The sequence below is a fragment of the Molossus molossus genome, unplaced genomic scaffold (assembly GCF_014108415.1).
Source record: "Molossus molossus isolate mMolMol1 unplaced genomic scaffold, mMolMol1.p scaffold_m16_p_12, whole genome shotgun sequence".
NCBI classification, from domain to species: domain Eukaryota; kingdom Metazoa; phylum Chordata; class Mammalia; order Chiroptera; family Molossidae; genus Molossus; species Molossus molossus.
Genome location: NW_023425347.1, coordinates 261,617 through 383,512, shown reverse-complemented (window position 1 = coordinate 383,512; position 121,896 = coordinate 261,617). Strand labels below are relative to the sequence as shown.

At 40.8% G+C, this 121,896-nt stretch overlaps 1 protein-coding gene across 2 annotated transcripts; it reads right to left on the bottom strand.

The window, feature by feature from the left end:
* Positions 1 to 313: 313 nt before the first annotated feature.
* GCC2 (GRIP and coiled-coil domain containing 2) lies at positions 314 to 95,246 on the bottom strand. 2 transcript variants are annotated; one of them, XM_036255874.1, is made up of 23 exons: positions 95,206 to 95,246; positions 94,887 to 94,943; positions 93,861 to 93,945; positions 92,669 to 92,736; positions 76,630 to 76,734; positions 73,355 to 75,814; positions 72,562 to 72,634; positions 69,535 to 69,635; positions 69,339 to 69,437; positions 52,141 to 52,260; positions 51,552 to 51,716; positions 50,882 to 50,986; positions 50,085 to 50,247; positions 33,246 to 33,346; positions 33,071 to 33,148; positions 32,362 to 32,499; positions 30,203 to 30,324; positions 27,832 to 28,008; positions 12,666 to 12,883; positions 9,915 to 10,109; positions 8,500 to 8,639; positions 6,064 to 6,265; positions 314 to 1,813 (listed from the first exon to the last, which is right to left on the bottom strand). In XM_036255874.1, exons 1-23 carry the CDS (start codon positions 95,209 to 95,211, stop codon positions 1,743 to 1,745), a joined length of 5,049 nt encoding a protein of 1,682 aa, XP_036111767.1. In that variant the 5' UTR covers positions 95,212 to 95,246; the 3' UTR covers positions 314 to 1,742. The 2 variants fall into 2 exon arrangements, with proteins under 2 accessions (XP_036111767.1, XP_036111766.1); XM_036255873.1 differs by lacking the exon at positions 314 to 1,813 and having other exon boundaries at positions 5,535 to 6,265.
* Positions 95,247 to 121,896: the final 26,650 nt, after the last annotated feature.

Genomic DNA, 121,896 nt, shown 5'->3' with positions numbered 1-121,896 from the left:
CCTCTGTTTTCTCGAGCACCTGATATTCTAGGTCCCAGCTGTCTGATGATGATGATAAAGGACATCACAATCCCAATTCATAGACTAATTTAAAACCCCAAAGAAACAGTGTCTAAAAGAAAGAGTAGGCATAAAAACATATCATTAAACATATTTAATAGAAGTATTAAAATAATCACTACATTTCCTCTCATTGCTAAAACCATGAAAGAATATTCCTTTTGTAATCAAAGTAATAATTTTTTGATCATGCGAAAAGGTATTTTTATTACATTCTTAAGTAGAAACTAGATTTCAAAACAAGTGTATAGACTTCAAAAAAAGGCCTAGATTTAGAGAGAGTAGAATTTATTAAACACTATTATAGTTTCATTGTATGCACGGACATACTTATATTCACAGTTTATAAAGTAAAAAAAATTGAACTTTTAAATTCAGCTCTGAAATAGATGGATTTTCATTCATACATTCAGTAGTTAGTTCTGTTCTACAACAGGAGGGAAGTGATACAGGAGAAACTTTCTAAAGAACAAACTCAACACGTCAGCAGCAAATTTCAGTTAAATAAAATTGAAGGCCAACGTTCTGAGTAACAAAGTGCAATCAGTTCACCAGCTCAGACGGAAAATTAGAACACAAATCCCAAGAGAGACCTTCACAGAACACTGTGTGTCATTTAACACACAGATATTAAAACCAGAATTCTCAAATTTATGCTCGAGGAACACTCTTTTGGTCCACTCAGCAAACTGTGTTCAGAGGCATCTCAGGCAGCCAGAGCTCCCGGGAGTTAGCCAGAGGCTGGGAGAGGTGGGGTGACCTCTCACAGGCCCTGGAACTTCTGAAGGGAACCGTGCTGAAGGCTGTTTGCTGAGACACGGGAAGCCTCAGTGTCACAGCTGATACAGTGCTGAGTGATACAGTCACTGTTCTGATACATTTTTATTTGGGGAGATGGGAGAGAATTCTCAAGGCAGATTCATGGCTTATAGTAGCTGAGCCACAAGGAGAGCCTGGAGACGGTGTGAAGCCCCCGAGGTGAGGGCGTCCCCGCCGCTCAGGCCCAGCTGCGCCAGGCAGCACCGGGGCTCACGGCACCGCGGGCTTCGCAGTGACTTCCTTCAGAGGGAAAAAGAGCAGTTCCTTGTACAGTAAATAACTACATAAACTGTATTTTAACTTCATCTCATAATTAATTGTAGCTTATTTAAACAAACCAACTTTATCAATAAAGCATTTTCCTTCATGTTCTAATTAACACCTTTCTTTAACAATTTTTAACTAATTACAATCTATGAGTCTGACCTTGCCATAAATATTCTTGCAAAATTATTTTAAAAGCCTAAATTCCAGTTAACATGGTACCAAACTTTAGTTTAATTTGAAAATTCACAGTGCTGCCCACAGGCAGGCGCCCGGCCCCAGAGAAGGGAGTGAGCTCCCGGGGGCACAGAACCAGGCCGTGGACGGGCACCCACGCATACCGAGCACCCTCCCCCCGCTGAGACGCCCAGGGCAGGCTTGCAGACGCGAGGACGTGACACAGCTCCTTTCTCTAGGTCCCACTGCATCAGGAGTGTACACCTACTTTGCCCACCTGTGTGTGTGACACACGCATGTACCAATACCTGCAGACATGGATATACACACACACTATTTGATGAAAAATAACAGCAATATATGTGAACTACTTTTGCCAAATGGAGTCTATTTGGTTAATAAATAATGTTCTTTCTGCCACTCTATCTGAGTCCAGACCAGCTGTGCAGATAGGATGCCCATCCGGATGAACGGGAAGCGTTTTCCTCCTCGCCTTTGGGGAATTAAAAGAAAAACAATATTAGTCTTCTCATACTGTACTTTTATATTATGAGTATTTCTGTTCTTCAACTTTCAGTGTTTACTGTCTTTCTCTATTAGATAATTCCGAAATAAATTCTCTAGCACAATTAAATATTGAAAATAAGAGGAACTATTTACATTCTTGTAAAACAGAAGCCTTTACATAACTTAGAACCTAAAACCAATAAATTAACAATAAAACTCAAAACTAGACCAAAAGCGACTGCTTTTTAGTTACTTAAAAATCAGGCTTTGGCCCTGGCCGGTTTGGCTCAGCAGTTAGAGCGTCGGCCTGTGGTCCAGAGAGACCTGGGTTTGGTTCCAGCTGGGGGCATGTACCTCGGTTGCAGTTTGTCCCCGGCCCTGGTTGGTCGTGCAGGAGGCAGCCACTTAATATGTCCCTTTCACATCGATGTTTCTCTCTCTCTCTTCCTCTCTTTCCCTCCCACTCTATCTGAACAAAAAATGGAAAAATGTGCTCAGGTGAGGATAAAAAAAAAAAAAAAAAAAAATCAGGCTTTGTGAAGTATAGTTCACTCCCGGTAAAACCCGGCCTTTGCAGAGGGGCAGTGCCACCCAGGAGCTGCCCTGAATCTCCAGCTCTCCCAGCCCTTTCTGCCCACACCCACCACTGACTTCTTTCTGTCCTTATAGTGTTTTTTTTCCCCCCCCTGGAAATTCATATAAATAGAATCACATTGTATACAGTCCTTCCAAGTCTTATAGTCTTTCACTTGCACAATGCATTCGAGAACCATCCACGTTGCTATATCAGGTTTTTTTTTTTTTGTTAATCCTCACCAGAGGATAATTTTCCATTGATTTTTAGAAAGAGAGGGAGGAAAGGGGAGGGGGGGAGAGAGAGAGGGAGGGAGAGAGAGAGAGAGAGAGAGAAAGAGAGAGAGAGAGAGAGAAACATTGATGCGAGAGAGACACATCAATTGGTTGCTTCCTGCATGACCCCTACTGGGGTCAGGGATCGAGTCCGCAACCCAGGTACGTGCCCTTGACCAGTAATAGAACTAGCAATCCTTTGACCCACAGGCCGATGCTCTACCCACTGAGCCAAACTGGCCATGGCGAGTTCACTCTCTTACTGCTGAGTAGTATTCCATTATGTGTCTGCACCAGTTTGTTTATTCATTTACCACTGAAGGATATTTGAGTTGTTTCTAGTTTTTAGCAATTTGAAATAAAGCTGCTATAAACATTTGTGCACAGGCTTTTAATTTAAAAAGTTGAGAACTAATTCACATACCAAAATATTCACCCTTTTAGGGTTTATAAGTCAGTTTTTTTTGTTTGTTTTAAATTTGTTTTTCTTTATTGATCTTAGAGGGAGAGGCAGAGATAAAACATCGATGAGAGAGAACATCGACTGGCTGCCTCCTGCACGCCCACAACCTGGGCATGTGCCATGACTGGGAATTGAACTGGTGACGTCTTAGTGTATGGGTCGATGCTCAGCCACTGAGCCACACCGGCCGGGCAGTCAGTGGTTTTTAATATGTTCACGAGGTTTGTGTGTTTCTTTGTGTAGACACAGGTTTTCATCTCTGAGACTGTTGTACGGTGAAGATGTTTAACTTACAAAAATTGCCACATTTTCCCAAGGTGGTTATATCATTTTGTATCAAATGTTCCAGTTTCTCTTTTATCATTTTATTATCAACACAAATCCTGTCTTAAAGTTCAGAAAGATTCTGGGCGTCCATGAAAATTTCAGTGAAGGTCTGCATTGTTTCTCGACATGACCTGCAGGTCAGCCTAAGTGACCCGAGAGTTGCACAGCCTTGCAAGCCGCCGGCACTCTCCCCATCACAGTCCTGCCCCTCCCCCCTCCCTGCCCTCCAGAGGCACCGTCACCACATTTGGCGGACACCCTTGCAGACACTTTCTGTGTCCTCAGACATATGTGTGCAGTTGGGTCTTATTCAGAGAAGCACTTTCAAAACGTTAAATGGAGAAACTCTTTCTACAGTATACGCACCGCTTTCATTTCTTTTTCTGCTCACTGTCTGGTTTCATCCATGTCAGCTATGAACTGCTACACAGCAAATCACCACAAACTTATCAGCTTAAAACACATTTACTGTCTCAGTTTCAGTGAGGCAGGAGGTCAGGAACAGCTTGGCTGGGTCCTCTGCCTCAAGGTCTCTCAAAAATCTACAATCGAGGTATCTGCCAGGGACCGGGTCTCACATCAAAGGACAGTGGAGAAGGGTCTGCTCAAAGTCACAGCAGATGGAGAACTCGGTTCCCCCAGACCTGCTGGAGGGATGGCCTTGGCTCTCGCCACATGGGCCTTTCTGGCAGGCAGCTGCTGCCCACAACGTGTGAGTGGGAGGGAGGTTCTGCTGGTGCGGCAGCTGCTGCCCACCACGTGTGAGTGGGAGGGAGGTTCTGCTGGTGCGGCAGCTGCTGCCCACCACATGTGAGTGGGAGGGAGGGTCTGCTGGTGCGGCAGCTGCTGCCCACCACGTGTGAGTGGGAGGGAGGTTCTGCTGGTGCGGCAGCTGCTGCCCACCACGTGTGAGTGGGAGGGAGGTTCTGCTGGTGCGGCAGCTGCTGCCCACCACGTGTGAGTGGGAGGGAGGGTCTGCTGGTGCGGCAGATGTCAGGGCACGTGAGCCTGGGTGACGTGCCGCCGCCTCTGCTGTGCTGGTTGCAGACGCACCACGAGCCCAGTCTCCTGGACACTAGAGGGAGGAGGACTAAAGGCACAGACACCTGGAGGAGGGCTAATGGACAGGAGGCCTTTCAGAAGTCTGTGTTCCACAGTCTACAAGAAGAGCTTCTAGAAAGCTGGAGGAAGGGATGTTCTTTACTGAGGGATGGACGACTGGGCACCAACTGCTCTCCCCCATCAGAGGCGGCGGCAGCTTTGCTCCCAGGAACAGTGAGAGCAGGTGACTGTGAACATTTCCCTAACACCACCACGGACTGTTCTGGAGTCGTCTGGTACGTCTGACACTTGGACCTCAGCTGTGTTCTCAGATCTGGCAGGACCTGCCCTGCGCGGTCACTGTTCCTGGCAGCCCCTCGTCTCCTGGGTAAGTAACGACCAGAGAGGAGCCAGGCTGAGACACTGCACATGTGCTCCACCCGGAGCACTTCCTCTCCCAGTAGGGTCTGTGTCCTCTGCAACCAAACCGGGTCCTCACAGGGAGCCTGTCAGGGAGCACCCGCTCTGCCAGTCTGGAGATACTCTGCAAAGCTCACGACGGCCCGGCTGGCTGAGGTGCCGTCCTGTGCACCAAAGGGTCATGGGTTTGATTTCTGGTCAGGACACATGCCTGGGCTGTGTGTTCGATCCCTGGTTGAGCATGTGTGGAGGCAACCGATGGATGTTTCTTTCTCTTATCAGTGCTTCTCTCTCTCTTCTCCTTCCTCTCTCTCTCAAATCAATAAAAACATATCCTTGGCTGAGGAGTAAAGAAAAGGCTGATGACAGTCTTCCCTCCCGCCCTGCAGTTGTGGGCCTTTGTCCTCTGCTCGCCTGCAGTGGCAGACCCTGGCATACAGGCAACGATGTATGCCCGTGAACCAGGGCCAAGCCGGCAGTGAGGATGCAGAGAAGGATGAGCTTTTGCCTGAGCAGCAGGGCTGAGACCTCGGCTCGCCTGCTGGGCCCGCTGGCTCCTCACGAGCCATGTCCCGAGCAGTCCTGGGGGTCGGGGGGCACCTACACGGCACGTGGTGCAGCAGCGCCCCACTCAGTAGTGGCTTCTCCATATCACTCGTTTGGGGACTAATGAGGCACCTTATATTGTGTCACTTACACGGAGATGCAACAGGCAGTCACGACACCTGCTTGTGGTGCAAGTGGGCCCTTAATGGGTGTTTAGTATGAGGGTTGTAATGTCGCTTGTCAGAGCCGGGTAACCTTATTCCCCAAGCTTATGTGGGACGCCAACCCACAGAAAAAAACATTTTATATCAGGAGCTGATGTAGTCACCCAAACATATAATTAAGAGAATTTCAAGAAACAATCCTTCCTCTTTACTAGATTTAATGTATTTTGATGATTCTCTCTCTTTTTAAATCCTCACCTAAGCAAATGTTTATTGATTCTAGAGAGAGGGAGAAACAACGCACCAAGTGTAGAAGTTATAACTGTAAGTCACAGTGTTATGAAAGAGACCTCACCCACATGCAGTCTCGCCCACCAGAGGATGTGCAGTTAAGTCTATAAACCAGAGTGAAGACTGCTCTCCCACCTTGGGCGATGGCTGCGAGCTTCCCCTTCTCCTCCGGGCTGAGCTGCAACATTGTATCGATGACAGGAAGCAGCCTCTCTCTCTCACTGCCCGGCTTGAGGAAAATGAACTGCAGCAAGACGTTCTTCAAGTACTCCAGGTTCGCTACGGACTTCTCTCGCTCCTGGTTTCTTTCCAATCTTCTGATTTCACTTTTGAGAAGCTGGTATTAGAAAAATGACATAAAAGTGGGTTTTAGGAGTTTCTGGTTAAACATGGTGGACTGAACACATGCATTCTTCTTTTCCCCCTGCAATGCCCCCAAACGACACTAAAGGAGAGCCTAGGTGAAAATGTAGATGAGAAATATCAACAAGCTCCCAGAAGACGGGAGAGACAGTGTCAATGACAGTCCAGTGTCGCAGACAAGAGGAGACAATGGGTCCCACAGAAATTCAGGGTCTCCTCCTTCGAGTCCAGTTACTATGAAACTGTGCTGAAAACTAGGGACCATGTAGTCTATAAAGGTTAGTTCCATGATGCTACCCCCACTTCTACTCTATAGACTCAGCCAGTGGGCTCCGGGCTCTGGGTTACCAAACACACTGCAAGGAGAGCAAGCAGAGTCTAAATGCAGGGGAGGTGAACAGCTGTACCCACCAAGAACCCCTTTCCCTGCCTTGCTCCCAGAGCCCCAGGCAGCTAAGACGTACACAGGGAAATTATGTTTACATAATGGACAGCATTTAACCAGAAACAGAGTTGAGTTTAGGATAGAGTGGAAATTCTGGAAGGTAAGACAATGTAAAATGCTACCAGAAGAACGGAACAAAGGATATGAATAAGATGTGGGATGATAGTCTGTGAAGATTTCTGGGTTGAAACAAAAAAATATGTTATTTTATTTCATCATTTTATAGATTAGTCCAGGAAAGTGAGCTAACTCTGTCCTAAAACCTAGGGTCATTAAAAAAAAAAGTGACAATCAGGTCTAAGAAACCATGTGAGAATGTATTTGTGGAAATAAAAGACCGAGTCACTTGGGTTCCTGGGCTGGTGGTGATGTGTCAGCTGTGATAATGACTAGGTGGGAAATGTTTTTACAGAGAGGCACACTCAAGGATTCAGTGATGGGAGGCCACAATGTATTTAACTGAGCAGCTAGCCTTAAAAAGATTACTTTGACAGGGACCACTGGGGCCCTGCATGCACAGGGCAGAAGCATGTGCTTTTCAGAGCTCAGGGTTTGAATTCTGCTCCACCGTTTATCAGCTTCAGCTATTCTCGCCAGGGGTTTTCTCAGACAGGACAAGGGGCTCAGGGTCTGGGTGGTTCTTACTAAATTCTATTCCTGATAAATGTTAAAATGCAGCCCAATATTTTGCAGACCAGCTGTAAACAGGGTAAGTTTAACAGGAACTCAACCACATATGTAGCCAATTGGAAAGAAGAAATCAACATGTAATTGACCAAATGGTGTGTAGAAGCCATGGCTACCCTCCTGGGGGAGGCAAAACTTTGGATGTGAGTCTGGTCTCCTTTACCTGCTGCAAGTAAATGCAATTGCCTTGCGACAACCACTTCTCGTTTTCTTGAACAGAGCACCCCAAGCAGTAAACCCCTTGAGTTTGGTAACAACTATGAGGATTGAATACCATAATACATGTAACACCCAGAGCCTGGCTCATGAGTACTCAGTAAGTAGTGTGACTACATTCGCAGAGTCGGCACACCATTGAACCAGGGTGGAAACACCTCTGTGTGGAATCCTCTCACGCTCCCCAGTCCACCTGCTGCTCCATGTCTCTGGCGTCTTCAAGGAGGAAAGACTCCTACACTAGTCTGCCTTCTGGGAAAAGGAGTTTAGTGCCATAAACAGCAGCAGGATGAACTGAATAAGAAATGGTTTATCTTTACAATTTAAGGACCTGCACCCATTTAAGTTTTATTTAAGCACATTTGGAATAATGTCTTGTAAACATCTGTCTAATTTTTAAATCTATTACGGTTACTTAGAAAGAGTAGGAATTAAAATAGTATTTATATGATATAAAAGCAACTAATTTTTTTTGTTGTTGTTACTCCTCACACAAGGGTATTTTTCCATTGATTTTTTGACAGAGTGGAAGGGAGGGAGGGAGGGAAAGAGAGATTGAGAGAGAAAAAGAGAGGAATATCGATGTGAGAGAGAGACAGTGATTTGTTGCCTCCTGCATGACCCTGACCGAGGCCGGGGATCAAACCTGTGACTCAGGTCTGTGCCTGTGACGAGGACTCCAACCTATGACCCTTTAGTCCGCAGGCCAATGCTCTTAACTGCTGAGCCAAACCAGCTAGGACACAATTAGTATTTCTTGATTTCAGGAATGTAACGAATTAAGAATTAAGATGTCATGGACACACCCGATATGTGGATTCTTAACCTCAGATAAGCGCCCGCAGCGTTCTGGACCTCACCTTAATCTGCTCCATGAGGATGGCGTTGGTGGCTTCCGTCTCCCGAAGCAGGCCGTTCAAGTGGTCCACGCTTTTTGTGGTGGAACTGAGCTTCTGCATCAGCTCCTCTTTGGTAAGCTCAGCAGGCCACAAGGGAGACTCTGCAAGATGTTGTTCCAGTAATTAGTGTTCAAACCAGGCTTACAGATGAAAGTTCTACATAAGAAAAATACCTTAGTACAGACACTTTACACCCTGTGTCATTACACAGGTCCACTCTCTTTGCCATTCCTCTACTCACCAAAACACAGGGAAAAGGTTACACGTGGCATGTGACACAAGTAAGACAATCTTTGTGGCGAAGCACGTAATCTAACTGAATATAAACTCTATGAGCCCCAGTTCTGCCATTTATTAGGCTTTTATGTCATTTTATTAGTTTTATCACTTAACCTACTCTATTGACTAATGTCCCAAGAGCTTGTGTCATTTTACTTAAAAATGAGTATTAACATTTACTGATCACTTATATCATGGATTATTATAAGAATTTCTTTTTTTTAATCCTCACCTAAGGATATTTTTCTATTTATCTTCAGATAGAGTGAGAGGGAGAGAGAGAGAAAAACATCAGTGTGAGAGGGACACATCGATTGGCTGCCTCCTGCAAGACCCCGACCAGGGTTGGGGACGAGCCATGACCAAGGTATGTACCCTTGACTGGACTTGAACCCGTGACTCTTTGGTCCACGGGCTGATGCTCTAACTGCTAAGCCAAACCAGCCAGGGCTCTCATAAGAATTTTATAAGAGCTGGAGTAGGTACCATTATTTAGACTTTACAGATGACGAAACAAGCTCAGACTCAATAAGTACTTTTAGCAATTCATGAAGCCAAGTTTGACTCTGGGGTCTGCTGCCTGTACAGTGATGCATCCCTCTCCCCACTGATGATGTCACTCAAAGGGCTGGGACTGCAGCTCCCACCCACACTATGAGCAGTGACTGGACACAGTCTTTCCTACTCCAGGTCCCGAACCTTCAGAAAGGTGACAGACAGACTCCCCCTGAACTGTGAACAGGAGTATTTGTTACAGGTGAGCATACCCAGACTTCACCCCAGGTAGCAAGGTAGACTCAGCCCTACTACTGTATTGGCAGGAATGACACCGTCCCTCGGACTGCCGAGAGCACCATGCTCTCTACTTCTGCTGCAGAGCTGCAACCATCTGTTTCTGCCTCAAGCTTGGGGCAGAACTAATCTTAATTTTAAAATGTTTTTTCTTCTTTCATTATGCAGGAACGTTTTCCATCTGAAAAGGGCTGGAATACTGAAAGAAATTTTACTGGAGATCAAAAAAGCATTTAAAATTTGGAGTAACATTAATAAGACCAGACAGTAGAGTAAGTGAGAACACACACAGCAGAGAAGCGTACCGAGCTTCGCCTCAGGAGAACTGAGGAGCTGCTCCAGGGACGGCGGGTGAGTGCCCGCGGAGGACACCGACTCTGTCTCCGTCGTCTCCATCCCTTCCCCCTCCTCCCGGGCCACACCGTGCATGTCCAGCAAGGGGAGGTCTGTGTTTCTCCTTTCTCGAAGGTTCTTCACTGGTTGGTGGAAAGACGCTGGGCCTATTAAATTTATTTTTAAAAGGGGAAGTGAGAAAGAGTTCAAAACTGATAAATTCTGCATTAACAGAGATACACAATAAAATTAAAATGATCCTAGGGATACTAAATGATGTGGTAAGGAATTTGAATAAATAGAAGGAAAAAGTAAATGATGTATAAAAAATAATTTCTAGCCTGGCCGGTGTGGCTCAGTGGCTGAGCGTCGACCCTGCACCAAGAGGTCATCAGTTCGATTCCTGGTCAGGGCACATGCCCAGGTTGTGGGCCCGATCCCCAGTCGGGGGCACGCAGGAGGCGGCCAGTCGCTGTTCTCTCCCTTCGATGTTTCTATCTCTCTCCCTCTCTCTCTCAAATCAGTAAAGAAAAAAATTTTTTTTTAAATTTCTAAAACAGTCCGCAAATGTAGTCACTGCACTTTAACCACTTGAGTCACTTCAGCCGAAGCTGTGAGCTCACTGCTGCCAGCCAGTGAGAGGAGCTATGAGAGCAGGATGCTCACCGCACGGGGAGCTCAGCGCCAACCACCTGAAACCAGACTCCAGCTGCTCCAGGAGCTGCCGCTGCTGCCCAAACGCACTTGCTGACCTCCGCTCAGCAGACGCTGTCAATCACTCCCTCACCCTTCACCTCTGCGGGATCCTACCCCTGTCTGCTCACATCGCCAGTGTTCAGACAAGAACTAGAACCAGGGCAGGGAACCAGCAGCACTAGTTCCTGAGCAAGGCGCTCCCGCCTGCTGGGAATGGACATTATTCATCCAAGAAACCTGACGTTCAGAGAAGGTGAATGACTTTGCCCAAGGTCTCGTAGCTGGAGCAGCGACCAGAACTCTGACTTGGCTCTTTTCACTTAAATTTCATTTATTTTCCATTCCATGAAGTTGCCCCCATTTTGTTTCAAACATTAGCCTTCTGGCTACATTTGTTGAAGCATTTTCCTGGATTTCTGATCGTCCCCTAACTGCTTATTCTACCGCTGGCCCCTAGATCACCACCTCTCGTCAGCCAGTGCTTCCCAGGCTGATCGCTCCCTGTGCTGACTGGTGGCAGATGTTACATCTTCTTGAAGCTGGTTTCTGACCCTGACGAGTGACTTATAATGGACAACGCCCTGGTGACTTTTCCCATGGGAAACAGTGTTAAGTATGAAGCTGACATTTAATATAAGATGTACAGTCGTCCGTCGCCACTTCGTACTTTGATTTTCGTGGCTTTATTCTATCGCAGTTTTTTCAAATATAGTCATTAAAAAGTTGATCGAGACAGTGAAAATGATATAGCACGCGCTCGGTTGTCTGAGTCAATTATACACCCCTGTATTACAATTAAAACTGAAATTACTGTACGTATGGACTGGAGGCCTATGTATGCGAGCACCCCAAGAATCCTTCAACGCCAGGTGCAACCGCTTGAGTTTGGAACAGATTAACCTGTTAACCGAGTGGGATGTATAAAGATGTCAAACGTAAATAATATCGGGTACGGGTAGGACGTATGAATACGTCCTTGAAATATATGTTAGTATTCTTTTCTATTTGTTTGTAATTTTGTATTTTCCTTTGTGCTTTATATATAAATAAAGGAAAAAAATATATATTTCATAGTCTTTTGATTTATTTTAAGCATAAATAAAAAAATAATAATATGAAATTACGTCCTCCGGGTGACATATTTACACGTCTTAGTGAAAGAGTTCGCGCCCGTTCTATGCTGCGTAATTAAAAAGGGAATTCCCACCCTGGCCGGTTTGGCTCAGCGGTTAGAGCGTCGGCCTGCGGTACAGAGAGACCCGGGTTCAGTTCCCGCTAAGGGCACGTACCTCGGTTGCAGTTTGTCCCCGGCCCTGGTTGGTCGTGCGGGTGGCAACCACTCGATGTGTCCCTTCACATCGATGTTTCTCTCTCTCTCTCCTCCTCTCTCTCCCTCCCGCTCTGTCTGAACACAAAATGCAAAAATGTCCTCGGGTGAGGATAAAAAAAAAAAAAGGGAATTTCCCGGTTAACAGGTTAATCGCGATAAACGAGGGACGACTGTAGCCTCATCTTGGCTGACATTCCCATTTCCTGCAGAAAGCAGAATGGACGACACTGGGTGTGGTTGACTAGCACTCGAACTAATCAGAAACCTGGAGGGAAGAGCTGTGCTGGCCACGCACTCCTCCACACTCAGTGCTGCTGCAGTGTTCCCAAGCCTCTTACTCTCTTAGTATTTCTAGATATATTTTGATGACTAACAGTGAAGAACACCAAACAGATCCAGTGACTACTGAACCTGGACGTGTCATCAGGAGATGGACAGTGTGAGTCCGAGAAGGAAATATGGGTGCGGGAGGTTGACACACACGACAATCACGAGGTCGGGCTGCACGGGCCGGTGTCAGCACTCCAGAAGGCTCCAACGTCCAAGACCTTCTCAGGGAGCCAGTCCAAAGTTCATTCATACAGAGTCACTGGCTGTCACCTAGTAAATGCTCTGTTTTCTTAGGCACTTGTGCAGAAGGTATCTGAGCGACAGGAACACGAGAACACGAACAACGAAGCTTCGCTGTTACACACACCTTTTGTGGCCGGCTCGCTCCTGAGCTGGAAGAGCTGGGCCTCCACCTCGCACAGCTGCTGCTGCAAGGTCTCCACGGCCTTCCTCTGCTCGTCCTGCAGGCGTCGCACTTGCTCGCGGAAGCTGCTGCGAAGGGCCTCGTTCTGGGATGTCAGGTGACTCACAGTCTGGGCGTGTTCTGACTTCAGCATCATGTTCTCTGACTGTACTGAACACAACCTGAAGGGTGAGAGGCACTTAACTCAATATGCGACCTTTCAACTTAAGATGCTGACTCAGCCTTTCTTAACTGGGCCCTGTGAGAGTTATCCCTGAGATGGGAATGGACTTGTCCTGTGCACCTCTGTGGGGCAAGCTGTGTGACAGCCGGGAGAAAGGACACTGGCTGCCATCGAGTTTAAATCCCAGTCTGTGTTCACAGTTCAGATGAGGAACCGGGTTGAGAAACTCTTTTGTATGGTTCAGATGAGAAACTTCTTTTATAGTTTATTGGAAAATAGCACTATATTTAGAGAATAAAAAATGTGCTTTTAATCAGTGCGCTACGGGTTATCTTATGTGGTAGCTCACATAAATATAGGATTAATATATCCTTTTTCTATTACCCCAAAAACACACACAAAAAACAAAAAAGAATACCATCTTTCGATTCCTAAGGAAAGCCTTACAGGAAAGTCCCCCCCCCCTTTGAGTGGATTAACACGATGCTCTGAACACAGACTTCGTTTGCTATAGTTGCTGAACTTCACTGCGCTTCTGACTCACCTAGGTGCCTATTAAAAATACAGACATCTAGTTCTCTTCCTTGAGCCACTGAATCAGACTCTCCAAAGGTGGTCCTGAAACTGCCTACTTTTTTAAAGCAGTTTTCCATGTGATTTTTAGGTAGTCAGTCTGATATTAGCAAGGGGCTTACCCTTTGAAACTATTTTTAATGGCTTACTTGTAGTATTGATGTTCTATGTTTGGCTTTGGTAAAACAAAACAACAAAACAAAACATTTCATTTTTACAAGGGATCCACAGGTACACTATCATAAAAATCAAACGATACAGAAGCGATGTTAGGAAATTGTTAAAGCCTTTTACTCACTCCTCCTGACCCGTAGTATAAAGTCCCGGCTCCAGAGTGTAAGTCATTAATGGTGTGGTAGGCAGCTTTCTAAGATCTCTCTTGTGTGTGCGTCTACACATGTATACACCACATACGGTTTTAAAACAAGATTTAGTGGCTAAAAGAGAGGCATGCTATAAAAATATCACTTTAGAAAAGGTGTCTTTTTTTGTTTTGTTAATCCTCACCCAAGGATTCTTAATTCGTTACATTTCTGCATTTATCTTCAGACAGAATGGGAGGGAGAAAGGGAGGAAGAGAGAGAGAAACAATGACGTGAGAGAGACACAGCAAGTGGTCGCCACCCACACGACCTCAACTGGAACTGGGGACAAACCGCAACTGAGGTATGTGCCCTTAACGGGAACCAAACCCAGGTCTCTCTGGTTCGTGGGCTGACGCTCTAACCACTGAGACAAACTGGCCAGGGCAAGGTGTCTTTTTTCTAATCCTTGCCCTGTGATAGAGATCAACTACTACATCATTCACATAAGCTAATCTCACGGTCAACCCTGGTGAGAGTTAGAAAACTGGCAGGTCTTTCCCAGAACTTTTGATTTATGAAATTAACATATATAAATCACATGGTTAAAAGATAAAAAAGCCAAGGAAATGAAGTATTTTTCTTTTAAGATTAGCATAAGATAGGGCTTGTATTATAAACACATCCGAGATATGTAAAGTATCCTTACTTCTTTAATGAAAGATGCTCAATGAATAATTCTTTTTCTCAAGCTAAGATACAACTAATATTACTGCCCAATTTCTTCAACAGGCATTCAGAGCTCCTTGGTTCACAATGTGTGTTCTGCCAATGCCCGCATGGCGATTTATACTGATGAACAAGGTGTAACAAACAGGCTGAAGACAGAGCTAAGGTGGGTGGAATATCCCTTCAGTTAGCAGCTCTTTGCATGTTTTCCTCCGGACAGAAAGGAAAATGCTTGTGATGTGATACATGGTTAGGAAAGCAGTGTTTTTTTCCTCAAAGAAACATTCTGGCTACGAAAGGCCATGAGCATTCTGTCTTTAAAAAGCTAAGTACAGGAAGGAAAAAAATGGTGGCAGAGTGAATGGAAGCTACACAGATCATCTCCCAGGACTAAACTGGAATTACAACGAAAATAAAGACAAATTGTCACGAAGGGGCAACCGAAAGGCAGCTTCGAGGACCACATAACCAGAGACACTGACTCAATCCTGGTAGGCTTGTGAGGACGCGACAGGGGGCTGGGGGCCCACGGTCCGCAGCGGACTGGGCTGGGACCTGTGGCCTGGGCTGGGACCAGCAGACTCGGATGGGACCTGCGGCCCCCACTGGGACCTGCTGCAGCCTCGGCTTGGTCCTGTGGCCTAGGCTGGGACCAGTAGCTGCCTCGGCTGGGACCTGCAGCTGCCTTGGCTGGGTCCTGCGGCAGCCTCCGCCACACTTAGCGGGGAGCAGTGCCCTCAGGTTAAAGTCCCAGGTGGGTCCACTGCGTAGAGCCGGGAGAGGCTAAATTGCCAGCAGCTAATCACCTTGGGCTCCGGCAGAGGGAGGGCAGACTGGACTGGAACTGTGTGGGGACACTTGGGATTTGGAGGGTGCTCAGAGCTTTTGCTGAGTGCAGCCATGCAATACTGTGGTCATCTTACTCCTTCCCAGGGCCCTGGCCCCTCCCTCAGAGATTCAACACCACCCAGTGGCCATTGAAATGCTAATTGAGGCCCATTAGCAACCAGCATCTGCCCCACCCTCGGAAAATCCTCTTACACTGAGCACCTGAGGGAGTTTTTCAGGCAACTCAGAAACCAAGGTTCTCCAGGTGACCCCTACTAATAGCCTCCAGGCAAAAAAGCTAGAGGATAACTACCATTACCTGGGCGACCAACTCTAGGAAAGTAAGACTTCACAGTGGCGTTTAAAGTGGGTACTCCCTGCCTCATCCAAACCCAGGAGAGGGAGCCACAAACAGCACAACACCAACACCCACAGGGAAAATGTGGCAGGCTCCAAAGCCCACTGTGATAGCCAAAATGGTGAAACACAGAAACAAAGGCCAAATGAAAGAACAAGAGACCTCCACCGAAGATGAGATAAATGAGGTGCAGTGAAGCAAGTTAACAGAACTAGAATTCAGAGCCATGATCTTGAGGAAGCTCAATAGCATGTGTAAGGACATGAGCACCGTGAGTAAAGACATAGAAATGTTGAAAATCAACCAGTTGGAAATTAAAAACCACCAAGAAGAAATGAAGAATGACATATCAGAAATAAAAAACACATGGGAAAGTCTAAATAGCAGAGTAGAGGAAGCTGAGGACCAGTGAATTAGAAGATAGGGTAGAAAAAAATATCAACCAATCAGAAAACCAAAAGGAAAAAATAATTAAAAAACAGGAAAACAGCTTAAGAGAACTGTGAGACAACTGGAAACGTAATAACATTCGCATCATCGGAGTCCCCAAAGAAGAAGAAAATGAGCAAGGTTTAGAGAATATATTTGAAGAAATAGTGACAGAAAACTTCCCTAATTTGGTGAAAGAAGAAGGCATTCAAGTTCAAGAAGCACAGAGAGCCCCAAGTAAGAAGAACCCAAACAAGCCCACACCAAGACACATAGTATCTAAGTGCCAAAAATTCAAGACAAAGAGAGAATCCTAAAAGCAGCAAAAGAGAAACAACAGGTTACCGACAAAGGAAACCCCATAAGGCTCTCAGCTGACTTCTCAACAGAAACACTACAGGCCAGAAGGGAATGGCATGAGGTAATCAAGATCATGAAAAACAAGAAAGTGAATCCAAGACTACTCTACCCAGCAAGGCTATCATTCAAAATACAAAGTCAAATAAATAGTTTCCCAGACAAAAAAAGGCTAAGGGACTACATTAGCACCAAAGCAGCACTGCAAGAAATGTTAAAAGGACTGCTGTAATTACCAGGAAAAATAGGAAGAAAAATAGAATCACACTAAACAAAAATGGCAATAAATAAGTAAATATCAATAATCACCTTAAATGTAAATGGATTGAATGCTCCCATAAAAAGACACAGAGTAGCTGATTGGATAAGAAAGCATAACTCATCTATATGTTGTTTACAAGAGACCCACCTCACAACAAAAGACTCACATAGGTTGAAAGTGAAGGGATGGAAAAAAAGTCTTCCAAGCAAACAAAAAGGAAAAAAAAGGTGGGGTAGCAATACTCACATCTGATAAAATAGATTTCAAAATGAAGGCCATAAATAGAGACAAAGAAGGCCACTACATAATATTGAAACAGGAAGATATAACCTTGATAAACATATATGTACCCAAAATAGGAGCACCAAAATATATTAAAAATCTTCTGGAGGACTTCAAAGGAGAAACTGATATCAATACAATCATAGCAGGGGACTTCAACACCCCGCTGACATCACTGGATAGATCCTTCAGTCAAAAAATTAGCAAGGAAATAGAGACTCTAAATGAAGCACTGGACCAAATGGATTTAATAGATATCTACAGAGAATTACACCCCAAAACTACAGAATTCACATTCTTCTCAAGTGCACATGGGACATTCTCAAAGACAGACCACATGTTAGGGCACAAACTAAGTCTCTACAAGTTCAAGAAGACTGAAATCATATCAAGCATCTTCTCAGATCACAATGGCATGAAACAAGAAATCAAATGCAAGAAGAACATACAAAGACATTTGAACACATGGAAACTAAATAGCATTTTATTAAACAATAAATGGGTTACCAAGGAGATCAAGGAAGAAATTAAAAACTTCCTGGAAACCAATGAAAATGAAGACACAACACCACAAAATCCATGGGATGCAGCGAAAGCAGTTCTGAGAGGGAAGGTCATGGCACTACAGGCCTACCTCAAGAAACAAGAAAAATCTCTAATAGACTATCTAACCGTACAACTTAAAGAACTAGAGAGCAAACAAAAAGAAAACCCCAGAGCAAGTATGTTGTAGCTCACTGTCCTTAGAATCCAACTTGTCTTTAAGCTGCCCTAATTAACAACCTCAGAGACAGCAAGATGAACAATGGGGAATGTTATAGAGGGCTTTAGCCCCATAAAAATTAACTAGAGTTTGACCTTCACTGGGAATTTGAAAAGCAACATCCTTCAAGAAAAGGGAGGACACAAACGGCCCCAAGGCCAGAGTGTCCTGCATGCTCTGTAAAGAAACTGATAGGGAGAAACTGAAGCTCCCTTTACCCCATAAAACTGTAACTGTTCAACATGTGTGTATTGCACCTGACTGACCGCTGATATCTGTCTCGAATTTGTTAGTTTTTAAAACTTGGGTAATGGAATGAATAGCAGGACAGATGTATGCTGACCCAGTTCCCTTTCGCCTCAGCTCCCTCCCCCCTCCGTTCCCTCCTGCTTATCGCTAACTGCCTCCGCTTCTGTACAAGCAGCTTGCTTGCTCTGCTAAACTCTTGAGTGACCTCGGCCCTATATAAGCAACCCTCCCCCTGAGCTCGGGGCTGCAGTTCTCCTCTGTGTAGGTTGGCTGCAGTCCCTGCGCAGGTAATAAAACATCCCCAAAAACTGAAAAATGGAGTCTGAGTGTGGTCGATCTCCTGGGTTACAACATTTGGAGGCCCCAGCGAGATCAGCCGCGAGGTCCCCCTTTTCCGTGGGGTCGACCTCCTCAGACTACGCGGAGGGCTGCCTCCTCGCCCTCCGCACCTACATTCGTTCTGGCTTTGATTCGGCTAATTTGGACTAAGACTTCAGCCTCGAGGATCTGGGTAAGGGATTTCCCCTTCCATCTGTTTTCTGTTCGGTAGCTCCGGAGCGTTCTGGGATTGTTGCGGGCGGGACGCCGCTGAACCGCACTTCCCCCTCAGGGTCGGGACGCCGACTCCTGACCTGGGAAACCCGGTGGGTTTCCATCTGTTCTGAAATTGGTACCAATCTGTTTTAATCTGGCACTTTCGGGTGCATCTGGCACTTTCGAGTGCATCTGGCACTTTCGGGTGCAGGGAACCCGGTGGGTTTCCATCTGGCACTTTCGGGTGCAGGGAACCCGGTGGGTTTCCATCTGGCACTTTCGGGTGCATCTGGCACTTTCGGGTGCAGGAGACCCGGTGGGTTTCCATCTGGCACTTTCGGGTGCATCTGGCACTTTCGGGTGCAGGAGACCCGGTGGGTTTCCATCTGGCACTTTCGGGTGCGTCTGGCACTTTCGGGTGCATCTGGCACTTTCGGGTGCAGGAGACCCGGTGGGTTTCCATCTGGCACTTTCGGGTGCAGGAAACCTGGTGGGTTTCCATCTGGCACTTTCGGGTGCATCTGGCACTTTCGGGTGCGTCTGTTCTGAAATTAGTATTTTGTGTTTTGACCGCGGTTGTCTGTCTATTTGTGTTCCGTGTTCTCTGCTGCTCTGTTTTGCTTTTGGCAGGATGAGACAAGGACCGTCAACACCCCGTACCCCCCTTGAATGCATTCTTGCTAACTTTTCTGACTTTTCCAGGAGATCCCAAGGCTACAGAACACCAGCCGATCCTGGGGTCCTCCAGATCCTCTGTGAGTTGGAGTGGCCAACATTCCGAGTTAATTAGCCATCCGAAGGGTCTTTTGACTTGAATCTTTTGTTTGCTGTGAGGTCCGTTATGTACGGGGTTCCCCACCCTGATCAAAAGTATACATTAATATTTGAATTAGAAATGTCAGTGTCCGGAGGTTCAAATGAAAGGAAAAAAAGTTTTGTTAACAATGCCTCCGCCTGTCCTGAAGGACAGTTAACTCCTCCCAGCCCCCGAGGAAATTCTATCCCATCCTTCAGGACCCCCTTGAGGTATACAAAAATGTCAATTAAACTGAGTTTGCCTACTTTGGGTTCTTATTACAGAAAAGCTATAAGATGAATTTAGATTTGTTAATAATCTATTGATTAAAAAAATGTCTATTGAAAATATGAATATATTTGCTAATCAGAGGAATGTTAATTACTTGTACTTGTCAAAAAAAGAAAAAATATTCAACGTGTCTAAAAGTTAAAAGTTCAGATTAGGTTAAAAAGAAATTATATAGTTTTAATAAAGGAAAATATAAGATATAGAAATAGCCCTGGCCGGTTTGGTTCAGCGGTTAGAGCGTCAGCCTGCGGTCCTGAGAGACCCGGGTTCGGTTCCCGCTAAGGGCGCGTACCTAGGTTGCAGTTTGTCCCCGGCCCTGGTCGGTTGTGCGGGTGGCAGCCACTCGATGTGTTCCTTTCACATCGATGTTTCTCTCTCTCTCTCTGTTCCTCTCTCTCCCTCCCACTCTACCTGAACAAAAAAAAAAAATGGAAAATGTCCTCAGGTGAGGATAAAAAAAAAAAAAAAAAAAAAAAAAAAAAAAAAAAAAAAAAAAAGATATAGAAATATATATATTTTTAAAATTGTTCTAAAACTGGTTATTTCAGACTAGATAAAAAGGTTTATGAAAGTTAAAAGATTTGTTAAGAGAAATCTTAGAAAGAAATTATAAATAAAATAAATTAATATAGAATTTATTTGGTTCTTTATCAGCCTGTTAAAAGGGGAAAACATTTTTTCCCCCCAATATTTGCCTGGAAAGCAAAAGTTGTATATATGTTATTGAAATGGTTTTATGTTATGTTAATCAAGTACTTGATTCCTTAAAGAGCCATTTTTAAATCATAAGAACTGAAGTTTCACTGACCTATGTTTATGTTTAACATTTGTCATTGTCACTTTAAATAAATAATTGAATACTATTTAATTATATAATAATACTATATAATCTTTTGGTCAAATATGTTTGACAACCTTTCCAGGATTCGAATTTTAAGAAACTTTTTCTTGACCTGGAATTAGTTTTGAGTCATTCCAATAAGACCTGGAATTCCTCAAAGATTTATGTTCTCTCCTTATAAAAGGAAATCAAATCAGTGCAGATGGCTTAACACAGTCTGTTTCCTCACTAAAAAATAGATAAGAGGACAACACACTCCAAATGCAAGAGCATATACACTACTAAGAGTGATTATTTGTTCACTTAGCAGATGCACGGATGCCTCTTATACGTGGGTCTCTGCTAACGCTGTGGGTTATGCAAACAGTCCTCACTTTAAAGGGGCTTATAATATATTTTGTAAAGTCATGCTTGAATTATTTAAAGAAAGAACATAATTAAGCCCCAGAGGCCTAAAGATCAGGCTCTTTTTAGTTTAACTAAAAAGTTTTTTCTTTCATGGTACGATAATGTACTCACATATAAATAAATAAATAAATCTGAGCTATAGTTACTATAGCATGAATAAAATAATATCTCTAATGTACTTGGGTCTCCACCTGAGAAGGGCTTTATGAAAAGAAAATTATAAAAATTGACATAAAGGAATAAAAAAAAGATGATTCTTTGCCGCTTTCTCCTGCCTTGTCGGCAGGGCAGGCTTCTCTTAGAGCCTCAGTTGCTGTGTCCCCTATGTATGGGAGGACCCAATGTCTGAATGGATATAGATGTGTTCGGATATACTAGCTTCTTTATGATGAGGTCTCAATGCCTCTCTGCAAGGCTTAATAATATTCTCACAGGCAAACTGTTTAACCATTGAAATGCCAGCCCAGGCTGCTCGTCCACAGTGGGTTTGACAGCAACTAGTTTCCAACAGGCTTCTCTGAACTTTAGGGATCCCAGGCATGGATACGAAATTCTCTTAGAGAGTTAAAAAAAAAACCACTCTGTCCCGTGTAAACAATGTTAAAACATTGCTCCCCTTTCCTGTGTCCTTCTGTAAACCTGGGGTTAGAGGAAATGTTCCCATTCCTCTGCCCACGGTAGAACCCAAATACTGTCGGGGGAAGGGCTTCCTTAGAACACTTTTCACCGTGTTCCCCTGTAAGGCCTATTGGCCCAATTGGCTGAATTAGCAAAGGTAGTAATAGCAGCCTTAAGAGAAACAGGGCACATAGAATAGGGTCACCCTAGGAAGGGAAATATAAGGAAGGGTCAGGACCACAGGCCTAGGTCCCAGTTAGGAATAGAAAAGACAAAGACAAAGTCAGGTATAGAAAAACAAAATAAAAAGCCATCCTTAATTTAGGAAAATGACAGGGCCAGGGCTCCTTCCAACTGAGCCCTCTGAAATCCAGAATAATACTAAATAATAGGGGATAAACTAGTTAGTTTCTTAATAGACACTGGTGCAGCAGACTCAGTCTTGACCGAGCCAATGGGGCCCTAACCTACCCCTGGACTTCAAAGAGGACTATAGACCTTGGGAAAAATACTGTAACTCATTTGTTTCTGTTCCTGCTGGAGTGCCCATACCCCCTACTCGGACGTGATCTCCTCCAGAGATCATTTAATTGCTGGCCACTGCCACTCCAAGCCAGACCCCGCATCAAGTTCCACAAGACGTTGGCCATCAATCCTGCCAGCCTGCCTCCAGATGATGACCCGGAATAACCTCTGCAGGACGGCCTGGAGGCAATCGACACTGCAGCCGGCCGCCCAGACCTCAGGGATGACCCACTGCCATCATCAGATGAGGTATTGCTCATAGACGGGAGCAACTATGTCCAGGAAGATATCAGGTATGCCGGGGCAACAGTAGTAACTCTGGACCATGTCATTAAGTATGGGAACTTCAGCCCGATGGACTGAACTCATAGCCCTAATCCAGGCTCTCTGATGAGACAAGGGGAAACCATGCTGCAAATAAGGAAGATCAACATGTGGCCCTAAAACCAGTGGGGACCTCTCCAGATATCAGTTACCACACCAAACCCAAGTTCACCTCTGACTCCTACTTACACTGGGTCAGAAAAATGACTTAACTGAGCAGAAACAAGTCATAAAGAAAATCAACAACTAATAGACACTGCCTGCTGGGAGATTGTTGGTCCCAGAGGCTCTAGGTCGGACTTTAGTCAACCAGCTGCACCAGCCTACCCTCTTAGGTTACACCAAGCTTACTAAACTCCAATAAGGTCACAGGGAAAAGGAAAAGATATAAGGAAGCAGGAATATGTAGGTCTAAATAGGGAGGAAAAGAAAAAGGCTAGGGGATATGCAGACAGCAGATAGATTGAGCAAGCTCTCAGGTTCATGTCAGGGGAGGGACTAGAAAAGTCACAGAGAGTCTATGTAAGTTGAAGAAGGATTATGCAGAAAAATAAAAAGATAGGAAGAAGAAAGAGAGGGGCATACATATTACAGGAAGACAGGACAATAGAAGATTACTCAGGAAGGGAAGAAGATAAGACACTGAGAGGGGAGAACTTGCCCCTACTAATATTATAATAGTCTAGGATGCAATAAAGGGAGTAACAGGTTTAGGCTACTCCTAGCCCTTAGATCAGACAATGACCCCACCTTGATAGAAAAGATATCACAGGATATCTCTAAGGGATTAAATATAAATTAGAAGCTCCATTGTGCTTACTGCCCACAGAGTTCCAGGCAGGTAGAGCGCATGAACAGGACCTTAAAGGAAACCTTAACCAAATTTACTTTAGAAACCGGTGAAAACTGGACCACTCTGCTCCCCTCACCCTCTTACAGTTCTTACAGGCCCTGCAGTCTGCCCAGAAGGCCGTCCATAAACACATCTGCGATGCCCTGCCTGTGCCCACCTCAGACTCTGTGCACCCTTTCCAGCCAGGGACTCGATGCAAATAAAGAAATTCACCATCCAAGGACTAACTCTGGCCTGGAAGGGACCCTACACTGTCATCCTGCCTTCACCAACGGCTATCAAGGTCAACGGCATCCCGGTCTAGCTGCATCATTCCTGGTTGAAGGCAGAAAAAGCAGAATGAACGGTGCAGACCTCTCCAGATCCCTTAAAATGAGACTCTTACGTTTATCGGGACTCTAATTTTTCTGATTATAACTGTACAGGGGAATCTTTATAGATCTAGACCCCAGTATAACTGGGTACTTAGAAATAAAACATTTAAAAAAAATCTTTAAGAAATGTCAACCAGAAGAGGGTCTATATGCAGCCTTAGGTGAAACCTGCTATTTCTATGCCAACCATTCAGGTATAATCAGACAGAGCATCCAAATTCTAGACAAAGAAACTAAGAGAAGGAGAACAGGTCTCCCATAATTAATATGAAAACTTATTTAGTCACCATAGCTAACATCCCTGATTTCAGCTATAGCAGGGCCCCTACTGTAATTATTAATCGGAATAACTTGTAAACCCATCCAAATTTAATAGACTCCTAGCCTTCATCAGAGAGAGAGTCTAATCAGTAAAACTTAGGGTCTTAGCACAATCCAACTAGAGATTGTCTCCCCATGACAATTGTGAATCAATGGTTTGATCCACTCTCAAGAAAAAGGGGGGAATGTTGTAGCTCACTGTCCTTAGAATCCAACTTGTCTTTAAGCTGCCCTAATTAACAACCTCAGAGACAGCAAGATGAACAATGGGGAATGTTATAGAGGGCTTTAGCCCCATAAAAATTAACTAGAGTTTGACCTTCACTGGGAATTTGAAAAGCAACATCCTTCAAGAAAAGGGAGGACACAAACGGCCCCAAGGCCAGAGTGTCCTGCATGCTCTGTAAAGAAACTGATAGGGAGAAACTGAAGCTCCCTTTACCCCATAAAACTGTAACTGTTCAACATGTGTGTATTGCACCTGACTGACCGCTGATATCTGTCTCGAATTTGTTAGTTTTTAAAACTTGGGTAATGGAATGAATAGCAGGACAGATGTATGCTGACCCAGTTCCCTTTCGCCTCAGCTCCCTCCCCCCTCCGTTCCCTCCTGCTTATCGCTAACTGCCTCCGCTTCTGTACAAGCAGCTTGCTTGCTCTGCTAAACTCTTGAGTGACCTCGGCCCTATATAAGCAACCCTCCCCCTGAGCTCGGGGCTGCAGTTCTCCTCTGTGTAGGTTGGCTGCAGTCCCTGCGCAGGTAATAAAACATCCCCAAAAACTGAAAAATGGAGTCTGAGTGTGGTCGATCTCCTGGGTTACAACAAGTAGAAGGAAGGAAATAGTAAAGATCAGAGCAGAAATAAACGACATAGAGTCCAAAAAAAAAAAAACAACAAACAATTCAAAGGATCAATGAAACAAAGAGCTGGTTTTTCGAAAAGATAAACAAGGTTGATGGACCCTTAGCTAGACTCACCAAGAAACAAGTAAGAGAACCCAAATACACAAAATCAGAATTGAAAGAGGAGAAGTAACAACTGACACCACAGAAATACAAAGGATCGTTAACTACTATCAACAATTATATGGCAACAAATTCGACAATCTAAGCGAAATGAACAAATTTCTAGAAACACAAGTCTCCCAAAACTGGATCAGTAAGAGATAGAAAACTTGAACAGACCAATAACAACAGAAGAAATTGAAGATGTAATCAAGACTCTCCCAGCAAACAAAAGCCCAGGGCCGGATGGCTTCATGGGGGAGTTTTACCAAACATTCAAAGAAAAACTAACACCCATTCTCCTTAAACTATTTCAAAAAATTTAAGAAGGAAGACTTCCAAATTCGTTTTATGAAGCCAGCATAATTCTAATTCCAAAACCCGAAAAAGACACTACAAAGAAAGATATATCCCTGATGAATATAGACGCCAAAATCCTGAACAAAATACTAGCAAATCGGATCCAGCAATACACCAAAAAAATTATCCACCATGACCAAGTGGGATTCATCCCAGAGATGCAAGGCTGGTACAATATTCGCAAATCAATAAACGTGATACACCACATTAATAAAATGAAGAATAAAAATCATAGGATCACATCAATAGATGCCGAAAAAGCCTTCAACAAAATCCAGCATCCATTTCTGATAAAAACGCTCAGCAATGTGGGAACAGAGGGATCATATCTCGACAGCAATCAGACAGGAAGAAAAAATAAAAGGGATCCAAATTGGAAAGGAGGAAGTAAAACTGTCATTATTCACAGATGACATGACACTATATGTAGAAAACCCCAAAGACTCCATCAAAAATTTTCTAGACTTAATAAATGAATTTGGAAAAGTAGCAGGATACAAAATTAACATCAAGAAATCGATGGCATTCTTATACACCAACAATGAACTCACAGAAAGAGAAACTAAGCAAACAATCCCATTTACCATTGCGGCAAAAAAATTAAGATACCTAGGAATAAACTTAACCAAAGAAATAAAGTACCTATTTACAGAAAACTACAGGTCATTGAAAAAAGAAATAGAGGAAGATATAAAAAAGTGGAAGCACATACCCTGTTCATGGATTGAAAGAATTAACATCATTAAAATGTCCATATTACCCAAAGCAATCTATAGATTCAATGCAATCCCCATCAAAATACCAACGGCATACTTCACAGAATTAGAACAAGTACTTCAAAAGTTCATATGGAACCAAAAAAGACCTTGAATAGCCACAGCAATCTTGAAAAAGAACAACTAAGTTGGAGGGATCACATTACCAGTTTTCAGGTTATACTATAAAGCCACTGTAATCAAAACAGCCTGGTACTGGCACAAGAACAGGCATATAGACCAGTGGAACAGAATAGAGAACCCAGAAATGGACCCAAGGCAATACGCTCAATTAATATTTGACAAAGGTGGCAAGAGCATACAGTGGAGTAAGGACAGCCTCTTTAATAACTGGTGTTGGGAAAATTGGACAGCTACATGCAGAAAAATGAAACTAGACCATCAACTTACACCCTACACAAGAATAAACTCAAAATGGATACTCATGAATGTGACTCATGAATCCATAAAAATCCTAGAAGAAAATGTAGCCAACAAAATTTCAGACATCATACGCAGCAGAATTTTCACTGATACATCATCTAAGGCAATAGAAACAAAGGAGAAAATGAACACATGGGGCTACATCTAACTCAAAAGCTTATGTACAGCTAAAGATACAATCATCAAAACGAAAAGGCTACCCACTATATGGGAGAGCATAATTGTCAATGATATATCAGATAAGGGGTTAATTTCCAATATATATAGAGTGCTCATAGAACTCAACAAAAGGAAGACAAAAAACCCAATTAAAAAATGGGCAGAGGAACTAAATAGACACCTCTCCAAACAGGACATACAAATGGCCAAGAGACATATGAAGAAATGCTCATCATCACTAATCATCAGAGAGATACAAATTAAAACAACAATGAGGTATCACCTCACACCTGTCAGAATGGCCGCCATCAACAACTCATCAAACAATAAGGGTTGGCAAGGGTGTGGAGAAAAGGGGATTCTAGTGCACTGCTGGTGGGAATGCAGACTGGTGCAGCCACTATGGAAAACAATATGGTGTTACCTCAAAAAATTAAAAATTGTACTGCCATTTGACCCAGTGATCCCACTTCTAGGAATATACCCTAAGAAGCCTGAAACACCAATCATAAAGAATATATGTACCCCCATGTTCATAGCAGCACTATTTACAATAGCTAAGATCTGGAAACAGCCCAAGTGTCCATCAGTAGACGAATGGATAAAAAATCTGTGGTACATATACACAATGGAGTATTACAGAGCTGTAAGAAAGAAAGATCTCTTATCCTTTGTGACTACATGGAAGGACCTGGAAAATATCATCCTAAGTGAAACAAGCCAAACAGAGAAAGACAAGTATCAGATGATCTCACTTATTTGTGGAATATAATGAACATAACAGTCTGAGGCATGGGGTAGTCAGTCCCAGAGATGTGGCAGTGGGTTACAGACTGACAATCCCTAGAAAAGGTGGTGGTGGGGGAGAGATAAACCACAGAACTTATGTGCATGTATGCATGACCAATGAACATGGACAGCAAAGCTGGGGACAGGGCAGTGAGGGAGGGGGCGGGGGGAATCAGTGGGGGAAAAAGGAGAAACATCTGTAACAAAAACTAATTAATAAAAAAAAGTAAAAAAAATAAAATAAAAAGCTAAGTACAAAAACCATCAAAAGGAAAGTTTTAAGGTAGAACATGCAGTTGCCAAGCCTTTAGAAATATCTATTTTTTGTTTTCAATGTGTGTTTATGCCAAAAGCAACACTCGAGGAGTCCGTGAGGCCCCCCAGCGGCCTGGGACCAGCTGCGGGCGCCGGCCTACCTTTCCCGGAGCTCCGCCTCCTTGGACACCGTCTCCTGCAGCATCCGGTTGTGCCGCTCCAGCAGCGTGTCATGCTCAGACTGCAGTGTCTGAAGTTCAGACACAGTGACCTGCAAATTATTTTGGGTATCTTGTAACTTGATTTTTAGTTGGTCAACCAGCATTTCCAGGTGTTCTCTGAAACAGAAATAAACAGTTAAAATTTTTTTTAAATTGGTGAACATGATTTTGTAGTTTCTAGGACATTATACTTTTACTATTTCAGTGGCATCCTCCTGCTAGTGTTACGGATGATTCTAAAGTAAATGTAATAATCAAACTGCCCTGGCCGGTTTGGCTCAGCGGTTAGAGCGTTGGCCTGCGGTCCAGAGAGACTCGGGTTGGGTTCCCGCTATGTGTGCCTGCCTCGGTTGCAGTTTGTCCCCGGCCCAGGTTGGTCGTGCGGGTGGCAGCCACTCGATGTGTCCCTTTCACATGGATGTTACTCTCTCTCTCTCTCTTCTCCTCTCTCCCTTCCATTCCACCTGAACAAAAAATGAAAAAATGTCCTTGGGTGAAGATAAAAAAAAAAAAAAATTTAAAGTAAATGCAATAATCAGAAGAATTCAGAGACTAGCATTAAATATAATGTAAAAGACATTATAGTCAGATTTTAGATCTCAGGCACTACAGATTTACAAAAAATGTTTGAACTTAAAAGTTTCACATTCAAATGGAGCAGAGCATTAAAAGGCATCAAAATAACCTATTTTGTATTGTAAGGCTATGCATTGATTTAAAAAGAAAAATCACACAGTTCTAAGCTAACCATTATGAGAATGGTAGGTCAGACCAAGCTATAGTTAAACAAGTTCCTGGAGAAAAACAAAAAAAGTACTTGGAGAAAGAAAGTCCCTGGAAAACTTGGACTTAGTAACTAGCTCTTGAATTCTATCTGGTAATTCTGCCACAACTAGTATAATACAGTATATTAGCTTAAAAAAATTGTTTTTTGTCTTTATTGATTTTAGAGAGGAAAGGAGAAGGAGAGAAAAAGATAGAAACATCGATGAGAAAGAATATCAATTGGCTGCCTCCTGCATGCCCCCCACTGGGGATCGGGCCCACAACCTGGGCATGTGCCTGACTGGGAATGGAACCAGTGACCTCTTGGTGCAAGGGTCGACGTTCAACCACTGAGCCACCCCGGCCGGGCTTTCTTTTCTCTTTTAAAAAGTAATGTATAAGAAAGTAGAAAGAACACATAACATTAAAATAATTTGAACCCCCAATTCTGGCACAATTAACAAGTCTTACAAATGGTGACATTTTTATATTGCGTCAATATTCAATGTCAGCTTTAAGATGAGCTATTGTGCCCTGGCTGGTCTGGCTTAGCAGTTGTGTTGGCCTGTGGACCAAAGAGTCATGGGTTTGATTCTGGTCAAGGGCATGTATCCTGGTTGTGTGGGGGTGGCCAGTCGATGTGTCTCATGTCAATGTTTCTCTCTCTCTCTCTCTCTCTTTCTCTCCCTCCCTCCCTCCCTCCTACTCTATCTGAAGATAAATGGAAAAATATCCTCGGTTGAGGATTTAAAAAACAAAACAAAATGATTGAGAAAATATTTCATCATTTTCATCCTATAGTTGTTATTTTAATGGACACCTAAACAAAAATTAATACAAGTATAAACATACAGATATTGCAGGGTATTTAGTCCTACTTTGAACAGTAAGAGCCAAATGTAAAACTGTTTTAACACTGAACTTCTACTTATAAAAGTAAAGCACACATGCCCTAGAATGCCCTACCTACTTTTTATTTCCAAGTGTATTTTAAAATAATTTACAAAACTGATTTATTTGCTAGTTTTAAAAAAGCATTAAATAATACACTATTGAAATGGGACTTGAGATGATCGTAAACTTAAGAAAAACTTAATTCTAGACCAAAATTGGGTAATTTTAAAAACTTTTTGAAATAAATAAAATGTTAAGAAATTTCTGTTTAGCATAATTAATAGTGAATAAGGTCATCATGGAAGAATTTTTATTCTACTTCTAAACTTTCAAAACTGGAAAACCTAATCCTAACGTAACTTTGTATTTCTCCTACGACTGGATCCTACTACAAGAGACATTATGTCTATATCTCAAAGCCTGTGTCCTGGTTTCACTGTTCACACATCCTCTTGAGTTGGTAACAGTGCCCCTCACAGTGCCGCACATTTTCCTGCTGCTGTCTGGGGACACAATGAAGCCAAAAACTGTTTTCGTCGGTAATTACCTGTAAAATTCCAGTCCAAAGAAACCAAAGCAGGATTCAACCTACTTGGTGGAGAGCCTGCCCTGGGAGAAAAACCCTGTGTGGTTCCTGTAGTTCACACTTTACCTTTCTTGTTTAGCTTCGTCTGTTTCCGCCTGAGACACAGATTTGTTTTTCTGCTGTTTTAGAACATTATGAACTCGGACTTTGTAGCTTTCAAATTCTGAGGCCACAGCAGCTTGTTCCATCTAGGACATTTAAAAGAGAAAAGTTTTTCTATTGCATTTTCTGTTGTAACATGATTGGCTAATGTGTTTCAGAGATTAATGAATTAAGATGAAAACCTATTTTAGAAAATGAGGAAAATGGCTGACACTCTTGAGCCCCCAATTATTAACTTTGGTTAAAAACTGTGTTTGGCCTTTCACTTTTTAAAAGATTTTGAAGGATGTGATTTTGTCTACCGTGTTTTATTCCCTGTGTGGACCCTGAGAAAGACACCTGCTAAGAAGGGATCCTAATCCTGGTCCCTAAATGGGCTCATTTTATAAAACAAAGCCTAGCCCTGGCCTGACAGCTTAGTTGGTTAGAGCATCGTCCCAATACACCAAGGTTATGGGTTCGATCTCAGTCAGGGCACATAAAAGAATCAACCAATGAATGCATAAATTAAGTGGAACAACAAACTGACATTTCTCTCTCTCTCTCTTTCCCCTTTCTCTCTCTCTCAAAAATAAATGAATGAATGAATGAATAAATAAGTAAAAATTAAACAAAAAATATGAAGCCTAACAGCCATTTTTACGAAGGGGTCCCTTGTGCAAACTGCACTTCAGGGGAAGCCTACCCTGAACTGCCCCTGCCCACCTGCACTCCTGCCATCCAAGCCAGCCCCTAGAGAGAGTTCCTAGAACCCTGTGTCAACCAATAGGACTGAGGCTTTCCCCAGCCAATCAGAGCTGCACAGTCGTATCCCTCAGCTTCTTTGCTGACCAATTACAGTGGTTCTAATCTGACCAATCAGGACAATGCCTTTTGGCCCAAACTGCATGACAATGGACCAATCAAGGAGGGGGCAGGGATTGCTGTCTATAAAGTCAGCTCTCCTCTGGCCCTCAGCAGGCTTTTCCTTTCTATTGAAGACTGCATTTCCTCAGCTGAGCTGAAACACCATCAAATGCCTCACTGAACAGTGGACCAGACAGCACAGGGCAAAGCAGCCCGTTGAGGAGCGGAATGGAGCTGTCTGGAAGGACAGGGGCCAGCCAGTGTGCCTGGTCCCAGGGCCACCTACAGCCATGCTGTCTTCCTCCTGGTGCTGGATCACAGGTGAGTGCCTGCACCGCATAGCATTAAGGTTCCTTCTTCACTGCACCCCAAAGCGGTGATTCCTGTTGGCACTGAACTGGCACTAAAGACCATGGGTTGACCCCTGATACATTAATTTACTACTCATGTTTTATAATGGCATTATTTGCCTTTGGAAGTTTAGGAAGATTTTCACATGATATGTGCTCTTAATACAAGTACAAGAAAAAATACTTCAAAGAAATTAAGTTACTTGAACTTTAGTTTTCAAAAGAGAGTGGGAAAATTAAATCGTAGGCCTTCTGCTTTCCTGAAGTGATCTATCGACTGCCATGACCCTTTGCCACGTGGCTTAGGTAAGAGCTGTGCCTCTGACCACGCCCCTGCGCTGCTTGTTTTGTATGTACGCAGGAGGCGCCAAAAGCCACTCTACCAGGATATTATTTTATAATCATTTAGTTCTCAGAAGGAACTAGACCACTTCTCTAATAGAAACTTTAAAACAGTAACTTTCTTACTCACAGAAATTGCAAAACAAGATTGAAATGAAAACAACATGTACACGTCTTTCCTTTTAGCAGAAAAACAAGTTATCCAAGTGACAGGGCTGGGATGGGATTAGGGTTGGGGTCAGATGAGCTGAGCTGGTATTCTCACCCAAGGACATTTTTCCATTTTTTTGTTCAGATAGAGTGGGAAGGAGAGAGAGAAACATTGACGTGAAAGGGACACATCGAGGGGCTGCCATCCGCACGACCCAACCAGAGCCGGGGTCAAACTACAACCGAGGTACGTGCCCTTGGCGGGAACCGAACCCGGGTCTCTCTGGACCGTGGGCTGACGCTCTAACCACTGAGCTAAACTGGCCAGGGCCAACAGGTGTTCTTAATGACAGCAAACCCTGAACAGCCAGACGGCAGCCCTCGGGTGGGCTGTGCCCGGTGGCCGGCGGGCCTGCGCGTGCAGCCCGGACGCACCTTGGCAGCGCGGCACTCCTCCTGCAGCGCCGCCACCCTCTGCTGGTGCGCGCTCAGCGCGCGCTGGTGCTGCTCCGCCGACGTCTTCAGGCGCTCGTGGGCGCTGTGCCGCTCTGCCGTCATCTCCGCCAGCTGAATCTGGGGGCAAAGCTCTCAGTGAAGGTCTGGCAAATACGATTCCACTTGTTCACAGATTTTCCTTCAACATCAACTTGAGTTTGTAGACATGAGTCTCAAATAATTAAGGGACATAATTAAATATCAGAATTATCTATTATTAATATTATCTATTTCTTAATAAATTACTTTTCCTTAAATAAAAATCAATCATGAAAAAATTCCAGACTACATGTTATAGTTCATTAAGAGGTGTTTAATTGAGGAAGAATATTTAGGGAAAAAAATACACTCAACCCCCAGCATCTGTGGGGGATCAGTGCCAGAAACTTGGAGGACGCTCAAGCCCGTAATGAAATGGTGCAGAACAGCGCATGCAGCTGGCTCTGCACACTGGCAGGTTTCCAACTGTGGATCACAAGCACTGTTTCCATCAGTGGTTGGTGGACTCTGAGGATGCGAAACCTGCAGCTAGGAAGGGCTGGCTGTGTATCCGATTGACATAATGTAATACTTAGCAAAATCCCTAAATGGTACCTTACGTCTACATGGAAACGTTTTTCTGAATCTTAAAAAGTAAAAAGAATCTTACTTTATAGACTTCTACTTGCTGATGGCAGGCTTCTAGCTCGCCTTTTAGAGATGCTTGAAGCATTAAGTGATCAGTTTCCTACAGAAAAAGAATCTTGGTTAAATTAAAAAAAAGGAGTTACTCATAAATACACTATAAATAAGTACTGAAATGTGACACTGAGGAATTAACATACTGCCTGCTTTGAATCTGCCAGTTCTTTCTTGGTTTTCATGAGCAATTGCTTGATTTTGGTGTTTTTTTCTTCATACTGTTGCAGTGAAGTCTGTAGTGAAGCTAGTGTAAGAAATAATTTCAGAAGAGATGAAACAATTTTTTACGAATGAATTTAGATAAACAAATGACAAGTCTTTTCTTTGTATTAACCTATCTTTTAAAGAAAGTTGTCTTAGCTCTTTATTATGGAACATTGCAAACATAAGACAGCTGTCACGAAGTGCCATGAACACCACTGCTCATCACTGGCGGCAGCCAGGTCCAGCACACGGCCACCTCACTGCCCAAGGCCGGGAGGCAGGCCCACAGTTGAACCGGCTGCTGCCTGTGTCTGCAAACAGTTTCAGTAAGACCCAGCCAGGCTCGTTCACTCACACCTTGTCAAGGCTGCTTTAGTGCAACAACAGAGACCTGACACACTGCACAGCCTGCAGATAAACTATTCATGGCCTGGTCCTTTATGAAACAAGTTTGTCAACCCCTGACCTATACCCTCACCTACTCCTTGTCCCCATTTTTTTTTAAATATCCTCACCCGAGGACATTTTTTCATTTTTTGTTCAGATAGAGTGGGAGGGAGAGAAAGAAACATCGACATGAAAGGGACACATCAAGTGGTTGCCACCCGCACAACCCAACCAGGGCTGGGGACAAACTGCAACCAAGGTACATGCCCTTAAGTGGGAACCGAACCCGGGTCTCTCTGGACCGCAGGCCGACGCTCTAACTGCTGAGCCAAACCGGCCAGGGCCCCATTGTTTTAAAAAATAAGATATTCATTCATTTGTAAATATTTAGTATATACAGCATGGGGCAAAAGTAAGTTTAAAGTTGTTCTATGGAAAATAATGCAATAATTAATAAGTAATAATACGAGAATAAACTATGTTTCATGTACTCACAACCCATGTTTGCCCCACCTTGTATCTCTAAAACAAAGGTATATACTTATGGTATATTTAAAAGATAAAGACTTCAATGCATCAAATAGGTGCTGTATGACAACAGAGGCACATATGTGGTTGTCTATTTTTGTGATACTAATTGGTTTGAAAGTACTGTCAGTGAAAAATAGTTTACTAAGGAACAATTGGAATGTAAGAAAAACAAAACCTTTTATGCTAACAGAGGTAACAAAGAAACAAACACAAACATCAAATAGGAATAAGTGAATTCATGGTCTAGATCACAGGTACCCACCTACAACCAGCAGCCCCAATCTGGCCACAGCCTATTGTGAAGCAGACGAAGGATGTCTAATAGAGAACATGTGGAAGCCATGGACATTTACTATGTGGTCCTTGACAGAAAAAGTGTGCCTGACACCTGGTCTAGACCAGTGCTGCTAAGAGATCTCATAAGCAATGATTATAAATTTAAATCCACACATATAGATTGTAGTACTTGGTAAATATGAACAGGTACTATGAGTTTTTATGATCAATCTATTCAGTTATTTCCTGATAACTATTTACCTAGTTCTAAAGAGCATTTTATAAAGCACAAATTATGTACAAAGCCTGTTAAATGTCCCAGGAATTAGGACAAGCAAGATATACTAAGTTCCTGAACTCAAAGAATACACAGAATAAAATTAGGGGATAACATTTTACATGATAAGCAAAATATAAATGTCAAGGAAGAAATACACTAGGCCACAGGGACCCACTGGGACAAAGTTATTACAGCTTGCATGGGGCAGGGAGATTGGGAAGGATTTCAAAGGTGAGCACAGGGTGGGAGGGCAAGGACAGGACATGAAGGATCGAAGGCAGAAGAAATGTACACTCAAATCACGTCTCAGGAAAAACGAACAGTCCTCTTTTCCTGCAGGAGAGTAATGAGAATTAAGCTGGAAAATTAGACTGGGGTCAGATGTTTTAGGGGGTTGAGATTAGGATTGGCACTCCTAATTCATTAGGCAGAATGAGCCAACCAATTTTTAAAAAAATTTGCATGAAACCCTGTCCTCTTGCTTCCTCATCTTCCTTCTCCTCCACCCTAACTCCTTAGCCCAGACCCCTAAGGTCGTTGCTGCCATACAGCTGGTGGTGTTTTCGAGATTCTACCCCATTCTAATTAATGCGATATACACACAATAAGTCTTCCTCACTGCCTTTAAAGAGGGCTCAAATACATTCTGGCCCAAATATCCAAATAGTGTTCAGGTACTTCAAGTATTTCGTGAACTGAATAAAAATACTTTATTAGTTGTAATTTACTTCTCCCTAAAAGGAGTTTATTCATTCCAACTAGCGAAGCGTTCCAAAATTATGTTCTTTCATTTTTTCTCATACCCTTCTCCATAAGCTTTCCCTCTCCAAATCTTAACTTCCAGGTTCAACTTGAGCCCCAAACTGTAAGTGTCTCAGTCCACAGAATCTCCCCTCTGACCCTCAGCACTCACGGTCCACGCCACTTGTTTCCGTGCTGACTGTGAGAGGTGGGTGCTCTTCTTGAGTAAGGACCGTCTCCTCTAAGGCATTAGCCTCTCTTTCAGCTAACGGGGTGTCAAAAATACACAAAACCAAATGTTTACACTGTGGAAATATCACCTGCAGTCTCCTGTTTGCACCAAGAACACAGCTGGAAGATATGGTGTATGCACTGTTAATGGCATGTGCAGACTGAACTGTCTGGAAACTAAACAGTCCGTTCAATTGTCTGACTAGTCTCAATTATATCCCTGGGTACAGGTAGGTCATCAGAACTCTGCAGACTTGGGCTTTATTAGTTGATTCATTAATGGAACCACCTTTATTGGGACTGAGTGGAGCATGCCTCAAAAAACAGTCATGGAAGATCTGTGCTTTTGTTTTTGTTTTCTATTGTGGGAATTCCAATACAGGTCCAAATGGAAATTGGGCTTGAAAATTCTCCGAACAGGCAGAATCACTGTAACCAAATAAGTAAAAATTAATTCAGCTTATTCTGAAAAACAAGTGAATTTGTTAACTTGAGTGCTTCTTGTAACTGCCTCTGGTAATCATAACAAAATGTAAGTCATCTTCCTAAACTGATAACGGTCATCGGTATTAAGGAATCTGTGGGCTGGAACCCCACTGTACAACCAAACACTGTAATGGTGGGCATGCTCCTCAGCTTCATGTGACCAGCCGTCCTGACGCCAGGTGAGCTGTGTCTCTGAGTGAGAAAACTCCCAAGTGAGGTTGTGAACTGTTCTCACAGACACAATAAACTCTTACCTAAATACTACTTATTGAATTGATAGTTTTAATTTTGCTATTTCTGGATGTTTGACACTGCTAAGCCAGCTTTAAAATCACATATGAAGCTTTTGAAAATATGTATTTCAAGGCCCTTACCTTTAAGAGTCTGATTCTTTACCCCTGTGCCTGGGCTTTCTAAAAAGCTCTCTAGATACTGTATGATATTGGACCACTGGTCCCATATGACACAGTGTTCCTTTTATTTAAAAAAAAATTTTTTTATCCTCACCCGAGGACACTTTTCCATATTTTGTTCAGATAGAGTGGGAGGGAGAGAGAGGAAGAGAGAGAGAGAGAAACATCGACGTGAATGGGACACATCGAGTGGCTGCCACCTGCACGACCAACTAGCCGGGGACAAACTGCAACCAAGGTACACGCCCTTAGCGAGAACCGAACCCAGGTCTCTCTGGACCACAGGCCTACGTTCTAACCGCTGAGCCAAACCGGCCAGGGCAGACATAGTGTTCCTTCTAAAAAAATGTCCTCACACATCTTTTTATATGATTTTTTCGTTAATCCTCACCCAAGGATATTTTTCCATTGAATTTTTAGATAGAGTAGAAGGGAGGGAAGTAGGGAAGGGGAGAGGGAGTGGGGGGAGAGAGAGAGAGAGAAAGAGAGAGACATCAATGTGAGAGAGACACATTGATTGGTTGCCTTCTGTATGACCCAAACCAGGGCTGAGAAATCAAACCTGCAACCCAGGTACACGCCCTTGAACGGAAATCAAATCCACGACCTTCTGGTCTGAGAGCCAAAGCTCTAACTTCTTTTTTTTTTTATCCTCAACCGAGGATATTTTTCCATTTTTTGTACAGATAGAATGGGAGGGAGAGAGAGAGAGAAACACTGACGTGAAGGGACACATCGAGTGGCTGCAACCTGCATGAACAACCAGGGCCGGGGACAAACTGCAACTGAAGTACGTGCCCTTAGCGGGAACCGAACCCGGGTCTCTCCGGACTGCAGGCCGACGCTCTAACCGCTGAGCCAAACTGGCCAGGGCCAAAGCTCTAACTTCTGAGCCAACCCATCCTGGGCTTCACACATCTTAGTACCAGGAAAAGCTGAGAGTCTCAAAAGTATATTTTTCTACTGTGGCAGATACTATAAACCTTGTACCTGATAATGTTGGTCTTTACTCTGGTTTCTGATAAGTTCAAAGCCAAATTTATGGGAGACCTTGTTGACAACGAAGGCACAAAGAACATACACTTTATGTCTTGATCCTACATCTGACTTTATTGTATAGTCCTACACCTACTTCTTTTTATCCCATTTCCTCATCATTCATATATCTAACATCTGGTTGGACAGTAATATCTTTGAACCTACCGCAAATTAGTTTATGGAACTTCTGATTCTAGACATAAAGGAGTAACAAAATCTAGACTTATGTTTTTGCTATAAAAATTAGAAAACTGGGCCCAGCCAGTGTGGCTCAGTTGGTTGAGGGTTGTCCCATGCACCAGGAGGTTGCCAGTTCAATTCTTGGTCAGGGCACACCCCTGCATTATGGGCTCAATCTCCAGTAGGGGGCATGCAAGAGGCAGCCAAAGGATGTTTCTTTCATAGATTTTTTTTCTCTCTCTGTCTCTCTCTCTCCCTCCCTCTCTCTGAAATCAATAATAATAATAATTAAATTAAATTAAAGCCCTGGCCAGTTTTGCTACGGTTGGAGTGTCAGCCTGCAGACTGAAGAATTGTGGGTTTGATTCCTGGTCAAGGGCATGTGCCTGGGTTGCAGGTTTGATCCCCAGCCCCAGTTGGGGTTGTGGAGGGAGGCAACCAATCGATGTGTCTTGTACTGATCTCTCTCTGCCCCTCCCTGGCTTCCACTCTCTAAAAGCAATGGGAAAGTATCCTCGGTGAGAATGAAAAGGAATCAGAAAGCGGAGGTCAGGGATGCAGTGGTGCAGGAAGATACTGAACTCACCCTTCCCATGGGAACACTCAAGTGTGCACGCAGAGAACAACTGCTCCTCCCTGACAACTTCTGAACAACAGACAGGAAAACAGACTGCACAGAGGAGGCTGGGAAAGCGCAGGACCTTCTCCAGGCTAGAGGAGCCCCGAGCGCCGCTGTTTATGGCTCCCTCCACCTCAGCAGGGTGGGCAGAACTCTCTCTATGCAGGCACTTGACCCACCTGCAAGGTCACCACAAGATGTCCCAGGTACACTGCTTGGAGCCTTTGGCCTCTGAACAAAGGGAATAGGCAAGAACAACAGGGCATGTCACACACAACGGGCCTCCCTACCTCACCTGGTCCCCATGTCCTAGGAGCCACTCCAGCCCAATAAGCCAGTGCCCCAGGTGCTGTAAGTGCCCACCCAGCTCCAGCGTGATTTCCCCAAACTACCCCGCACAGGGAGCCTACACCAAACTCCCTTCTGCACAAGACTATTTTCTGTACAACAAACAAAACAAAGACTGTGTAGAAAAGCCTAAGGAGCTATAAGAGCTGTCCTAAGACTGCAGACATTCCCCAAGGTTGGAAGTGCTGGTGAGTGCCATTGTTATGTTCCCATCCACCTCCACTGGGTGGGTGAATACTATGGGTGCTCAGGTCTCCCTGCAAGTTCACTGCAGCACATTCGTGGAAACTGCCAGAACCCATTTTGGAACCAAAACAAAGGGAGGAAGCAGATCAAGTGGGCATTACGGCATGCATGTGGACACTCTACTCAGAGCCACTTGGCTTTGCAGGCCAGTGTCCTCGGCACCTGCTTTTCTCTTATTGGCCTGCCAAAACTACCCAGCACACACAGCCTACGAAGTGCCTGCTTCTACACATAAGGCCAAATTTTCAAGACTGGGAGAGAGAGCTATTTTTGCTTAATTCATATAAATTAACACAGAAAGTCACACGAATCTCTCAAATAAAGAAACAAGAAAAATCTCCAGAAAGAAACCATAAGGAAACAGAAATAAGTATATGCCTGATAAAGAATTCAAAGAAAATCGTAAGGATGCTCACTGAACTTGAGAGTAGAATAGAGGAACGTAGGGAGAACTTCAACAATGAGTAAGTATATTAAGAACCAAGAAGACCTGAAGAATACAATAACTAAAATGGAAAGTACATTACAAAGAATCCATAGCAGATTTTCTAATACAGAAGAACAAGTTAGAGACCTGGAAGATAGAACAGTAGAAATCAACCACCCAGAACAGGAAGAAAAATTTCTAATAGACTATCTAACCCCACAAGTTAAAAAACTAGAAAGTGAACAAAAAGAAAAACCTAGGGTATGTAGAAGGAAGGAAATAATAAAGATCAGAGCAGAAATAAATGACATAGACACTAAAAAATGATATAAAAGATAAGTAAAAAATAAACAACATTGTTTTTTGAAACCAATAAACCAATTAACCAATAAACCAAAAATAAACAACACTGATCAACCTTTAGCCAAACTCACCTAGAAACAAAGAGAAAGGACCCAAATTAATAAAATTAGAAATGAAAGAGGTGAAGTAATAACTGACACCACAGAAATACAAAGGATTGTAAGAAAATACTATGAACGATTATATGGCAACAAATTTGACAACCTAGGTGAAATTCTTAGAATTAAAACAGTCTGGTACTGGCACAAGAACAGGCATATAGAGCAATGGAACAGAACAGAGAACCCAGAAATTGACCCAAGACATTATGCACAATCAATATTCCACAAAGGAAGGAAGAGCATACAATGGAGAAAAGACAGTTTCTTCAATAAATGGTGCTGGGAAAACGGGACGGCTACATGCAAAAAAATGAAACTAGACCACTGACTTTCACCATATACAAGAATAACTCAAAATGGATAAAAGACTTAAATATAAGTCATGAAACCATAACAATCCTAGAAGAAAATGTAGACTGCAAAATCTCAGACATCACACATAGAATTCTCACTGATATATTGCCTATGACAAGAGAAACAAAGGAAAAAAGTTAATAAATGAGGCTACATCAAACTAAAAAGCTTCTGCATGGCAAAAAACCCCCCACAAAAAACAGCATCAAAATGGAAAGAGAACCCAATTTCTGGGAGAACATATTTGCCAATGATACATCAGATAAGGGGTTAATTTCCAAAATATATAGAGTGCTCATACAACTCAACAAAAGACAATCCAATTAAAAAATGGGCAGGGGACCTGTATAGACAATTCTCCACACAGGACATACAAATGGCCAAGAGACATATGAAAAAATGCTTAACGTCACTAATCATCAGAGAGATACAAATTAAAACAACAATTAGGTATCACCTCACACCTGTCAGAATGGCCGCCATCAACACATCTTCAAACAAGTGTTGGCGAGGGTGTGGAGAAAACGGGACACTAATACACTGCTGGTGGGAATGCAGACTGGTGCAGCCACTATGGAAAACAATATGGTGTTTCCTCATAAAATCAAAAATGAAACTGCCATTTGACCCAGTGATCCCACGTTTAGGAATATACCCTAAGAAGCCTGGAACACCAATCAGAAAGAATATAAGGCCTTGGCTCGTTTGCCTCAGCGGTAGAGCGTCGGCCCACGGACCAATGAGTCGTGGGTTTGAGCTGCTAACGAGATGCACTGAAAACTGAAAGACACAGAGTCTGAAAGTGAAGGAATAAAAAAAGATTCCATGCAATTAGAAATGAAAACTGTGGTAGCAATACTCATCTATGACAGAATTTACTTCAAAACAAATAATGGAAAAAAAGTCTAAGAAAGACATCACATTATTATAAAGGGAAAAAGAAGATATAGCAATCGTAAATATCTATGAACCCAACATAAAAGCACTTAAATATATAAAGTAATTATTAATGGACATAAAGGAAGAAATCCACAGTAATACAATAATAGAAGGGTTTTTTAATACCACATGCAAATCAATAGATAGTTCAAGACAGAAAGTTAATATTAAAATAATGGCATTAGATGTAACATGAATCCAGAATGATTTAATAGACATCTATAAAGCATTTAATTAAAAAACTGTGTGCCCTGGCCGGTTTGGCTCAGCGGTTAGAGCGTCGGCCTGTGGTCCAGAGAAACCCGGGTTTGGTTCCCACTAAGGGCATGTACCTTGGTTGCAGTTTGTCCCTGGCCCTGGTTGGTTGTGCGAGTGGCAGCCACTCGATGTGTCCCTTTCACATCAATGTTTCTCTCTCTCTCTCTTCCTCTCTCTCCCTCCCACTCTGTCTGAACGAAAAATGAAAAAATGTTCTTGGGTGAAGAAAAAAAAACAAAATAAAACAAAACTGTGGAATACATATGTTTTTCAAGTGCACATGAATCATTCTCCAGAACCGATCGCATATTAGGGCATAAAAAAAATCTCAATAAATTCAAGATTAAAATCAAGCATATTTTCTGACAATGGTATAAAAGTAGAAATCAACTACAAAAAGAGAACTGAAAAAACAAACTCAGAACACAAATATTTAAAGACTCAACAACATACTAATAAACAACCAATAGATCAAAGAGGAAGTCAAATAAGAATTCAAAACCTATCTTGAAACAAATGAAAATGAAAACACAACTTTTCAAAATTTTATGGGATCCAGAAAAAGCAGTTCTAAGAGGTAAGTTCATAGCTATATAGGTCTTCCTCAACAAATGATAAAAATCTCAAATAAACAATCTCACTGGACATCTAATGAAACTAGAAAGAGAACAAACAAAACCTAAAAAGTAAGCCGAAGGAAGGACATAGTTAAGATCAGAGTGAAATAAACTATACAAAAATTGTAAAAATAGAAGAGACCACTAAAACTCAGAGCTGGTTGTTTGAAAAGATAACCTAAACTGACAAACTTTTAGCCCTGGCCGGTTTGGCTCAGCGGTTAGAGCGTCGGCCTGTGGTCCAGAGAGATCTGGGTTCAGTTCCCGCTAAGGGCATGTACCTCGGTTGCAGTTTGTCCCCGGCCCTGGTCGGTTGTGCGGGTGGCAGCCACTCGATGTGTCCCTTTCACATCAATGTTTCTCTCTCTCTCTCTCTGTTCCTCTCTCTCCCCCCTACTCTACCTGAACAAAAAATGGAAAAATGTCCTTGGGTGAGGATAAAAAAAAAAAAAAAAAAAAAAAAAATTGACAAACTTTTAGCTAAATTCATCAAGAAAAAAAAGAGTCCAAATAAGTAAAATCATAAATGAAAGAGAACTTTCAACTGACTGCACAGAAAAACAATCACTAAAGAATATGCCCGGCCATTGTGGCTCATGGTTGAGCATCGACCCATGCACCAAGAGGTTGCAAGTTCGATTTCTGGTCAGGGCACAAGCCCAGGTTGTGGGCCAATCCCCAGTGAGAGGCATGCAGGAGGTGGCCAATCGATGTTCTCTCTCATCAATGTTTCTATCTCTCTGTCCCTCTCCCTTCCTCTCTCTAAAATCAATAAAGAAAAAATATTTTAAAAAAAGAATAGGATAGCCCTGGCTAGTTTGGCTCAGCGGTAGAGCATTGGCCCTCGGACCAAAGAGCTGTGGGTTCGATTCCGGTCAAGGGCACGTACCTTGGTTGCGGTTCTTCCCAGGCCCTGGTTGGGGTCGTGTGGGAGGCAGCCACTTGATAAGTCCTCTCACATTGATGTTTCTCTTTCTCCCTTTCTCTCCCTCTCTCCACTCTATCTGAAGATGAATAGAAAAAAATCTTTGGGTGAGGATTAAAAAAACAAAAGAATACTATAAACAATTATATGGCAACAAATTTGATGATCTAGAAAAAATTAATGACCTCCTAGAAGTATATAACCTTCCAAGAACTAAACCAGGAAGAAATACAAAATCTAAACTGATTGATTAGTAGCAATGAAATTGAAGCAGTAATTAACCCCCCCCCCCCCCGCCAAAATCCAGGATCAGATGGCTTCACAGGTAAATTCTACCAAATGTTCAAAGAAAAATTAATACCTATCTTTCTTAAACTATTTTAAAATTCTGAAGAGGAAGGAGAGCTTCTAAACTCATTCTATGAAGCCAGTATTACCCTGATATAAAACCCAGACAGACAATTCAGAGAAAGAGAATTATAGGTCAATATCCCTGATGAATACAGATGTATACATTCTCAACAAATATTGGCAAACCAGATGCAACAATACATCAAAAGGATGATATACCATGATCAAATGGGATTCAACCCAGGGATACAAGGATGAGTCAACATCTGTAAATCAATTAATGTGATATATCACATTAAGAAAACAAAGTATAAAAGTCATATAATCATTTCAATAGGAGAAAAGGTTTTGGCAAAAATCAGCATTTTTTAATGATAAAAACTCTCAACGAAATGGGTATAGTAGGAAAATATATCAACATAATATCATACTCAATGAAAAAAAAGCTAAAAGCTTTTCCTCAGGAATAAGAAAAGAATGCCCAGTGTCACTATTTTTATTCAACATAGTATTGGAAACCTGAGCCACAGCAATCACACAAGAAAGAGAAATAAAAGACATACAAATTAAAACACGAGAAGTAAAATTGTCATTATTTGCAGAAGACATGGTACTATAGATACAAAACTCTAAAGACTACCAAAAAGGATGAGAATAAATGAACTCAGTGAAGGTGGAAGACACAGAATCATATACAGAACACTGTTGCATTTCTATGAACCAGTAACAGATGGTCAGAAGGAGAAATTAAGAAAACAATCCCATATACAACTGCATTAAAAAGAATGAAATACCTAAGAAAAATTTAAGCAAAAAGGTGAAGGACTGGAGTGAATGGTGGCATGAGAGGTTGCTCTAGTCTCTCCCCTTGAAGTTACAAGTTGAACAGCTATAATTCAACAAAAAATTATCTGCTCAACACACAAAGTGTCCGAGAGACACGTACACTAAAGCATCTGAAGGTGGGTGAATCCTGGCAAAGGGGAGGAGAAGGGAGAGAAGCAGAGGCAGGTACCAGGAATGCAGCCCAGAGCTCACTGGAGGTCTTCGGAGGGGGAGGAATCAGGTTACAGTGTGTACCCTCTGCAGCCTGGAGAAGCTGAGAGGTAAAATAAGCATTCCTGCCTGAATGGTCAGCACATATGCTAATCAGTGAGGAGGACAGGGATGGAACACAGAGGTGTGGCAGCTGTGGCCTAGCAGCTGCCACTGTCAGGTGGGAAACAAAGCCATTAAGCCTTGCTACCTCCCCTCACCCTGCCAGACCTGGCAGAGGGACCAGAGAAAGCTGTAGCAGTGAGTCAGTGCACAGAACACACTCTCTGCAGCCCTGAGAGCTGAAGAGGCAGAAGCACACCTCCCTGCATGGCAGGCACAGGTCCTGGATAATACTGGTGAAGGCGTGGAGATAGAGGTGGGCACTGAGGTCTGGCATCTGCCATTAGTGGAGGATAACAAATCTACAAGCACACCAGTTGGCCCCTGCACCCTCCCCTCACCACCAATTGAGGCTGATCCCAGTGGGGCACCTGTGTCACCTCCAGCAGTGCAGCATGGCCGCAGCATCTGGTTGCCGAGGGCAGTGCTGGGATTTCACAGGCTCGAAAGCCCATCACCCACAATATACCCCCGTGTGGGTGGTACCCGGAGACCAAAGCAACTTGGTCAGAGAGGAGATACCCATTTCCCCAGGGAATCCAGGGAGATTCTAAAGCCAGAGATGTTCAAGAGAAAGTAAAAATTTGTGCTTCAGTGCTAGCTACTGGAAAACAAGAAAAAGACCTCTTTTTACAACCCTGCTAAATAGAGAAGTGCTAAGCCCTTAATAAAGGCAGATTTCATTCCCCTGAATACCTAGGCAGGGAAATGACCCATCAGATACCACGAATAACCATGGTATCAAGACAGCTCAGGAGGATATTAAACATCTCCAGAAGGTACATTTAAAAACATGGAAATATGTGATTTAAGTGACAGAGAATTCAAGATTGTAGTTCTAAAAAGAAACTATGAGATGTAAGAAAACTCAGAGAGGCAGTTTAATGAACTCAGAAATAAAATCAATGAAAAAAAGGAGTACTTTATAAAAGTGATGGAAACATCAAAAAAGAACCAAACAGAAATTCTGGAGCTTAAAAACTCAATAAAAGAGATGAAGAATGAACTAAGTAGCCTGGGAAACAGCTGACCAGATGGAGGAAAGAAACAGTGGTATCAAAGATAGAAATCTAGAAGTGGCACAGAGGGAAGAGTGGAAAGAAATACAGAAGAACTGTACAGGAACGGACTCCATCAGAGAGAATGTGAAAACAATGAGTGTACCACAGGAGAAGGGAGGGAGAAGCACTGAGCCTGTTCAAACAGTCACCCTGTGGAGAGAGCTAGATCCCTGAATTCAAGAAGCAAACAGAACACCTAGTCATCTCAATCCAAAAAGGCCTTCTTCAGGGCACATTATATTAAAACTAAAATTAATGACAAAGAAAGAATTCTCAAGGCAGTCTGGAAAAAAGAAATTGGAAAGCCCATTAGACTATTATTGGATTTTTTAAATCCTCACCCGAGGGTATTTCTCTATTTATCAGAAAGAGTATGAGGGAGAGAGAGGGAGGGAGAGAAGAGAGTGGGAAACACGGATGTGGGAGAGACACATCGATTGGTTGCCTCCTGCACGACCCCCACCAGGGCCAAACCACAACCAAGGTACATGTCCTTCACCAAAATTGAACCCGTGACTCTGGTCCATGGGCCGACACTCTAACCTCTGAGTCAAACCAGCCAGGGCTCATTGGATTTTTAAGCAGAGACCCTATAAGCTAGGAGAGAGTGGAATCAAATATTCAAACTACTGAAAGAGAGAAAATACCAGCAAAAAATAATATATCCTGCCCTGGCCAGTTTGGCTCAGTGGTTGAGCATCAACCTGAGGACCAGAGAGTCCCTGATTTGGTTCCCGCTAGGGGCATGTACTACAAAAAAAAAAAAAAAAAAAAATCTAACAAACTTATCCTTTAGCTGTGAAGGAGAAATATAGACTTTTCCAGGCACACAGAACCTGAGGGAATTTACCACCACAAGAGCACAAGAGCTGTGCTACAGAAAATACTCAAGGGGTTATTCTATGTGAAACACAAAGACAAAAGGATACAAAACTATAAGCTCTGTCTGGTTTGGCTCAGCGGTTAGAGCATTGGCCCGTGGTCCAGAAAGACCCGGGTTTGGTTCCTGCTAAGGGCACGTACCTCAGTTGCAGTTTGTCCCCGGTCCTGGTTGGGTCCTGCAGGAGGCAGCCACTCAAAATGTATAAGAAATTCTTACACCAAAAAATAAACAATCCAATGAAAAAATGGGCAGAGGACCTAAAGAGATATTTCTCCAAAGAGGATATACGATGGCGAGCAGACATGTGAAAAGGTGCTCTATATCACTAATCATTAGGGAAATGCTTATTCAAACCACAATCAGGTACAACCTCCCACATGTACGAATGGCTTTTATTTACTGATCAACCACCAAGAAGTGTTGGCAAGGATGTGGAGCAAAGGGAATCCTTGTGCGCTGCTGGTGGGATCATAAACTGGTGCAGTCACAATGGAAAAGAATATGGAGATTCCTCAAAAAATTAAAAATAGAGCTGTAATACAATCCAGCAATTCCACTTCTGGTTATTTTTCCAAAGAAAACAAAAAGAATTAACATCACTAACATGTCCACACTACCCAAAGCAATCTATAGACTCAACACAATCCCTGCTAAAATAACTACAGCATATTTCACAGATCTAGAATAAATACTCCAAAAATTTATATGGAACATAAAATACCCTGAATGGCTGCAGCAATCTTAAAAAAGAAGAACAAAGTAGGAGGGATAACAATACTGGATATAAAGTTATACTACAAAGCCATCCTAATCAAAACAGCCTGGTACTGGCACAAGAACAGGCATATAGATCAATGGAACAGAACAGAGAACCCAGAAATCGATCCAAGCCATTATGCTCAATTAATATATGACAAAGGTGGCAAGAACATACAGTGGAGTCAAGACAGTCTCTTCAATACATGATGTTGGGAAAATTGGACAGCTACACGCAAAAAATAAATAAAACTAGATCACCAACTAACACTACTCAGAAAAATAAACTCAAAATGGATAAAAGACTTAAATGTAAGTCATGAAACCATGAAACTTCTAGAAGAAAATGTAGGCAGCAAAAATCTCAGACATCTCATGTAGCTGAATTTTCACAGATACATTGGCTAGGGCAAGAGAAACAAAGGAAAAAATGAACACATGGGACCACATGAAACTAAAAAGCTTCTGCACAGCAAAAGAAACCAGCATCAAAATGAAAAGGGAACCCACTATATGGGAGAACATATCTGCCAATGATACATCGAATAAGGGGTTAATTTCCAAAATATTTTGACCTGGCCAGTTTGGCTGAGCGGTTAGAGCATCAGTCTGAGGACTGAAGGTACTTGGGTTGGATTCCTGGTCAAGGGCATGTACCTGGGTTGCAGGTTTGATCCCTGGCTCAGGTCAGGGTTGTGCAGGGGGCAATCAATCAATGTATCTCTCACACCGATGTCTCTTTCTCTGTCTCTCCTTCCCTCCCTTCCTTCCACTCTATCTAAAAAAAAAGAAAAAAAGGAGAAATAGTCTTTTGTGAGGATTAACAACAACAACAACAACAACAAATATATAAAGTACTCATACAACTCAAAAAAGACAAACAATCCAATTAAAAAATGGGCAGAGGACCCGAACAGACACTTTCAAATAGGACATACAAATGGCCAAAAGACATATAAAAAAATGCTCAACATCACTAATTATCAGAGAGATACAAACTAAAACTACAATGAGGTATCACCTCATACCTGCCAGAATGGTTACCACCACTCAATCAATAAACAACAAGCACTGGCGAGGATGTGGAGAAAAGGGATCCCTAGTGTACTGCTGGTGAGAATGCAGTGATGCAGCCACTATGAAAAACAGTGTAATTTCCTCAAAAAGCTAAAAATGGAACTGCCATTTGACCCAGTGATCACATTTGTAGGACTATATCCCAAGAAGCTTGAAACGCCAATCAGAAAGAATATATGTACCCCTATGTTCATAGCAGTGCTATTTACAATTGCTAAGATATGGAAACAGCCCAAATGCCTATCAGTAGATCAAGTGGATAAAAAAAAACTGTGGTACATATACACAATGGAATACCATGCAGCTGTAAAAAACGAAGGATCTTGAGACAGCTTGGAGGGACCTGGAGTTGATTATGCTAAACAAAATAAGCCAGTTAGAGAAAGACAAATAGCACATGTGGAATCTAATAAATAAAATAAACTGATGAATAAAAATAGAACCAGGGGCATGGAAATATGAAACAGATTGACAAGTCTCAGAGGTAAGGGTGGAAGGGGGACAAGAAGAGATTAACCAAAGAACTTATATGCCATATATATTACCCATGGACAGAGTCAGTAGAGTGGTAAAGTCTTGGGGTGGGGCAGGAACCAGGTGGTGGGGGAAAATGGAAGAAAAAGGGAGGAACATCTGAAATACTCTCAACAATCACATTAAAAAATAAAGAATACTATTGTCTCTAAAAGAAAAAAAAGAAACCTGAAGTTGTTATATTAATATTAATATCAGAGTGGACTTCAGAAAAAGGAATATTACCAGTGATAAAAAGAAAAAGACATTTCACAATGATAGAGGGATCAAATCACCAAAAATAACTAACAATACTAAACGTACACGTCGCTAATTCCAGAGTTTCTAAATATATGAAGCAAACATGACAGAACCAAAAAGAAAAAGAAATTCAGAATGATGGTAGAGAATTCAGCATAACCCCTTTCAGTACCTGGTAGAACAGTATGAAAATCACTAAGGGTGTGGAAGACTTAAACTGTCCACTGACTTGATCTGATTGGCATCCGATAGAACATGCTAATACAGTCTACGTAACACATTATTTTCAAATTACTGAGAAACATTTATAAAAAAAAGTCATTCTGGGCCATAAAACAAAACTCAATACACTTAAAAGGACTAGGTCATACAGGGTATGTTCTCTAACTACAAAGGAATTAGGTCAGAAATTGTTAACAGAAAGATAATCTGAAAATTCCTTTACATTTTAGGATTTAAACAACACACTTCTAAAAAAACATGGGTGAAAGAAAAAGTCCAAAGGAAATTAAAAAATATTTTGGGCTGAATTAAAATAAAAGCACAACACATCAATCTGTAAGACGCAGCTGAAGCAGCTAGGGCTAAAGGGATATTTATAGCTTTAGACGTGTACATTAGAAATTATTTTATGGATAAAATGGAATATAATCACCTAAAAAGAAAGATCCCACTGCTATTTAAATTATCCCCTGCTGACAACCAACAAATCATTAACAAAGACCCATTTTCATCTTCATATCACTCACACATGTACTTAAGAAATATCTGAGTAAATGCATTTTAAGGGTCCGAACCACAAGTGGTTTTACCACCTTTCTGGTCCTAACAGTGGTCAGCACTATGTGAAAGACCTGGTTGGCAGTCAAAACTGGTAAAATAAACAACTAATGTTGCTCCACCGTATTCTGTAATGATGAAATTATTGTTAAGTTAAAATGAATTGTGTTTTACTCACTTATTTCTTCTTGTAGGGTTTCTTGTTTCTGCTTTTGAATTTTTGTTTCTTGCTCCAAATCTTCTATCTTGTTATTTTTATTAGTTAACTTTTGATTTAGTTCTTTCATCAAACGTTCGTAATCAGCTATTTCCATGTTCATCAATGTGGTTTGTTGGGCATCCTGCATGTATTATAAATAAAAGACCCCAAAATATTAGATCAGTTCATTTCATTTGTAAAATTGCTAAAATATAGGAATAAACAGATTCTACTATCCTTTTCTAAAATAAAGTTAAACAATAATGAAGAAACTAGAAGTTGGATATTTTCTACTTTAATTTCAAAATGTGTTTTTTAATAGTTTAATCTAACTTTCTCAGTTTCATTGTATCTCATTATAATTTTTATTAACCACTATTGTTAGTTCTCTTGTCGGGCTCTTAATGATATTTTAAGCAGTTTGTACAGTACCTTCCTTTTTAGCCTCACCTTTGAAAAAGTTGAGAAAAATAAGACAAAGCTGTAAATATAATATAAATTTCAATTTTTGACATTAAATCTTCACATGTCATACAACGGTCATGTACAAAAATATCAAACCCATATATAATAATTCATGAGCCTATATTCTTCTGGAGGAATAGGCACACAGAGAAATAAGTTATACTTTCAATATTTAGAGGCAAGTAATTTCTACATAATTATTTTAGAACCACAAGTAATCATGTTTTTGAAATATATCTTTTCAATGTTTATAGAATAGTTTAACAAAGGCAAATACTGACATCAGTTTTAAGCCTGATGTTTTATTTTACCTTTTTAACCAGCTCTAATTCTTGCATGGTTTTCTGTAGCTGTTTCCTTTCCCTTTGAAGTTGTAGCTGAAGTTCTTCAAGTTCACTTACAGAACTGGCATGCTCCTAAAATAAAATAAAAAAAAACCATCACCCCCACCCCAAGCCAACCAACATTAAACAAGGTATTTGTAAGAAACTACAAAATAAATCTGACATAATAAAATACAAAATGTTTGAAATCTTTCAACATGCAAAAAATATACACTCAAAGATCATAGTTTGGATTTTCAAATTCACAGTTACCATACATTAAAGAATTAATGACTCTGGCCGGTGTGGCACAGCAGTTAGAGTGTCAGCCTGTGGACCAATGAGTCACGGGTTTGATTCCAGTCAAGGGCACGTACCTCAGCTGCGATTCATCCCCGGCCCTGGTTGGGTTGTGCAGGAAGGAGGCAACTAATTGATGTGTCCCTCTCACATTGATGTTTCTCTCTCTCTCTCTCTCTCCCTCCCTCACACTCTATCTGAAGATAAACAGAAAAATATCCTCAAGTGAGGATTTAAAAAAAAATTAATGAATTTGCTGTATTCATAAATACTACTTATTAATCCTTCCATCTTTTAACTAATACTTTGATAAAAACATCCATATATAACATGACTTAATCCCACAGGACTGTTTTACCTTCATCTTCTGCTCGCTTTTACGTTTTTCAGTTTCCAGCTCTGCGTCGACCTCTGCTTTGGCCTTCTGGATCTCTACGATGTGTACTTCCAGTAACTTGACGTTCGACTGCAGTGTCTCTACGTGAGCCAGGAGATCGCCATTATCAGAATTCAATTTTTCACACTAGAATGACAAAAGATTCATTACTGTAAACACACATAAAATACAGAGGAGTGGAAGAATAAAATGGTATACTAAGGAGAACATTGGCATAATATTAAAAAAGGAAGATTTCAAAATCAGTTCCAACAAATGAAATGTTAAGTTGAGGATAAGTTTTAAACACTACCACCATTGCTATTTATTTGGCAAACATTACAAGAGACCAGGAACACAGGCAAGGTGAAATAAAGACAAAAACCCAGCAGAACTGGGATTAGAGCAATAAATAAAGACAGGATAGTCGCTACTTCTTTCCCAACAGTGGGGAAAAAGAAAAGAAGATTAAGTTTCTGCCTATGGATTAACTTTATTTTATGCAAATATACTGAAATTTAAATGTACTTATTTCAATTTTCAGGTCTGCATTTACTCAATTTAAAGTTACCTGTAAAGTTGAATTCCTTAATTGTCTTGTAAGGTCTTCTATCTGATGCTCAAAACAATTAGCACGTTCTTTTTCTATATCCAACTGCTCTGTTTGCTTATCATATTCTAGTAGAAGATTCTTCAATAAAAGACAAAATAATTTACCTTTAATTATACATTCAACAGTCAGACTATATCATTAAGCCATCTTGATATGAGGTTTATAAATTCATTCCGAAAGCTTCAATATTTACCTAAGTTCAACATTCAATAGAATACCTAATTGGTATAATATAATACAATTAACATAACTCAGATGATTTTAAGTATGAGAGGAAGAGTTTAGATTTAAACAGTAAATTTCCAAGTTAAATATTCACGTCATCAACAAAATTAAACTTCTGAAAAGGAAACAATTTAAGGAGGACGGAGAAAGTTGAACTTGGTCATTTACCAATTGTGCCTACAGAATTCTGATGGAGATGTTTCAGGTCTAGTCTAATCTGAAGTCAAGGTGCTGAAGCAGAACATGAGATGTTATATAAACACAGTCCCTTACATCTTATAGCAAAACATTTAACGTTTTCTGAAGACTTTAAAACTTAATTTCTTGGATAATCCCAGTTGGCCCCTACTTGAGCACAGAATGTCCACACTGACCTTCTTGCTACATACCAGCCAATCAGGTTATCCCCCAAAATATATAAATGAGACTCACTGTTGCCAGACTGCCTATACTTTTCCTCTCTCCCCTTTTCTAAATCCCGTTTTTGCCTTGTTCCTGGACAACTACTGACCGTTCTCCTTCACATGAATACATGTGTGTGCAAAATGACTAAGAAAATGTTTTGGAGTTTTCTTTGAAAGTTTATTTTGGGAAGCCTGAAAAGTGACCTTGATCCAGCCCTCTGGAGTCCTTGGCTCCCTTCCCAGGCTCCTCTGGGGGTCTCATGCATGGCAATTGTGTGTTGTTTCCGGTTCTTCCTCACCAAATCTGATTCTTGGCAAATCTAATTTTGTTTCTAATTCTGATTTATTCACAGTCTATTACTGTCTACACTGGTGACTGTTAGTATCTGAGTTTCTATTTCATGGTCTACCCACTTAGTAACTGACAAAAGACAGGAATTGGGAATCTAGAATCTGGCTTACAAATTTGTCTGTCCATGTTTATTTGTCTGAGGATTCTGTTACTTCCTGAAATACACAAATATGAGATTGAGAAATGATGTCTTCTTTTCCAGAGAGAGAAAATGCCATTGCTCGTTTTGTATTTATGTGGATTTCTTCAACTCCAAAAATCAAAGGTCTTTATTCTTTTAGACTCTAGTCTTTTCTGTTTTTACTCGTTCCAGTTCTAATAGTTGTCAATAACTGCAAAAGTGTAATTGCTATACCAAGGCTGACTCTAGTAAATAATGGTTCCCTACAGGAAATTCTAACATATTGTCTCTAATGAGAGCCTTGGAACAAAACAGGAATGCCAAATATGCAACCATTCATTTCCTTAATGAGCATGCTGACGCTTCCAAGCAGATTAATACTGACCAATTATTGTACTTTCATAAATGTTGCAGGTTCAGATCTCTTAAATAAAGTTGGTAAAAACTATTATTTTAAATAATATAAACACTTAAAAAAAACTATCTAGCCAAATTCACAAGTAACTTACAAATTTACTCAGCATCTTAACAGTGATGCTCCCTGAGGAACTATTTGTTCTATTGTGTCTATTTTTACTAAAAGTGATCACCATTCTTAAACATATCAGCAGCTCTGATTTTATCTTTACCACAAATGGAATCTCTAACTATAAAATCTATTTTTAAAAAGGTTTTAGTAGACTTTATTTATTTATTTTCTTTTTGGTTAATTCTCACTGGAGGATATTTTTCCATAGATATTTTTTTGTTTTTAAATAGAATGGAAGAGAGAAAGAGAGGGAGAAAACACTGATGTGAGACACATAGATTGGTTTCCTCCCACACAACCCCAAGTGGGGCCAGGAATTGACCCTGCAACCCAGGTACATGTCCTTGACCAGAATTGAACCCGTGATCTTTCGGTCCGCAAACTGACGCTCTAACTGCTGAGTCAAACCAGCCAGGGCCAGACTTTATTCTTTTTTTAAAAATGTTTTTCCTCTATTTTTAGAGAGAGAGAAAGGGAGAGGGAGATAGAAACATCCATGAGAGAGAACATCGACTGGCCACCTCCTGCATGCCCCCCACTGGGGGTTTTGGCTCACAACCTGAGCATGTGTCCTGACTGGGAATCAAACTGGTACCTCTTGGTGCAGGGTCGACACTCAACCACTGAGCCACACCAGCTGGGCCATACTTTATTCTTAAAAGCAGTTTTAGGTTCATACCAAAACTGAGGGGAAGGTACAGAGATTTCCCATTACCCCCCTCCCACCATTGAATAACCTCCTTCATTATCAGCATTCACCGCCAGAGTGGTACATTTATTACAGCCCATGAACCTGCACTGGTTCATCATTGAGGAACATCACCCAAAGTCCATAGTTTACATCAGGGTTCACTCTTGGTGTTGTACATTCTATGGGTTGGGACAAATGTATAATGACATATACTCACTATTACAGAGCAGCTTCACCGCCCTAAAAACCCCGTGTTCCACCTATTCATCCCCTTTCCCCCACAAGCCTTCAGAACCATAGTTGTTTTATCAGTCTCCATCATTTTACTGTTTCCATCATGTCATATACCTGGAATCATACATTACATAGATTTTTCACATTGGCTTCTTTCACCTAGTTGTGGTATATATTCAAGTTTTTTCCATGTATTTTCATGGCTCAATAGCTTCTTTCTTTTTTTGTTAATTCTCACCTGAGGATATTTTTCCACTGATTTTTTTTAGATAGAGTAGAAGGGAGGGAGGGAGAGAGAAAAACATCAATGTGAGAGACACACATCAACTGGTTGCCTCCTGCACAACCCTGTTTGGGGCCCGGGATTGAACCTGCAACCCAGGTATGTGCTCTTGACCAGAACTGAACCTGTGACCCCTCTGTCCACAGGTTGATGCTCTAACCACTAAGCCACACCAGCCAGGGCAGATAGCTTATTTCTTTTTATGGCAGAATACAGTCGTACATCACTTAATTATGGGGATACACTTTGAGAAATGCATTGTTAAGTGGATGCATCATGGGAACACCATTAAGGCACTTACACAGATGTCAGTGGTTTAACCTACTATACACCTAGGCTCCTGGGCTCTGAGCTGTACGGCATGTTATAGTACTGAGTACTGTAGGTAATTGTAACACAATGGTTTAAGTAGTATTTGTGTATCTAAATGTAAAAAAGGTTATGTGGTTCATGACTATACTATTCAGTTGTCTAAATGTACCACAGTTTATTTATCCATTTGCCTACTGAAGGCCACCTTGGTTGCTTCCAAGTTTTGGTAATTATGAATAAAGCTGCTATAAACATCTGTGTGTAGGTTTTTGTTTGGATGTAAGTTTTCAAATCGTTTGGGTAAATACCAAGGAGCATGCTTGTTGAATCACATAGTACGTTTAATTTTGTAAGAAACTGTCCAATTTCTTATTGTTGAGTTTTAATAGTTTGTTGTATAGTTTGGATAATAATCCTTTATCAGATACATGTCCTTTAAATATTTTCTTCTAGGCAGTAGTGTGTCTTCTGATGCTTTGACATTATCTTTCACACAGAAATATTTTAACTAAGTATAGCTTAGTAATTCTTTCATGGTGCCTTTGATGTTCTATCTAAAAAGTCACTGCCTAATGAACATTAACAGTCTGAGGAATGGGGTAGTCCCAGAGACGTGGAAGTGGGGTACAGACTGAGAATCCCCATAAGAGGAGGGTGGTGGAGGAGAGATAAACCACAGAACTTAAATGCATGTATGCATGAACAGTGGACATGGACAACAAACTGGCGAAAGGGCAGGGAGGGAGGGGGAGAGGGGAATCAGTGGGGGGAAAAAGGAGAAACATCTGTAACAAAAATTAATAAAAATAAATAAATAAATAAAAAGTCACTGCCATACCCAAGGTCATCTAGATTTTTTTCCTGTTATCTTCTAAGAGTTTTATAGCTCTGTGTCTTTTATGTAGGTCTATGATCCATTTAAGGTAATTTTTGTGAGGGGTTTAATATCTAGATTCAATTTTCTGCATGTGGATGTCTAGCTGTTTCAGCATCATTTGTGGAAGATTATCTTTGCTCCACTGCCAAAGATCTACTGATTATATTTCTATATATATAATCTTTTCTGGACTCTGTTCTGATCTATAGGTCTGTCTATTCTTTCAGCAACACAACCTTGATTGCTGTTGCTTTACATCAGTCTTAAAGCCAGACAGTAATTCTTCCACCTTGTCTTTCTTCAATGTACCTATCCTGGGTCTGAGTCCTATCATTTTCCTTGTCTCTAAAAAACTTTTAATATTTGTTGAAAGGCATGCCTATTAATTCCCTCAATTTTTATCTGCTAAAACTCTATTTCTACTTAACTTTTGGAGGATAATTGTGCAGGGCACAGAAGTCTAGGTTAGTGGAATTTTTCCCCTCTTGACATTTAAACAATAATTAATTAAAATTAAATTTATTGGGTTGACATTGGTTAAAGGGCTCATATAGGTTTCAGGTGTGGATTTCTATGTTACAAGATCTGTATATTGCATTGTATGCCTACCACCCAAAGTCAAATAATCTTCCATCACCATATATCATACCTACCCACACCCTCTTCCCTATGGCAACCACCACACTGCAGTCTGTGCCCAAGAGATTCAGTTTAATATCCTACATGTATATGAAATCACATGGTTCTTAGTTATTAGTGCCTGTCTTACTTCACTTAGCATTAATTTCTCAAGGTCCAGGTTGTTGCAAATGGCAGTACTTTGTCTTTTCTTATGGCTAAGTAGTATTCCATTGTGTATATGTACCACATCTTCTTTATCCAGTAGTCTATCAAAGGACATCCTGGTAGTCTCCTTGTCTTGGCCACAGTGAATAATGCTGCTATGAACAGAGGGGTGCATATATCTTTGCGAACACGTTATTAAGTTATTTGGGTATGTGCTCGGGAGAGGGATTGTTGCGACATATGGCAGCTCTATTCTTAATTTTTTAAGGAGCCTCATACTGTTTTCCATAGTGGATGTACCAGTCTACATTCCCAACAGCAGTGAATGAGGGTTCCCTTTCCTTTACAACCTCTCCAGCACTTATTACTTGTCTTGTTGATGGTAGCCATTCCAACTGGTGTGGTGTTGTATCTCATTGTAGTTTTAATTTTTAAATTGGGTTTTTGTTTGGTATTGAGTTTTATGAGTTCTTTATATATTTTGGATATTAAACCTTTGCCAGAGTTACTGTTCGTAAATATCATCTCTCATTTGGCTGACTGCCTCTGTTTTGTTGTCAGTTTATTTTGCCGTGCAGAAGCTTCTTAGTTTGATATAGTCCCATTCATTTATTTTGGCCATTACTTACCTTGCCTTTGGAGTCAAGTTCATAAGACGTTCTCTGTGACCAAGGTCCATAAGTTTAGTACCTAAGCTTTCCTCTGTGTATTTTATTGTTTCAAATCTTATATTTAGGTCTTTGATCCATTTTGAGTTATTTTTGTACATGGGGACAAACTGAAATCCAGTTTAATTCTTGTGCATGTGGTTTTCCAATTTTCCTAGCACCATTTATTGAAGAGGATTTCTTCACTCCATTGCGTTTCTGGCTCCTTTGTCAAAAATTATCTACCTATATACATGTGATTTTATATCTGGTCTCTCAATTATGTTCCATTAATCTGTGTGCATGTTTTTTTTGACAATATCATATATACTTTTTGGTTTAAAACAATAAAAATTTATTATTTTGCAGTCTGGAAGCCAGAAGCACAAAATCAGTATCACTGGGCCAAAATCAAGGTGCTAGCAGGGACTTCTCCCTTTGGAGGGTATAGGGGAGAATCCATTCCTTCCCTCTTCCAACTTCTAGTGGCTGGTGGCATTCCTTGCTTGTGGCTACCCTATGTCAATCGCTGCCTCTGTTTTCATTTCACTTTCTCTTCTTTGTCTATGTCTATGTCAAATCTCTGTCTGCCTCTCTCTCTCTTTTTTTTTAACTCATCTTTCTTGTTGAATGCATTACAAATGTTCCCCTTCTTTTCCCGACTGACCCCCCTCCTCCCCAACCCTGCCTTCCCCACACTATTGTCGGTGTCCACTGGTTATGCATAGAAGTTCTTTGGTTTATCTCATCCTGCCCTCCCCTCCCCCACCCTTCCCTTTGAGGTTCATCAGTCTAACAACCAATTTGTACTTCCTAATTCCTTCATCTTTTTAACCCGTCCCCCAACCCCTGCTCATCTGGCAAGCAACAGAAAGTTGTGTCTCTAGGAGTCTGTTTCTGTTCTGCTTGCTCATCTTGTTTGCAGATTCAGTTGTTGATAGATATGTATTAATTGCCATTTCATTGTTCATATTTTTGTTCTTCAAGAGGACCCTTCGACATTTCACATAATACTGGTTTGGTGGTGATGAACTCCTTTAGCTTTTTCTTGTCTGGGAAACTCTTGATATGTCCATTGATTCTAAATGATAGCTCTGCAGGATAGAGTAATCTTGGTTGTAGGTCGTTGCTTTTCATCATCTTGAATATCTCTTGGCACTTCTTTCTGGCCTGCAAAGACTCTTTTGAGAAATCAGCTGACAGTCTTATGGGAGCTGTAGGTAACAGACTGCTTTTCTCTCGCTGATTTTAAGGTTCTCTTTGTATTTAACCTTTGGCATTTTGATGATGATGTGTCTTGGTGTTGAATCTCTTTGGGTTCAACTGATTTGGGACTCTCTGTGCTTCCTGGACTTTTATGTCTGTTTCCTTCACCAAGTTAGAAAAGTTTTTTGTCATTTTTTCAAACAGGTTTTCAAATGCTTGTTCTCTCTTTTCTCCCTCTGGCACCCCTGTGATGTGAATGTTGGCACTCTTGACGTTGTCCCAGAGACTCCTTATGCTAGCCTAAATTTTTTGGATTTTTTTTTTCCTGTTCTGAATGGGTGTTTCTTTGCTTCCTTATATTCTAAATCGATGGTTTGTTTCTTGGCTTTACCTACTGTACTATTGATTCCCTGTAAATTATTTTTTATTTCAGTTAGTGCATCCTTCATTTCTGAGTGGTCCTTTTTCTATGTTGTTGATGTTCTCACTAAGTTCCTTGGAAGTCTTCTTCAGTTCCTTAAAGGTCTCACTAAGTTCCTTGAATGTCTCACCAAGTTCCTCGAGCAAACTTATAACCAGTGTTTTGAATTTTGCATCGAATTGCTTATCTCCATTTTGTTTAATTCTTTTCCTGGCGTTTTTTTTTTTTTTTCATTTGGGACATGTTTGTCTCCTCACTTTGGCTACTTCCCTGTGATTGTTTCTATGTATTAGGAAGAGTTGCTATGTCTCCTAGGTTTCGTAGAGTGGCCTATTGTTGTAGGTGTCCTGTAGGATCCAGTGGCACAGCCTCCCTGATCACATGCGGGTGTGGGACCAGTCTGTCCATGCCTCCGCCCCTCCTACAAGTCTCAATGTGGCTGCTTCTTTCATTTCATAGTTGTAGAACTTCCAGTCAGCTCGATTTCAGGCAGTTCTGAATGACGGTTGTGTTGTAGTTTAGTTGCAATTTTGATGTGGTTGTGGGAGGAGGTGAGTACCGCATTTACCTATGCTACCATCTTGACCGTAAGTCCTATCACATTGTTTTGATGATCATAGCTCTGTAGTATAACTTGAAGTCAGGTAGTGCGATACTCCAGCATCATTCTTTTTTCTCAGGAACGTTCTGGCTATTCAGGATTTTTTGTGGGTCCATACAAATATGATTTTTTGTTCTATTTCTTTAAAGAATGACATTGGGACTTAAATGGGGATATTAAATTGATATATTGCTTTGGGTAACATGGCCATTCTAACTACGTTGATGCTTCTAATCCATAAACACGAGATACTTTTTCATTTTGTTGTATCTTTTTCCATTTCTTTTAATAATGCTTTGTAGTTTTCAGTATATGACTTTCACATTCTCTGTCAAGTTTACTCCTAGGTATTTTATTCATTTGTTTGCAATTTCAAAAGGAATTTTTCCCCCCATTTATTTTCCTGAAGTTTCAATGTTAGTAAAAGAAGGCAGTGGATTTTTGACATTGATTTTGTATCCTGCATCTTTATTGTATTTATTATTTCTAACAGTTTTTTTTGGTGGAGTCTTTAGGATCTTCTATGTACAGCATCATGTAGTCTCCCAAAACAGACCCTTTTACTTCTTCCTTCCGAATTTGGATGCCTTTTATTTCTTTCACTTGCCTTATAGCTGTGGCTGGAACTTTCAAAACTATGTTGAATAAGAGTGGTGAGAGCGGATATTCTTGTCTCATTCCTGATTTTAAAGGAAAAGGTTTCAGTTTTTTGTCATAGAGTATACTTTTAGCCGAGGGTTTACCATATATGGCCTTTATTATGCTGAGGTACTTGCTTTCTATTCCTACTTTGCTTCATGTTTTAATCCTAAAATGAATGTAGTATCTCATCAAATGTTTTTTTCTGCATCTATTAATAAGATAATTTGATTTTTATCCTGTTTGGTTGATGTGTATTACATTGATTGGTTTGCATATATTGAACCATCCTCATAATGAACTCCACTTGAACGTGATGTATTATTTTTTTGATGTATACTTGTATTCGATTTGCTAGTATTTTAAGATTTCTGCATTTATATTAATCAGAGGTATTAGTCTTTTTGTATTATTATTGCCAGGTTTTTGTATCAGGGTTATGTTGGCCTCATAAAATGTGTAAAGAAGTATCACTAATTCTTCAATATTTTGGAAGAGTTTGAGAAGGGTAGGTTTTAAGTCTTCTTTGAAAATTTGGTAGAATTCACTGGTGAAGCCATCTGGTCCAGGACTTTTGTCTTTGGAAGGTTTTTGATGGTTGTTTCAATTTCCTCACTGCTGATAGGTCTTATTTAGATTTTCCATTTCTTCATGCCTTAGTCTAGGAAGGTTTTATATTTCTAGGAACTTATTCATTTCTTCTAGGTTACTGAACTTGGTGGCATACAGTCCATAGTATTCTAGTATGATTCTTTGTAGATCTGTAATGCCTCTGGTAACTTCTCCTTTCATTTCTGATTTTGTTTATACAGGTTATTTCCTCTTTTTTCCTTAACGAGTCAGAGGGTTGTCAATGCAATTCTTTTCAAAGAACCAGCTTTTTACTGCATTATTTTTTGTGTGTACTCTCTTTGTTTTCTTTTTCACAAAATTCTGCTCTAATTATTAATATTTATTTTCTTCTGCTTTGGGCTGCTTTTATTTTTCTAGTACTTTAAGATGCAATTTTAGGTTGTTTACTTGTGATTTCTCATGTTTCTTGAGATAGGCCTGTAATGATATGAACTTCCCTCTTAATACTGCATCTCAGAAGTTTTGATATGCAGTATTTTCATTCTCATTTGTTTCTATATCTTTGATCTCACCTTTTATTTCTTCCTAAGTTAGTAATTTTTTTTTTATTAGTAATAATGTTGTTTAATTTCCATGTATTTGTGGGTTTCTTTACTTCCGTATTGCAGTTGATTTCTAATTTCAAGGCATCGTGGTCAGCAAACATTCTTGGTATAATTTCAATCTTTTTGAATTTGATAAGCTAGTTTTGTGACCCAACATATGATCTATCCTTGAGAATGTTCTATATGCACCAGAGAAGAATGTATAATCTGATGTTCTGGGATGAAAGGCTCTGTAAATAACAATATGTCCATTTGGTCTAGTGTGTCATTTAAAGCTGATATATATATTTTTAACATGTATTTATTTATTTTTATTTTTTATTTTTAGAGAGAGGAAGAGAAAGAGAGAGAGAGAAAAAACCATCAATGAGAGGGAGACATCAATTGGCTGCCTCCTGCATGCCTCCTACTAAGGATCTTTCTCTAGCAGCTTTCTCTGAAGAGGTGTACTATTTTTCAGTAGCTGGTATTGAACCACAAGATTTTTACCTGTATTACCTTCCAGTGCTGACCTCTTGGATTCCGTAAGACAGTACAATCACTTTGGGGTGGGGTTTGTTTTGCCCTCACTGTAATGGCGACCCCACACCTCCACAGGGTCTCCCTGTTCACATCCCTCCTGGGGATCGATCACAGAGAAAAACGGCAATTCTAATGCAATAGCTCCTGGTTTGCAGATAATATGCTCCTTGACCTTACACAAGGATAACTGGAGATGAGTTTTGGGTGTCCGAAGGGAGGGACGGTAGGGCACTGTAGCTCTGTCTCTGTCTGAAACACCACCACCTGACAGTAGACAGGTGCTGCAGAACCCCTGCTATGCTGTATCCTTGCCTGAGCATCTTGGCCCACTCAGCTGTTGTTCACACTGCTCGCCTGCTGGAGAACCCACAGAGACCTCTGTTAACCTGGCCCACAGAATTGTCTACCACCGGCTTCCTCCTTTTTCCAGGCTGAGCTGGTCACCAGCTCCCAGCAGCAGGGCTGTATCCGTGGCCATGTGTGCTCTTCTCCCACCCACTGTTGGCCACCTTTAGATGCTTCAGTGTGTGGGTGTCTCAGGCATGCTTCTCTATTGAGCAGGGAATCCTTTGTTGAGTTACAGTTGATCAACTTGTTGAAGTTTCATGGGGGAGAGGCCCAGGGGATCTCTTATGCCACCATTCCTATGATGTCCTACTCTCAATACTCCTAAGTATTTCATTCTACTCTCTTCTTTCTTGTATGTTTTTTTTGTTTGTTTGTTTAAATCCTCACCCAAGGACATTTTTGTATTTATCTTCAGATAGAGCAGGAGGGAGAGAGGGAGTAAGAGAGAGAGAAAAAACACTGATGTGAGAGAGAAACATCGACTGGTTGCCACCCACATGACCCCATCTGGGGCCAGGGACAAACTGCAACCGAGGTATGTGCCCTTAGCAGGAACCGAACCCAGGACTCTCTGGTCTTTAGGACGATGCTCTAACTGCAGAGTCAAACCAGCCAGGGCTCTTGTATGGTTTTTGATAAGTAGGACATAATTCTTACAGGTAAGGTGTTTTTCCTCTTATGGCTTTTTTCAGAACTTTTTTTTATCTCTGATATTCTGAAATTTGCAAATGATATGTTTAGGTATAATTCTTTGGTATTTACCATGCTTAGTGTTCTCTGAGCTTCTTGGATCTATAGTTCGGTGTCTGACATTAATCTGGGAAAATCCTCAGTCATTACTGTGTCAAATATCTTTTAAATATTTGTTTCTTTCTTCTTCTTATGGCATTCTCATTATGCATATATTATACCTTTTTGTTGTAGCTGTGCCACAGTTATTACATATTCTATTCTTATTTTCAATCTTTTGAAATCTATACTTTAAAAAAATACATTGACATACCCCATCTCTGGAGGAAATTAAGAAATTAGTATGTAAAGAAGCAAGCTCCTAATGGCTTATAAAGAATGAATAAGTCTATATATAAATTTCAAATAAGTGTGTTTAGAAATTGAAATTATGAGCCCTGGTTGGTTTTGCTCAGTGGTTAGAGCATTGGCCTGCAGATCAAATAGCTACCGGTTCGATTCCTAGTCAAGAGCACGAGCTTAGGTTGCAAGTTCGATCTCTGGCCCCAATCAGGGCCATGCAGGAGGCAACCAATCAATGTGTCTCTCTCACATTGATGTTTCTCCCTTTCCCTCCCTCTCTCCATTCCACTCTATCTAAAAATCAATGGAAAAATAGCTTTGGGTGAAGATTAACAACAACAACAAAAATACTCATGTCTATATATATTAAGGATACTAATCTCTTGTCATATTTTCATGTCAATTTAATATTTCATATAGTTCAGTATATTTTCCTTTGTAACTTCTTTAATTGCTTTTAAGTTTAGTAAAGGATTTTTTATTTAGCAGCCAAATGATTTTTTATTTAGCAGCCAAATGATCATTTTATTACAGGTTTTAAAGAATCACTTTTATTTTGACAAAACTCTTTAATCCATCCAGATTTTATTTTAGTCTGTGGAATCAATTAAAAGTCTATTAGATTTTTTTTTTTTTGTATCCTCACCCGAGGACATTTTTCCATTTTTTGTTCAGATAGAGCGGGAGGGAGGGAGAGAGAGGAAGAGAGAGAGAGAGAGAAACATCGATGTGAAGGGACACATCGAGTGGCTGCCACCCGCACGACCAACCAGGGCCGGCGACAAACTGCAACCGAGGTACGTGCCCTTAGCGGGAACCGAACCTGGGTCTCTCTGTACCGCAGGCCGACACTCCAACTGCTGAGCCAAACCGGCCAGGGCAGTCTACTAGATTTTTATGAAATAGTTTTCTAATTCCTTCCTCATTGGTTTCTGTGTTTTTAAATTTCACTGGGGTAATATAGTTTACTTGGTGAAAGAACAGATCTAAAACAAGACCTGCTAAATCCAATCCCAGCTCTGCTATTCCTTGCTTGTGACCTTGAGCCCCTTAATTTCTTTGTGCCTCAGATTCATCACGTGTAAACTGGCAATGTTAATAACATACTTCTTGGGGTTGTTTTTGTTTTGAGAATTAAGTGTGACAAAATAAAGCTTGCCTCTCCTGAGCATCTCCAAGCACAACACAAATGTATAGGAGAGGGCCTGGCCTATAATTGTTGTTATGCATAAATCTTTATGTCTTCTGTTAAATTAATCTCTTTTATTTTTGCCTAAGAACTATATCATATTATTGTAGTTTTGTAATAAACTTTATTGTCTGCTAGAGCAAGATGTTGCTTTTCACTTCTTGCTAGATTGTCAAGAGTATCCCACCAAAAAACCCTAGAGGGCTTCTGGCTAAGATGGTGGTGTAGGTAAACGTGGTACTCCTCTTCTCCCACAACCACATCAAAGATACAAGTAATCTTCAGAACAACCATCATTCAGAACCACCTAAAATCTAGCTAAATGGAAGTGCTACAACTAGGGAATTAAAAAAGCCACATCAAGACTGGTCGGAGGGGTGAAGGCACAGAATGGACTAGTCCCACACCCTTGCGTGGCAGTTTTTAATCAGGAAGGATACCTTGACTCTGAGGAGCAAAGGGTGCGAGTCCAACACCAGGCCTGTCAGCCCAGGGTTCCAATGCCAGAAAGACAAATCCCCATAACTTCTGGCTGTAGACACCAGTGGGGATAGTGGCTCAGGGAGACAGAGGCCTCTGGAATCCCAGACAGTTCCTCTTAAAGAGCTGACACAGCCCTGGCCAGTTTGGCTCAGAGGCTGGAGCATTGGCCTGTGGACCAGAGAGTCCCAGGTTCGATTCCCACTAGGGGCACGTACCAAAAACAAAAACAAATACAAAAAAAAGAGCTGACACATACTTACTTAGACTTATTCCCTCTTGACTCCAGTATTGGGACAGCAGCTTGAAAGGAACCAGGGACATTCAGGGAGGAACTAAATTATCTAGCATCAGGGCAAGAGCTGGGGGAGAGCAGTTTTCTCACAGACAAAAGTGATGGCAGAGGCCATTATTCCTTTGGTGAGACTGACCCCCTACCACCCTTGTTTTACACCCCCCCCCCCCCACACACACACAACTGACAGGTTGGCATATTTGAGTCTCCATCAACCTGGCCCACACTGTTTAACTCATCCATGTGATTCCCTAAGACCTCACCCCACCTAACTTATAGGTTTACCCAAACTATTTCCAGGTTCTTTCCCATATAGTTGTCCTCTCTTGACTCATGCTTCAGACTTTCCTAAGATCTCTCAAGTAGTTGGTCTCAGCATGCCCTGTACCTCTTGCAAGTGGCCTAGGCCTGGCACTAGTGGCAGCCCACCTTGGTTCACAGCTTGGTCTCTCCTGGGCACCTCCAAGCACAACACAAGTAGCAGCCATCTGCAGATCTTTCTGTAGCTTGTACTAGGTGGCCCCAGCCAGGGCACAGGCAGTGGTTGACTTTGCACCTCCCAGGAGGCCCCAGAGCCCATGCATCCAGTGGAGAGCTTCATACCACACTGAATTAACAACCCTACCACCTCCATGAGTGACACACTCAAGGAGCAGACTCAACGAGCACCAATGCCCCACTGAAGCAAGTCCTGCTCCACCCGTAGGGTCAGCTCCTACACAGCAGCTCTTCCACTGCAGTCACAACTGGTCCTCACAGCCAAATGGCCTGGTGTTACTCCCTCTTAGTGATGCCAACGGCAGTCAAGGCTCAACTACAAAAGGACAGTGTACACTCTCCACATGGGCAACACACCTGGAACACCCAGCTCAGGTGACTGGGCAGGCTGCACCATGGGGTCTACAGGACACCTGCTACACAGGCCATTCCACCAAGTCCAGGAGACACAGCAGCTCTATCAGAAACAGATCTAGGAAGCAGCCAAAATGAAACAGGTCCCAAATGAAAGAACAAGAGAAATCTCCAGAAAAAAACTAAATGAAACGAAGGCAAGCAAACTACCAGATACAGAGTTCAAACAATGGTTATAAGGATGCTCAAGGAATTTAGTGAAAACTTCAACGGCATAAGCCCTGGCTGGTTTTGCTCAGTGGTTAGAGTGTCAGCCTGCGGTCCGGAGAGACCTGGGTTCGGTTCCTGCTTAGGGCACGTACCTTCGTTGCAGTTTGTCCCTGGCCCTAGTTGGGTCGTGTGGGTGGCAGCCACTCGATGTGTCCCTTTCCCGTCAATGTTTCTCTCCCTTTCTCTCCCTCCCACTCTATCTGAAGAAAACATCGAAAAATGTCCTCAGGTGAGGATAAAAAATAAACACAAGAAAACTTCAACAGCATGAAAAAGAACTTAGGGAACATAAAAAAAGGACCAGTCAAAATGAAGAATATATTAACTGAAATGAAGAATACTTTATAGGGAATCAACATTAGAGAACACCAGGTATCAAATCAGCAATTGGGAATATGAGGAAGCAAAAAACACCCAGTCAGAACAGTAAAAAAGAAAAAAGAATCTAAAATTTGAACATAGTGTAAGGAGTTTCTGGGACAACTTCAAGTGTACCAACATTCACATCATGAGGTGCCGAAAGGAGGTGAAAAGGAACAAGAAATTAAAAACCTGCCCTGACCAGTTTGGCTCAGCGGTTAGAGCGTTGGCCTGCGGTCCGGAGATACCTGGGTTCAGTCCCTACTAAAGGCAGGTATCTTGGTTGCAGTTTGTCCCCCGTCTGGTTAGGTCGTGTGGGTGGCAGCCACTCGATGTGTCCCTTTCACGTTGATGTTTCTCTCTCTCTCTCTCTCCCCCACTCTATCTGAACAAACAATGAATAAATGTCCTTGGATGAGGATTAAAAAAAAAAAAGAAATTAAAAAGCTATTTGAAAAAGTACTGACAGAAAACTTACCTTACCTGGTGAAAGAAATAGACATACAAGTCCAGGAAGCACAGAGAGTCCCAAACAAGATGATCCCAAACAGGCCCACACCAAGACACATCATAATTGAAAACAAAGAGAGAATCTTAAAGCAGCAAGAGAAAAGCAGTTAGTTACTTACAAGGGAGCTCCCATAAGACTGTCAGCTAATTTCTCAACAAAAACTCTGCAGGCCAGAAGGGAGTGGCAAGAGATAATCAAAGTGATGAAAAGCTAGGACCTACAACGAAGATTACTCTACCCAGCAAAGCTAGCATTTAGAATTGAAAGTCAGATAAAGAGCTTCCCAGACAAGAAACAGGAGTTCAGCACCAAACCAGTATTACATGAACTGTTAAAGGATTTTCTTTAAGAAAAAGGAAAAAAAAAAAAAAAAAAGATGAAAGATCTGAACAGTAAAATGACAATAAATACATAGCTATCAAAAACTGAATCTAAAAATCAAAATAAACAAGCAGGACAGAAACAGACTCAGATACAGAGGACATTTTGACAGTTGCCAGATGAGAGGAATTTGGATTAAGAAGTACAAATTGGTTGTTACAGAATAGTCATGAGAATGTAAAGTACAGCACAGGAAAATAGTCAATGATATTCTAATAGCTATGTATGGTGTCAGATAGATGTAAGTTTTTTTGGGATGATCACTTAGTAAATTGCAATAATGTCTAATCATTGGGGTGCACACCTGAAATGAATATAATATTGTATGTCAACTGTAATTGAAAAATAAAAACTGATTTCAAAGCCAACCTAGAATTTTTAATGAAATTGTTTTAGAACATGTAAACAACATTTGAGAACCGATATTTCAAATAATAGTCAGTCAACCCATATATGCTTTGCAGTTTTCTTTATTAAATGCCAAATTTTCTCATTCAAGTTCTTCACAAAATTTTATTTTAGGTTACTATGGAGTTTTCTTTTAATCAAATCCCACTTTACTGTGGCTCGCTCTCTTCTCCTTCCTAAATTTACTTTTCTGTACAGTATGGATCTTGATTTTTGTCTGCTTGTCTACTATTGCCCCTGGAATACAAGTCCTAATAGGGCAGTAACTTAGTGTATTTGGTTTACCACAATCTCCCCCGTACACAAATATAAAAATATTTGCTGAATGAATACATAGAGAAATATAATGGTATTTATCTTGCATTAAGTAATTTTGTTGTACCCTCCTTTTTATTTTCTATATTTTTTAATAAGATTCTCATGTTATTTAGGTAGAGAAGCATATTATCTTCAAATAACAATGCATTATTTTTCTGTCAGACTTATTAAGCTTCATGTTTATTCATGTGGCCAGAACAATCAATATTAAATAATAATAGCCATCTTTTTTTTTGTTACTAATTTTACTATAAAATCCCAAAACAGAATTTTAATTAAAAAAAAAAACATAAGGCACTATTTAAAGCTTAGCCATTTAAACCTTGACCCTAGGATGATACCACCTCACACACACAGTTAAAGTGACTTACTAGAAACTCTTAACTCAGAGGTTACAAATACAACTTGTTATTAAAATCACTTCTTACTGCCCTGGCCAGTTTGGCTCAGTGGTAGAGCATCCACTCACAGACCAATGAGTCTCGGGTTCAATTCCGGTCAAGAGTACATACCTCAGTTGCGGTTCATCCCCAGCGCTGGTTGGGATCGTGTGGGAAGCAACTAGTCAATGTATCCTTCTCATGTTGATGTTTCTCTTCCTCTCCCTCCCTACACTTTATCTGAAGATGAAATAGAAAAATATCCTTGGGTGAGGATTATAGAAAAAAAAAAATCACTTCTTACCTTATAGCTTTCTGCTCCTTGAATGAGATCTCTCATGGAAGTAGACAACTGATCCTTTTCTGATTGAACAGATTTGAGTTCTTCCCTTAGAGTCTGGACCTATTTTAAATATAAAACAGAGAGTTTTTTATGGACAGAAAAACTTGATTTTCTAAAATATAAGGTTCTTGGATCTTGCATTTTTAAGTCACCTTACCTCTCTTCTGCTAGAATCTAGTTCTTTCTTTGCCTTCACAGCAACTAGTTTTATCTTATTTATTTTCTCCTCTTTCTCTTTAGATTCTTTTTTCAGATATTCTAAAAATATAAAATGGATTATATATGAACTCAAATGGAAAAAACTTAAAATTACTTGTTTAAGCCCTAGAAATTGATCTTTAATCTGGAACACAAAATCTGCAATTTGAAATTTAAAATGATAAAATAAGTACCAAGAATATTAATACTAATTTTTCAAAAAATATGTTTTTATTGATTTTAGAGAGGAAGGGGCAAGAGAGAGAAGCTTCGATCAGCTGCCTCCTGCATGCCCCTTACTGGGGATCAAGCCCGAAAACCTGGCATGTGCCCTGACTAGGAATCGAACCAGGGCTCAACCAATGGAGCCACACCAGCCAGGGCAATACCTATTTTAAAATTTTTATTTTAATTAATTAAATCCTCACCTGAGGAAATTTTTCCATTCATTTCAGACAGAATGGGAAAGAGGAAGAGAGGAAGAGAGAGAGAGAGAGGAACATTGATGTGAGAGAGACACATGGATTGGTGGCCTCCCCAACAACTCTGACCAGGGCTGAGGACTGAACTATAACCAAGGTATGTACCCTTGACCAGAATCAAACCTGCGAGTCTTTGCTCTAACTGCTAAGTCAAACTGGCCAGGGCAATACCTATTTTTTCTTAAAGTGAAAACTTAATTATTAATTATCTAAGTGAGGCAAACAATGTAAAATATTCCCATTTTCTTCAATCCTCCAAAATAGCCTACTTGATTTCCTGGAAACACACGTATGCCAGGATTTTAGGTAGTAATTTTCAAACAGGGATCAAGTAGAAGACATACCAGATGAAGTTATATACTTATGTTACCTAGGCATATTCTTCTTGGTTGGTCTTATTTTTACGACTAAATCTGTAATGTGTTCTATGTATCCAATCTTAACTTCTTCCCTTAATTTCTTTAGTCATCTTCCCTATTTATTAAAAAAAAATTTTTTTCTTTATTGATTTTAGAGAGGCGAAGAGAGAGGGAGAGAGAGATAGAAACATCGATGAGAGCGAACATCAATTGGCCACCTTCTGCATTCCCTCAACTGGGGATTGAGCTCACAATCTGGGCATGTGACCTGACCGGGAATGGATCCGGCAACCTCTTGTTTAATGGGTGGACGCTCAACCAATGAGCCACACAAGCTGGGCACCATCTTCCCTATTTAGACTTCATTGTTCTATATCTTACATTATTATTATTATTTTTTAATCCTTACCCGAGTTATTTTTTCTCCATTGATTTTCAGACAGAGTACGAGGGAGGAAACGAGGGAGAGAGAGACAGAGACATTGACTGACTGGCTGCCTCCCGCATGGCCCCAACCAGGGCTGGGGACTGAAGCACAACCCAGGTACATGCCTTTGACCAGAATCGAACCTGCGACTCCTTGGTCCATAGACCAATACTCTACCTGCTGAGCCAAACCCGCTAGGGTGATATCTTACTTAAAAAATTTTTTTTTTTTTACTGATTTTTAGAGAAGGAGAGGGACACACAGAGAGAAGCATTGATGTGAGAGTAGAACACTGATGGGCTGCTTCCTGCACGCCCCCAAATGGGGGTCGAGCCCACAACTGGGGTACATGCCCTCATCCGGTCTTGAACTGACAAACTTTTGGTGCACAGGATGATGCTTAACCGACTGAAAGAGCCACATCAGCCAAGGCATATCTTACTTCCTGATGATATCATTGCTTAAGTTCAGTTCTGTCCCTGCTTATTAACCTAGCTGCATCTGTCTGCAACAAGAAAAATGTCATCGAGATTACGGTTGGGAATAAGTAGTGGAAGTAGTCAGAGAGCTGCTGAGAGGTCATGACAGGTGAAACATTGTACACACAAAAAGTAAAATTCCCCTCTGGATATTGTCCCATGTCTTCTTTGTTTTACAGCAAAACTCCGTAACAGTTGTTTACACTTGCTTCTAATTTCTCTTCCTTCATTTGTTTCTTGAACTCACTTCAATCAGGCTCTGGTTTTGGCAATTCATGGGAACTGTTACCACCAAGTTACTAATGACATCTAGGTTGCTTAAGCCAATGGCTGGTGCTAAGTACTAATGTTACTTGATCTATCATAGCATTCACCATGGTTAAACATTTTTTTCCCTCTTGAAACACTTCCTTCACTTGAACGTCACTTGCCTTAGCTTTCAAGACATTTTATGCTCTGAGTCTTCCACCTCACTGGCTGATCGAGCCTTCTCAATCTCCTTTGCTGTTTCTATCTTTCTGGTTTTAAATGATGGAGAACTGTCTCTGGTCCTCCTTTTATTATACTCCATTGCTTGGTGATCTCAATCTCATGGTTTTTAATGGCAACTAATATGTTGATTATACATTTTTATCTCTGATCTAGCTAGCTCTCTCAATTCCAGATTTGTGTATTTAGCAGTTTATTTGACATCTCCACTTGCATTGGTATTGACACTTAATTTATCTAAAACTGAGTCTATGATCTCCTAACCTGCCTGGCATTAATCACCCATTATAGAAAATCGGGGGTCATTCTAAACTCTTTCAACTATCCTTTCCCCTTCTCTCTGCCAATCTAAGTGAGCACTAAAATGAGGAATTATGGGCACCTTACATAACACTAAGTATTTGTTTCTTTGTCTTTAAAAAAGCTACCCCATAACATTATTAGGAGAAGTAAAGATAAAGTCCCAACTCCTCTGCCTGTGACAACAGTGCTTCTGTGCTCAGACTCCTGCCTTCCCAGGAGCCATTTACAAGTGGAATCATATCAGTCCTTTGCTTGGATTAAACAGAAAGTGACAGTTTTGAAACTGAAGGTGAACCGATGGCAGAGGGGCAAGAAAGGGACATTAGGAAGAGATAGCTGCCTATTATCATTTAAAGTCTCATTAGTTGGCTACTGTACTTCCCAATCTATTTCAACATTAAGAGAATCTGTGTAACTTTGATAACACATCTGCAAAACTGTACTTACCTATTTTTTCTTCTAGCTCTTTTACTGAAGAAGGTTGATCGTTTTCTTCACAAGGTGATTTCTCCAAGGAATTCTACATTTTACAGGAAAAACAACAAAAACAGAACTATTTCATTCCCGATGATGAACTGGCCATCACGTTCAAGCCAAGGTAAATAACCTGACACATATCAAATATATAATTAATAAGGAAAAGATGAAATGATTACTTTAGCATACTGTCACAAATTTTTAGAGAAAAATCTAAAATTTTGAGTAAAGTTAAATACCAGCCACTATTGCCTACTATTTTGTTGAACAGTGCTCTTTAAGAAAGATAATATGGCCCTGGCCGATTTGGCTCAGCGGTTAGAACGTCGGCCTGTGGACCAGAGTCCCGGGTTCGGTTCCTGCTAGGGGCACATACCAAAAAAAAAAAAAAAGAGAGAGAGATAATATGTACATCACACAAGAATGAAATTCAAAGTTTTTCACGTTTAGTTGCAGTTTTGCTGCTAAGTTATACAATATTGACCAAGACACTTAACCTCTTAACCATTTAATCTTATGCAAGATAATAATTCTAAAATGATCTAAAACCAAAAACCATCAATGTGATAACAGGATACACAACATGAAAATGTTTAACGTATTTTTCAGAAATTCCCCATTTGAGCTAAAAATTTAATTAGCAATTAAATGCTAAAAATTTAAATTGACTTGGAAGTGTAAAAAGGTTTATTTATATATTTTCTAGAGTTTATAGCTAGCACTAAGAATTTATTTAAATCAGTAAAGTTAAAATTAACAGTACCTTAAATGCTATCAACTCTGCATTCACATCTTGCAATTCAGATTCTTTCTGTTCTAGTGCTAGCCTTAGGTTTTCAAGTTCCTTTATAAAAGAATTTTCTTTTTCATTATGAATTTCAATTTTGCTACATAATTTTTGAGACTCTTCTTCAACTTGAATTGAAGGATTCTGATTTTCAAGCCTTCCTTTTTCATTAGTATTCCTCATTTCTAGATCAGACTGCAGGGCCTCCATTTCTGACCGAGCTTCTTCTAACTCTTTCCTTAAGAGAACTTTCTCTTGTTCACAATCTCTTAGTAAAGACGTAAGTTCCTCACTTTGAACTATCTTCTCTTGAAGGCACTTAATATTTTTTTCTAACTCTATTACCTTTTTATCATGTTCAAAAAGCAAGTTGCGTTTTTCCTCATTCATTTTAGCTAAGGATTCACCTACAGCTTGTAGGACATTTGCAATATCTTGCCCTTCATTTTCTTCTGAAACTTCTACCCCCATTTGTTTAAGAAAACCATACAACTGAGTTTTGACAGATAACTTCTGGACTTGCTCATTTGCAAAATGTTTACTTAAATTATCTCGTTCGTCAACTATTAACTGAAGTTTCTTTTCTAATTCAGAAACGTGTTCCTTAAGAATAATATAGCTTTCCTTTTGAGACAGGAGAGCTTCGATATCACTACTCAATTGATTCTTTTCTGAACTTAATTTATTATTTTCGTCAGAAAGAGACTTCACTTCCGATGTCAGTGCTTCTTGGTCTTCAGAGAGAGTTTTAAATTGAACCGTCAGCTTTTCTAGTTTTTCGTTATTTTGATCCTTTTTTTTTAAAGTTTCTTCTAGTTCTCTTGTCAATTCATTTATCTTTTGTTCTAGTTCACTGTTGTACTGGGTAGTTTGCTGCACTTTCTCCCTAAGTTCTACAATTAATCTTTCTTCCTTTTCACATTTTATATGGAGATTATCCATCTCTTCATGAGAACTTTTTATTTTACTTATGAAATCATCTTTTTCTTCAGTAAGGTAACTTATCTTTGCTTCATATTCTTGTAACATGGAATCTCTTTGACGGAGACTAACTAAATACACATCATTCTTTTCTTGAAGATTTTTTATGGCATTTTCAAGTTCTGGTACAAGTTCCTTTTGTGACAATAACTTTTCATTTTCTTTTTGGAGATGATTCACAGTTTCAAGTAGAGCATCTTTTTCATTAAAGGCAGCTCTGAGCTTCTGCTGAAGTTCATCAACATCAGATGCTTGCTGTTGCTTCATTGATTCAAATTCTTGACTTATTTTCCCAGCAGATTCCCCTAGTTCTGTTTGTAAAATTTCCATTATCTCTCGCAAACTCTCATAATTTAATACTGCTTCTTGCTTTTCTTGCTGTAGGTTTTCACACTGCTCCTTAAGACCCTGTATTTCGAACATTAATGTTAATTTCCCTTTTTCTGAATCTGACAACAATGTCTCATGTAGTTCTGACATTTCCTTTTGATGTTGTTCCCGAAGACTCTGTACTTCTTTGTCATGCTGTTCCACAGCATAGCAGAACTGTCTACTTGAATCTTCTAGCTCAGATTTTAATTTTTCGATTACACAGCCCTGTTCTTCTTTAGCTAGTAATAATTCATTAATTTTAAATTCTAAGTCTTCCCGTTCATGAAAAAACTCATCCTTTATATGTTGGGCATCGATTTCAAGTTTTAATTTAAGATTATTCATATAAATTACCTCATCTTTTAAGATATTATGTTGAGATTCCAGTTCTTTTAAGGTGGCTTCTAAGTGTTTCACTTTTTCATTTACTGTTTGTTCTACAGAAGTGTCGTGTAAGAGCAAAGAACACGTCTGATTTTCTTGGTTTGCACTTGAGGCTTTCCCTAAGTTTTCTAATTCACACTCATAGTTCTTCTGAAGGTTCTTCTCACTTGCCTCACACTGTTTGACTACATTCTCCTTTACCTGGTTTAAATTATTTGCTTCTGCTTCACATTCTTTAGCAGATGCTACAATTTGATGCATCAATTCTTTCACCTTGTCTTGGTGTGTAGCTTTCAATTGTGTAAGTTCTTCTTGCAAACTATTAATATCTTTCTGGTAATGCTGAGAATTAGCCTCAATGACTTTCTGGAGATCAGCAATTTCTTGCTCCTTTTCGTTTGTGGCAACTTCTAATTGCTTTTGCAGATATACAATTTGCTCCTCAAAGGCGGGTCTAATTTTCTGAATCTCTTCTTGTAGGTTTTTAATTTCAGAGTCACTCTGATATTTAAGTTGTTCTGAAAACTCTAATTGTTTTTTCTTCGCTTCTTCCAATTCCTTTTGCAATTTAGCTTTATCTTCTCTGTGTTTGAAATTTACTGCTGTTAACTCATTTTTCAAATCTTCTATTTGCTTCATACAGTCTCTTTGTGATTGTTCAAACTCCTTGTGGCTGTCTTCCATCTTAGTTACAGAGTCCTGTTATAAAAAGAAGCACACACAAATTATTTAATTAGCCCTGGCCAGGTAGTTCGTTCAGCTAGAGCATTGTCCCAATAGGCCAAGGTTCTGGGTTCGATCTTGGGTCAGGGCACATACACGAAGCAACCAATGAATGCATAAAGAAATGGAACATCAAATCAATGTTTCTTTCTTTCTGTCTCTCCAAAAAATCAATAAATAAAAATTTTAAAAAGTCACAGGCTAACTAGAGAGAAGGGGAAATGAGCAGAAAAGTACATGGTGAAATAGGATACTGATATTGCAAGAATTCTACTTGGGCTTTGACTACCTTAAGTATGACAATGTATATCAGCAGCACTAATGTCATTCAAAGTAATAACTACAAGGTAGGACAATTCTGAATTTAATTTTTTTTAAAAAGGACAAATTACATAAATTGTGTTAAGTCACAAGGCTTTAATGTCTATCTCCTGAGTAGATTAATAAACGACTTTTTGGAGAAATTTGCCTAGACCCAAGAGGCATATCATAAAACTGAACATATTTAAAGTATGTGTGACCTACATAAATAAGTACTTTTTCATAAAATATGTACTTCCCCCTCGTTTTTATTAAAGAATGACATTAGTGATAAGAAAGATTAAACAATGAAACAAAGAAATGTTAGCTCTGTCTCTGTGTAGTTGAATGATTTCAATTATTTTTAAATATCAATTTGTTTCTTTGTCTGTAAATGTTAAAATCAGATGAGATGCTTTTTTAAGATCTTAGGACTAAAATTCATGACCACACTAGATAAGTTAATAAAAAACATTAAAATACTGCCTTACTTCCACCTGTTGCTTCATTGCGATATTCTCCTTCCTCAGAGCAAGACACTGTTGCTCAGCCTCTGCCTTTTCCAGAAGCACAGCATCCAGACGGGCAGACAACGCCTGTTTGGAAACAGGATGATGTATTTGCCTCAGGTTAAAAATGGTAAACTGATTACATGCATAATTACCTCCTTACTGTTTCCAAACCACAGTAAAGTAAGAATGAAAAGATTTAAAGGTATATACATAAGGACAAAGAGAAAAGGAGAAAGGACATGAGGATATGAGAACTTTCAACATCTTTTTGGAAAACTGGAAGTGGAAGAGGAGGAGCTGAATTGGAGAAAGGAAGAAAGCTATGATCTAAGGGCCTCACAGAGAAACACTTATGAGAAACTAGAACCACTTGAGAGAATTAACTGCGCAGGAACTGGAGACAACAGACATTGTCAAGGGAGGTACATGCGTATGGTGGTCAAAAGATGGGGATTAGGTGACAGTATGAATAGGGAGTGGTTAGACTAATAGGCAAGAAATGTACCCACGTCCTAACGTCCTATCTCCCTCAGAGACAGGGTTATTCTCCGCAGAAATTAAATAGGAGAAAAAGTCAATAAAACGGAAAATAGATAAACAATGTTAGAGTCTGTTCTTATAAAAAAGCTAACACAGCAGACAACCTCTAGCAAGACTGACCAAGGGAAGACTGAAGTAACAATATTATGAGAAAAGGGGAAAATATCTACATATAAATTAGACATTAAACATAGTACGTATTATGAATAATTATTTGGCAATATATTGAAAAGTAGAATGAAATGAATAAAAATTCCTACAAAAATTTAGCTTTATTAACGCAAGAAAAATAACCAAAAAGTATAATTAATGTTATATCTACTTGAAAATCAAACCAGTTATTTAAAATTGTTTACCAACAAAAACAGAAGAAATAGTTTTACTGGTGAGTTCTACCAAATTAAAAAAAAAGAGATGATCCCAATTACATAGGAACTTGTTCAGACCAAAAAAAAAAAAAAGGAAGAAAAAACCAAGAAGAACCCCCAAGTTATTCTACAAAATTCGCATAATTTCATACCTATATGCAAGGACTTCACAGAGAGGAAAATCATAGACCCATTTCACCATGGCTATAAAGTTAATCCTTAATGTTAAAATCTAGATAAACGTAAGAATCCTAAGTAAACATTAGCCCTCTATCATCCTTGAACTGCCTACTTCTGAACTTATGTGAAATAATAAAGAAAAATTTTGTTTAAAAAAAGAAACAGATGTAGGTTTAGACTTCTATATCAAGTTATAGCTATTATTCAAACATGAGAGCAGAAGAAATCCATTTTATTTATTTTTAAATCTTCACCTGAGGATATTTTTCCATTTATCTTTAGAGTAAGAGGGAGGGAGGGAGGGAGGGAGGGAGAAAAAGAGAATCATCGATGTGAGAGAGACACATCAATTGGATGCCTCCCGCATGACCCTGGCCAGGTCTGGGGACTGAACCTCAACCGAGGTACGTGCCCCTGACTGGAATCAAACCTGCAACTCTTTGGTCCATAGGCCAACACTCTAACCGCTGAGCCAAACCGGCCAGGGCTTATTTATTTGTTTAAATATGTTTTTACTGATTTTCTAGAGAGGAAGGGAGAGAGAGACAGAAACATCGATGTGAGAGAGACACACTGATCAGCTGCCTCCTGCACATCTGCTACTGGGGATCAAGCACACAACCCAGACATGTATCCTGACCGGAAATTGAACCGGGACCTCTTAGGCCATGGGACGACGGTCAACCCACTGAACCACACCAGCTGGGGTGAAGAAATATGAAAGGGTTAATAAAAATAAGGGGTTGCCCTGGCTGGTTTGGCTCAGCGGTTAGAGCGTCGGCCTGCGGTCCAGAGAGACCCGGGTTCGGTTCCCGCTAAGGGCATGTACCTCGGTTGCAGTTTGTCCCCGGCCCTGGTTGGTCGTGCGGGTGGCAGCCACTCGATGTGTCCCTTTCACGTCGATGTTTCTCTCTCTCTCTCTCTCCCTCCCACTCTATCTGAACAAAAAGTGGAAAAAATGTCCTCGGGTGAGGATAAAAAATAAATAAATAAATAAAAAATAAGGGGTTAATGATGGCCTTGGGAAACTTTTTTTTTTTTTTTTGTGGTACATGCCTCTAGCAGGAACTGAACCTGGGACTCTCTGGTCCACAGGCCTACGCTCAACTGCTGAGCCAAACTGACCAGGGCGGCCTTAGGAAACCTGAAGGGACCATAAGAAAGAAGGAAATTAATGATGGCCCTGACCTCTGTTGGAGCAGACTCCTTACCTCTGAGACAACTTGTTATCAGCCACCCAGCACCAATTACTTGGTGCCAAGAGAATGTTCATTTTTTTTTTTTAATGTAGTTTTTTTTAGTTTCTGTAGTTTGGGTCTATAACACACAGAGAACAAAGAGATTTCGATGCTGAGCTTGAAATTTGCGACTCAGCCTGCCTGCACCCAGGCGCATGCAATAAAGCCATTTGGCTCTACAATTGGTCCTGCGCTGTGGATGTGACCTCCCGCCGGCTCAGACCTTTTAAAGCCCATTTTAATATGTAAGATGACAAAAATTTTCCTCCCATGCATCCATTCTTTAGAAGCTACAGAAGGACATGCTATACCAAAATGAGGAGGTTAAAGAAGAAGGTGGATGACATGTGACCTAGCAAACAGGACAACACAGGAAAGCAGTGCAGAATCCAGTATCATGGCAGAGGGCCAAGCCCAGGAAGCTGTGTAGCCACACTAGAGAGCAGCCAGGCCACACGGACGCAGGAGGAACACTGACGTGACCACTGGAAAGCAGAAGTCGCCGTGAGAGCGCTACACTTTCATCTTTCACTGGACGTTAAAGCTAAATATCTAAAGTGGATAAATCAAGAACTTGTACTATAAACATATTATTTATAAATTCAGAGGTAATTTCCATAAGTTATTTAGTATTATAATAACTTGTGGACGAAAAGGGGCCACATATTAACCTGACAAACTCAGGGGAGGTCTGCATGGGCCCTTGCAAACCAAAGACCTAAAGTAACCACAAAGAATGGTCTGAAATGAAAACTTTTTAACTAAAAGTAGTTTATGGCAGGTAGTCATGTCCTAGGCCAGGGTCTTCCTTGACAAAGGTCAATCTTTACCTTAATGGAGCCTGTCTATTGTCTTTTTGCATCAACAAAACCGTATCTTTGGAATAAATGTCAAAGTAATTTTCCCTTTTCTGGACCCTTCAAAACACAGGCACCACTCTGTGAAGACCACACATCCCTGCACTGTTACTGTCGACTGTCCCCTGCTTCCTTTCCCCCACCTCCCTAATCTGCCACCAGTGGATTCCATGTAAGCCACCTGCGCCTTCCCCTTTGACTGTACCGTGTAAAACAAGGTGCACAACTGCCCTTCTCTGGAGCATCATCTCAACCCGCTGAGGTTTTTGCTCCCTGGCAATTGAGGAGTCTTGGCTCAAATAAATACACAAAAATTTTTCACAGGCTTGAGTGTTTCTTACATCGACATTTACTTGGCCTAATGCGGCAGGATTTCAGAGCTCTCCCAGGACCACCCTGCAGACCTGGACCTGAGCTAGGATCCAGCAAAGGGACCCCTGAGCCCGCCAGCTCCCTAATCACTGGGTGAACTTGGGCAAGTTGTCTCTTGGATCTAGGACCTTCCCTTGCTTGTGATGGTGAGTCTGACTTTATTTGAACTGTATTTTTATTTTTTGTCCTCACCTGAGGACATTTTTTTTTGCACTTACCTTAAGACAGAGTGGGGGGGGGGGAAGAGAGAGAAACATCAGCGTGAAAGAGACACATCGAGTGGCTGCCACCCGCACGACACCCAACCAGGGCCGGGGACAAACTGCAACCGAGGTATGTGCCCTTAGCGGGAACCGAACCCGGATCTCTCTGGACCACAGGCCGACACTCTAACCGCTGAGTCAAACTGGCCAGGGCCTGAGCTGTATTTTTTTTTTTTTAAATCCTCAAGGTTAAGAGTTGACAGAACCCAGGCTAAGGCAAGAGAAAAGGAAAAACGTGTGGCTGGTTTTTAACTTTGGCTTTACAATTGGAATTGCTTTCTGCAAGTCTGAGCAGAAAAACCTTCGCTGTGTAATTGAGAGCTAAACTCACTATGAAGGGGCTCGCCATCCCTCCAGCCCAGGTGTTCTTAGGTGACTAAGAATCTTTGTGGAGGTGTCAGAGGTCATTCCTCACGATGTGTAGGAGCCCCACAGGGAATTCCCACTCAGCTGTAGTTAACAGACTGGCTCGTCCAGGGGAAGCCCCCATAAGGCCTGGTCAACCATGCCTGAAGTCCTTCTGGCTGTTTTAGACACTGGGAGAGAAACAGAGACACTTAAGGGTTGAATGTGACTCTAGGGTTGAGAGCCTCGGGGAGCTCAACTCACATGCAGCGCACTCCGACCCAAGACATAACGCGCCTAGGATATTTGCTCCAACTCTGCAGATATATACACCCTATAACTGACATGGGAAGCTGTGCCTCCAAGACCAGAAACTCCCAGACCCTAGTCCTCATGAATAGTCCTGATAGGATTATTCAAAGTGATAAAGTGATTTACAGTGATTCAAAGTGATTTACAGCCCTGGCCGGTTTGGCTCAGCAGTTAGAGCGTCGGCCTGCGGTCCAGAGAGACCCGGGTTCGGTTCCCGCTAAGGGCACGTACCTCGGTTGCAGTTTGTCCCCGGCCCTGTGAGGGTGGCAACCACTCGATGTGTCCCTTTCACGTCGATGTTTCTCTCTCCCTCTCCCTCCCACTCTATCTGAACAAAATATCAAAAAAACAAAACAAAAAAACCCAAAGTGATTTACATAAATGGGAAGATTGAACTAGAAATGATCTAACTTAAAATGGCCAAAATGCAGTTGTCTGTGGGTACCAAGTTAATTTTTTTGCATGCAAAAATTAGAAAAATGCCGGCTCTACAATTAAACTGAATGAATGAATGGGAAGCGTATCCTGACTTGGAAATTAGAAGCTTCTAGAAGCAGATATATTCTTAACGAACGATTCTGAAGTTAGTAAGTGCCTGTGCCCACTCCTCCCCCTCTGTCCTCCTCCTCGACACCCTCTGCTCTCTGAGCTCCTGGTGGGACCTGCACCTCCCCCTCTCCCCCACTGCCTCCTCCCCCGCCACTCCCCCCCCCCCCCCCCCCCCCCCGCAGGGACACGATAGCAGGGACTCTAACAGCTCTCTCTGGAGAAAGGCTCATCTGGACCCTGCTGGGTTCCCAAAGAAATCTGTTAGAACACGTAATCCTGGCTTCTTCTAGCCTATTCCAATTAGTACACCGACTGGGTTCGGAGAGCAAAAGCAACAGAATTACTAAGTAAGGTTCACGGGAACACTCCTTAGAGGAGTCTGTCCACGTTAAGGGTTACAGGAAACTGAAATGGGATTTAGAAAACAAAAACAAAGCAGAAGCATAGGGCTGCTCTGAGGACTATGAGAAGATGTTTCCCCTTCTCCTTATTAATAGTTTAGGATAAACGAAAATTACCACAAGAAAGGAGGAGCTTATAATTCCATGTATGTGCCCCTGGAATTCTTCCAGTAAAGAAACCAAATGGAAAAAAATGGGGATTTGCAGGAAATCTCAGGGCTATAAATAAACTAGTTATTCCCAGACATCCTGTGGTTCCAAACCGCACACCTCATTATCAGCCATTCCTGAGACTGCGGTATTTTTCAGGGGTAGATTCATGCCCTTTTCAGCATCCCAGCAGAAAGACACTCAACACCTCTTCCTGGTCACCTGGGAGATTACAAATTTACTGGGACAGGGATGCCCCAGGGATATACGAGGAGTCCCACTTATTGTCTTAGATACTATAAATAATGTTAAATTTCCTAGCTATTCAACTCTAATCCTACTCGTGGGTGATTTAGTCTTATGCTCCAAAAAATTACCTAACTCCCAAAAGGATACAATATACCTATCACAACAGCTAGCTATCAAGGAATGTAATTGAAGGTCCTTATTCACCTGAATAAAATCTGCCCAACAAGCCTCTAATTATTCTGACTCAGGCTTGTCAACTGACCACAGATCAAGGAGCCACTATGTACGCTGACAGGAGCCATGCCTTCGGTGCAGCTCACAGCGGTAGGATGTGTGGGAGCAGAGCGGCTGCTCCGTTTTCTAAGGCAGCCCGTAAGAATGGAAGATAGGCTGCAGAATTATTCGATGTCACAGAGAACTGTAAACAATTGGCAACTGTCAAAATCTCAGGACACTCTAAAGCTGCCACCATGGAAGCAAAAGGAAACTATTTGGCTGAGGCTGTAAATGGAGAGATGCCTAACATCCCAGCCCTCATGGCTCTCAGAGGCGACCCCAAGCTGTGTGCTGTCTGCAAACTGGAAAAACGTACCCAAATGGGAAGAAACATCCTGAAAATGGGTTGGAATGAGTTTGTCAGTCTGTTGTTGAGGTACTAAAAGTAAACAAAACAAACAAATAAATATGTAAAGTATTCTCCTTGTTTTACAAGGTAGTCTTCACAGAGCTGTGGCTCCAGAAACTAGTGAAAGTCCCCAAGTCTTACCTAGGCCACCTTTTCAAATGCAAGTTTCTGGGAGGTAATCCTTGGTGAAAGGAAAAAGCCTTAGCCATCTAAGCAAATCAGTTTAACTTATTTCAGCTATTCCCTTCTAAATTGGTAAATTTGACAATATCTAGATGTTTTAAAATAACATAAAATACTAAAACACTGCTAGACAAGTCTTGGGTTCGCCTGCTTTCGGCTCTCGTTGCAGAGGGTGTAGGATACGCTGAGGCTGTCAGTCACTGTCCAGTGCTCTGCTAGAGGTGTGTCCTTAAAGGCGTTTGCCAATAGAGAAAACTGTTCCAAAGGTGATGAAATGTGTTCATAAAAGTCAATCTAGGGAATACTGGTTGCTTGCTTTTATTTTTGGTTATCACTGGAAATTGAGATTTCTGAAAGTTAGAAATTCTAATCAAGTTGGAAAGAAATGATAAAGTTTTGCTAATAGAAGGCGTGAGATATGGAGATTCATTTTTGAAGGAAAAGAAAGAAAGCAAGTTGTTCTAAAGACAGTTATTTCTGAATGGGTAAGAAGGTTTGTGAAAGTTGTAGAAAGGGCCCAGCCCGTGTGACCAAGAGGTCACTGGTTCAATCCCTAGTCAGGGCACATGCTGGGGTTGAGGGCTCAGTCCCCAGCAGGGGGTGTGCAAGAGGCAGCCAATTGATGTTTCTGTCTCTCTCTAAAAAAAAAAAAAGTTGTAGAAAGGTTTGTAAAAGGTTGTGAAGGCTATAAAAGTTTGTGGAAGTTTTAAGTTTATAAATAACAACAACAAAACCAGCTGGCACTCTCCTGTTGCTTAATTCCTCAGACTGGAGCCAAGACTGTTTCTACCGCTCATTCCCAACCCCTAAGGTTTTCATCGAGAGTTTCAACATCTCCTTGATGTTCAGGAGATTCCCTCTTTTTCCAAAAAGGAATCAAAAGCAAATAAGAAAAATCTTGTCTCTTCTCTACATACACTTAATCCAAATTACTACTACAAGAATAATTTGGATTATATGTATGATCTTTGTGTTTAGTCTTTATGTGTTTGTCTATTATATGTGATGTGTTTTCTGCCTTCAGATGCCATTATTAAGGGGCAATATTTTATTGGCGTAAAAAGATTAAATACTTACATAGGTTAAAAACAGGATCCTGTGGTGAGGACAAAATATTTAACATTAAAACTGGCTTAAGTTTGATTATATCTTTTAGAAATATTACCATAAAATATGTGTTTGTTTTACCCAAATTTGTAAAAAGTTTATGATATCTAATCTTTTGGTTAAGTATATCTGACAACCTTCCTAAAGGTTAAATTTTAAGAGACTTTTAACTAAGAGATGACTTGGGAGCTGTTCCAGTGGGCCCTGGAATACGTCAAGGATTTATTCTCTCTCCTTATAAAAGAAACATTTTCAAACTAATTAGACCTATTTAATATGTTTAAAATCACATGGGAAGCTTTGCCAAATAAAAATAATAACTGTCCTATTTCTATACATATATTTTTATTAAAATGGATGTTCTAAAGATTTCAGTCTGTCCTAGGGAGGAACTTGCAAAGATTCAAAGCCAAGTCTAGACAGGAAGTGCCCAGGGGCAGCAGGTGTCCTGTCGGTGACCCTGGACAAGCCAAGCGTGATGGTTCCCTGTGGGGGCGACGGCAGCGGCACTCCGGGTGTCTGTGGTCCATACACTGGAAGCTTATGAATTCCTTCCAGTGCTCGGTGCACACTTCCGATAAGCCATGTGCAGTGTTTCAAAACCTTGTGTGTTATTTGTTCTTTATATACTGAAATTGCATTTTAATTTAATATGTATATATATAGACTTTATATTATTCTCTATGTCATTCTACAGTAATTACTATTTGCCAAGAATTTGTTGTTTTGGAATGTTATAGCTTATGGAAAAGCAAAGGTTTTTATCAACTGCATTACAATCAAATTTATAACCTTTCTACTTTAAGTTCTGTCATTTATAGACAGTCATTATTTTACTCAGACGCATCTGCAAATGTTACATCTATGGAAAGGTTCATAAAACAGACTCTGACTTATTCTAAATGATAGGTTTCTAAGCAGGTCATATCTTTGAAGTGGATAAAGATTTACAGAACTCTAAAGAACAATAACTGAATTCACGAAAATATTGGCAAATTATCAGAATAAACAAAAAAGAATGGTTATGGGACTAAATGAACTGAGGATAACTATTCTTATGACTCTATTTTAAATATTGCTGACTTTTAAATCTTTCTGTTTTCCAAATATAAGAGAAACTAAAAGGAGACATTCTAAATTATTATCAATGGCTCATTAACAAATTTATAGGGACCAATAAATGAGTAACATTTATTTCACAATATACTACAAGGAGATGAAGACCACAACCCAAAACCAGGAAACTGTTGTCTATTGGGAAATACATTCATTAAAGACTCTCGCCCTGGCCAGTTTGGCTCAGCGGTTAGAGTGTCGGCCTGCGGTCCAGAGAGACCTGGGTTCGGTTCCCGGTCAGGGAGTGTACCTCGGTTGCAGTTTGTCCCCGGCCCTGGTTGGTTGTGCGGGTGGCAGCCACTTGATGTGTCCCTTTCACGTCGATGTTTCTCTCTCTTTCTCTCTTCCTCTCTCTCCCTCCCACTCTACCTGAACAAAAAATGGAAAAATGTCCTCGGGTGGGGATTAAAAAAAAAAAAAAAAGGGAAATACATTCATTAAAGACTCTCTCGCCCTGGCCGGTTTGGCTCAGCAGTTAGAGTGTTGACCTGCGGACCAGAGAGTCCCGGGTTCAGTTCCTGCTAAGGGCATGTACTTGGGTTGCAGTTTGTCCCCGGCCCTGATTGGGGTCGTGTGGGTGGCAGCCACTTGATATGTCTCTCTCACTTTGATGCTTCTCTCTTTCTCCCTCTCTCCCTCTGGCTCTGTCTGAAGATAAATGCAAAAATGTCCTCGGGTGAAGATTAAAAAAACAAACAAAAAACTCTCCCTAACAGTGTTGGAAGAGACCTTACCTCATCAGGTGCGTAACTGCAAACAGACACCCATCTGTCTGACACTCCCCACCCCCTACAGTTCAGATCAAAGACTTTTTCAAGGGTGAAGCAGCCACAGATCAGAGAGGCAGACAGCTATCCCAAGATGTCAACAAGGCCTGTATGCTCACAGATTAATGCTGCTCAAACCTTGTTCTTAAATCATCTAACTGTTATTGACTGAATGCACAGATTTTTATAGTTATTATCCTCCTTATGGTTACCTAATGGAAACATTATCTGCCTTCCCAGACCCCCTCCTTCATTAGATCCTAATCAGTGCTACTGGTTTAATACTGTTGCTTTTATTCCTGGTATGTAAATATTATACTAGATGAAGAAAAAACAAAACTGAAGACAAGCAGCAGAAAGACTCAGATCAATGGTAGCTTAAAAATTAGAACTGATCCAGGATATTTTCAACAAGGACATATAGAATCTGACTGCCTCTCATTCACCTCCCTTTTTATTTTGAAAACTAGTAACTCAACCCTGAATACCATCTAAGGTTATGGTCTTGCCCCATTTGCCCCATTCCCAGTGGTCCGCCTGGTTCAGCAAGACACATGCTAACACTGAGACGTCCTAGGAATGAGCCTTCCTAGCACCATGGGACTCCATTAACCTGCCAAAAGGTTGGTCATCAATGCATCCTTTGGACTGATTTATGACCAAAACAGGATGTGTGGACGAAAAGGGGACACATGTTAACCTGACAAGCTCAGGGGAGGCCTGTGTGGCAGCCTAGTAAACTCAAAAGACTTAAAGTAACCAGAGGATGGTCCAAAATGAGAACTTTTCAATTACAAGTTTACGGCAGGTCGTCATGTCCTAGGCCAGCACCTTCCCTGACAAAGGTCAGTCTTTACCTTAACTGAGGCTGTCAACTATCTTTTTCAATCTATGATAACATATCTTTGGAATGTCAGTGGTTTTCCTTTTCCCACACCCCTCAAAGCACAGGTACTGCTCTGCAGAGACCACAAATCCCCTCATTGTTATGTTATTTGCTCACTGTTAACTGTCCTGTACCCACCTATGTAAAAGATGTGTCTATCAATGTACTTTTCATCCAATCCTAGAGTTCCCCCCGCCACTTTGCTTTCTCCCGCCTCCCTAGTCTACCACCGTGGATTTCCTATAGCCCACTTACATCTCCTCTTTTGATTGTAATGTATAAAATAAGGTGCAAAACTGCCCTTCTCTGGAGCATTATCTCAGTCCACTCAGGTGTTTGTTTCCTGGCAAGTGTTGACCATTTTGGTTCAAACAAACTCACAAAAATTCTTCACAGGTTTGAATATTTCTTACACTGACAAAGTTATTTAGTTATTAGTCTTATTTCTAAATCATGGGCATATACTTCTTTGGTTAAATAATTTTAGTTTTAAAATTAGCTTTTTTTCACATTACAAATAATACTACAAAATAAACTTCTGATTGGTAAATATCAGAGGTAACTTAAATTCATTCACTAACTTTAGGAGCTATAATAGAGGCCATTAACTGAAAAAACCTTATAGATTAGAGACCCAGAATGAACAGTTATTTCTTAGGAAATACAAATTTGATTCCAGCAAAGTAAAAATGACAGGAGTGATATGTATTAGAAATTCCAATATCTTAATATGCAATCTTCACCTTTCTCTTGCAACTGAAAGCAACATACAAAAATTTTTTTTTTTTTTTTCCCAAATCTTTATTGTTGGATGTAAAATGTATTACAGATGTTCCACATTTTCCCCCCATTGACCCCCTCCTCCCCCCTCCCACCTTTTCCCACACTATTATCTGTGTCCATTGGTTATGCATATAAGTTCTTTGGTTTATTTCTTCCCACCCCCCCAACCCCTTTCCCTTTGAGGTTTGTCAGTCTAGCAATGAGTTTGTGCTTCTTCATCCCTTCACCTTTTTCACCCATTCCCCCAACCCCCTTCCCAACTGGCAACCAATAAAATGTTCTCTGTATCTATGAGAATGTTTCTGTTCTTCCTGTTCATTTTGTTTGTAGATTCCATTGTTGATAGATATGTATTCATTGCCATTTTGTTTGTTCATACATTTTATCTTTTTCTTCAAAAAGACCCTTCATCATTTCATATAATAACGGTTTGGTGGTGATGAACTCCTTTAACTTTTTCTTGTCTGGGAAAGTTTTTGTATGTCCATCGATTCTAAATGACAGCTTTGCAGGATAGAGTAATTTTGGTTGTAGGTTCTTGGTTTTCATCACTCTGAATATTTCTTGCCACTCCCTTCTGGCCTGCAAAGTTTCTTTTGAGAAATCAGCTGACAGCCTAATGGGTACTCCCTTGTAGGTAACTAGCTGCCTTTCTCTTGCTGCTTTTAATATTCTCTCTTTGTCTTGAACCTTTTGCATTTTGATGATGATGTGTCTTGGTGTGGGCCTCTTGGGGTTCATCTTGTTTGGGACTCTCTGTGCTTCCTGGACTTGTATGTCTGTTTCCTTCACCAAGTTAGGAAAGTTTTCTGCCATTATTGTTTCAAACAGGTTTTCAATTTCTTGTTCTCTCTCTTCTCCTTCGGGCACCCCCAAGATGCGAATGTTGGCACGCTTGAAGTTATCCCAGAGGCTCCTTACTCTATCCTCATTTTTTTGGATTCTTTTTTCTTTTTGCTCTTCTGATCGGGGATTTTTTGCTTCCTTATATTCCAAATCGATGGTTTGCTCCTTGGATCTACATACTCTATTATTGAAGCTGTGTAAATTATTCTTCATTTCAGTTAATGCCTCCTTTAATTCTAACTGTGTATCCATGATTTCTAACTGGTCCTTTTTTATGCTCTTGATGCCCTCCCTAAGTTCACTGAGGTTCTCACTAAGTTCATTGAGCATCCTTATAAGCAGTATTTTGAACTCAGTATCTGTTAGGTTGCTTATCTCCCTTTCGCTTAGTTCTTTTATTGGGGTTTTGTTCTGTTCTTTCATTTGGGACCTGTTTCTTTGTATCCTCATTTTGGCTGCCTCCCTGTGTTTGTTTCTGTGTATTACTTAATGAGAGGTATGGGGCTCGCTGAGACCCGGTGCTGCTCGTTTGAAAGAATTTAGGAAAAACCTGAAGCAGGATCCAAGACCGGCCAATCCTATGGTTAAGCAAGTGGCAACAGCTTGTTGAAGTTGTGTGGGGCGGGGCGGGGCCTCAGGGAGTCAGCAGGGCGGGGCTACGAGTGTGAGCCAGGTTGCTGGAGTCCCAGATATGGCTTCTGTCTGCCGCCCCCGGGAAGGGCTCACCAAAGGAACAAAGGCCTCTGACAGCACGTTTGTCCCCGAGGAAGCCCCCTCTCCAGCTCTCGCTCCAGTGCCAAACAGCTCAGTTCTTCCCTGTGTGTCTCTGGTGCCCCTCGAGCTGCCTCCCCTCGGAGCTTAGAGGGAGAGAGTCCGATAAGTCCGTGCGCGGGCCCTTTAAGGAGCTGCCTGGGGCTCCAGCCGCTTCAGCTTCCCTGAGCCTCAGTTTCCGCTGGATTTTCCAGCCAGAAGTGATGGGGACTTCTCTTCCTGGCACTGGAACCCTGAGCGGGGCACCTGGTGTGGGACAGGGACCCCTCAGTCCTCAGGAAGGACCTTCCCAGCCGCGGGATCCTCCTGATTTTTATCCACCACGCTTGGGTGTGGGACCAGCCTGTCTCCCTGCTGCGCGCTCCGCTGCCGCCGCGCCGCCGCTCCCCCTCGCGCCGCCGCCCCTCCTACCGGTCTGGATGTAGCTGCTTTTTTTTTTCCCCTTAGTTCCGTAGTTGTAGGACTTCCATTCAGCTTGATTTCAGGCGGTTTTGAATGATGGTTGTTCTGTAGTTTAGTTGTAACTTTGATGTGGTTGTGGGAGGACGCGATACCGCGTTTACCTACGCCACCATCTTGACCGGAAGTCCGCAACATACAAATTTACTGTAATACCATACATCTCAAAACCTGACATGGGAAACATGGCTTTTTATTCCTTTTTTTTTTATCCTCACCCGAGGACATTTTTTCATTTTTTGTTCAGACAGAGTGGGAGGAAGAGAGAGAGAGAGCGAGAGAGAAACATCGACGTGAAAGGGACACATCGAGTGGTTGCCACCTGCATGATCCAACCAGGGCCGGGGACAAACTGCAACTGAGGCACACACCCTTAGCAGGAACCGAACCCGGGTCTCTCCGGACCTCAGGCCGACGCTCTAACCGCTGAGCCAAACTGGTCAGGGCTTTATTCCTTTTTAAAAGTCAAATATGTCAGGTTTGCAATAAAACTTGAGATGTATTTTAATGTTTTAGGAAATGACTAGCAGAAAATTTACCATAATTAAAACTTGTAAAAAGTCATACATTTTTAATATTAAGAATAGAAAATTTATATTCAAAGCCATGTTTTTAAGTATAGTTTTCCAAAGAAAGAAAACTTAGCAAGACTGTCTTTGCAGTACTCCAGAGGTGCGAGGACCGGCTACCCCGCCGCATGGTTTTTCTGAAACAGAGAACTAACTTACAGCAGCGGGGTAACTGATCCACATCTCTCCCAATCACTCCCCAAGTACATTTCCTGGTTACCACTGGAAACCAAAGATTTCATTCTTCTTTACTTTTACCAAACCTTTACTTTCTGGGACTTGAGCCATCAGGATAACATGTGTTAATGTTTAACTGAATTCATAAAAGGTAATGTTGGCTAACTTAGAGAAAATTTCTAATCTCATCTTTAGGAATAGTTCTGACAGAATGAGAAAATACATTGATTGGTGACAAGAAATAAGGGGCAGATATTTAGATATTCTGAATGCAATTGTATAAAAAGTATTTTAAGAGCTAAGAGTTAACTGATGCAAAATTAGAAAAGAATCTTTGTGGTCTTCTTTTCAAATACAAAAGCCTTCCTCTGGTGTGTGTTCACATGCACGTGCACATGTATGCATACAGTCATGTGCATGGAATATCCCCACAGATATACACGGTAACAATAATGAGTAATCATCTAGTACTTATGTGACAGACCCAGTTCTAAGTGCTGTACATGTATTTATTCATAATATTCAAAACAACCCTATGAAAAGTAGGTATTATCATCCCTGGTCTATAGAGGAAGGACTAAGGCAGAGAGGGAAGAAACTCAGCCATGGTCACACAGCTGGTAAATGGAAGAGCAGGGACCTGAAGACCTGACAGACAGTCTGGCTCCAGAGTCAGTACTCTTAGTTAAATACCATGTAGTTGTACTTTGGCTAGAACTGATTAAGAAAATACATAATGACCAGATAAACAAAGAGAACTACTATGAATCCAGTAATGCTTAAATAAATCAGTTCATTATAAATTCAAATGGTATTTGTGTACACCAGTCATGCTTCATATACCATTTTAGCTAAATAAAGAACAAAATGATACTGCATGATATGCAGAGGGATTTAAGCCCTCTTGTAGTAACTTCCTGGGAGTCTTCAGTTGTCCACTGCTCACAAGTTTGGAGTCATTTAATGAGTGTAAAATAATATATAATAAAATAATAGATTGTAAAACTCAAATTATAAATATGAAAAAGCAAGGAAAAAATTATTGCAGTGCTTTGAGAAGGAAAAGAACCTTTCAAGATTAGGCCAAGGAGGGGAAGGAAAAGCATTTAATTAACATTAAGGGCATGTAAGAAGAAGCAACTTGGGTTCTTAAACAGGGAAGAACAAGATGAAAGAAACATTCTGTGATCTGGTCATTGGAGCCAGCAGTAAGAAGAGAATCAGCCCAGTTAGGGTTATTCGAGTAATTCGCACATGTGACATGAGGCGTTTCCCGCAGAGCCGTGGAAATGGGAGAGGAGGGGGAGGGACTGCAGCATGATGGACACCTGCGGAGGGCAAAGAGGCAGGAAGCTGAGGGGCCTGAATGTTAAAGGCCTGAAATGCAGTGCTGCCCCTGGTGGTCCAGGGATGAGGGTTTGGTCATGTTGGAGAGAGGACAGGAGAAAGGGGTCAAGATTTCCCCCAAACAGCTATAAATTCAACTGGGAGATTTGGGTCGGCGGTCATGTCCAGGGATACCTGTTTATCTATAGATTAATTGTACACATAAATGATCGGTCCCAAAACCATCATCCAAGTCCTGAGCATGGCTGGGTCTTCTGAGGGGGAACGGGAAGAGCAGGGCTGAGATGGAGGCAACAACCATAATCACAGTGTGTTCGAGGAAAAGGAGAGAGAATAATACCCATTTCAGAGCAAAAGGGACCCTGAGCCCTCTCTTACTATAGTCAGGCAGAGTGACTGCAGAGGTAGCCAAGGACAGAGAGGGCATGGAGAAACAGGTGGAAAGCCAGATAGCGCTCCAGGAGGCTGGCAGCCCTCAAGGAAATTGGATTTGTCATTAGACATTTCCTCCAAGCAAATGAATCAAAATTGAAACAATATTCACAACTATTTCGTTACCTTAATAACTTCATCAGATCCTCCAGCAACAGATTGTGATTTGAGTTCTTCAATTTCTTTCTGTAATTCTAAACATTAAAAAAAAAAAGGATTCTAGTTCAGAAATGAAAAATAACTGGCTAAAGTAATAAGTACATTCTTTAAAAAAAATCACTATAAATTAGAATATATTTAAGCAGCAGCAAATATTTTGAGAAAATATTAACTTTACCCAGTGTTATCTTTTATTTTCCTTTTCATTATGAAAAACTCCAAACAAATAAAAGAGAATAGTATTATTAATTTCCATGCACCCATCACCTTGACTTAGCAATTATTACATGGCCAATCTTGTTTCATCCTGACCTGTATTCACTTTCCCCTTTCTGTCAATTTTTGAAGCAAATCCCAGACATTTATGTTATTTCAGCTGTAAACAACTTCTTACTGTGGAATCTTGAAGCAACAACTAACCTCATATTAAACATACATGTGAATCTTTTTCATCAACTCATGTATATAGGTCAGCAGCTTAGAACACCTTTCCAAATAAATAACTATCTCTGTCACAAACTGATCCAAACTTCCAAAACACAATTTGACCTTTTCTAGTAGAAAGTAAGTCTTGTCTTTTAGGCTGGGTAGTTAACATTCTTTAAGTCACCGGAAATTCAAGCACTAATTCACACATACTAAAAAGGATACTAATATCTTCATCCTTTTGGAATATAAAGAAAGGGAAACTAAACAGGGACTCAATCAACTTCAGCAAATAAATATAATTCAAAATTCCAGAAATGGAAATCTTTTATTACTTTACTTAGGCTTCATTTTACCTCTGTGGCTCATCGCCTTGTGTCTCTAATATTTCAACTAAGTACTCTAGAAAAAACATGCTTGACTCAGAAGACTATACAATCTAAATAAAGTGGAAAAAAAGGGGCTTAACTTTAACAAATTGTTTTTAAAAATCTTCCTCTCTGACTTTAAGAATTCAAAGGAAGTGCCGTTCCAGTTTAGAAATGTTAAATACAAAATAAAAAAAAACAGAGGCAAATGGTTAGAATTTTAAATAGTAACAGATTGCACTACATTGTCTAAGATTTTACTGGATTCACTGGTAAATAAAACAAGCTAATATACTATTAAAAAACTAATTTTTAACTATGATTAATTAATATTGTGGTCAAGATATATATTTTCAACCCAATACCTGCACATCTTGAATTAGCTTTCTGTGTTAGCATCATCTGCTTCTTGGCAAACTTGATAAGATCTTCCTTGGGCAGTGTTTCCAGCTGAAAGATGTAGTGATGTTACCAATTTGTTATCTCATGTTTCTACTATATTGCAAAAGAAACATCATATCTGCTAAAAAAAATTAAAATCCTACTGAATGTCAGCCAAACACTCCATTTTAAAAAATAAGCAAACGCAACTCAAATCAATGATTAGTTAAGTAGCTACTAGGAAATGTAAAAACAGCGTATATCCTCTTACAGATACTGTTGTCAGAGGTTAAGACACTTTCTAGGTTTTGATTTAGCTGTAAAATTAGGGGACTGGGACTAATTCTACTTAAAGTTCCTTAGAGCTGTAAAACTATTTCATTCTATCCAAGGCAAGTCTTTGGCTACATACAAACATGTAAGCATAATCCTTACAGCAGTTAGATGAATCATCTTGCCTTTAGGTTTTACCTAAAAATCAGAGAAAATTCCTTCACTTTTAGGCTGTTTTCTCACCTGTGAAACTGGGAAACAGTGACAGTTATCTCATGGCTATCATGAAGCTGAAACGAAGGAGCAAGTGCCTGAAACTTAGTATGCAGGTGATAAACCACCACCTTTGGGACTCGTTCAGTGAACTGCCGCACAGGGCCACAAAACCCCCGATTCAGTTCTCTCTTCACCGCACTGGGCCACAAAACCCCCCGATTCAGTTCTCTCTTCACCGCACTGGACAAGCCTGGAGTACGTCCCTCGACTCCCAGCTGCCTACGTCTCTGCTCTTCCCACCACACTGTATGAACGCTCACCAATGAGCCTGCTTTATGTCTGAAAAGCGGCAGAATGTCTTAGCCGCGCTCACCGGACGCAGGAAGCAAACAAAGTCGCCTTTGCACGCCAGGAAATTAAAAAAAGGAAGAGATGGGCCTGCGCAACTGAAGTGAGAGCCCCTGGAGCAAGGCTGTTCCTGCGCAGAGTCCGCCCCCTCCCCAAGCCCAGTGCCTCTTCACCTTGGATCTTCCGGTCCCAGGCGCGGCCGGCGAAGCCATCCCACCTTGCACGAGGTCCTGCAAAACAAAATCACACCCAGGCGATCAGAAGACCTCTCTCGAAAGAATGCGCGACTTCGCGAGGGAGAAACGTCTCGGGGGGATCCGGGTCGGAGACCTGGAACGTGGGCCGGGGCCGGGGAAGGGGGCGGACGGGCCGTGGGGCCGATGGCAGCAGCTGGAGTGAGTGGCTCTGCCCGGCCGGAGGGCGAGGCTCGGGGTCGGGAGACCCTGGCGGCTGCTGCGCCCTCCCCTGCCCCTCCCCGGCCCGCCGCGTTACCTCCATGGCGCTCGCCCACCCCGGGGTCCGCAACCCGGCGCTCGCACCTCCGCCGCGGCCCGAACGCGCGTCAGCGCCCTCCTCTGACGTGGCCTCCACTGTAGGTCAAAGGTGGCGTTTCTCCGGCGACCCCGCCCTACGCGTGTCCATGGCGACGGCCCGCCGCGCTTCCGCTTCCGCTCCCGCTCTGGCCGCCGCGGAAGTTGTCGGGCCGGGAAGCCCGGCGGCCGCGGGGAGGGAGTTCGGCGACTCCTGTGCAGTAAGCCGAGCAGCGCGGGGGTGGCTGTCACGTCGCAGCCGGTCATTTAAGGGTGGGAGTGGGCTCGCACCCGGAACCGCGGGGTGCTTGTTCTCGGTTCAGGTAAAGGACCGTGGGTTTTCCCCCCGTAGGGATCCAGTGCAGGAGCAGGGCTTGCACTTCATTTTCATACTTGTTTAGGCTTGTTTAACCTGGAACATTTCCACAGCCTTTCTTAGCTTTCATGAAATCGACATCTTTTGTATTTTGTGAAAAACAAACAGTCGAGCTCGGATGCAGACAGAGCAGGTGGGCGGTCGCCGGAGGCAGAGTGGGGGAGGGGAGCGGAAGAAGGGGTCAAAGGTACACACTTCCGGGTATAAATAGAGGCGGGGTGTGATGCACGCACGGTCGCTATGGGTGCTACCGCACTGCCTGTTTCAGTTGCTAAGAGTAGATCTCCGAAGTTCTCAGCACCAGAAAAAGTTGTGTTTGTGTCTGGATAGGTGTTGACTGGCCTTACTGGGTCATCATTTCCCAGTATCTACAACTATTGAACCATGATGTTCTACAGCTGTAACTAATGTCATGTCAATGATAGATTTAAAGAGGAATTTAAAAATTGACATTTTTGAAAACTAGAGTCCTCTCCACCTTTAATTCAGTTTACTTTTTAATATATTTTTTGTTAGTCCTCACTGGAGGATATTTTTTTTCATTGATTTTTAGAGCGAGTGGAAGAGAAGGGGACAGAGGAAGGGAGAGAAGCATGATGTGAGCCAGACGCATCCATTGGTTGCCTCCCACACATGCCCTGGCTGGGAGATGGGAATGGAACCGGTGGCCCTGTGGTCTGTGGGCTAATGCTTTAACCACCGAGCCACACTGGCCAGAGCTTAATTTATTTATTTTTTATTTTTTTTTATCCTCACCTGAGGCCATTTTTCGATATTTTGTTCAGATAGAGTGGGAGGGAGAAAGAGAGAGAAACATCGATGTGAAAGGGACACATTGAGTGGCTGCCACCCACACGACCAACCAGGGCTGGGGACAAACTGCAACCGAGGTACGTAGGTATGTGCCCTTAGCGGGAACCGAACCCGGGTCTCTCTGGGGATGTGGAGCTCCTAAGGCAGCAAGTGTGCCACAGCTTTCTGGACGGCTTCTGTGAAGTTTGTTGTTTTGCACCACACTCAAATGATACCAATTTATGGGTTAGCCAATAGCAAGGCCAAGTGGAATGCCCAGCTGAAGCATGTACTGGCTTTAGTACCCAAAGAATCCAAGAATGCTCTGGGCCTCCATTTTGGTGGGGGAGGGACGGAAAAAGCTAGTAGCATGACTTCCAGAGGAATTGAGCACAGTGAATCTGCTTATTCGATTCATAGTTCCAAGAAACTTATTACCAGACCCCCCCTTTCTTATTAGACTTTACCAGCCTCCACTATTAGAAGGGATGTGACAACTCTCCATCAGGGCTGTTGAAACTGGGGCTTCTAACTTGACAGTCAACAGCACATCACCTCTATAGTGGGTGTTTGGGACAAGAGGTGAGAGTGGCATTTTCTCTGAATCCTGACCCACTCATTGGTAGCAAATGACCAAAGAGTTTGACCCCCTAGCTCTTGTTTACACAGGTTTGTTCATTCTTCTCTTTTCTAAATATGTTTTTCTTGTTTCTTTTTTAGAGAGAGAGAGGTAAAAACATTGATGTGAGAGAGATACATTGATTGGTTGCCTCCTGCACGCCCCCTACTGTGGATGGAGCCCACAACCCAGGCATGTGCCCTGACAGGAAATTGAACCGGGACCTCTCAGTCCATGGAATGATGCCCACTCCACAGAGCCACACCAGCCAGGCAACACACAGGCTCTTTCATATCGGGAAGATCCCCTCCTGCACTCACGGGATGGGGAAACACACTCATAGAATCTGTGAGTTTCTACTTAACATTTGAATGTAGAACCAACAGCACAGGGAATCAACCAAAGGAGCTCCTCGCGTACAGTCACTTTAGTTTCCTTTCTCCCGAGCCATCCTGTCCAGACTCCATCAAGTGAATATGGGCGCTTTCTCCTCAAAAGGGACAAGGCAGGATGGTGACTTGGATTCCTTTATCTAACAGAGTCATAACAGTTTGAGTCCCTCACTGTGAAGTTCCCTGAGCTTATTCAGGCAGGTAGAATCCCATGGACTTATATTCCTCTTGTAGAGAGGGAAACCTTTGCCTGAAACCTAATCTTTCTTTTTAAAGCAACTGGGTACAGAGAATAGATGGCAAGAGAGGGATCAGGAAGGCAGAGGAAGAAAGTAGCCCCATATCAGTAAAAAGGGTTTAGATTCCATTTGTTATGAGCAGAAGGATAGTTGCTTGGGGCTCAACCAAATGAACTAATGTTTTCGATCCACCAAGATCTCTGTATTCTCATTCTGATACCACTTGATTCAGCTACACATCTTTGAAAACACAGCGTGCCTCTGCCTAAGGGACGCACAGAAGTGTGTGAAATCCAAGCAGAATTGCCTCTCAACACCTGACATCTTGTACTTTTCCTAACAATAGTTTTAGGACTATTTTGGTAGATTTTCCCCTTGGATTACACACACACACACACACACACACACACACACACACACACAATCTTATCATCTGAGAAGCAGCTGGTTTAATTTCTTCCTTTGAAAGTATGTCTGTTTTTTTCTTCCCTGAGGGCACAGGGTGGAGCGTTCCAGCACGCTTTGAACAGGGTTGTGCATGTACATTGTTGCCTTGATCTCATCTAAGTGGAACAATGCTCAGTGTTTGCCTGTTAAGTATGAGGTTAACTATAGGTTTCCATGTGTGGATGCTCTTTAACAACCTTCTGCATCTGCATTTAAAAATCTGCTTTATAATACCAGCATGTCTTTATTATAAAAGTTAAATTAGTTATGGTGAAGTTAAGAAGGTGCTATGCCTTGGTCCACTTCTCTTCTGAAAATGCCCTTGTACTCATGTGTCCCCTTCATCTCCTTGTACTTTGTGCGGTCTTTAGTGACATTCTCATTGCATTTAAGTCTTTAAATGTGTCCCCCCCAGATTATGGTTTTGTGTATTTGGGGCTTCTGTTCCATGGTAGCAGAGCGCACATCCTATTCTCTCTCTAATGTGTGCTCAGCACTCATGTGCACACCGTCCATGTTCGATAGCTAACACTTGTGGACAATCTTGTTTCACTTTTACCACCCTCCCTAGTGCTCCTACATTATTTTGAAAAAAAAAAAAAAATCCCAGAGATCATATCTTTAATTTTATCAATAATTCTGAATGTAGCTCAAAAAGACAGACTCTTTAAAAAAAGTAGAACAATATTTTTAGAACATTATGCAACTAATAGTGAATAATAATATATCATAGACAGTGTTCACATTTGATAATTTTCTTTTTCTTTTTTAAAAAGATGGTAAAGCAGACTTTATTCAGGGAGACGGCTACAGTGGGGTTTGCTCTAGGGGAGAGAGATTGGGCTCAACTCTGAATACAACAAGGAAGAGTGGGAATTTATAGCCAAGCAGCAGGGTGAGAGGTCAGTGGATTACTAGAAGAAACATCCAGGCTAGGGGGATTTGTGTTAGACTAACTCAACAGCGTTCTTGCTCAAATCAGGCCAGGGCGATACGATATTGTCTTACTTTGGGCTATTTAGTGTCACAGACTGGGTGGCTTATAAAAAAACTGAACTTGATTTCTTATAGTTCTGGAAGCTGGAGTCTAAGATCAGGGTGGCACCATTGCTGGTTTTGTTTTTTGTTTTCTTTTAAAAATTTTTATTGTTAACTCTATTACAGATGTTTCCCATTTCCACCCCACCCCTTTGCCTTCCTCCACCCTGCCTCCACCACTCCTAGGCCTTCACCACATTGTCTGTGTTCATGGGCTATGTATATATGCATGTATATTTTTGGTTGATCTCTTCCCATCCTCCCCATACTCCTCCCCTCTAATATCTGTCAGTCTCTTCATGTATCCATGCCACTGGTCCTATTTTGTTCCTCAGTTTATTTTGTTCTTTATATTCCACATATAAGTTAGATCATGTGATATTTGTCTTTCTTTGACTGGCTTATTTCACTTAGCATAATACTGTCCAGGTCCCTCCATGTCATCTCAAAGGGTAAGAGATCTTTCCTTCTTACAGCTGCATAGTACTCCATTGTGTATATGTACCACAGCTTTTTTTATCCTCTCATCTATTAATGGATACTTGGGCTGTTTCCAGATCTTGGCTATTGTAAATAATGCTGCTATAAATTCAGGGGTGCATGTATTTTTTCTGATTGGTATTTTGGAATTCATAGGATATATACCCAGAAGTGGGATTGCTGGTCAAAAGGCAGTTCCATCTTGAAATTTTTGAGGAAATGCCATACTGTTTTCCATGATGGCTGCACCAGTCTGCATTCCCACCAAGAGTGAACTGGGGTTTCATTTTCTCCACATCCTCATCAGCACCTGTTTGTTGATTTATTGATGCATTCTGACCATTGTGAGGTGATACCTTATTGTAGTTTTTATTTGCATCTCTCTACTGATTAGTGACCTTGAGAATTTTTTTCATATGTCTATTGGCCATCTGTATGTCCTCAGGAGAAGTGTCTATTCAGGTCCTTGGCTCATTAAAAAAATTTTTTTTTCTTTATTGGTTTTAGGGAGAGAGGAAGGGAGAGAGAAAGGGAGAGGGAGAGATAGTTAGAAACATTATGAGAAAGGACATCGATTGGCCACCCTGCACGCCCCCCACTCGGAATTTGGCCCAAAAACCTGGGCATGTGCCCTGACTAGGAATTGAACCGGCGACCTCTTGGTGCATGGGTCAACGCTCAACCACTGAGACACACCGGCCAGGCTCCTTTGCCTATTTTAAAAATAGGACTGTTTGTCTTCCTGGTGTTGAGTTGTATTCTTTTTATATTTTTGATATTAACCTCTTATCTGATGAATCGTTGAATATGTTCTCTCATACAGTAGGTTCCCTTTTTATTCTGATGCTGGTTTTTTTTTTTTTTTTTCTGTGCAGAAGCTTCTTAGTCTGATGTTGTCCCATTTGCTTATTTTATTTTTTGTATTTCCCTTTCCCTTGAAGATGTATTGGCAAAAATATTACTATGTGAGATGTCTGAGATTTTACTGCTGATGTTTTCTTCTAGGATTTTTATAGTTTTGCAACTTACATTTAAGTCTTTTATCCATTTTGAGCTTATTCTTGTGTGTGGTGTGAGTTGGTGGTGTAGTTGTACTTTTTTTTTTTACCTATTGCTGTCCAGTTTTCCCTATGCCATTTACTGAAGTCTGTTTTTACTCTGTTGTATGCTCTTGCCTCCTTTGTTGAATGTTAACTGACCATAAAGGTGTGGGCTGATTTCTGGGCTCTCTGTAAGATATCTGATCTTGTGCCAGTACCAGGCTGTTTTGATTACAATGGCATTGTAATATAGTTTGATATCTGGTATTGTGATCCCTCCAAGTTTGTTCCTTCTCAAGATTACTAAGGCTATTTGGGATATTTTTTGGTTCCCTATAAAATTTTGGAATGTTTGTTCTAGATCTGTGAAATATGCCAGTGGTATTTTAATAAGAATTGTGTTGAATCTATAGATTGTTTTGGGTAGTGTGGACATTTTAAGTATGTTAAATTTTCCAATCCATGAACACAATATATACTTCCACTTGTTTGTATCATCATCTCTCTTTTTTCAGTAATCTGAGTTTTCCAAGTACAGGTCTTTTACCTCCTTGACTAAATTTATTACTGGGTACATTATTTGTTATTGTTGTTGCAATGGTAAATGGGATTGTTTTCATGGTTTCTCTTTCTGAGAGTTCATTATAGGTGTATAAAAAAAGCTACAGATTTCTGGAAATTAACTTGGTATCCTGTTACTTTGCCAAATTCATTTGTTAAGTGAAGTAGTTTTTTGATGGATTCTTTAGGATTTTCTATATATAATATTATGTTATCTGAGAATAATGACAGTTTTACTTCCTCCTTTCCAATTTAGGTGACTTTTATTTCCTCTTCTTGTATGATTGCTGTGGCTAGGACTTTCAACATTATGTTGAATAAGAGTCATGAAAGTGGACACCCCTGTCTTGTTCCTGATCTTAAGGGAAATACTGTTAGTTTTCCCCATTGAGTATAATGTTGGCTGTAGGATTTTCATATATGACTTTTAGTATGTTTAGGTCTGATTTCTCTATTCCAAATTTGCTGAGAGTATTTATTATAAATGGGGGCTGGATTTTGTTGAATGCTTTTTCTGCATCTATTGATATGACGTGTGATGTAATCCTTCATTTTGTTTATGTGGTGTACCATTATTGATTTGGGAATATTGTACCAGCCTTGCATCTCTGGTATGAATTCCACTTGGTCATGGTGTATGATCTTTTTAATATATTGCTCAAAGCCGATTTGCTAATATTTTGTTGAGGATTTTGGCATCTATGTTCATCAGGGATATTGGCCTATAATTTTCTTTCTGTGTAGTGTCTTTGTCTGGTTTTGGAATTAGGATAATGCTGGTCTCATAAAAACAGTTTGTAAGTAATTCTTACTCTTGAATTTTTTGGAATAGTTTGAGGAGGATAGGTGGTAGTTCTTCTTTGTTTAGTAAAATTCCCCTGAGAAGGCCATCTGTCCCAGGACTTTTGTTTGTTGGGAATTTTTTTTTAAAATTTTATATTACTGCTTCAATTTCATTAGTTGTTATCAGTCTATTCAGGTTTTCTGATTCTTCCTGATTGAGTTTTGGAAGATTTTTATATTTCCAGGAATTTGTCCATTTTGCCCTGGTTGTCCAATTCATTGGCATATAGTTTTTCATAGTATTTTCTTACCATACTTTGTATTTCTGTGGTGTCAGTTGTTATTTTACCTCTTTCATTTCTGATTTTATTTATTTGGGTCCTCTTACTTTGTTTTTTGGTGAGTCTGGCTAAAGATTTATCATCTTGTTTATCTTTTTAAAGAGCCAGCTCATTGATCCTTTGTATTATTATTATTTTTAATCCTCACCTGAGGATATTTTTACATTTATCTTCAGACAGGGGGCAGAGGGAGAGACAGAAACATTGATATGAGAGACACATCAATTGGTTGCCACCTACCTGACCCCAACTGGGGCCAGGGACAAACTGCAACTAAGGTACATGCCCTTGGTCAGAATTGAACCTGGTACTCTTTGGTCCGCAGGCCGATGCTCTAACCAGTGAACAAACCGGCCAGGGCAAGTAATGTTGTTGTTTTAGTCTCTATATCCTTTATTTCCACTCTGTTATTTATTTATTTATTTCTGTCCTTTGATTTACTCTAGGCTTTTCTGGTTGTATTTTTTCTAGTTCTTTTAGTTGTAGGGTTAGATTGTTTATTTGAGATTTTTTCTTTATTGAGATAGGCCTGTAATACTATGAACTTCCCTCTCAGGACTGCTTTTGTTGTGTCCCATAGATTTTTGGGTTGTTGTATGTTCATTTTCGTTTGTTTCCAGGAAGTTTTTGATTTGTTCCTCGATCTCTGTGGTAACTCATTCATTGTTTAATAATATACTATTTAGTCTGCATGTGGTGTTATATGTTTTTGAGTTTTTTATTGTAATTGATTTCTAGTTTCATACCATTGTGATCCAAGGAGATGCTTGATATAATTTCAATCTTTTTGAATTTGTTAAGGCTTATTTTACATACTAAGATGTGATCTATCTTTAACAGTGTTCTATGTGCACTTGAGAAGAATGTATATTCTACTGCTTTGGGTTGAAATGTTCTGTAAATACCAATTAAATGCATCTAATCTAGTGTGTTGTTTAGGGTCACTGTTGATTTTTTGTGTCTGGATGATCTATCCAGTGATGTCAGTGGGATGTTAAAGTCCCCTCTTATGACTGTGTTGCTGCCAATCTCTCCCTTAAAGTCCACAAAGAGTTTTTTCTAAAAAATATATATATTTAGGTGCTCCTATAGTATGTACATATATATTTACAAGGATTATATCCTCTTGTCGGATCAATCTTTGTAGTATTATGTAGTGTCCTTCTTTGTCTCTTGTTATCGCTTTTGTTTTGAAGTCTATTTTGTCAGATGTAAATATTGCTACACCAGATTTTTTGTTTGTTTGTTTCCATGTACATGGAATATTTTTTTCTGTCCCTTCACTTTTTTTGTTGTTGTTGTCAGTCCTCACCTGAGGATATTTTCCAGTTGATTTTTTTAAAGATAGTGGGTAGGAGGGAGAGAGAAAAAGAAACATCAATGTGAGAGAGACACCTCAATGGCTGCCTCCCACATGACCCTGACTGGGGCTAGGGATAAAACTTGCAGCCCAGGTATGTGCCCTTGACCAATTATTGAACCCATGACCCTTTGGTCTGCAGGTTGACACTCTAACCACTGAGCAAAACCAGCCAGTGCTCCATTCCTTCACTTTTAATCAGTGTATTTCTCTTTTTCTGACTTGGATCTCTTGTAGATAGTGTATATATGGGTCATGTTTTATTATCCTTTCAGCTACTCTCTGTCTTTTGGTTGGAGCATTTAAACCATTTACATTTAAGGTTATTATTGAGAGGTACTTAGTTGTTGCCATTTTTACTCTTGTGCCTATATTACTCTCTCTCTTTCTATTTCTTCTTCTTCTTAAAGCAGTCCCTTTACCTTTTCTTGCAATGCTGGTTTGGGAAGATCCTTACTCCACTTTGAATTTTATTTTGTTTTATTATTATTATTTATTAAATCTTCACCCAAGGATATTTTTCCATTGAGTTTTTTAGATAGAGTTGGAGGGTGGGGGAGAGAGAGAGCGAGAGCGAGCGAGTGAGAGAGAGAGAGAGAGAGAAACATTGATGCAAGAGAGACACATCGATTGGTTGCCTCTTGCATGACCACAACTGGGACTGGGGATCGAACCCACATCCAAGGTACATGCCCTTGACCGGGAATCGAACCTGTGACTCTTTGGTCCACAGGCCAACATTCTAACTGCTGAACCAAACTGACCAGGGCTTAACTCTCAATTTTAAATGATAGCCTTGCTGGATACCTTATGGCCTGTATTGTTTCTGTTGAGAAATCTGTAAGGAATTGCTTTTCTCTTGCTGCCTTTAAGATCCTCTCTTTGTCTTTAATTTTTGGCATTTTAATTATGATGTGACTCTCTCACATTGATGTTTCTCTTTCTCTTTCTCTCCCTCCTTCCTTCCCTCCCTTCCACTCTCCTTTAAAAAAAATCAATGGAAAAATGTCCTCAGGTGAGGATTAACAGCAACAAAAAATTTCTAAGATTTTCCCTCTATCTCCTTTTTCCCCGTGCAATTATTAAGGAAACTGAGTCATTTATCCTAAAGAATTTCTATGGTTTGAGTTTGGCTGGTGCATTCACATGATCTCATTTACCATACTCCTTTTCCAAGTGTTTCCTATAAATTATTAGTTAAATTTAAAGGCTTGATCAGACTGTGGTTTGTGTGTGTATGTGAGCCTGTGCATGTGTGTGAAGGGTCCTTCATAAGGGATGTTATGTACTTCTGTCAGGAGATACACAAAATCTGTTGCCTTGTGCTTGTGGGCAGTTGTTGATGATTATTGTCTAAATCCTTCAATTCATTAGGAGCTGCAAATGGTGATATTTGATCCTATCATCCTTTAATTTATTAGCTGAAATACTTCTTTAAGGAGAAACTGCCCCTCATTAACTATTTTGTTGTCCTGAGGATAAACTTTACTTACTAGTTTTGAAAGCAATGATTTCAAAGTAGTCTTCTAAATTGACCAGTTAGGCTTGTTTTTCACCTCGAATCATTCAGTATTCATGGTTTTAAAAACATTTGATGAATTTCACTTCGTTAGTGCTCTTATCCTTTGTCATGTTGCCTCTTCAAGTTGGCCATGTCCTTTTACACAGTAGCCACTTGTGCTTAGTTCTTAAGGTTGGATGGCTGCTTGAGAGGTCAGCTAGTTTACTGTCCTTCCCTCCATGGACAGGTCAGTTCTGCTTTCCATTCCTGGAGACTTCCTGAGGCCCCTAATCCTGTCCTTATAATGAACTTCCTTCCTATGCTAAATCATCCCATTCTTTTTCAAGTCCTCTCATTTCTGAGTTTCTTCAAGTTTTATTACTCATAACTGAGGGTAAACAGCATTATCTCTATGAGTAAGTTAAAAAAAAACCCAGCCCTGGCCGGTTGCTCAGTGGTTAGAGCGTCAGCCTCGGATCAGAGAGTTCCGGGTTCGGTTCCCACTAAGGGCACGTTCCTCTGTTGCGGTTTGTTCCCCGCCCCAGTTGGGGTTGTGTGGGTGGCAGCCAGTCGATGTGTCTCTCTCACATCGATGTTTCTCTCTCTCTTTTCCCCACTCTCTCCCTTACATTCTGTTGTAACCCAGGAGATCGACCACACTCAGACTCAATTTTTCAGTTTTTGGGGATGCTTTATTAAGCTAAAGCCTGCATGCAGGGTCTGCCGTCCACGGACGCAGCCGGGAGCAGCAGCCCCGAGAAGCTAAAATGGCTGAGTTTTATAGGGGGCTTGTGGTGCAAATTGCAAGCAAGCAGGATGTACAGAAGTGGAGGCAGTTAGCGATAAGCAGGAGGGAACGGAGGTGGGAGGGAGTTGAGGCGAAAGGGAACTGGGTGAACTGGGTCAGCACACATCTATTCTATTCATTCTATTATCTAAGTTCTAAAAACTAACAAATTCAAGACAGGTATCAGCGGTTAGCCAGGTGCAATACATATATGTTTAACAGTTACAGTTTTATGGGGTAAAGGGAGCTTCAGTTTCTCCCTATCAGTTTCTTTACAGAGCATGCAGGACACTCTGGCCTTGGGGCCATTTCTGTCCTCCATTTTCCTGAAGGATGTTGCTTTTCAAATTCCCAGTGAAGGTCAAACTCTGGTTAATTTTTATGGGGCTAAAGCCGTCTATAACATTCCCCGTTGCTCATCTTGCTGTCCCTGAGGTTGTTAATTAAGGCAGCTCAAAGACAAGTTGTTTTTCTTTATTGGATTCTAAGGACAGTGAGCTACAACACATTCTATCTGAAGATAAATGCAAAAATGCCCTTGGGTGAGAATAAAATAAATAAATAATAAAAAACAAAACAACCAAAGTTAGTGGATTTTTTTTTACACTTAAGCATTCCTGATTTACTAACTCCTGGGGTCAGAGGAAAACAAAAATGAATGCTTTGATTTAATGAGCCTTTTCTGTAGTAGACAGTGGAGTATACACAGCAAAATTACATAGTACACACACACACACACACACACACGCACACACACACTGCATGTGTATATATACCTACACATTACACCTAATCTACAAATATATAGTGGTTTTAATGGCCCAGATTACTTCACCTTAATGCCATGGCAGAGTAGTTCCCAGACTTAAGAGAAACTTATGGTAAATACCTATTTTGATTAATAGCTTGAAGGAAAATCACGTGTAATAAAATAGTGAATTAACTAGATACTATGCTCATTCCAGTCCTGTAGAATTTTCTTAGAGAACACAGCAAGAAATAGTTACATCCCAGGAAAGCAGGAAATAGTTACATCCCAGGAAAGCAGGAAATAGTTACATCCCAGGAAAAAAGCTACATGAATAGCTGTAGAACAATTGATGTTTTCACAGTACTTGAAGCCAAAGAACCCTTCTTCTTCTTTTTTTTTTTTTTAACTATACTTTTATTGACTTTTTTTAGACAGATTGGAAGGGGGAGAGAAAGAGAGAAAGAGAGACATTTATCAGTTGCCTCCTGCACATCCCCTACTGGGGATGGAGCCTGAAACTTGGGCATGTTTCCTGATCTGGAATATCTGTTTTGGGGAAGCAACACTAAGCAACACTAAGTGGGCAAAAGGAACCTTTCTTTTCTTCCTTTTGCTTGTCCTCCCTTGCATTGGGCTGAGAGGTGCTATCATGAGCTGCAGTGGCAGGTAGGTCAGCATGGGAATCCTCGGGGAGATGAAGGTCAGCACAATTTCCCTAGGCCACCTGGCAAACCAGCTGCCTCACTCAGCTCCATGTTACTGCCATCTGCCCTTCTGTATCATTTTTCAGGAATTTTATTCTCTGAAACAGGCATAATGTGCATCAATCTGATAGTATCTACTTCCATTCCTCTTAAGAAAAAATTCTTTTATTCCCTTTTTTTTCTTTATTGATTTTAGAGAAGAGAAAGGGACAGGGAGAGAAAAATAGAAATATTGATTGGCTACCTCCTGCATGCCCCCCACTGGGGATTTGGCCCACAACCTGGGCATGTGTCCTGACTGGGAATCGAACCAGTGACCTCTTGGTGCATGGGTCGACACTCAACCACTGAACCACACCGGCTGGGCAGATAGTTCATGCTTTTTTTTTTTTTCATCCTTACCTGAGGACATTTAAAAATTTTTTTTGTTCAGATAGAGTGGGAGGGAGAGAGGAAGAGAGAGAAACATCGACATGAAAGGGACACATCGAGTGGCTGCCACCCGCACGACCAACCAGGGCAGGGGACAAACTGCAGCTGAGGTATGTGCCCTCAGTGGGAACTGAACCTGGGTCTCTCTGGACCGTAGGCTGACGCTCTAACTGTTGAGCCAAACCGGCCAGGGCTAGTTCATGCTTTTAAGATATATATTAGTATGATGAGCCCAGCTATGACCAATTGGATGAATATATTTCTTTCCAATTGTAAAAGTAATACAGGTTCATTATTGAACATCTGGAAAATAGAAATATCAAAAAGAAAAAAATCACTTTGAACACGTTATAGAAATAGAAAGTAAGGACATTGTTAGTGCACTTGTCAGTAATAGTGTGCTGTGTTTCTGAGCACATTGTGTGCCAGATGAAGACTGCTGTGTGTTAACCAGTACAAATCACATCACATAATTTGAGGATGCTTAAGTAAAAATATCTTTTTTGCCAGCTGGACATGGTGCCGATATTCCCTCCTTATGTGGTTTAGATGACTAAGGTGGAACATTGTCTCCATACAGCCTTATAGTGCATCTGTTACTTAGAGAGAGTCAGAGAGACACCCAATCTTTTTTTGTTAGTATGTTAGCAAGTTTTAGTCCAGGAAATTCAATTACTGGCTCTTTAGAGCTTCAGTCATAGATCTTTAAGTATACATTTTGCCCCCTTATTATATAGCATAAGAAACTGGGACAGAGTTTAAAGTACTTGTTAAAGGACATAACATGGTTGGTGGCAGAGCCAGGACGAGAACTGAGGATTCCTGCCCTTAGTGAAATACTTTTGTTCCGTGACACAGAAACATTACTTACATGTTATTACATTATAGAGCCATATGAATATACTGTAGCCAGCCAGCATTAAATTTTAATTTGTTTTCATACAAGTTTGGGAAACACATTACCATGATTCTTGGGTGTTCATATTGGTAAATCCTATTTGAACTTTAAGTTGGGATGAGCTTCAATACATTCAATTATCAGATTATATAATTTATTTATTTTCTAGGGCTTCTGTAACAAAGTACCACAGACAGGGTGGCTTCAACAGGAGATATTTATTGTCTCACAGCTCTGGAGGCTAGAAGTCCAAAATCAAGTGTTGGCAGGGTTGGTTCCTTCTGAGGGCCATGAGGGAAGGATGTGTTCCAGGCCCCTCTCCTTGGCATGTAGATGTCCATCTTCTCCCTTTGTCTCTTGACATCGTCTTACCTCTAAGTATGTCTCTGTGGCCAAATTTCCCTTTTTACAAGGACATCAGTCATATTGTATCAGGGCCCACCCTAAGAAGCCCGTTTTAATCTGCTTGCCTTTGTAAAGACCCTTTCTCCAAATAAGGTCACATTCTGAGGTTCTGGGGGTGAGGACTTTAAAACATGACTTTGAGAGTGGGGTGGGCACAGTCAGCCTATAACAGTTATCATCTTAAAAAGGCACATAGGCCAAACTCCAGACTTCCAATTCAGGAAAATTATGTCTAAGGAAAGGGGAAGAAACAGAGGTGATGACAGCAAAGGGCAGGTGATAATGCCTGAATGGTTGGGAGCAGAGTAAGGCCAAAGGGCAAGCTGCTGGTTGACATTTGGAAATGGAAGGACTTTTTAATCCTTCATCCATGGTTTTACTTAGGCCTTTTAGATTTAAGAGAAAAGTTACAACAGTGGAACAAAGAATTCCTGTATATCCTTCACCTAGATTATCAATTGAACACTTGCTTTATCATTCTCTATGTGTATACATATTATTCTAAGCCATTGAGAGTAAATTGTATACACCATGACCATTTATCCCTAAATACTTCAGTGCATTTCCTTAAAACAAAGACATTGTCTTAATCACAATATAAAAAGCAAAATCAGAAAATCAACAATGATACTTTAATCTACAGACCTTGTTCAGATTTTACCAATTGTCCTACCAATGTTTTTATATAACAAAAGGAAAGAAACTAAAATATGTTCTGTTCCAGGGTCTGGTGCATTTAGTTATACTTTTATTATTATTATTATTATTTTTAATCCTCACCCGAGGATATTTTCCCCCCTATTTATCTTTAGTAAGAGTGGGAAGGAGGAAGGGGGAGATAGAGAGAGAAACACCAATATGAGAGAGAGACATTGATTGATTGCCTCCCGCACAACCCCGACCTGGGCTGGGGATGAACTGCAGCTGAGCTATGTGCACTTGACTGGAATCAAACACATGATTCATTGGTCCGTGGGCTAACACTCTAACCACTGAGCAAAACTGGCCAGGGTGAGTTATGCTTTTAAATTCAAACACTTGTTGAGAGGAAGAATGGCAGCAGAGAGAATGGAAACTACACAGACCATCTCCCAGGAACAAACTGGAATCACAACTAAAATAAAGACAAATCATTGGAAAAAAACCCACTGAAAAGCAGCAGGAGAGAACCCCTATAACCAGGGACAGAAACAGGATGCCAAATAGAGCCTGGTGGTAACTGTGAAGGTGCAGGACTGGGCTGGGAACCCATGGACAGCAACTGAGGGCTGTTTTAGCTGTGACCAGTTCCCGCTGAGAAAACAAGGGTTTTAAAAGGCACCAAATCAAATTGGACAGCTACTTGCCGAAAAATGAAACTAGACCATCAACTTACACCCTACACCAAAATAAACTCAAAATGGATAAAAGACTTAAATGTAACTCATGAATCCATAAAAATCCTACAGGAGACTGTGGGCAACAAAATCTCAGACATCATACGCAGCAGAATTTTTACTGACACATCACCTAAGGCAATAGAAACAAAGGAGAAAATGAACACATGGGACTACATCAAACTCAAAAGCTTCTGCACAGCGAAAGATACAATCATCAAAACGGAAAGGCTACCCACTGTATGGGAGAGCATAATTGCCAATGATATATCAGATAAGGGGTTAATTTCCAATACATATAGAGTGCTCATACAACTCCACAAAAGGAAGACAAAGAATCCAATTAAAAAATGGGCAGAGGAACTAAATAGACACCTCTCCAAACAGGACATACAAATGGCTAAGAGACATATGAAGAAATGTTCATCATCACTAATCATCAGAGAGATGCAAATCAAAACAACAATGAGGTATCACCTCACACCTGTCAGAATGGCCGCCATCAACAAATCATCAAACAACAAGTGTTGGCGAGGGTGTGGAGAAAAGGGGACTCTAGTACACTGTTGGTGGGAATGCAGACTGGTGCAGCCACTATGGAAAACAATATGGTGTCACCTCAAAAAATTAAAAATTGATCTCCCATTTGACCCAGTGATCTCACTTCTAGGAATATACCCTACGAAGCATAAAACACCAATCAGAAAGAATATATGTACCCCCATCTTTGTAGCAGCACTATTTACAATCGCTAAGATCTGGAAACAGCCCAAGTGCCCATCAGTAGACGAATGGATTAAAAAGCTGTGGTACATATACACAATGGAGTACTACGCAGCGGTAAGAAAGAAAGATCTCTTATCCTTTGAGACTACATGGAGGGACCTGGAAAGTATCATCCTAAGTGAAACAAGCAAAACAGAGAAAGACAAATTTCATATGATCTCACTGATTTCTGGAATATAATGAACATAACAGTTTGAGGACAATCCCCTAAGGAGTGGGGAGGTGAGAGAGGGATGAACAACAGAATTTATATGCATGTATGCATGAACAGTGGACATGGACAACAATCGGGGGAAGGGGCAGGGAGGGAAGGGGGAGGGGGGAATCAGTGGGGGGAAAAAGGAGAATCATTTGTAACAAAAATTAATCAATAAAAAAATAAATAAATAAATAAAAAAAATAAAAGGCACCAAATCAGCAACAGCCACTCACCTTGGGCTCTGGTAGAGAGAGGGGGGACTGTACTGGAACTGTGTGGAGAGAGTCTGGGGCTCTTGGCTCAGGAGAGAGCTGGAGGGGAGGACACTGGGAGTTTTATGCTGAATCACCCCCTCATAGGACAATAGCCATCTTTTCAAAGAGCTCCTTCCCAGAGCCCCAGTGAAAAGCAACGGGCCCTCCCTCAAGAATTAAACACCACCAGACCAGGCCAGAGAAATGCAGACTGAGGCTCATTAACATCTAGAGTCTGACAGCAAGCAAGTGCCCCACTCTCCAGAAATCCACTTACACCTGAGGGATTTTTCATTCAGCTAAGGACTACAAATCAAGGCTTATTAAGTAACTAATAGCTTACAGGCAAAACCTAGAGGATAATGGAACCTTTCCTTGGCCTGAAAATCTACCCAGGAAAATAAGACTTGACAGTGGTGTTTAACATGGGTCCTCCCACACTAATCGAAACTCAGTAGAGGGAGCCACAACTAGCAGAACACCAACACCCAAATGGAAAATTTGGCAGGCTCCAAAACTCACTGAGACAGCCAAAATGGTGAAACAAAGAAACAAATCCCAATTGAAAGAACAAGAGAATTCTACAGGAGAAGAGATAAATGAAATGGAATTAAGCAAGATATCAGGTAGACTTCAGAATAATAATGACGAAGCTCAACAACATGAATTAAGAGTTTGACAGCATGAGTAAAGGTATAGAAAGATTGAAAATTAACCAATTGGAAATGAAGAGTGTCATAGCAGATATAACACATTGGAAGGAACAGCCAGCGGAGTAGAGTAAGCTGAGGATCAGATTAGTGAATTAAAAGCAGGGTAGAAAAAATCCCCCAATTAGAGAACCAAAAAGAAAAAAAGAAGGAAGTTTTTAAAGAGAAACTGTGGGACAATATGAAACACAACAACATCTGCATCATAGGGGTTCCAGAAGAAGAAGAAAATGAACAAGGGATAGAGAATATATCAAGAAATAGTGACAGAAAAATTCCCTAACTTGGTGAAGGAAAAAGGCATACAAGTTCAAGAAGCACAAAAAACCCCCAAATAAGAAGAACCCAGAGAAGCCCACACCAACACACATAATAAAATGCCAAAAATTAAAGACAAAGAATACTAAAGGCAACAAGAAATAAGCAACAGGTGACCAACAAAGGAACCCCCATAAGGCTCTCAGCTGACTTCTCTACAGAAAGACTATAGGCCAGAAGGGAATTGCATGAAGTAATCAAGGTAATGAATAACAAGGATCTGAATCCAAGACTACTCTATCCAGCAAGGCTATCATTCAAAATAGAAGGTTAAATAAAGACCTTCCCAGACCAAAAAAAAAAAAAAAAGGCTAAGGAAGTATATTAGCACCAAACCAGCACCGCAAGAAATGTTTAAAAAAAAAAATTTGCTATAATAAGCAGAAGAAATAGAGAAACATAACCATAATAAACAAAAAATGGCAATAAATAAGTATATATCAATAATCTTAAATGTAAAGGAATTAAGTGCTCCGATCAAAAGACACAGAGTAGCTAAATGGATAAGAAAGCATGACATATATATGTTGTATACAAGAGACCCACCTCACAAAAGACTCACATGGATTGAAAGTGAAAGGATGGAAAAAAATTTTCCAAGCAAACAGAAAGGGAAAAGAAGCTGGGGTAGCAATACTCATATCCAAAAAAAAAAAAAAAAAAAAAAAAAAGACTTCAAAATGAAGGCCATAATTAGAGACAAAGAAGATTGAATATTTCAAAGAATATTGAAAAGATGTATTTCACAGGATGATAAAACCTTGGTAAACATATGTGCACCCAATATAAGAGGACCAAAATACATTTAAAAACTTCTGGAGGACTTTCAAGGAAAAACCAACAGCAATACAATAATATCAGGGGGCTCCAACACCCTGCTGACATCACTGGATAGATCCTTCAGACAAAAAATTAACAAGGAAACAGACTCTAAATGATTCACTAGATCAAATGGATTTAATAGATATCTACAGAAAATTACACCCCAAAACTGCAGAATTCACATTTTTCTCAAGTGCTGTCTTTGGGACATTCCCAAAGACAGACCATATGTTAGGACACAAACTAAGTCTCTACAAGTTCAAGAAGATTGAAACCATATCAAGCATCTTCTCAGACCACAATGGCATGAAACTAGAAATTAATTACAAAAAAATATGCAGAAACATTCAAATACATGGAGGCCAAATAGCATGTTATTAAACAATGAATTGGTTACCAAGGAGATCAAAGAAGAAATTAAAAACTTCCTGGAAATCAATGAAAACCAACACACAACAACATAAAATCTATGGGACACAGCAAAACCATTTCTCAGAGAGAAGTTCATAGCACTACAGGCCTACCTCAAGAAACAAGAAACATTTCTAATTGATTTTCTAACCCTACAACTTAAAGAATTAGAAAGTAAACAAAAAGAAGAACTCAGAACAAGGAGAAGGAAAGAAATAATAATGATCAGAGCACAAATAAATGACATAGAGAATATAAAAACAATTCAAAAGATTAATGAAACAAAGAGCTGGTTCTTTGAAAAGACAAATAAGATGGATGGACCCTTAGTCAGTCTCACCGAGAAACAGAGAGAAGACCTAAATAAAGAAAATCAGAATCAAAACAGGAGAAGTAACAATTGATGCCACAGAAACACAGAGGATCGTTAAAAAATACTATGAACATTTATACGCCAATAAATTGGACAATCTAGAAGAAATGGACAAATTTCTAGAACCACACAGTCTTCCAAACTTGAACCGGGAAGAGATAGAAAACTTGAACAGACCAATAACAACTAAGGAAATTGAAGATGTAATCAAGAATCTCCCAGCCATCAAAAGCCTGGGCCCAGACAGCTTCATGGAGGAGTTTTACTGAACATTCAAAGAAGAACTAACACCCAATATGCCACAAACTATTCCAGAAAATTCAAGAAGAAGGAAGACTTCCAAACTTATTGTATGAGGCCAGCATAATTATAATTCCAAAATGAGATAAAGACACTACAAAGAAAGAAAACTACAGGCCAATATTCCTGATGAACATAGATGCCAAAATACTGAATAAAATATTTGCAAATCAGATCCAGTAATAGATTAAAAAAATTATTCGCCATAACCAAGTGGGATTCATCCCAGAGATTCACGGTTGGTACAATATTCACAAATCAATAAATGTGACATACTACATAAACAAAATGAAATAAACAAAAACAAAACTATATGATTATATGAATAGAAGTTGAAAAAGCACTTGACAAAATCTAGTACCCATTTCTGATAAAAATCAATGATGTGGGAATAGAGGGATCATATCTCCACATAATAAAGGCCATATATGAAAAACCTACAGCCAACATCATATTAAATGGCAAAAACTAAGAGCATTTCCCTTAAGAACAGGAAGAAGACAGGGATGCCCATTTCACCACTCATTTAACAGTACTGGAAGTCTTAGCCACATCAATTAGACATGAAAGAAAAATAAAAAGGATCCAAATTGGAAAGGAGGAAGTGAAACTGTCACTATTTACAGATGACATTATATTGTACATAGAAAACCCAAAACACTCCATCCAAAATCTATTAGATTTAATAAATGAATTTGGCAATGTAGCAGGATACAAAATTAACATCAAGAAATCAATGGCATTCTTATACACCAACAATGAACTCACAGAAAGAGAAATTCAAAAAACAATCACAATTATGATTGCTGTAAAAAAAAATTAACATTCCAAGGAATAAATTTAACCAAAGAAGTAAAGGACCTATTCGCAGAAAACTACAGGTCATTGAAAAAAGAAACAGAGGAAGATATAAAAAAATGGAAGCATATACCTTGTTCATGGATTGGAAGAATTAACATCATTAAAATGTCCATATTACCCAAAGCAATCTATAGATTCAATGCAATCCCCATCAAAATACCAATGACATACTTCACAGAACTAGAACAAATACTGCAAAAGTTCATTTGGAACCCAAAAAGACCCTGAATAGCCACAGCAATCTTGAAAAATAAGAACAAGGTAGGTGGGATCACAATACCAGATATCAGGTTATACCACAAAGCCATTGAAATCAAAACAGCATGATGTTGGCACAAGAACAGGAACATAGATCAATGGAAGAGAATAGAGAATCCAGAAATTGACCCAAGATATTATGCTCAATTAATATTTGACAAAGTTGGCAAGAACATACAGTGGAGTAAAGACAGCCTCTTTAATAAATGGTGTTGGGAAAATTGGACAGCTACTTGCAAAAAGATGAACCCGGATCACCAACTTACACCATACACAAGAAAAAACACAAAATGAATAAAAGACTTAAATGTGGCCCTGGCTGGTTTGGCTCAGCAGTTGGAGCATCGGCCTGCAGACCAGAGAGTTTCATGTTTGGTTCCTGCTAGGGGCACATACAAAACAACAACAACAACAACAACAAACAAACAAAAAACTTAAATGTGACTGGTGAATTCATAAAAATTCTAGAAGAAAATGTAGGCAACAAAATTTCAGACATCACAAGCAGCAGAATTTTCACTGAAACAATGCCTAAAGCAAGAGAAACCAAGGAAAAAATAAATAAGACTACATCAAACTGAAAAGCATCTGCATAGCAAATGAAACAAACATCAAAATGGAAAAGGAACCCACTGTATGGGAAAGCATAGTTACCATCGAGACATCAGATGAGGGTTAATTTCCAAAGTATATATAATACTCATGCAACTCATCCAAAGGAAGACAAGGAATCCAATTGAAAAATAGGAAGAGACAGCCCTGGCCGGTTTGGCTCAGTGGTTAGAGCGTCTTCCCAAGGACCAGAGAGTTCTGGGTTCCGTTTCTGCCCAGAGCATGTACCTTGGTTGCAGTTCGTCCCCGGCCCAGTTGGGGTCGTGTGTGCATGTCTCGCGTCGATGTTTTCTCTCTCTCTCTTCCTCCCTTTCTCCCTCCCACTCTGTCTGAAGATGAATGCAAAGGTGTCCTCAGGTGAGGAAAAAAAATAGGAAGAGAACCTAAATAGACACCTCTCCAAACAGGACATACAAATGGCCAAGAGACATGAAAAAATGCTCAACATCACTAATCATCAGAGAAATGCAAATTAATACACCTACGAGGTATCACCTCATACCTGCCAGAATGGCTGCTAGCAACAAAACATCAAACAAGAAGAGCTGAAGAGGGTGTGGAGAAAAGGGGACTCTAGTACACTGCTGGTGGGAATGCAGACTGGTGCAGCCACTATGGAAAACAATATAATGTTACCTCAGAAAATTCAAAATTGAACTGCCATTTGACCCAGAGATCCCACTTCTAGGAATATACCCTAAGAAGCCTGAAACACCAATCATAAAGAATGTATATACCCCTACAGCAGCATTATTTACAATAGCTAAGATATGGAAACAGCCCAAGTGTCCATCAATAAATAAGTGGATAAACAAGCTGTGGTACAGCACAGCTGGTGTGGCTCATTGGTTGACCATCAACCATGCACCAAAAAGAGGTCACTAGTTTCATTTCCAGTCAGGGCACACGCCCAGGTTTTGGGCCAAATATCAGTAGGCGGGATGCTGGAGGTGGGCAATCGATGTTCTCTCTCATCAATGTTTCAATCTCTCTCTCCCTCGCCTTTCCTCTCTCTCTAAAAATTAATAAAAAAATTTTTCTTTTAAAAAGCTGTCATATACATACACAATGGAATACTATTCAGCTGTAAGAAAGAAAGGTCTCTTATCCTTTGAGATGATATGGAGGGACCTGGAGGGTATTATCTTAAATGAAACAATCCAGTGAGAGAAAGACAGATATGATCTCACTTATTTGTGGAATAAAATGAACAAAACAAGCTGTTGAAGAAAATAGACCCAGAGACATAGAAGTAGGGTACAGACCGACAAACCTCAGAAGAGGGGGACAGGATGGAGGAGAGATAAACCACAGAACTTATGTGTGTAACCATGGACATAGCAATGCTGGAGGAAGACGGGATAGGGAGGAGGGTGTCAATGGGGGAAACAGGAGAAACCTCTGTAACAAAAATGAAAAAACAAATATAATCATAGCAGGGGACTTCAACACCCTGCTGACATCACTGGATAGATCCTCTAAAAAAAATTAACAAAGAAACAGAAACTCTAAATGATGCAGTAGATCAAATGGATTTAATAGACATGCATGGTTGGTGCAGTTGCAGATTGGTGACACCAAGCTGGGGAAAACAGTATGGAGTTTATTCAAAAGTTAAAAAATGGAACTGCCCTGTAATTCAGTGATTCAATTTCTGGGAATATATCTGAAGATACCAAAACACTAATTCAAACTATGCTCATGGCAGCACTATTTACAATAGCCACAATTTGGAAGCAGCCCAAGTGCCCATCAGTAGGCGAGTGGATAAAAAAGCAGTGGTACATTTACACATTGGAATACTACTCTGTTGTTAAAAAGAATGATATCTTATGTTTTGCGACAGCATGGATGGACCTGAAGAGTATTATGCTAAGTGAAATAAGCAAGTCAGAGAAAAAAAATACCGTATGATTTTACTTATCTGTGGATGCTAAAGAACAATATAAACAGACAATCAGGAATAGAGTCATAGGATCAGAGAACAGACTGACAGCTGTCAGAGGAGAAAGTTTTTGGGGTGCTGGGTGAAAAGGGTGAATGGATTAAGCAAAAAACAAAAAACACCTCATAGACACACAGAGGAAAAGAAGGAGGGGAAGGTAGAAGAGGGTAAAGGGAAATATAAAGAGACTTAACTTTGGGTGGTGAACATGCAATTAAAAAAAAGTTTCAACAACAACAACAAAAAGAGTTCTTAGAAAGATATGGGACCTCAGACCTCAAAACCTCCACATGGTGGCAGGTGGAATTCATTGTGTTGGAGCCAAAACAAATGACTCTGACCCTTCGCTACGACATAGCCCCCAGTGGGATTCCCCATCAAGTGCTGTGGAATCCGAAGTAACCATTCAGAAGTAGTGTATGTGTATGACCCAGCAGTCCCACATGTGGCTGTTTATCTGAAGGAATGAAAAACATTACCTCAAAAAGCCACATGCATTGCTATGTTCCTTGCAACATTACTCATAATAGCTAAGACACTGAAGCCATCTGAGTGTCTATGGAGAGTAGAATGGGTAAAGAAAATGAGATATTTTATTTTATTATTTTTTATTTATTAATTTGTTTTTGTTACAGATGTTTCTCATTTTTCCATCATTGACACCCTCCTCCCCTTCTCCCCCACCCCATTCCCAGCTTTGTTGTCTATGTTTATTTGTCATGCATACATGCATGTAAGGTATGTGGTTTATCTTTTCCTCCTTAGCCCCCCCCTCTTCTGAGACTTGTCAGTCTGTACCCCGCCTCTATGTCTCTGAGTTAATTTTGTTCAGAAGTTTGTTTAGTTCATTATATTTCACAGATAAGTGAGATCATGTGATATTAGTTTTTCTCTGCTTGGCTTGTTTTGCTGAGCATAATACTCTCCAGGTCCTTCCCACACCATCTCAAAGAATAAGAGATCTTTCTTTCTTTTTTATCCTCACCCGAGGACATTTTTCCATTTTTTGTTCAGGTAGAGTGGGAGGGAGAGAGAGGAACAGAGAGAGAGAGAGAGAAACATTGATGTGAAAGGAACACATCGAGTGGCTGCCACCCTCACGACTGACCAGAGCCGGGGACAAACCACAACCGAGGTACATGCCCTTAGCGGGAACCGAACCCAGGTCTCTCAGGACCGCAGGCCGGTGCTCTAACCGCTGAGCCAAACTGGCCAGGGCGAGATCTTTCTTACAGCTGCATAGTATTCCATTGTGTACATGTACCACAGCTTTTTTTTTTTTTACCACAGCTTTTCTATCCACTCATCTACTGATGTACACGTGGACTGTTTCCAGATTTTAGCTATTGTAAATAGTGCTGCTACAAACATGGGGGTACATATATTCTTTCTGATTGGTGTTTCCGGATTCTTAGGGTATATTCCTAGAAGTGGGATCACTGGGTCAAATGGCAGTTCAATTTTTAACTTTTTGAGGTAACACCATACTGTTTTTCACAGTGGCTGCACCAGTCTGCATTCTCACCAGCAGTGTACTAGAGTCCCCTTTTCTCCACACCCTCGCCAACACTTGTTGTTTGATGATTTGTTGATGGCGGCCATTCTGACAGGTGTGAGGTGATACCTCATTGTTGTTTTAATTTTCATCACTCTGATGATTAGTGATGTTGAGCATTTCTTCATATGTCTCTTGGCAATTTGTATGTACTTTTTGGAGAGGTGTCTATTTAGGTCCTCTGCCCATTTTTTAATTGGGTTCTTTGTCTTCATTTGTTGAGTTGTATGAGCACTCTATATATTTTGGAAATTAAACCCTTATTGGATGCATCATTGGCAATTATGGACTCCCATATAGTGGGATCCTTTTCCATTTTGATGGTTCTTTTGCTGTGCAGAAGCTTTTTAGTTTGATGTAGTCCCATGTGTACATTTTCTTCTTTCTTTCTCTTGCCTTAGGTGTTGTATCAGTGAAAATTCTGCTGCATATGATGTCTGAGATTTTGTTGCCTACATTTTCTTCTAGAATTTTTATGGATTCACGAGTTACATTTAACTGTTTTATCCATTTTGAATTTATTCTTGTGTATGGTGTAAGCTTCATATTTTGCAAGTAGCTGTCCAATTTTTCCAAAGCCATTTATTGAAGAGACTGTCTTGACTCCACTGTATGCTCTTGCCACCTTTGTCAAATATTAATTGAGTACATTGTCTTGGGTCAATTTCTGGGTTCCCTGTGCTGTTCCATTGATCTATCTGACTGTTCTTGTGCCAGCACTGTTGCCTCCCGTGTGTCGGGAGGGGGGGAAAGGGAATGAACAAAGAAACAGACAAACACAAAAGACAGGGTACAAGACTGCAGCACAGAGTACTGCGTCGTTTTATTTTTATATTCTCTATCTACATTAGGCTAGGTCCCAAGAATTCACTGACTTCACTCTTGTTATAATCAAACTATTCCTTAATCTGTAAGGTTATGAGTTCCTTGGGAGTCAACCATATCCCATTTGCAGGCATATGTTGTAACATACTTGTTTGCAAGCTATGTGCTCTCCAAGGTTATGTGAACCTTCCAGAGCTTGTTTGCAAGACATCTGGGCTCCTTCCAAGTTATCTGTGTGCAGAATAACAAGGTTTAACTCTATAAGACCTTACATTTCCCCCTTTTATTTTTCATTTTTAACATGAGCTATAACAGCATCTAGCTTTTCTCTTAACTTCTTTTTTACTCTTCTTTGGGACCATCGCCGGTAGACTATATAAGCAAGAAAACAAAGCAACATGATTACAAAGGTATTTCCAAAGGTTGCAGTTAGCAAAGTTTGTACATGTCCTAAAGGATTAAGATTAGCTAAACCATCAGTTAAACCATTAAGCATTTCTTGACCAGTCAACTGAGGCAATTTACGTGAAAAGGTAGCAGTAATTTCTTCTTGTAATGCTAAAATTTCTTCAGTAATATTAGAATGTCCCTCTAAATTTCTTTTGATTCTATTCCATTCTTGAGAAACATTATATAAGACAGGAGTTACACATATTTGAGTTGAATTCCAATCACATCTTAATAACATTTTAGTTGACAAAATTGACACCTGATCACCTAACCATTTTACAGTATGTTGTAAATTTTCAATGTCCATATGCAATTGAGAGTCCAAATTCCGTTGCTGCTCCCACAGGGTATGGGCATCCGTATACCATTCTGCAACAACATCAGCTGTCTGGATTCCTTGTCAAAGAGCCACACCAGCTACAGCAGCAGTTGTAGCAACAGAAGCAAGTCCCAGGATAGTTTCAATTATTAAGCCCACAAATCTCTTGGAATGTTCCAGCAGTTGTCGAACTGTATTGTATAGGGCCGTTAGTCCAATAGAATCACTTCAGGGTCGGGTAAGATTAACAGGTATCCATAAATCAGGTCGAATCTGAGCTACTAAAAGACTATCAGAACTTACATTAAAAGTTTTCCACCAAGATATATTGAC

What these genes read in the sequence shown, in the direction of transcription:
- GCC2 (XM_036255873.1), bottom strand. An exon ending in CAATGAAGCAACAGGTGGAA is followed by an intron (nt 75,815 to 76,629) that starts GTAAGGCAGTAT and finishes TTTTTATAACAG; the next exon opens with GACTCTGTAACTAAGATGGA. An exon ending in TTCTCCTGAGGCGAAGCTCG is followed by an intron (nt 8,640 to 9,914) that starts GTACGCTTCTCT and finishes AACATCTTGCAG; the next exon opens with AGTCTCCCTTGTGGCCTGCT.